Source organism: Equus asinus, chromosome 21 (assembly GCF_041296235.1).
Source record: "Equus asinus isolate D_3611 breed Donkey chromosome 21, EquAss-T2T_v2, whole genome shotgun sequence".
NCBI classification, from domain to species: domain Eukaryota; kingdom Metazoa; phylum Chordata; class Mammalia; order Perissodactyla; family Equidae; genus Equus; species Equus asinus.
The window spans coordinates 91,107,495-91,251,673 of NC_091810.1; the positions used below are offsets into that span (position 1 = coordinate 91,107,495).

Sequence of the window (144,179 nt, forward strand, 5' to 3'; positions counted from 1 at the left end):
GAATATAATTTTTAATTATAATTTTTATGACTTTGTGTTTAAAATATTTTTGATCCTTTAATATTTTTCCAGATTAGATTAAAGAACTCTTTTTCTTTTAAGCTAACAACAATTTGGTAAGATATACCTTTGCGAACAAAGATGAAACATTTATTTTTTCTCCCTACCTAATCCTTCCAGAATTCAGAGACTCTCAGTGAGTATTCCTATTTCCATGACAGTATGTTTGTTTGCATAAGTTCAATAAGAATCTCTTCTCTTTGTAAAAGGACACAATTGGAAACCTTGGTTATATTACCAAAGCTTTGATTGAAATGTCATGTTTGAGAGAGACATGCATAAACTCAGATATGACCAAGTAGCCTTAAGGAACTAAGATTGACTCTGTGAAGCCAACAAAACCCCTTGGAAAAATAGCCTGGAACCTTACTTACAGGGTTCCCAATGACCTACCAAGGTGAGCAAATAATGTCAATTCCTGGCAGGTGCAGGAACCTCAAAAAAAGAGGAATTCACCCAAACCTATAGATATTACAGGCAACCATTTGGCTTGGCTTCTTAGCCTCAAGAAGCTCTTAAAAATTCAGTGTGGAGATTCCCAATGAAAAGTTCCAGCAAAGCAAATTTAAAGAGATTATATGATCAATTGCTACCTTGCTATATTTATGTAAATAACTAAGTCAAGTTTGTTGAAACTAGACTTACTTTGCAAACAAATTAGTCTTAATTTGACTATCTTTGGTAAAAAAAAATGAGGGTAATTTAGAGAGAAAAATTATGTTTCAGTGGAAACTATAATAAACACTTGTAGATATTAGATTCTAGTGCCCTTAACTTTCCTTGACATTTTGTTATTTACCTATTAAATGGGACTAGATCCTAAATTCTTCTAGTTTCCCCCAATATTTGGCTACAACTCTCCAAACTAACATTTCCAATTTTTCTCCTACTTTTGACTTGGAATCATTGAGAACTAAGCTTCCCTTTTCCTTGAAGCCCTGCAAACTGAAACTGAACAACTTGATACGAACTTAAGAAAGATCACCGCAATAGCCAGTGTTTAGACAATCTTCATGCTTCTTGCAGTATAAGCCACTCAGAAAGTTTACCCGAACACTCAACGATATCACCAGAGACATTTAAAACTGCAAAAAATGCTGCAACCCTGACATCTAGAAATCTTCTTGACTGGCTGCCCCCTAAGCTCAGAATCTGGTTTATAATTTGCTCCATTAACCTTTGTTTTTCTTTGTTTTCACCAAAATTCCTCTTATTAAACAACTGATTGCTTGCACCATAAACCTAACTTTGTGGTCCACCTGCAAGACTCACCTTCTGAAATAAGGCACAACTGTTCAGTTGAACTGACCTATTTGCAAGACAAAAGGATTAATTCAATGAAATAATGGAACAATCTACCAGCTCAACTTTTAATATGTGAAACTTCCAGGGAAGTTTCAGAGGAGGGAACTGTTGGGGCACAGGGCAGCCCACCCGAAAATATTCCACAATGGTATTTTGATTATTTTGACCTGAAGTTACTTGTCTGGCTTAAGTAAAGTTTTGGCCCTTCTCTCTCTGTTCCACATGAAAGCGGGAAATAAATCTTCCATGTGAAAGGCACCCTTCCTGCACCAGGAGATAGAGACATCCCTACCAGAGCTAGAGAATTCAGGAACGAGAAGCCCATATAAACAAACCTTGTTACTTTTACTAATTTACCACCTCAAGCATAAACTTTGCTCAAATTCCTCACTAATTATGTACCCTAAACCTAAGGGGTTTTTTGTCTTGTTAAATCCTTACAAATTTATTGTTTCTTTGTGTAAAAGGAAATTTGTTTGCTGCTTGCTTTGTTCACTGTCTGAGCATCATTTTTATGGTCTCCCATATGTACATATTAAATTGATTTTGCTCCTGTTATCTGGTCTTATGTCAATTTTATTATTACTCTAGTCATAAGAACTCAAGGTATGGGGAGGGGGTGTAATTTCCCTTCCCTCAGAATTTTAAAATTCTGTATTTCCAAAGTACAGAATTTTCATCCAGTGTCCAGTAATCTACGATTGACGTAGCATCCTGCCTAGGGAAGGTTGAGAAATTAAATATTTCAGCTTTGCAGATTTCAAAGTGGAAGACCAGAAGTTTGAATGGTTCTTGGGCAGCCAAGGTTCACATCTGCCCATAACTGATATTCTGCATGACTTGATGTTGGACAAATAAGGCACCAAAACTTACTAGCTAAAAAATGAAATTCTTTGGCCCAAATAGGAGTATATCAGCCTTTGGTAATGCAGTCTTTCACAAAAGTTTAGGCCCCTGCTGAAACAAAACAGATAAACTATGTAAGCTGTTTAAAGAAAAATAAACTGGAGTGTTTGCAGAATGCTTTAAGACAGTGTCCATGAAATATTGTTCTTTAGCGAATACAGTTGATTTCTCAATAACACAAGCCAGATGTTGGTCAGATGCTAGATATATCCAGACTTGACTCCAAATGTGAATTTGCTGTTACGGTAGGTACGCTCAAATTACTGCTCTCTATGCTTTATTTAACCTGGGCTTGTAAATTTGCAAGTAATGGTAGTCTGTGCTCTCAAAATGCCTGGATGGAAAACCCCAGGACTACATGCGTGGCACAGACTACAAACATATGGGGCTTGTAAAATTGACAGATTTCTCCAGGGAGAAGTAGTGGTGAACTAGGGCCATGATTCGAACGAGAACTAGGAAGACGCATAGTGATTCTGTTCTATAAAGTTGATTCTTAATCAAAGTCTAGGACTTCTGTGAATGTAAATTCCTCTCCTTACTACCTTTTAAAGTATACATACAGATCAATGTTGACAACTGAATGACCCTTTTCTAGAATTATTTCTCTTTGTAGTGAATTTGAGATTCTAAACTGATTTATAAGTTGTCTATACTTTACCTTCAAGACGTCAAATTCTTCTTTGGATAAAGTTAGATTGTATTCATTTTCTTTTTTAATGAATATAGATTACCCTTGCCCTTTTTGTTTATATAAACTTATTTACACAAAAATCGAAAGTGCAAGAGAGAAATGATTTTGCATTATGTCCAATTTTAACCATTAAAGATGGAAAACAATAAGGAGTCCAACTAGGAAAATGAGATTACATACATAAAATTTATTATTGTGTTATGTACCTAAAAAATTATTTTTTAACTGAAAGAAGCAAGAGTTGTAAATACATTGGGATTTAGATAACACTTTTTTAAAGACCTGGGCTTTATCTCTAGTATAAGAAATAGTACAAGTACGCAGCCTGGATTTTCATGGTAGTACCAGATTCTAAGAGTATCTTTGAACAACTCTCACACTAACAGACCATGGTTTGAAAAATGAAGCCACAGAAAGGTTTACTTGAATGAAACTTCAGAAAAATATACAAATATACATTGTTTTGTTTTGCTTCTGTGTGTTTCTTTAAAGCCTCATGTTCTTCCAAAATATCTTTTCTTTCTATAGCCACACGTCTATCTGTGAACAAGGCTTTCAGCTTGAGAGGTGGTTAAAAGGAGGAGTAGGGGTTTTACCAAAGCCTACAACACTCTTATTCATGTTAAAGATCCCGTAAAGAAGAGTTTTCTAGAATGTCCTTATAATATATAGTTTTGCATTTATTTCTGTTTAAAAGACCGATAGCACAGAAAACAGCTGCCTGACAAGTCCATAAATCTATTCAATTAACCTATCAGAGGCTTCAAGGAGTCCTGTAGTAGGGAAACCTGTTTACCTTGGTTGAGTATAGGGTTCCCAACTTTATAGATGCTGTAACATTTATTCACGTGGCAGCGTCTATTTGAGGAATTGCCAAGAATGATAAAGTTGAAATGGGAAAAATTGTTCTCAAATTCCATATAAGTCTTCAAAGGTCAATATATCACAATCATAAGGTACTTTACAGTTTACAAAAACTTTCAAATGTGCCATTTCATTTCATTTCTATAAATATCTTAGGAGCTAGAAAGGGCGAGTATTAATCACATCCACTTTGAAGATAAAGTAAAGTTTATGAAACCTAAGTGAGGGCTCCAGTTCCAGCGAAGAGGAAGTAGCAACTCCATTGTGTCTCTCCAGCTGAAAGCGGCCCAAAGCCCTTCAGAGAGTACTTGGAGTAGCGTTATGAGAACTCTAAGTAAGTGGCAGCAGGTGGCTTAGGGAAGAAAAACAGAACTCAAAGTACAAGCAATCAGTGGGAAGTTTCCTTGTTTTCTTCTTTTTCCACCCATATCTCCTTGTCTTTGAGTCGGCACGAATCCCAGAATACTGTACTAGACATGGACAAAAAGAACTCCAAGAGAAATTCCTCTCTGTTTTGGTCTTAAGACTGGCATGTGGAGCCTCTAGAATACAGAGGGAGTGGGGAGAAATTCCCTGGCCTTTCTTCTTTCTCTCTTAGATTTACTTCCAGCAAGCCCCACTCCTGAAGCTACAACGTTGTGATGGTGGCAGTGGCAGCCAGGTGGGTACGTGAGGGGAGGAGAATCCTTTTCCAGAGGAGGAAAATCTCCATTTTCTTCTTCTATCCTCCTGCCACTTGCATCTGGAAGCAGAAGCAGGCTCAAGACATGCATGTAGGATAAGCAGGTTAGTGGAAGACCAGGAAGAAGGGACTCTGGGAGCCAGACAGTCTGGGGGAGGCTGTGTAGAAGAGGACACTCAAGAAAGGACCTCAAAACATTTTATATGAACCCTTTGGCCCACCACTAAGCTGGGCAGTGGATCTGACCCCAAACAGTATATCAATAGCTTTGAGAACCAAAGTAGGAAGTAGACTACCAGCCAGGCCACAGACTGCTCCCCAGACGGCACACCTGCAGGAGAGACCTGGATAACATCGTGAAGGCTTTGAAAAGTGTACTGACATCTGAATCACAGTCCACACAAGGCATGTCAGAAATTTTAGCCAGCACCTAACTGACTCAATTGCTTACTAAAACAAACCAAAACAACAATAATAAAACATTCTCCACAGGATTTAATCAAGGCCCAGACTTCATGACTTAATATTCAAAATGTCCAGCATCCAATCCCAAATTATTTAACATACAAAAGAATCAGAAAAGTCTGACAAATTACCAAGGGAAAAGAAATCAACAGACATTAACCTAATATGAACCACATGCTGAATTGTCAGGTAAGACTTTAAAGAGACTATTATAAAATCCTCAAAGAAGTAACAACAAACGTTCTTAAAATAAATGGAAAGATAGAACGCTTCATCAGAGAAATAGAAGGTATAAAGGAGAACCAAAGGAAAATTTTAGAAGTGAAAAATACAATCGCTGAAATAAAAAAACTACTGGATGAGCTTGGGTAAAGACACAAACTTACAAATTCAAGTTCAGAAAAGCCCAAACAGGACAAAATCAAAGAAATCCATGCCTATCCACATTGTAATCAAACTGATGAAAACCAAAGATAAAGAAAAAATCTCAAAAGCAGTCAGAGATAAATAATGCATTACATATAGGAGAACAACTATTCAAAATGATTGCAGACTTTTCCTCAGAAAGAAGGCAATAGACCAAAAATGATACTGTACTGAAAGAAAAGAACTGTCAACCTAGAAGTCTCTATCCAGTAAAATTAATGTTCATTCACAAATGAAGACGAAATAAAGACATTCTCAAATGAATGAAAACTAAGAGATTTCATCACCAGCAAATCTGCTATAAAAGAATTGCAAAAGGAAGTTCTTAGGTGAAAGGGAAAAGATACCAGAGGGAAACACGGAACTTTGGGAATAAAAGAAGAGTAAGACAAGTGGTAAATACCTGCATAAGTATAACAGACTATTTTTCTTTGAAGTTCTCTGAATGGTTGAAAGTAAAAATTATAGCATAGTCTGATGGGTTGTTCAATGAACATAGAGTTTACGAATACTACAACTAAAACATAAAGGAAATATGGTGCTAAGGTTTCTACATTTGACTTGAAATGGTAAAATGTTAAATCTAAGTAGATTGTGAAAATTGAAGTATGTATATTGTAATACTTAGAGCAACCCCTGGGAAAATATACAAAAGGATATATTCAAAAATCTAATTGATAAGTTAAAATAGAATACTTAAGATATGCAAATAACCCAAAAGAAGGCACAAAGAGTGGAAGGAAAAACAGAGAGACCAACAGAAAACAAAAAATAAAACGGTAGACTGAACTCTAAGCATATCAATAACTACTTTAAAGATAAATGGTTTAAACACACCAGTTAAAAGACAGAGTTGTCAGATTGGGAAGAGAGAGAAAAATATATGTAGTCTATAAGAAACATTTTAAATATAGTGATATGGGTAGACAAAAAAGGAAAAGGATGATAAAAGCTAAAATATACAAATACTAATCAGAGGAAAACTGGAATGGTTATATTATTATCAAGGTAAATTTCAAAGCCATGAAAATTACCAGAAATAATGAAGCACAATGCATAATGATAAAAGGGTTAATACATTAAGAAGACGTAACAACGCTAAGTGCATGCACCTAACAACAGAGCTTCAAAATACGTGAGGAAAAATGGATAGAACTGACAAGAGAAACATGTAATCCACAATTGTTCTTGGAGATTTCAACACTCCTTTCTCAATAATCAATAGAACTGGTAGACAAAAAGTCATAGGATATAGAAGACCTGAACAACAGCATCAATAATTGCGCTGATTGACATTCATGGAACGCTTCACCCAACGACAGCAGAATACTCATTCTTTTCATGTGCAAGTAGAACACGCACCTGGAGAGACCACATCACAGACCATAGTACAGACCTTAACAAATTTAAAAGAATGGTAATCATACAAATCATGTACTCTGACCCTAAACTTATCATACACTCACCATACGACGCAGCAATCCACTCACCTATTTACTCTAGAGAAATGTACATTTATGGTTATGCAAAACATGTACATGAATATTTACAGAAATTTTATTCAGTCACCTAAAACTAGGAACAACCTAAATGACTTTCAATAAGTAAATGGATTAAAAAACTGTAATTCATACATACACTGGATTACTACTCAGCAGTAAAAAGGAACTCTGTATGCACACAACGGTATCCATGAATCCCAAAAGCATTACTCTCAGTGAAAGAAGCTATTTCCAAAATTACGTGCTGTGTGATTCCATTTATATGACAATCTAGAAAAGGCAAAACTATATGAAAGGAGAAAAGATGAGTTTGCGTCAGCAGTAACGAGTTCGGGGAGATTTTAGCTACAAAAGGGGCAACAAAAAGCAATAGTTTGTTGCGATGCTATGTTCTATATTCTGATTATGGTGGTAGTTACGGGAATTTATACGTATGTTAAAAGTTATAGAACTGTACGTCAAAAACAGAAAAGTTAAAAAGAAAACAAAAAACCTTAAGTGAGTTGTCCAAGATTATGTGACTTTTATGTGATGAGTCAGAAGAAAAGGCAGGTGCTTTTGTGCTGGACCCTCAAATATTTGTTGAAAGAAATGAAATGATAAACGAAACAGGATCCTACCAGGGTATGTCACAACAGTAATTTGGCAATATTTCAATTAATTTTAAAAACTGTAATCACAAGTTTTCATGTATTTAAATAACACTTTATACCTTTCAACAATCCTTCCTTCGTCAACAGTCTCTGCCATGTGACTGCAGTCTCTCCTCCTAAAGGATCCAAGTATACTTCTCAACCACTACATTTGGGTTCAGCTGTATGACTTGCTTTGGCAACAGTATAAGCGGGAAGTGATGATGTGCCAGTTCCAAACCTAGACCCTAAGAGGCCGTCTGTATTTCCACTTGCCGTCTTATACTTCCATCATTGTCAGGACGAAAACATGCTGTGGTGAGCCTGCTAGGTCTGGGAGGGAAATGGGAGATTCGTAGCAGAAAAAATCCCATTAAACTGAGCCCAGGCATCTCACAGATGCACGAGATTGCATTATTGTAATTTTAAGCACTGTGTTTTGGGAGTGGCTTGTTATGTAGTCTTGTGCAGCAAAGGCTAAACTGTATCTTCGAAAGGCACAAGCTGATCTCTAGTCCCGGACAGGACCCCAGTTTTAGGGGAACAGCAATGAGAGTCAAGATATCTAGGAAGGTGTTCAGATGAAAGGAACAGACAAATCCAGTTCTAGTATAAGAAGCATACGATTTCTCTATAGGCTCAAAATAAAACTTGGTTAACAGATCTGAAAGGAAAATGTCAAAGCAAAATGTTACCTTAACATAAGCTTCATTGTTAACTTGTTACTTGATCTACATGGGGCTCTTAAGCAGAGACAGGATTAGAACTGAGTTGAAAGCAAGCAAGACTGAATCTCTAGGTGAAAGTTTAACATATACAGGAATAGGAAAAGATGATGGGTAGCGGAGGAGAGAGGAACGTCTTTGTGGCAATATAAAGAGGCCTCTGTATGGATGAGCTTTGTTTCTTCTTTTGACTTGGCCATCAAGAGAGCTTAATGATAAATTTTGCATGCAATTACAATAAACTTCCTCTCAATGTTTTCCGACCTTTCTTCATTTTTATGGTATTAACGTTATTCCTTTGGACTATCTCTAATTCATTTTAAGTGGGTGTAAGAGACACTACAAATATCCGTGTATGATGCCTTAGCCTATGAACTATAGTGGGTGTGATAGCTATTATGAATATCAGTGTATGATGCCTTAGGCTTCAAAACCATAAGTCATGATCATCAAGAACGTATTCAATATACCAAGATAACGAGGGGTACTCCGTGAGGGCTGCTTCTTGCCTTTTAAACAAAGAGCCAATAATATTGATTTTTATGAAATTCTAGTTGACTATACTGCAATCTTAACAACTTTGAAAAAAAAATGCCTTTGCCAAACGACTCAGAGACGCAAATTTAAATAATTGCAGTTGTTCTTCTTAACTCTTACTCAACACTGTGATTGATTCCAGATGTGCCAGACTGCAAGTTTTCTGCTGCCAAACTTTCTGAAACAACAGTCCTTTTAACAGCTGAAAGATATCAAAAGTCAAAGGTATAAAAAGTAATTTAATTTGGATATGTCTTAAAACCCAGTGTTTTAAATAAAAAGAGAGTCAACTAGCATAGAATGGATGCATGTTTTATTGCAAAGACTTTGAATTTGAAAAACCATTCTTGCATCCCATGCTTACCGGGCTAGGTCATTTGCTATTGATGATCATCCAAGTTTATTCAAAGTATGATCTTAGGATGCTTCGATATACACAACACATTAACCAGATGATATTATGCATAAACCCAACAATATAAGAAATATTAAACTGAAGTTAATCTTTATACTTCTTCAAAATCCTTTCCAAACTTTTCTAAACATTTATGGACATCAATAGTTAATTTAGTGTTCTAACTTTGTTGAAGACTGGCAACAAATGTTGCCATACTTCCAAACGTATAAAATTACATTTGGAACTTCTGGGAATCCTAGCGTCAGAGATAATTAAACTGGAAAGTGTGAAAGTCTGATATTTACATTCAAATTAAAAAATTGCATTTATATACAGGTTGAGAGAAACCTCCTTTAAGAGCAAAACTAATTTGGTTACACATTAGAATCACTGAAGGACTTCAAAAATACCTGTGCCTGGGCTTTGCCCCCCGAGATTCTGGTTTATTTGCTCAGGGCTAGAACATGGGCATCAGGATTTTTTAAAAGCTTCCCCAGGTGATTTTAATGTGCAGCCTGGTTTGAAAACCACTGATCTACCGTTTTCTTTCAAATCATTGTGGGATGACCCCTATAAAACATGATGAAATCTTAGGCTTTATTTCTAGAAGTGCAGTGACCAGACCAAAGGAGGTAATGAGAACCACTGCGGTAGTCATGTCCTGTTCCAGGTAACACGCTGTAAAGTGTGATGTTGACAAAGGAGAGAGAAGCAGGGTGTCACAGAGGACCGGATGATGAGATGCTTGTGAAAACCTGAAATGTTTATCTTGGAGAGCAGAGTTAGGAAAATTACAATCCATTTGCATTGCTAATACACAGAAAAGGCATTTAGCTTAGTCTGTGTTCCTCCAGAAAGCAGAACTAGAGCCAACAGGAAGAAGTTAGGAGGGCCACTGATAGCAGCTCGATATTAGGAAAAGCATTCTGATAGCTAGGGCTTCTCATCCACGGATGAGCAATCTGCAAAATGCCCAAGCAGAGCCCAAGGGGTCTGTCATGGACGTGGGAAGGAGGTTAGACTACAGGGTCTTTTCTTTCTTGTTGTACAAATAACTTGAGAGAACATCTTGAAACTTCAGGAAATCTCTCAAACCGTGTCCTGGTGTTTTTGGAACCAAAGCAGAAGAAACACTGACTGAGGGACCCAGACTATTGGCTGGAGTGAAAGCTGTGTACCATCACGGGCTGCTGCTTCCTTGTGCGGTCAGACGAGGTCTCCCATTAGTGCTGGTCACGTCTCTGGATGTAGTACACCCTCGGGAGAAACTGGGTATTTTTTTCTTTCAATATGGAAATTTCAAGATTTCACTTTGCCATTTAACAATTGATCATTTTTCACTTAACACCATTAATTAGCTGAAAATTAGCTGGAAATTCTCATGCAGTAAGCTAAGCATAGGTTAGAAATATTGTGGTGGTAGAAATAACCTATCTTTGTTAAAGAAAAAATAATTCAATGACAGTTGTTAAAGCATAGTGAGGCAAACTTTATTCAGAACCATTGCAATAGGTATAGGGATTTTGCAATGGGGGAGAGAGATTGGGCTCAACTTGGAATATAGCACGGGCAAGTGGGAATTGATGGCCAAGAAGCCGGGTCAGGGTTGGGATATGGAAAATTCCTAAGAGGAAACATCAGGGAAAGGGGGTTTCTAGCTAAACCCACCTAATAGCTTTCTTACTGAAGGCAGGCTAGAGTGATCAGACATCACCTAGGGGATGGTGGAGGATGAGGACCCCAACTAGATATCAAGGTGATCAGATAGCAAGGGTAGAGGGTTCCCGTCAAACCGCGTTTTACAAGGAAGGGCAGAGATGGGCCCAGGAGAAGGTTCAGGAGCCTAACTAAAGTTTGGCCAAGCAGAGAATTTTTGTCATCTTCAAGGGCTGAGCTAAATCAGATCTTCCCAACCTTTGCTGCATACTAGAAGCATTTAGAGAGCTTTTAAAAATAACTAATCTCCTGACTTCACCCCAGAGAATGCAATTTAATAGGCCTAATTGGGGGTCACAGCATTAAATGCTTCTAAAAACTCCCAGGTGATTCTAGGAGGAGGCCAAGGCTGCGACTGACTAAACTGCTTAATCTCCGAGGCACTTTAACCCTTCAGGATTCAAATATATATAGTGTTTGTTTAAAAAAAAAAAAAGTAAGAAAATTGTAGCCATAATCAGCACTCCAACAGAAAGTTTACAAAGTATGGCAGGCCATTCCAATTGGGGTTGGGCTTCCTGAAGAGTTTTGTAAATTTCCAAGATGCAGTCATTGAAGGCTTGCTCCTCATTTTGGGCGACATGAACCAGGAGGAGAACGACAAAATGACGTGGAGTGAGAGAATCAGCTTTCGCAAAGATTGCAACAAACTAAAACTCTAATTTAAAACTAATAAATAAAATTTAATTGAACAGCACTCTATTCCTGGCTCACTGAAAACAAGAACCTAAGTAGTGGAAAGTAAAGGCATGGCCCAATAGCTTCCAGTGTGAATGAAAACAAAATTTTACCTGACGGTAAAATGTCAGCAATACAATACAGCTGCCCACTCCCCACCAAGAGTAATCTGATGTTAAATTGTACTAACAAAAACCCAGAATAGGAGTAAGTCCTCACTTTGTTTCTATACCATTTACATTTACCCACCATACTGAATTCAGATCTGGACACCACCATGGATGTATGGACAAATCATTCCAAGTTGAAAGGAGAGTGTCTGAAGTGATATCAACACTGTGAAATCAGCAAGCCACAATCAGTAGAGGGGAGCATCCAAAGGCAGTCATACAGGGACTGGTGAAGAATCTGGCATTTGTAGTATGGAAAAGATAACAGGGTGAGACAAAGGGAGGTGGAGGGGAGAGAGGGAATTGTTGTGATTACTGCTGTTAAATATGTGAAAGACAAGCTCATATCAGAAGACATTGATTTTTTTCACATCATTCCCAAATATGCAAATATAAACTTTAAGTAGAAGTTACAAGACAGATTTTCACACAGTTAAGAAAAAGCTTTGCTGTTTCTGTATCAGGATTCAGTGACCTGTCTATCACTGGATTGTAATGCAAGGATGACGTCTAAGTCATGTCTACGATTTTAGGTACAATGATCAGCATGTAAGAGACACCTAATAAACAGTCATTGAATGAGGTTTTGAAGTACGGTCTGGATGATCACCAACCAGGAAAGTGTGAAAGGGATTTGTGTAGGCTGGGAATGGGGCAGAGATGGGACTACTCAGCTTTTAAGACCACATCCAATCCTGAGATTCTATTGTTAGGTGAGACAAATGAAATCACTAGACCCTAAAATAACTCTAGGTTTTATTATTTTAAAATCAATACATATCTAAATCTATCTTCTACAAATAAACTATGTATATTTTCCTCAAATATGTGATTGGGGTATTAGTCAAGTAAAAATAAGCTATCTTGTAAACATCAAAACCTCAGTGGCTTAAGATATAAAGCTTTCTTTCTTTCTCACACGCATCTGCTGTGGGACTGACATCTCTTCAGGAAACTCCCTTCCAAATAGTGACCCGGGATCCAGACATCTCAATATATATGCTTCAAGGGTCGCTCCAATGGGCTCTTAAATGCTTGGCCTTGGAAGTGATCCACATCACTTCTGCTCACAGGCCATTGGCCAAAAGCAGTCACGGGGCCCCACCTAACTGTGAGTGGGTGGGAAATCTGGGAAGCACATGGCTATTCACTGAAAAGTAAACGTAATGGTCACAAAAGTAAACCATCTTGGAAGATTTAGATTCTGGCCTACAAGTATCTGAGAGCCGATACCAATGAATCATGTCGCAAAGACAACTACATATGCTGCACTTCTTGTTCTGTCCTCATTTTAGACCTTAAAAAAATAGTGTAACACTGGACTAAATATTTGCAAGAAAGTTTGTTGAAGGATGAAACGGTTTGAAAAACAGTGCACACAACGTGCTTTCCAAAAATAATAGAATGATCTGAAATCTTAATGCCAAATGTTCCAAATTAGATGTAACTCCTCTAATCGATGACGAGTTAGATGTGGGTTTATGTCTATTTTTCACATTCTTACCTTGAAATCTAATTAGATTGATTACATGATTAGATTGATTATAACTCCTGAATCTCATTGCTCTCTCCCAAGTCTATATTACCTTACACACTTGAATTCACTGTTTTGTTACCTTTTAAATGTCTCAGATCTGCCAAATCCTTTTAAACAGTTAAAAATATCTCCTTTATATTTATATAAAAATACTACTTCCCAAGTCTGTTTTATTCAAACTATTACTTACATGCAGTCAAGAAGTTTCGAGGTTCTGTTTTTTTTCTGACATCACCCCAGTTACAGCTCTGCTAAACATTTGATTTTTTGAACAGATTCATACAGGTTCATCCTTCTGAATTTATAAAGTTTTAATTCCATTATTTATCACATTTCTACGACCATACTGAATAGATGTTAAAATGGTGTTTGGTTAAAATCAACAAGTCACACCCAATGAGCAGAGCAATCTGTCACCATGGTAACAACAGTCGTTCCAGTAAAAATACGCATCAAGGCCACTCTCCCCTTGGCATTTGAGAATCTGCTGTTGTCATGTTTCTATTTTAGAACTATTTTTCAGTTTAAAGTGGGATGATAAAATATGAGTTTTTAGTCAGTATATAGATATAATGCTTTTTAAAGCATTTTACTAAGAACTGTTTTATGATGTATAAAACCAAATTCATTCAATTCAGCATACTTCCTGGAAGTCTAATACACACATGGCCACTAAACAGGTTCCTCATAAACTGACCACTCCCTGTCTCCATCCTTCAGCCAGAATGCCGAGGATAACAGTGATGTCAGTTTATTTTTATAAGATCTTAGTACATCACTCTATCCATCTCGGGGCCTCCTACAAATCCCTTTATTCAGGGCCAATCTTTCTCAAGTCTTTACCGCACACGTCATAACCAAAGTACATATAGATTTATTTTTATTTTTGGTCTGTTAAATTCAAAACTCCCATCCAAAGGGATCACTTTGATTCAAATACAATAAAATCTCAGACATAAAACCAACTCCCAATTATTCATTCACACGAGTGCCTACTACATGCCGGCTGTTTGCTAGGCTCTGAAACTGAAAAGACTACATAAGGGCCAGGCCCTTCCCCCAGGGAGCTTATGGCCTCACTGAGGGGGAATGAAAGGTACATTTACGATCCAGTCTGCTACATGCTCAGAGAAGCAGGCCCGAACGGAGAGGCAGTGTAGGCAATCTTCCCCGTTTCAGTTACCAATGCTGTGTAACAAACAGCACAGGACTTAGTGACTTGGAACAATGTTATCTTTGCCTCTCGTGGCTCTGTGGGTTGACTGCACTCAGCGGGTGGTTCTCACTTGGGGACTCAGATGTGGTTGCAGACAGAAGTCTACCATGGGGACAATGGTCATCTGAAGGCTCGACTGGGCTCGATGTCCAAATAATTCACTCACGTGGTTCCAAATGACGTAGCTCACCTTCAGCTGCTGTCCGGTGTGCTCATACATGGCCTCTCCATGTGGCATGGGCTTTCCACACAATGGCACTGGATTCTAGAGGGAGTGCCCTAAGGGTGAACGTTCCAAGAGATCAAAGCCACAAGGTCCCCCACGACTCAACTTGTAACTTCTGCAGTCACTTCTGCTGCTCTCTGCTGGTTACAGAAGGCCCACCCAGATCCACGAGGGAGAGAGCTGCACAAAGGCATGGACCCTGGGGGCCTGGGTCACTGAGGACCATGTTTGGAGTCTCACTATCACAGATGCCAAATCATTTATGTTTCAATAATACATATTTTTTAATCTCCTCTCCTCTTAACTCACAGAAGATCAATAAGGAAGCTGTCTTGGGACAATACGAAAATTAATGAAGTCACTCCACACTTAGATGAGGAGCACCTGAGTCCAGTCCAGCAGCCAGGGTGCAAGGTGACCCAGAGGAGGGAAGGTGATCAAGAAGGATATGTGGTCAGCAATGGGATATGTGAGAGCTGGAGTAAAGGAGGACTACTCAGTACCCCTCCCTTCCACAACTTCAGCAGGAACAAATTTTGTTAATCCAAAAAGCCAAAACAGAGGTTATTTTCAGTTTGTCTGAATCACCCAATTTTTCCAACACAGAATCCTGTCCCCATTCCTGCACTTACTAGCCCTGTGCTGATTATGAAGAAAAAAAATTGTGATTTTCCCTTCCCTGCCACAAAGAAATTTTTTAAAATATGTTTGATTTTACAATCAAACCTCTGAGACTGTTCAAATATTATGTAAATTATTTTGTCTGCCAATTACTGTATCAGTTATATTTGAGTCTGACCAATTCTACACTGATTTTATTATTAGTCCAGGTTCATATTCCCTAGGGAACATAGATTAGCAGTTTACAAAGTAGATAAAGAATAGAAAACAAATTACTTCATCAGTATTAACTGGAAACATGCTAGCTACCCCTTATTTCAGAATAAAGTGTCCAATTCCTCCTTTTAAAATATCGTAGTTATCACACTACAAAAATAAAGCAATTCCTGAAAAAAAAACCTCATCTCTATCATTTTTATTTATATTAGCCCTTAAGAAAAATTTTGACTTTTTTAAAAAAAAATTAAGGCTCTTGCTTTTTGCTTAAAATTTACTCTATTGGTTATTTATATTGACCACAAGATGGGGCTGTGATGTCATAATTTGGCAAGATTTATAAAATATATAAACTATTTATGGAAACAGAGGACAATAACAATAAAACAAAGTTTAATAGGATAATCTAATTTTTCAAATATGTGCATTTTTTCTATTAATCAATTATCTAATTGTTAAATGCTCAGAAGGAAAATATGCTTTAATTTGTCCATTTCTCTCTTGGAAGTGATTGGGCTTTGTCATATATAAAATTCTCCTGAGTAGATGCAGAATTATCTATCGTGACGGGATTTCCTTAAGGATTCTTCCACCCTTTCACGTTACATTCCTAAAGGAAAACGTACTCAACTTAAAGCAGTGCTAACAAAAAACGTCTTTCAAAATTTTTTAAAATTATTTTATAATTAAACACACAGAAGTTCATTCAAATCTACGCGGAATTTTTTCTCCTTCTCCATCCCTTAATTCTGTTTTTAGAATCTCATATTTACTTTGGGGTGAGGATGATTTAAATGAAGAGTACTTTCTTTCAATTATTCAGGACATGCTGATCTTTTCCATTTTATCTGCTAAAACTATTCATTAAGTTGATTATTCGTGTCTTTTGTGTTGTAGTAGACAAGAATTCCTTTCTAATTTTCAAAAGAGTATAAATATTCACATTTTTAGTCAACCATTTTTCAGCAAAGACAGAATAGCATGCCAAAACAATGTTACTTGATTTATCAAAAAAATCACCACCTCAAAAGTCAGCAAAGAACCTACTTTTCTAAATGAATGTTTTCTAATCTATTTTAATGTATTGAGAATGAAATAAAAATATAAAGTCAATCGTAAAATTTTTTTTAAAACACCTGCCAGGAAGATTTAAGATCTATCAAGTCCTCACGTCCCCAGCATCTTTCCAATTTTTATAATTCCTTTCTTTAGGATAATTTACCTATATAGCACGAGGCATTTTTAAAGTGTGTCTACATGTACTGTTTTCTAGTCTTTTCCTTACTTATTTCTTAATGTATTTCTCTTCAAATTTAATCCAAAATTCACTGCTTTCATTAAAGATCTTTATACATTTCCCCCCTCTTTCTCCCCAATGGCTTTTTCTTAATAAAGAGTTATTCTAAAAGAAATCTGTAGCTTGCTATTCCAAAAAACCACAGACAAACAGTGCTATCTGACAAAGCCTGCTTTCACGAAGTCCTAAACACTTTAATTTTCCAAAACAGTCAACATCTAGTCAAAGAGAGGTATTTACTGAGACGGACTCTCAATGGTGGCTCAAAATTTTATTTGGCTTTCCTGCAACTTGAAGAGATCTGCTGAAGTGACCACTCCATATTCCAAATGAACGGCAGGCCCTCAAAAATGTCATACAAGATGGGCTTTAAGGCTTAGCATGCAGGGAAATTAAGCAGTGCACACAGGGGCTGGCCCCAGGGCCTAGTGGTTAAGTTAGGTGTGTTCTGCTTCAGTGGCCCATGTTCGATTCTCGGGCGCAGACCTACACCGCTCATCAGTGGCCATGCTGTGGTGCCAACCCAAATACAGAAGAGAGGAAGACTGGCACAGATGTTACCTCAGGGTAGATCCTCCTCAGCAAAAAAAAATGGTGAATATGACAGGAAAATAGGAGTGGAGGAATATATAAAGAGATTCTGTCATTAGGATGGACCACTCAATTCATATGCTGTTTTCCATATTTTTATTCTATAGAGGGGCATTTGATCTCTCAGGTAAGTTACCAATATGGGTAAATTACTTATGTTTTTCAAAAATGAAACAGAATGGAGAAAATTAATACACTAGACTATTAAAGTATCCATATTACAGGAAAATATTCACATTGATTCCTATGCACATTAAGAATTAGGAAAAAAATGCCACCATGATGATGAGCATCTAAAGCCCTTTGATAATATATGTATACACACACACAGGCACCTGCAAACACAAATAGGTGCTATTAACATCAATACTTCCATTTATTAAAATTAAATTAGTTAGGGGGCTAGCCCCATGGCCCACTGGTTAAAGTTCCACATGCTCCACTTTGGCTGCCTGGGTTCACATATTCAGAGCCCAGGTGTGGACCTACTCATCAGCCATGCTGTGGAGGCATCCCATACACAAAGTAGAAGAATACTGGTACAGATGTTAGCTCAGGCATAATCTTCCTCAACCGAAAAAAAAAGAGGATTGGCAACAGATGTTAGCTTAGGGCAAATGTTTCTCACACACACAAAAAAATTAAATTAGTTATGGGAATTCTCTCCTTTTCTTTCTACTGCTTTTTCTTTAAATAAACAATTGATATACAATTATATTTCTTTGGTAAACTATTTCACTTCTGCAAAAACTTAAAAATAGCAATGATATGATCTAGCACTTCCACTTCTGGGAATATATCCAAATGAAACAAAATCATTATCTCAAAAAGCTACCTGCACCCCTATGTTCACTGCAGCATCATTTACCATAGCCAAGACATGGAAACAACCTAAGTGTCCACTGATGGATGAATGGATGAAGAAAATGTGGTGTGTGTATATATATCATTTCATGCAATCTGGGATATATATATATATATGTATATATACACACACACACAGTGGAATATTATTCAACCACAAAAAAGGAAATACTGCCATTTGCAACAACACGGATGAGCCTTGAGGGCATTATGCTAGGTGAAAGAAGTTAGATAAAGAAAAATAATGCATAATCTCACTTATATGTGGAATCTAAAAAATGCGAACTCACAGAAACAGAGAACACATTGGTGGTTGGCAGAGCTGAGCATGTCTCAAGCTGCAGCTTTCTTCATCCACCAAATCCTGCCCATTTTCCATCTTTCAAACTTTCTGATATACTTATGGGACTTTTTCATCCTTTCCCTCACTAATTGTGATTTGTTCTTTTTTAAAGTACATTTTATATCATTTCATGTAATCTGGGATAAAAAGGAAGATAGAAAATGTGCTCAGCTGATTGCCTTGATCCAATTTCTGGAAACATGGCATGAGATTAAAATAGTTACTGTAGGTCACCACCCATGCATACCCCAACTGTAAAGAACCAGGATCTGGTAGACATCTTTCCTCTGAAGTGCACACAAGGGACACTAAGCTGGGTTGCACGGGGAGAACTCCACTTTTTATAAGCAAAATCTGTTCTGATTTGTTGGCATGCATGACATAACCAGGTACGTATTTGGAATACCATCCCTGAAATATAATAATATAATTCACAAATAATGACTAAAATGTCTCTTCAAGTTGATGGATAGCAGGAATTTACTTTGGGTATTAAGTGCCACCAAAGAAGAGAAAAGAGATAGAACCCAGCTTCTTATTCCCGAAGTCCATCCCCAAGTACTTATAAGACCTTCTGCATCAGCATATTCTCAGCATCTGGAATAGTGCCTGGCGCACGGTAGGGACTTCAAAAACACCACTGAATAAATATATACATATTGAATAAATGTTTTGTCTCTATTTCCTTACTTGTAAAATGTTAGATCAAACCCATAATCACTTTGAAATTAGAGATCTTACAATTCAATTTCTAATTCAATAAATAGAATCTTCATTTAAATTATGATATTAGTAAATGTACCAAGCAAAATGATAGCCTAGGGGCCGGCCCAGTGGCGCAGCAGTTAAGTGTGCACATTCTGATTTGTTGGCCCGGGGTTTGCCAGTTCGGATCCCGGGTGCGGACATGGCACCACTTGGCAAGCCATGCTGTGGTAGGCGTCCCACATATAAAGTAGAGGAAGATGGGCACGGATGTTAGCTTAGGGCCAGTCTTCCTCAGCAAAAAGAGGAGGATTGGTGGCAGATGTTAGCTCAGGGCTAATCTTCCTCAAAAAAAATAAAAAAATGATAGCCTATTATATCCAGATATTCCTTCAGGCTACTCCATAATAAATTCTCTTCTAAAGACAAATCACCAATAATAAAGAAGACAACAGAACCTTATTTTAAATTATTTTATTTTTCATAATTTTCTAACACATGGTGTTAGAAAAATGAATCTTGGCACCATGACTTAGACCTTTTTTTCAAGTTTAACCTTTAAGTTAAAAACAGTAGCTACAATAAGGATATTTAAACCTTACTCAGAGAAATGGTGAAAAATCAAGTCACAAATTTTTTTGTGTTGGGGAATATTTTAAAGTGGAATAAAGGGAAGGTACTGAAAAGAGTAAGAAGGATAGAATGGAGATTATGCTGGGAAGACAAAAAGGGAAGACTCTCCCTAAAGAGAATGTGGAGAGAGACAAAGGGCAAAAGGAAGAAGAAAGGCTCATCAACTTTATTTTCCTGATATAAAATTCAAGTACTTAGAAAATTTTTTTAAAAAATCATAAAATGCTGCTACTAATCTCAATGAAATTTTCTTTTTCCTCATTATTTTCTAGAATTAAAAAAAAAAAACAACCTGTTTTGACTGAAGGACACTTGATCTTAAGTCAATACTTGATGTACTTTAACAAACGGAACGGCTTGAAAGCTTCCCTAAATCTAATATCTCCCTAACATAATCCGCCTTGGAAAAGTCTTCTGAAGGAACAGAGGGCTTGATCTCGAACACAAATGCAAAAAATATCTGTTGCACAATCTAAACAAAAACGTTTCCAACTCGATCTGGGCCTCAGTCATGCTTTGTACTAAGTTTCTTGAGGAAAAACACTGTGTAATATTGATCTTTGTATTCCTTCAATAACTACTGTAAAAAGTACCTGCGTAGGAGGTCAAAAAAGTACTTACACCATTAGTTGCATACAAATTCAGTTAGAACCCCAGTTTTCCAATGTTTCAAAAATTGCCAATTTTCATTTATATTCATTTTGTCTACAAGTTGATAAATAAAATTCTTCCCAGGCTTTTAATAAGAAAATACTATTAGTCTCATTCATCACTTGTACATTTGTACCTGAATATTTTATCAACTGAAACACAAATTCAGAAAATTGTCATTATTTTCAGAGACATTAAGGCACAGAAATAAATATTTGCTTTTACTTTTTTTTCTTTCTCCTCTTCAATCTGTGTTTTAAGGCTCAGAGCAGACATTAAGAAATATCAAAGAATTTTTTGTAGGAAGTTTTTCAAATGTTTGGCCCAACGTGAAGCTGTTCTGTTGCAGTTATTTAAATACTCCTCTCAACTTCTCAAGCACATCTTTCAAAGACATGTTCATGCCAGTCATCCACTCCAAAAGAAAATTCAATCCAATGAGCAGTAAATAACTTAGGGATCTATAAATGACACTGCGATGTATCTTGTTCCATTTTTGACAGGAAGCCCTTCATGCAGATGCGTGAGTCTCCCTGGATGCATGAAACTCCAGCCTTTCCGCGGCGATTCGATAGAGCAATTGTACCTTAGAAATTTGCATCCACCTCCCTAAAAGAGACAGAGCAAATAAATGTATCAGTTCATTCTGTTTAATTCTTTATCAGTGGCAAAACTCAAATTACGCCATGTAAGTAGAATCTAAAAAAAATAAGGCAAAGGCTTTTTCATAATGACTTATTTCTTGTGAAAAATATAAAAGGTAAAAGCCATAATTACCTGAAAATCTTCTCCCACATTATTGAGCGCGATGTTGATGGTAAACGTAGACGCATCGTGATGAGGGCGGAGAGAGCGCTGTCTATCAGGGGAATATTTCACCACGAAATTCAATAACGCAAACCCCTAAAAAAGCAAAGCAAACCAATGGATTTGCTTATCAATAAAAACATAAAACTGCCCATTTGTGTAAACCTGGTAGGCGGTAGGCAGGGGCATGGAGGATAACTACCTTCGTATAATAGCCTGCAAAGACCTTCAGTGTAACGGGTGCAATAAACTCCCGGATAAAATGGAGCCATACATTCTCCAGATCAATTTGCTTCATGTGGATATCATCAGTTGGGACATTTTCATAACCGCCAGATATACGGCTATCCTAGAAACAACAGTAATGACATCATAAAAGTGTGGTCCACGTGCAATTCACATTTATATTATCTTGGAATTTTTTTCAACCACAAGATCATAATAGACAATAAAAATAACAGTTGTTCAATTATGGTGTACCATCTGCTTTAATTGCAAAACTATCAAAATCACTTAGACAACATGGCTTTGCAAATGTATCAATGATGAAGCAAAGCATTGCCAAGTCAGTAGACTCCTTTCCTACTTATTTAATGTAGATGGGAGCTCGGACTATAAAGTAAATAAAATGGATTTCCAAAGCCCTCTTGTGACCCCTGAAAAGTGAGTTTTTTACCGTGACCCTTCAAGCAGCCTTAGCTGTTTAATGGGCATAGATTCAGCGTATGTGCCCTTGGACGAACTACCACTGAACACAAGCTTTCCTTGCTCTGCTCCTCACTTCTACTTTCTGGCACCCAAAGTCCTTTCATGCCTGCGTGTCACTACCCTGCCTGCAACATGCTGATTTCACATTCTTCCTTGTACTTTGAACTTCTGTCTCCCTGATCAGCCAACTAGCTTGGCTATGTAATTGAACAGAGGCAGTAATATTCCACAGTATTCCATGTAAATTCTTTGGTATTGTTAAGGAGCTGGCATCTGTGAGTTCTCAGAGGAAAAGAAACAGTTTGAACCACAGACAGTAATACTTCCTGCCAAGTCTTTGGCACTAAATGTAAACACAAAATCGAATTACACGGAAGGCATTCAAACATTTCTCCTTCTTAGGTTTACACAAAAAACTGCTTCGGCGGTCAACCAGATAAGCTCTGTCTTAGTATTTTCACTATAGCTCACTGTGAAAATGCAGAGAATAAAACTGGCCTTGGAGAAGGACAATCTCACACAGTAAAGACAGGTATTACCTTACCATTTCCAGCCCAGGGACACTGACCCTTAGGGACCATCCAGTGAAATTACACACACAAATGAGAAACTGAGGCCCAGAGAGATTAAATGTTAAAAAATTAGTGGTAGAATTAGACTAAAAACAGAGTTCTCCTGGCAGCCTTGGCTAGCCCATTCATTTAGGTCTAGGACTCAGACATGAATGACAAAAAGGACAAATCACCTCTCATTTCTCTAAATATTTACCCCTCCTCCCACCCCACATACACATTTCAGTTGTGTGAAATTCAACTTACATGATGTTTCCCCCCAGACCACTGGCCATAATGTTCCATTTCTTCCACCAGTTCGTCACAGGCTTTTTCAGAAAATATGGGAAACCAAAAGACATCTGGACAAGGCTATAAAACATGGCATCACCATTAAGAGAGCAATATTTTGTGTCTTTTAACTAATAAATGATATTTCAAAAATAATAGGACACAATATTCAATATTCATCTCACTTCCGGATGTCTATTTAAGAAGTTTGCCCAAAATTATTGACATGATTGTCTATAGACAATACTAGTTTCGGGGGTTCTCTTTTTAATGCTTTCTAAGACTTTATTTTGCATTTTAACATCTGTGAGATCAAGATGTGTCTTAGAGTCCTAGTTGGCCAGGCAGCCGTTGTGATGTGGTCATAATCCACACTGTGTGCAAACTCAGACAAACTTTCCTTCTGTCCTCACTGTGTGTGTGTATGCACACATGCATGTAGTTGGTGGTGTACTTGTAGAGTGAACTTGCCCTTGGAAATGTCTTTTAAAATGACTTACATTATGATTTGTCATTGAAATGAAAAGTTATTATGTATACAGAGCCCCAGGACATATGATGCTTTAAGTCTAAAATAGCTCTTTTGGTACACATAAAATAAAAAATTCTAAATGACTACAAAACATTAAGTCATAGTCTAATTGGCAGTATCTTTTTTTTCTTTCTCACAGTATACAAAACAATGGAGCATCTCAGGATCAAAGATGCCTTATATTCTCTGAAATAAGGTATTAGCAATAGTTTGGAACACTAATCTAAAATAGAGTTCATTTTTTAAAACACCTGAGGAGAGACTCTTGGAGTCCAATTTCTTTCAAAGATAAACTTTCTTTGGAAGAGGCCTACACCAAAGATCTGCCAAAGGTCCCCTTTTTTTAGTGGTTTGAGAAAGCTATAACATTTGGGAAGCTGATTTAAAAAAGGCTGATATTAAAATTATTGTTAATCTCCATGTTCTACATTTTTACAACTATATGACCCTTAAGGCTGCAAAACTGGTAATTAAGTCACATGAATTTTACCTAAAGGACAGTTTCTTCACTTTCACAACATCCTCCGCTACAGCAATACTGCATTAACAATATTCCCTTCTGGAAATGTAGCAAAAATGCTCTACATATCATAGTAATTCTTAATACAAACCTGCTCAACTATATTTTCAGTGAAAATCTTTGAATAATCACGGTTTATATATTTTTCCTTCCAGTCCTACCAAAAAAAAAGCAATTGCACAGATTAAAGCAAATACCTTTTTATAAGTACTTTAGTAGAAAATATAAAATATATGCATTTTAGAAATTGCTCAAATTATAAACGACTGTGTAGTGGACAAAACAGGAATTTTCAGAAACCACAGTTTACATTTTTAATCTTTGCCTTGTTCTGTGTATGCTCACATATTTCTATGAAACACAAAATTTTTATTCATAAAGTTTTATACCTCAGGATTTTAAAACTTGAGTAATGGTATAGTGATTAGATTTGTATTCTATATTCTATGCATATACGCAGGGGTAGGCAAATACATGGGTGTTTAAAAGTAAAAGATGATAAAATTCTACCAAAAAGTATTACTGAATATCAGCAAATTAATCTCCTAGGGTCTTACTTATACTTTTATAATGAATTACATTAAAATAACAAATTTTGTTAACGTATTTAAAATCTGCCTTCACTTCAGTTTTTAACATGTATCAAAGAATGAATACGGGGTTAATAAAACTTTCACTTCTTTTAGTTACTGGAATTAAGGTATAGACCATATACTGAAAAACAGCTCTTCCTCATGCTAATTCATGAACCCGAATCTTCTCTTTGACCAATCTCTGACACACAAACCACACAATTAGGATATCTCACTTTTTGTCAACATCAGCAAAGGAATCCTTTGCCTGGGTCAAGTGTTTTACTTCAAAACCCAATATTTAGGGACTAAATTAAATCACTTCAAATTAAAATATAAGGTGATTCAGTATCCAAAAAGATCTCTTCTTAAATGCATTTAGACTGTTGAACAAAATTCTTAATTTTCTCTTTACAAAGTACAGATATAGGGAGCCAGCATGGAAGAATTGAGATATGGACTCAAGATAATTCCAATCAAAGTATGTTTCAAAAAACATCTGTCCGAAATGTACTTTTTGAGGACAAATTTCAGGGGAGCCCTGATAACACATATGCCATTCTCAGTTTTGCATATCCCTGCTTATACACAGCTCAGACATTTTCGATATGGAAGAACCAAAGCTATCTTCAAATTCTCTAATAAATTCCATTTACACATAGTATATAATTATAAGGATCAAATTAGTGTATTTTATCATTATTCCCTCTAATATTGATTAGCTTTCTGATTCCAAAATATGAGAAAAAATTAGAAGCAAATAATCATCCATAACATTTCAGCATCTTTCTCTAAGTCTTTTTTCCTATGCACCTTTATTGATTTTTTGAAGTTAAAGAAAAAGGCCCCTAAGAACTTAAATTTGGGTATTAATACTATCTTTTCATTTTAGACCACCTTTCCTGTATCATTGAGCACACTGTGACTTTACTAATTTCTGAGGAGTTCTGATAATGGGATAATCATTAAATATTCTCCTTTGGGTATCCTTCATGTGTCATATTGATCAGGCTAATTTACCAATGAACAAAGCAAAGCCACAGAAAGAAAAGTAGTTCCTACTTACTTCTGATATTTTCATTGCATCCTCTCCAAAGATTTGAATTCTTACACAAATGTCTACAGTTCAGGATATAATTTGGGACATTTTTTCAGGAAGCTAATATTACACAAGAAATCAAATAATTCTATCACTCAAAATACCAAGAGACTCAGTGCCAAAGTAAAATACGTAACGCCACCCTCATCATTAAAAAAACGCCTCTTTTCAGTTCCTATGAAAGATGAAGATATACAGCTAAAATGGAACAGAAGTACTTTTAAAATATAAAAATGTCAAAAAGTATTCTTTTTCTATTCAACAAGTATTCTGAGACCATTACATTTACTACTCTCAGATGTCAGCTACTCTTACAAAACAAAACGCAATTCTGGGCAGGTGGACTGAGATTCTGTAATTTAAAACATTTACTATTGACAAGGGGAAAACCATAAACAGTAATATCACAGAGATGATTATTCAAGAGAGCATTTCCCCTTGAATAAATGTGCTAACTTGACTAGAGAAAACAGGTCTCAGTAAGATAAAAAAGAGTTAAATCTTGTATGATTCAAATGTTTAAGAAAAGAAATAATTTTTTTAGATTTTAAAAGGAAATAGTTTCCTCAACCTAAAACTTTCTTTATATGCTAAATCTCTGCAATTTTCTCTGGCTATATTTAGTGTACATTCACAGAATTGTTATAAAAAATAAACGAAATGACAAAATAAAATGCATTTTCCCAAACTAACTTCTTGAATTTTCTTCCTGAAAATAAGAATGTAATATTGCTATAAGTTAAAATATTAAAAATGTAAACATTTTTTCTGAAATTGTGATTAAAAATTTGATGGTGCTTTTGATATATAAAATAGAAACACTGGGAGAGATCAAAGAAATTGATAATTCCCTTCCCCAAATCTAACATATGTCTTAATAAAAAAAAGTTCTTGGTGAAGTTTACATCTACTCTACAGGTCATGAAGTATAATTAGTTATATATCTTTTTTAAAAAGATATAATTAAAAAAATTTAAAGCCTCTTACCACATTTTCACATTATTAATCCAACTGATTTACATCCATTTAGAGTTATAGGAAAATAAGCAATAAATGAAGTTGAGTATGAAATACATACCACAGGATTTTCAAAAATCTGCCAGAGGTCATTGTTATAATGGGAAGTATTGTAATTAGCAGTTGATAATAGTCTTCCAAATTCGTGTCTATTAGAAATGTACATAAACACACCCTATATGCCAAAAAAATAATAGTATTAACAATCTTAGAAGAAAGTACAAGAAAATATATTTAACTATAGGAAAAATACATAGGAGATATTAATTTCAACTTTTATATTTCATTCATGAACATGCATTTTTATTTTTCATATAAAACATGCATGATGTACAATGAAAGAAATAAAATTGCAATTATGACTTCAGACACCACACAAAACTAATTGATAGCACTGACACTCAACTGAAGAAAAGAAGAGGAAGAATGGACTGTTTTTGTCCCTTTCTCATTGATCCTAGATGTAGACATCGGGGAAAAAACTCCTGTTTGAAAGCAGAAATATTTTTGAGACACCAAAGTGCAATGAATTGTACCTCTTTTGGCTTCTTTCCCTTTCAAAGAAGACATCACATTTTTAAGCAAGAATTCAAATGTCAGTATTATTTCATCAGTCTGTTTTATACTTTTATTGTCTTGATGTTTAAAAACTGAACACACAAATTATTCGTGCATTATAAGGCGGCTAATCAGTCTCACATCCTTGCCCCAAACCAAATAAATGTGGCAAACACCCCTAAAGTAAGCTTGTTTCTTTTTGTACCTGTTTTAATGGTAAAAGGGTTAGTTATTAATAAAAAAAAAATTAATGAAGAGTACCCAAATCTCATTTTAATCAAGATGTACGTTATGCTTACTTCTACCTCTTCTCTCCCTTAAAAAAATACAAACTAGAGAAAGGCCTTTGGGTTTAACTTTCTCATCTGTCAATCATAAAATGTCAATCAGCCCAAAGAACTAAGAGTTGACGATCACACAATGCCCACCCCCAACACACAAACAGACAAGCATATATACAGATTAAGAACCAACGACTACCAACATTTTACCCAGCTAAATGGAAAGAAGACTCTTAAAGAAACTTTACTGTTAGGCAATATACCATATCTAGTATTAATTAAATAAATAAAAATAAATAAAAATAACACCTTTGGGGGGCTGAGCATTTGGAATGTTTCCGGAGTAGGGGAGTCTTTTTCCCTTTGTAAAGTCTAAAATGAAGAGAAGCATTGGGTAAGTTGACCTGCACACCCACTCTCTCAGGTATTCTTAGGTAAATCAAAACAGCAGCCCTTGATCAAAAGCTGACATTGTGAAATGTCCTTCATAGACAACATGCAGGACAAGCAAAGCTTAGAGCGCACAGAAAGAAACATCTCCAGCCCTTTCTTTGTTTTGGGTCAAACATAAATCCAAGCTCATTCCTTAGTAGAACTTTCATTAGACACAAAATTAAGACAAAGGAAAAAAAATGTGTAAGAGAGGCCATTCCAGGATGCGCTGTTGAGTCAAATTAGCCAAACATGAGCACAAAAAACAGTCACAGGTACTGAGGATATTCAATGTAACAGTGCACACAGGTTTGTAGGAAAAACAAATATATTCAAACAACACATGCCTTATTAAACTAAGAAAAAATACTTGCCAACTTTTCTGATTTTTCCCCAAATCACATTTGCTTATTTAAATTTGAATAAAATAGCCCAATCATTTCTAAAACACAAAACCATATAAATACATTTTAAAACATATTTATACATTTTGAAAAACATTTTCTACAGTCACTTTAGTTTTATAATGAAAATATATTTGTAGAATAGCAATGTATCATTAATTTTTCATATAGATTAAATATACTAATATATCAACCCTTCTTCAGTTTAGTGGTAAAGAACCAGCTTTTTAAGAGTGTGGAGTTAATAATGATAGAGAAAATATGGATCTTGATTTCAGAACAAAAGTATGTTCTTCTTAAATGTGTAAATGATCACTTCACCTGGGGTTTATCTAACTAATTTTAATCAGGTCAAGTTTTCAGTATAGAATTTCAAATGGGAGTAAAGATGAATTCTTAAAAATACAAAACTGATTTCTAACAAATCTATGTTTATTATTGAAATCTTACTATTGCTTATGAGTTAGCCTAAGCACCAAACCTAACATTTTTCAAATTGTTTCCACAGATAAATGTTCACAAATTATTCTCCATAAGTGTTCCCAATTTATCAATGCAGAATCAAAAAAATTGGCTAGTACTTAAAAATTAGAAAGAAAAAGGGCATCAAAACACAATAACATATCAACTGGGAAAGCAAGCCATCTTATAAGAACATTCAAGCAAGCCGTCATCCTATACCCTACCATTTCTCTAGCATTTCGGCAAAGCGCCATGTCAGGATCCAATTTGTCACGAACAAAATAGTTCCTTTCATTCATCTCTGATCGGAGTGTCTTTCCTTTAATTAAGTACACGTTAGCCATGTATGGGACATTCCATATCCCTCTGAAAGTAAAGAGAAGATATTCCAAAATACCACAAATACAAAATATTTTAAGGTTATTTTTATCTTTTTAAAATAAATGTTTTATGTTTTAAAATTTTGCATATATAACTTATTGAATCAAATTACACACAAATGCAACCACATTTACTCATATTTGACGTAAATATACATATACATATGAGATTACTTGGTACATACTACGTTTTTCTGAGATTAAATCACAATCTCCCTAGATAAACTTCATTTCAGGGTTGATATCTGTTTGGCATTTTGGCTGTCATCCTCACTTAGTTGTTACAGAGTATAATATTTTGTTGTACAGAAGGTGGTTCCATTTAAGATGAAGCAGTCTGATACCAAAACAATCACATACAATCGGTAGTGTGCTAGAGCCAGCTCACACTGGCTCCCCAGAGCTGACGTTGGTTTCACTTCCCCAGTCTACACCCAGAGTCTTCACATCAGAAGCCTGAAATCAGCCACGATAAAAGTATTTACACTGCGGAAACGGGCAAACACTGTAGCTGTTATATGTGAAGTGTATTCTTGTATAAACTAGGTCAAAAACCTCCACCTGATCCTTTTCCTTACACTTCAGACAACAATGACAGCGCCTAAAGCAACTGAAATGAAACATGAATTCTCTATTCTACTCTGTGAACCCTTATTTCTGCTCTACCCACAGAGACTATCAGGCATATGGCCCACACAAATCATCCCAGAAACAATTAAAGGACTTTAAAACAACAGAATACGATCTTCATAACATTTTCTCAGCTATCATGCTTCTTAATTGCACCTAAGAGAAAGCCTTTATCATATTTACATCATTCAAATTTACTAATACTATTTTCACAAGCAAATCATCATTTTCCTTCTGAACTGTTCAACAAGAAGTGTGTGGGGTTTTTTCTAAGTTTAAGGGCACATATTTTTAGTCATGAAAGAATGTTTTCCTTTTTCACTTGGGCTGATATATCTGAGAAATTAGGTAAATGACTTAACATCTGATTCACTCAGCTCCATCATCTGATGAAAAAAAGAATGACATTCTTCCCTAACACTACTTTAGCAAAAAAAACCTATTTTTTAAACTAAAAAGTAATCACAATTGAAATATCAACTGTTGTCTCTGAAAAAAACTATCAGTCATATACACACTTTGTAGCAAGTAAATTATTTTCAAGCTCTGGAAATGGAAATCAGATACTGGTGAAGAAATTGATCTTTAAAGCAGAATATTAGCTATTTCAAAAAAGAAACCTCTTACAACAGGAAATGTTGGAAGGTTTGAGTTGTTAGTGTTGTTTTTATTTGCTCATTTATGAATTTTAAAAGTGATCAAAACAGCCTTCATCCTGGCCAATAAAGAAATTAACTAAACTAAATTCCCTTTCCAAACTTTTGACTAAAGAATATTACTCTTCTAACCATAAGATGGCTACTTATAGTAACCATATATTGTCTCTTAGTATTTCCCACCACAGTGAGTTCGTTCCTTTGAAGATTTAGAACTTTAAAAATAATTTTTTAATATTAATTTTACACTAGTATTTCAGGATCCCAAGTGGTTGTTAGGTTTTCAAATTTCCACTAAACAGAAAGAAAAGAGATAATAGGAAAACAACTTAAGTGATACTAACAAGACCATGTCTTTAGATTATGGTATTTTCCATTAAAAGATTAAATCAAGCAACTTACACTCTGTTTCCTTGAACAATATCCACGTAATCTTCAGATCGAGCGTAGTACCCATCAGGACTCAATGCTCCCCAGAAGTTGGACCACAGCTTTCCATGACGAGTTACAAGAGGAGCAATAATCTTCCTAAAGAGAGAGAGAAAACCAAATCCTGGTAATTATTTATTTTTAAATTACCACAGAATTATGTGTTTTGATCTTAGCATGACATATAAAACATATTTAACACACATGTAGTTAGTCTGAAAACCTAAGAGTAAAATAAAATAAAAAGAGGAATTTCTTCCTAACGTTTTCTCTTAAGTAAGTACACTGATTTTCAATGATGTTCCTTAAAAAAAGTAACAAAAAGAAAACGTAACTGAAAATGCTACTGAAAGTATAAAAATAACTTGTAAAAGTACCTTACTTATAGCCAAGAGTGAAACTACCTTAATTCTTTAATTATTTTAAGTCTTTCAGAAATTACACTAAAGGAAATCAAATATTTTCATTGTCATTGGGAAGACATAATAATCCCGGGTACAGTAAAGCATCCCATAAATATTTGCTGAATAAAAAAATGAATCAAGATGGGCTGACATATTTGTAAATAGGCCAGTTTTCTTATGGTTAAGTCTTGAATTACTTTAAAGTATGTTTCCTTTTTTTTTTTTTTAACAACTTTTAAAACTGGTGTGCTAGCCCTGGCAACACTGAGTATTTTTCTGGTCCTTTAACTATTGTAGAAAAACAAAATCTGAGGTTCCTCTAGAACTACTTTTAAAATGAAGTGAACTGCAGTGGTGTCACACAATTTTTAAGAAAAGCTCACACAACTCCACAACTCCTCCAAGAGGAAGTCTATGGATGAACTATTCTCCACAAAAAGACTATTTCGTGGGCCAGCCCCAGTGGCCTAGTGGTTAAGTTTGGTGTCCTCCACTTCGACAGTGGCCTGGTGGTTAAGTTTGGTGTCCTCCACTTCGACAGTGGCCTAGTGGTTAAGTTTGGTGTCCTCCACTTCGACAGTGGCCTGGTGGTTAAGTTTGGTGTCCTCCACTTCGACAGTGGCCTAGTGGTTAAGTTTGGTGTCCTCCACTTCGACAGTGGCCTAGTGGTTAAGTTTGGTGTCCTCCACTTCGACAGTGGCCTAGTGGTTAAGTTTGGTGTCCTCCACTTCGACAGTGGCCTAGTGGTTAAGTTTGGTGTCCTCCACTTTGACAGTGGCCTAGTGGTTAAGTTTGGTGTCCTCCACTTCGACAGTGGCCTAGTGGTTAAGTTTGGTGTCCTCCACTTCGACAGTGGCCTAGTGGTTAAGTTTGGTGTCCTCCACTTCGACAGTGGCCTAGTGGTTAAGTTTGGTGTCCTCCACTTCGACAGTGGCCTAGTGGTTAAGTTTGGTGTCCTCCACTTCGACAGTGGCCTAGTGGTTAAGTTTGGTGTCCTCCACTTCGACAGTGGCCTGGTGGTTAAGTTTGGTGTCCTCCACTTCGACAGTGGCCTGGTGGTTAAGTTTGGTGTCCTCCACTTTGACAGTGGCCTAGTGGTTAAGTTTGGTGTCCTCCACTTCGACAGTGGCCTAGTGGTTAAGTTTGGTGTCCTCCACTTCGACAGTGGCCTGGTGGTTAAGTTTGGTGTCCTCCACTTCGACAGTGGCCTAGTGGTTAAGTTTGGTGTCCTCCACTTCGACAGTGGCCTAGTGGTTAAGTTTGGTGTCCTCCACTTCGACAGTGGCCTAGTGGTTAAGTTTGGTGTCCTCCACTTCGACAGTGGCCTGGTGGTTAAGTTTGGTGTCCTCCACTTCGACAGTGGCCTGGTGGTTAAGTTTGGTGTCCTCCACTTTGACAGTGGCCTAGTGGTTAAGTTTGGTGTCCTCCACTTCGACAGTGGCCTAGTGGTTAAGTTTGGTGTCCTCCACTTCGACAGTGGCCTGGTGGTTAAGTTTGGTGTCCTCCACTTCGACAGTGGCCTAGTGGTTAAGTTTGGTGTCCTCCACTTCGACAGTGGCCTAGTGGTTAAGTTTGGTGTCCTCCACTTCGACAGTGGCCTAGTGGTTAAGTTTGGTGTCCTCCACTTCGACAGTGGCCTGGTGGTTAAGTTTGGTGTCCTCCACTTCGACAGTGGCCTGGGTTCATTTCCTGGGTGTGCACCTACATCACTCGTCTGTGAGCGGCCATTCTGTGGCGGTAGCTCACATAAAACAAGAAAAAAAAGAGGAAGATTGGCAACGGATGTTAGCTCAGGGCCAGTCTTCCTCATCAAAAAAAGGAGGACTGGAGGCGGATGTTAGCTCAGGGCTAATCTTCCTCAAAAACAACAAAAAAACACAATCATATTATATATAGGGTGGGTTAATAGGGCATAATAGAGTTCTCATAGATTTTACTCAGCAAAATAAAAACTGTAATTCTAACAGTTCGCTGTTAACCATTCTATCTGTTACGCAAAATAATTGTGTTAATATATGTAAACATACTTAGAAGAATACCTGGCACTTAAAAAGCACTTGTTACAGGTGGGCTCTAAGTAGCATTAATAATGTTATTATCAGCAGTAGCAGTATCAACAAGTGAAGATTAGTATCGTTATAAGCTGGTATAGGCACTGTCTTTTTCCCATTCCAGCTCAGTTAACTGAAAACAGATACTGCCCAGAGATAATCAGTTCAGTATTAAATAAAACCACAGATCTGGCTGTGGAATAATTTGTACCTCTGATACTTCTTTCAAATTCTAAGAACTACAACTCTGTTTGCAATAACCTTTTAGGTCAGAAGTTTTATGAAACTTTACTTTAAAATTATCTACAGAGAAAAATGCAGTTCCAAATTTTATTAGTATCAGATATATCATGATTTCATGTAACGTTAAACAGAAAAGTAGGCCCAACAAACATTGCATTTGTGATTGTAACTAATATTAAATAATTCTAATTTTCATGAGGTTCTTTCTATTTGACTCCTTTAAAAGAAAAGTAATTAACTAGAACTGAAAGTTAATAAGGTGTAGAAAATAACTCGGTGTGGGTCTCCTCAATTTGTTAAACATAGATAAGTAATTATAGTGTGTCCATGTAGATGCAGAAAATGATTATCATTTTAAAAATAAATCAACACTGAATTTTATACAGTACCTGTTTTGTTCAATCAAAATTTTTAAAGTCCTTGGATTTGTCAAAACAACATCTGCGTCCACACTGAAGTAATAGTCACAGTTTTTATCCTGACGGCAAAAATCCCTGACATGGAAAAAGAAATAAGAATTAGATAAAATGAATATTTTCTGGTTGAAAAATGATAACATAAAGCTTATATGTAAAACAAGGTTTCTCTAACATACTTTTCTAATCAAAATAGTAAGATAAACAAAAAGATAAATATTGTCTTAAATTTCAAAACGGTCAATTTATCAACACAGATGTTCACAGACACACCAACGCTGGAATCACACACACGCACACAGGGCAAAATCTCGTAGATATTCAACAACTCAGTTGTAAGGGAATCTTGGAGATACAAGTGTGTAATTCTTCAGGTATTAAGACTTTTTACACTTGATTTGCACAGGACTCGTTCTGAGATAGTTGCTCCCCTGCCTCCTAGGGGACACGGGCTGTGCTGCAGGCTGTTCGTGGTAGAGCCTGTCACGTCAGCGTCAGGAACATCAAGCAATGAACCACTCGTGACCCATGAAACGCCCCCAGGAACCATGGCCTCCATGTTGGGGCTTCTCTCTCTCTGAGCTCCCCTCCCTCACTGCTGGTCCCAGTTATCACTTTCTGCTTTTGCCAGCGTGTATCTGCATACCACACTTGTTTCTCAGCAACTGTCAAACAGGAGACTAGGCAGGACAGCTTGTTAAAATTGTGCAAAAAATTAGAGAAAAATGAGTTCTGAACGTGGACCCAAGGGATTCTCCAGTGAATAAGTTATGGTACCATTAGTAGTAACATCTGTTTGGTTTTTCCAAGGCCTGTCTTCCTGCCCATCCCTTCACCTCCCACACCAGGCAGTATCCGTCACTCTGGGCCCTGCGCTTCCACAGTGTGAGATAAGCACATCTCCTGACGAGAAGTCCCCATGACTTATCAACCTTTTATCAGCAGCTCTTAACCCACTGCCTGCCATATACAATTAACATTCACCAAATAAATGCTGGTTTTTACTATTACCAGAGTTGTACAGTAATCTGTCTGAAGTATTAAAAGGGCTAAACAAAGGACCTAAAACATTTCTTCTGAGTGTTACATTATTATCTAGATCAGTAGGTAACTAGAAAGCAGGAATACCTTTTGTTCCCCACAGCCTGAAACACACATTTTTACTACACACAACCTTCAGATAGTAAACATTTAAATCACTGCTACATCATCATACTATTCATTTGTCAGAGTACTTTTTCTTTAATCTTGATCTGAAGTTCACTAATAGTTTGATTAAATCTGTTGACTCTTAGTCATTAAAAGAAAAACGTAAATAGATTCCATGGCCCTTTACATGAAAATATACACAAACATAGACATAGTCTAACAGTAGAGGCGCTCTTGCACATGCACACAGAAACACACACACACACTTTTGAGACATCTAAGTTTAGGGTACTAATTTTAAAGAAAAGTTTTTTTTTTTAAAGTTTGTTTAGTAGAAATTGTTCAATTTAAATTTATTAAAACATACATTCCCATGTTTCTGGCTTCAGCTTGACTCAGATTTTCTTCTGGCCCTACTATTTTTATAGTACTGATTTCATGTTTAGCTTTATCAAAAAATATCTTGATGTCCTTTTCATGATAAACTTCCTGTAACATATTTAAACAATAGAAAATTAGTGAGAAAATAAGAGAGTAAGATGACCGAAGTATTCATAAGTAGGGATGGGTTCATATTCAAAGCTGTAAATTCCACAATTCTAATACTCACTCAGTTACAGACAAAATGATAACCATATTAAACATGTTACATTTGAATATCACCTAAATGTCACATAAGAATCTAAAATAGATACATATCAATATTTTTTTAAAGAGAAGATACTTCAAAACTCTTTTAACATCTACTCCTAGACAGGTCCTTGCATAAATATTTAAATTCTGGGTGCTATAAAATGTTTCTAACTCAAGAGAAAAAATAACTGATGGCCTGAGAATGGACATGTGTTGTAAAATATTCATAAAAAATGTCTATTAAATCTAATATATTAATATAAGTTGTAAATATAAATAATCATATTTTATAAAATAAATATCACAAGATTCTTTAAAGCCAGAGATTAAAAAAGAAACTTATAAATAAAATTGTGCTTTTACAAAAAGAGGGGAAAGTTTAACAACATTTTTTTGACAGGGAAATATAATGGGAAAATTGTCAACATAAAAGCCATCAAATTAGTGTGATTCAACTGTGCTAAAATTTAGATAAGATTATCTGTATCCATCATTAGAGCATTTCTGAGCTTTTTATGTACCTAGTCTCACTAAGTAGTTTTGAAAACTTTTCACAGCTTGTTAAAACTACTTATCACATAAAAGCTGCATAGGTTAACTTTAAATAGAAGAAAAGACAAAAACTCCTATGATCAAGGAGTTGTAGGTGTTACGAAAGCAGGAAAAATACAAATAACAGACACAATACATAAAAACAAAACAATTTAACGTTAAGTACATATATTACAACACATTTTCCAAAGCAAATGCTCAATGATTCAACCTTTTAAACTTATTTTAGCTAGTGTTTTGCACATTTAAAATATTCTCTGAGAAAGGCAAATGATTAGCTGACATGTACATTAGGAAGAAAAAACAATGTTAAACAAATAGTATTAGGACAGAAGAGAAAACAGCATTCTTCACAGCTTTTAAGTTTTAACTTAAAGACTTTAACTTCACAGTTAGTAAGTTTTTCTAGCTGATGTTAAATACCAACTGTTTTAACAGGAAAGAGGCAAGCAAAATACTGAGGGAAAATGTCTTTGAGTTTAGATTATATGTGGGAGGTATTTGGGAGGTTCTGAATATTTTTGAAGGAAATGACAATATCACAGTCTTTTGGGGAAGAACATGCCGATGTGTGATTAATCAAAACAATACTCTATCTGGAAGCAATTTCAAGTTGTGATGTTATGGTACTATTATATGCTGCAAACAATTTAATTCTAGAAAAGAAAGTACCAGAACTAACCAAAAGCAACCCAAATACAGCGCTTTGACATCTCTTCATTATATATTAAGTTGAGCCACAGGAAAATAATGGCTGATAATCAACCATTTTTGATTTACAAAAAATTGAGTTTCATGTGGTTCATCCCAATATTATGATACTAGTTTCTGGACTCGATAAAATCCTCAGGTTCTAAACAGGCAGGGCAGTAGTAAGTACTCCAAAATTCCCCCACTGAATTTAGCCCAGTGGACTTTTTTAGACATACATAAATAATAACAAATAGTTCCAAAGAAGATCAAAAATAGTTTTCACATAAAATATTCATTTTTCAAATACTTACTTTGTTATGAATAAAGAGTTTAAGTGCTTCTTTTGGGTAATCCAGTGTCAACAATAGGTTCAGAAATCGAGGTAGGAAAGGAGTTGGTTGCTCAATAAAAACACCTATTGTTACATTTGGATGGACCTTTGTTTTATAGCAAACACACAAAAAAGTTATCGTTAGTGTGGTTTTACTTTAAATGCTAATCAAGTCTTAGTCAACACAACATAAACTATACTAGAATGTCAGTTCAATTAATCTGCTGAATCTGCATGGCCCCATGGCAATTCTCTAACCCTTGAAATACATTTTTGTTGACCCCTAACATCAAAGTGATTTTATTCAATCTTGTCTCGGTATTATGACTTAGATTTGAAGAGGAAACTCTCTGTCATATTTATGATATGGATGTAATTAAGGATATTGCCTACTCTACCATTCAACACTTCCTTTATGATAGTCCTTAAAGAAACTGCCTGCAGATCTGAATCTATTTTGACAGCCTCATCTAAGAAGCCAGAATGCTAACTGTGTTTCTCTTTTTGTTTCCATGGTTTGGAAGTTCAGCTGTTAATTTGCAGCTCAAATAAAGCAATCATGAAGGACTCGAACATTTGTTTCCATCATCGAATATCTCCTTAAATCTCATTTAACTTCATTATTATATTATATATAAAGAAAGCTATTTTCTTTCACTAATATATTGTATCTTCTTGTTCCTATTTTCATATACTTTCTTAAATCCTGTTTGAGTAGGTTTTGGGGAACACTTTATCTTTCATCCATTGCATGAAAACTTCTGAAATACCCATTTTACTTGTCAGTCCTTGTGACAAATACAGAAAAAGGAGTGAAAGTTGCTGGCTTGAAAAACTTACAAACGGTTGGGGAGGACAGAAAGGTAAGTGAATGACCATGTAATAGCGCTATTACAGAACTCCATGAAATATTTCTTTATAAGGCCTTTTTAAAACCATTTCTCAAAGCCTGAATTTAAGGATTAAAGATTTTTAAAAGTACCACATACGTTAAATGCTGAATTAGGTACCCCTCCCCCATCTTTTCACACATGGAACTTCACACATTCCTCTGTTTTCTGGATCATAACTTCACATTTGTTTGCATTGAAGTACACCTGGTAGACTGTTGCGCTTCTTTATCCATCCACGCACTCACCCAAATATTTATTACTAAATGAACAAACAAAGACAAAATATCTACCCTCTAGGAATTCTCAATTCAACAGCGGAAATAAGTAAAAAGTGGATCAAAACTCCCCCTTACCAAATGAGATAATGCATTTCATGTAAACTTCATAATAATCTTAGAAGTTATTTATTATCCAAATTTACACGTGAGGAAAATGGGATTTGGAGAAGTTAAGCAACCCAGAACACATAATTTAGCAGGTAAAGAACTGGGCTTCAATATGCTACATCTCCATTATCAATCTAAATTCATTCCTACATGCCAACAATAACAACCATACAACTGTTAACATTTATTGAAGGCTTAGCACTTCACGCATATATAAAGTTTATACATATAAACTAACATATAGAGAAATATATAATTTGATTTAACCCACCTCCCAACCCTCTAAGACAGCCACTCTTGTTTTTACATATAAAGAACCTTGTCTACGGCCCACATCTAACAATATGGTAGACCTGAGATCTTAACTACCTACATAATTTTAATTTTTATATCTCTATTGCATAATAACTACACATATGAAACACAAGAAATTTATTTTTCATAATAGAATGGCTTTCCTGTATAGCATGTAAATAGCAAAAAATAAGATAAAATAAAAACATTTTAATATAAATATTTTTCTATCTTTGCACCAGAAAGTTTATGAAAATGAGAACCAAACAGAAAGTATTAACTCTCCCTCCAGAGGACAATATTACTTTCTGCAAAAAAGATCAAGATGACTTTTAAACATCTTCATGATGCAGCTTCATTCAGAAATATTCTGGCATTCTTTCCAGAGAGGAAACATTCAGTTTGTTATTTGAGAGACTGGCCAAAGAGTCTTATTTTCAAGTAAAATAGGGCTCTATTCAGAAGCTCCTATATGTGCACAAGTTACTCTTTATCCTCCTTTCAGACAGTAATAAGAACAGAAACTATTTAATTCAGGAGCTTTAGTGTTTTACAGTGAGAGTATTTTGTACGTGTGAGGGTCCAGGAGTTCCCAGAGCTGTATTACTGGGAATTTTATTTTTGCCCACATGGGTTCTACTTATCTGGCATGCTGCAGATTGTCAATAAACCTACGGTGACTGAAGGAAAGAATCAGCCTTAATGACAAAATCATACCTGGATTCCAATTGTTCATACACATAAAAGTCTTCTAAGATATAAGAGCAATTTTTTGGAAGAAAAATGTTACTATAGGATATCCTAAAACTGCTCTGCTCTGGCTGATGACAGAAGAAGAGTGTATAAAAATGTATTACAGACAAATAATAATAATTTCCAATTGCTCATTTAACCTCAAAGCATAAATGATAAGCCATAGCTGTAATTGTCTATGAAAAATATATATAAGTAGCACCGTGCCTGGTATATAATATGTACGTGACATCCAGGCAAAACTGCACAGTGGTCAAGAAGACAGGGTGTGGAGCCAGTCTGCCTAAATCTAAACCCCACCTCCAACACTTAAAAACATTGTGCGCCCTCAACAAGTTACTTAACCTGTATAAACCTGTTTCCTCACCTGTAAAACTCAGTCAACAGTACTACCTACTTTTTAAGGGATTGTGTGAAGTTTAAATGGGTTACATATGTAAAATACTTAAAACAGTCCTTAGTTATATAATCATTTATTACTCTTTAAATCATCGAGTTTGAAAATCAAACACAGACAAAATTAGTCAATACAAACGCTGGAGCACTGTAACCATTGTTTTTCCTTAATGCTTTGACCTAGTTAGCAGAGTAAAACAAAACAAGAATACCCAATCACAGCAGGCTGTTAAATATTAAAAACCACGCCCCTTTCACGGGGGTAGATTATGAGATGGTTTTGCTTTCAGAAACATTTCAGAAATACACCAATCTAACAATTTTCTGAGTCATCCTATTTTAGCTTTATAAATCCATTCTCTACCCTCTTATCAAAACTATAAAATAATGTGCCCTTTTTTTTTCCACAAGTCACTGTATTTCATGACAATATACTTTTTATTACTGCATTTCACACACAGTCAATTCCACTTACATTTACTGCAGACAGGTCAATTGTATCCAATTCACAAAGAGTGCAGCCCTTATCCTGTGTCCACGCGTTAGGTACATAGTTTCCAAAATAATTCAGGAGAATCTAGTAAATGAAGGAAAACTGTATTAACAAAAATCAGCCTCTCCCCTCAATGTGCTTTTGAACTCAGGTACCTGAGGGTTACTGTAAATACTCAATAAGAGCTTGATTACCCTTGGACCTTGTTCCTAACACAGTCACAAATAAAAAGAAGTTAATCTTGTTAATTTGCTGTTTTCTTGTTTAATCTGAAGGGTGACTCAAGGGTCACAAGGATTTATCAGCTTGATTTGCAGAAGAAAAAGAATGCCTTTAAGGAAGTTCCAACCATCAGATAACCAGCCCCCAGCTGCTGCTGGTGCCAAGAAGTCTGATTGCCCAGGGGCTTATCTGGAGTGAAAGAAACATGGACTTCCCCTTTCTTTCTCCAAAACTCCACCTCCCAAGCCCCTTACATTCTATGAAAACCCCTTGCTTTCATCTTTTGTTTAGGTGAATTTGAGAGAACCTATCCTCCCATCTTCTCGTTTTGGCCAATTTGAATAAAACTTTCTCCATCTCCAAGCATGTGTCTCAATTATTGACTTATTTTGCATCAGCACATGAACTTGAGATTAAGATGTTTGGTATCACTTTCATTCTATAAACATGTAAACTGGGTATATTCCTTTAATAATTCTATTAATATTTATCACCTAGATGCACATATTGAACAAAGTTCTCTCCAGACTATGAATCATAAAGCAGGACAAACTTTGTCTAGAAATGCCAAAAAATGCATAAAGTAATAAAGGTCATTTATTTCATTATATAAGGAATAACACCAGAAAAGACAATTAAGAAAATATGTCAAACAATGAAACACACAGATTTAAGTGGGCTAATGAGACTTACTGGCAAAACAACACAAAAAACCATCTTGTGAACAGTAATTTAATAACAAGATAAATATGTTTAAAGGCTCAGCACAGACACAGTGAATGGGGCAGTGACAGTGTGACCTCTTACCAACAGTACCATACAAAACAAATACTGCACAAACTTTATCACCAAAAGGCAGAAAACTATGCTACCTATAATAAACTATGCTTTCTGGCAGTGAATAAGGGGTACTGACTTCAGGAAAAGAAAGTTTGCAGACTAAAACAGATCTAGAACAAGCTCCTAATTATAGCCACCCCATACATCCTATCAACAGTAAAGTACAACACTGCTTCCCCACCTACCCCTTTCGGATCCTCAGAGGATTTCCTTTGTGACCTATCTCCCCTTGTCCTTAACCATCTATTGGCATTCATTTTACCTGTAAAATCTGTGTCCTTGCATATCTTTTGGGTGAAGGAGAGGATGAGGGAAGATGGATGGAGGAGAGGGAAGCACTATAAGATATCCTCTAAGCCCTCAAATGAATCTCGTATATCCATAGAGTTTGAACATTTTTAGGAAAATTCTGATTTACTTAAAAAAAAATTACTTTCTACTGCAATGTTAATATCTATAGCAGTATGAACATTCATTCATACTTTTTAATTTTTTTATTATTTCTTTTCACAAACATTTTTTCACCTCAACACAGTGAACATGTAGCAAACTAGCTTTGGCTGTGACTTTATATTACTTTTAAAAGGAAGCACCTCTAATCCTCATTATGCTTATATAATCATTAACTCTTCATTGGAAAGGTGAGATGAACTCAAAGGAAAAAATGTCTATCCATTACATATGATAGTCAAAATGCATAGAAGTGACAAGTGGATTCTTCTAGCTTCTTAAGACTCTAAAAGAGATCTTAAGGTATAGAACAGATGAGGTAAATTACTCCAGTACCATTTTACCAGATTCCACACATATATCTGGGATTCCATCCAGATATTTCTATTGTATTGAAACTGAAAAAATTCTGGTAAAATAAGTACAGCATTAATTACAATGGGAAAATCTTTGTGTAATACAGATATTGTAGACATAGTTACATTTAATCTGTATAACACAAGAAGAAGTAATGGACAAGTAACTCACATTTCTTTTGAATTACATTATAATTCAGGAAACAAATTACAAGGCAGGAAATATGTAGTTATGGCATTCATTAATAACATTTCAAGAGTCAATGTGGTCATTTTAATGTGCCTCTATAATAAAAACAAAAAATTTTACTGCTGTCAAATTACAAATGCAAACATTAATTTAATCATTCATGTTCTACAAAAGATTATGGTTTTGAAGGAAGAAAATAAAGAGATACATGTGAAAATGGATACTTCATTATGCATTATTTCCAAAAGAGATTTTTAAAAAGCCCAGAGGGAAATATACAGTTCTGTCTAAAATATCCTGGGAAATATTTTTTTTAAAGAAGAAAAAAATCCCCCAGATAGTTGGCCATATCTAAAATTCTCATGTATATATAAAGACTATACTTTCCTCATCTCAGAAATCTTATAAAAAATTAAATATTTATTTCATGAATTATTTACCAGTCTATTAGAATCCCTATGTGACTATGAAAATGATTGATATTTTTTAAAATGTTAGAGCATAAAAGGCATTACTTTTAGTTTTCAAAATTAAAACTTTACTTTGTAACTTTTCTGCTTTCTACTTTTTAGCCTCAATTCAATTTTTATACATAATTAAGATATTTTAAAAACATTACTTTTGACGGGAAACCTCCCTCTTTTGGATCTCTCACCACACAGGCAGAAGTTATCCACCACCCCCACCCTCCCTTACATCTGTTCTCTCCATTAAAAACTGCAGACAGTCCTGCTGGCAGCTTTGGAAAGTGCAGAAGGCTGTTTATGTCGTTAGGCTGTTCTCGGCTGTCCCAGCTACTAGGTGGTAGTACTTTCCTGATCCTTCTTTCACAATACCGCAATGTTTCCAAGGATGATGTCATTTCACTGGCAGAGAAATTTTCCAACCAAATTTTTTCTTCCTTTCTTTCTTTTTTATTTTCAAATCATTCAATTATTCAAGGTCATAGTGACCCTAACATTGTGGGTTTTATGCAAAAAATTAAGATCCCTATTTTTATTGCAAATCAAATTAGTTTCAGAAATGATTTGTTTTCATGTGCAAATGAGGTGATTTGATCTAACTTCTATTTGTATAGAAATACCACCAATATCATAATGACTACCTTAAGATGTATATTATCTGATATTTAAAAGAAAAGGTTAGGTATAAGAATAAGCATCTTATGATGGGGTACTAACACTAAATAAGCTTCTGGAATAAAAAGTAAAGCTTAAAAACAGAAATTATAGTTTCTATCTAAAAACTAATTTATATTAGATTGTTTCTAGACCAGTATGAGAATAATCATGTAGAATAAATGCAGAAACATATTTCAAACAAAATATTCATTAAAAAACAGAAAGTTGTTTATACATCATTATGAAAACAAATGAAAAATATGAATGTTCACAGATACATACTGAAAGGACATAAAAACTGAAAACAGCAGTGAATGAAAACAATATGGGAGGGTTGTGGGATTATATGTGATTTTTTAAATTACTTATAATTTAAAAATTGTTCTTCCTAATAGCACGAGATTTAGAGAAAGTAAGAAATAAACTCATCGCTACATACTTTGGTCTATTAACACACTATAAACAATCTATCATTTACAGATTATGTGCATATTTTTAAATGAAAAAGTGAATTACATATTATACCATTTAGTTCAATATTATGTCTCAAAACTATGGACGTTATAATCATCCCTTGCTAAATAAAATAATAAGTAAAATTAACTTACAGAAGCTCATATAAAATTTTTTTTCACCTTTATGAAGGTTAAAAGAAAAATTTGTATGTAAAGAGTAATATACTTTCTTTCCCCATTAACCTGGACACAGAAGAAAATGTGATATATTCATGTGCCTCTATTTAACGTAACATTATTAAATAAAGTATGAGCATTAGTTGAATACTTGTTTATATAATCTTTTCTCAAATTTTTGTATTATACCAAATATAATTTTTATCATAAAAAGCTTACTTCAGTTTTGGTTGCCAAATAGAATTGTAGGAAGATAGACTAAATAGGATTATGTCAGAGAAAATATAATAGGATCATGAGACTGCTTGAAAGCCCAGAAACAGAGATAGCCTAAACTGAGAATGTTTCCCGGAAGACTTCAAATTTCTTGGTCCCCACAGCCTTCCTAAACGCTTAAGGATTAGCGCCCCTTTTCTTATGAGAGATCTTCAGTCACTTAGGAAAGCTCCAGTCAGTGTTCTCCTGGGGATTTGGAAGGAATTGATCACTTTGAAATCAGAAAACCATTAGGCCTTACCCACAATAGCTAGATTCTCAGGACCAAGCTTCCTCTTTAAAGACATTTAAATCTGATTAAAATATTACATTACCAAAGAGAAATAGCACACTATTTAGTTACAAGCAATGTCTGGTTAGAACAGCACTTGCCTGACTGGTGCCAAGGGTATCAGACAGATGGCTAACACAGAAACCGCAAGCATGCTCATGCACGCATGCGTACACACGTATGCACACACACACTGTAAAGGGCTTCAGAGACAAAATTGGCCCATCTATCAAATTTGCTCAAGGATAGTTATGGCAACCTACAGCAATTTTAAGACTTTTTTGCCCTGCCAGAAAAATATCTGCTTTGCCACTCCCAAGAATAATTCTAGGTCTTTAGATTGTTTATAGACACTGACATTTAATTACGATTTATTGAAAGGCTAATATACGCTACAGATGTGCTGACCTTGGGAAAACAAAAGTCAACAGGATAGATGTCATTTCTGTAATTCTTAGGCTAAAGGCCCAGTAAATAAGGAAGACACAAAGACATGTAATTTCCTTCCCCATCCAGCATGTGGTATGTATTGTGATGGAAGAAGTTTTAGGTATTATAAAAGCATGCAGAGACCTGAGGGGGAAAGACTAAGCTACCACCTAAAGATGAACAGGACTTGGGGTACAGTGGGTTGTAACGAGGGCAGGGATTCCAGAGTGAGTGAAATGCACGTACAGAAGACTTGCAGACAGAGGCAACGTGAAATGTTTGTGAAGTTGAAAGTCACTCAGTATGGCAGGAGCTGAGGGAGAGAATGACAGTAGGAGAAACGTGTGCATGGATATTTGTGGTATCAAGAGTGGTGGGGTAGATAAGGTGGTAGATTGGTTATCACTAAAGCAGGAGCAAAATGTAAAAAATGCCTTAAAGACAAGTTGAGAATTTGGAACTGCATACCCAGGTCCGTGGAGGAAATCACACAGGTAAGTGATGTGATCTGGTTTCTGCTTCAGCAGAATATTCCAGTTCCAAGCTGCTGGTGGGTGGCTGCCCCTGGTGGGAGGTTGCAGTTGGCCTGAACTAAGGAAGCTGCTTTGGGCACAGAGAAAATTAGATAAACTACCACACACCAGAGTTAGAAGGGACAGCTGTTGGTTTGGAAGAGCAAGTTCTTGGCAAGCAACTACAGCCAAAACAAAACCCAGGTTCTGGTTAACCAACTGGATGGAAGAGAAAGCAGAACTGGAAATCTTGAACTATGGATCTTATACGACACAGAAATAAATCTACCAAAGGTGTATTTAGACCTGGAGCTCAGGAAAGATACAGGACACACAGCAAGGATCTGAAAATCATCAGCGTCAGGAGAGGATTTGCTGACATGGGAATGAAGCAAATTACTCCAGAAATGTGTGTAGAAGAGAAAAGGAGGAGGCCTCCGTGGAGAGCTGTGGAACACTTAATAAATCGGAACAGGGAGAGCTTACCCCCGGCCCCGACCTCCACACACAGCAAGTGCTAAACTTTAAAAATGTATATTAAAAAAAGAAAGAGAGGAAAAAAGAGATTTAAGAAGAAAGGCCAGAAAATCAGTAGACAAACCAGCAGAGCATCATGGAAACAAAAGGAAACAGTATTTCAAGTAGGACTGAAGGGGATTGACGAGGTCAAACATTACCTTTGGGTGAAGTTACAGACAACTGTCTACTACCCAACAGGAATGTCACAAGAGACCTTGACAGGAGCACTTCCTGGTGTGGCGGGAAGAGGAACAGTGGTGCCGGTGGGATGTCTCTACTTCAAAGCAGTTTGGCTGTGAAGAGGAGGAGAAAAGACATGCAGGCTGGAAGGCACTGTGGGTTGAGGAGGATGTTTCAGTTTGTGTTGGCTTAGGTTCTGTTCTGTTTATAGGATGGGAAAGACTTGAGGGTCTTTAAAATGCTGATGAGGAGAGAACAGAGCTGGGAAAATTGATTAGAGAAGGCAGAGCACAGGAGAAGATTAATTTGTAGGAGACAGGAATGGGATGAAAAGGAAGGTGGAAAGATTAGCCAGAGGAGAAGGGGAACCTTCCGTTTTGATGGTGGAGAAGCTGCCGATGTGGGCTTTCCCCTGAATTTCTTTCCATGTATTCCACTGGAGTTCAGACTACTCACTCCTCCAAACAGCAGACTACATCTCCCTATCCTCTCTTCCCGCAATGCAAATCTACCTGTTAACCTCTTTTCTAGGTACTTATGAGTAAACTAGGTATCTCAGTATCTCAGAACATTGTTTTAGGCACAGTACATATACAGTCATGCACCGTCTAACGACATTCAGTCAGTGAAGGGACCACATATCCAACGGTGATCCCATAAGATCAGTACCATATAGCCTAGGTATGCAGTAGGCCATACCATCTAGGGTGGTGTAGGTACACTCTATGATGTTCGCACAATGACGAAATCACCTAACAATGCATTTCTCAGAACATATCCCCATCATGAAGCAACACATGACCGTCTACAATTCACGTTCCATTTCAATTGGATACCAGCAATACAAACTTATCTATAAATTTTGCAGTCAATAACAATTCAGCAAGCTCAACTATACATATTTGAAACAGAAAAGCACCCAAAATTTCATTAGTCAAATTAAGTCTTTGTCGATCATGAACCATCGACCTTGGTATAAAATAAACGCAAGAGGAAGCTTTCTGGCTATTCAGTCGCATCTCACTTAGCAAAGCTGCTAACTTAGAAATGGTGACTGAGGAGAAACAAATGGCCCTTAACGACCTCAGCATTTCCTACTCAGACAGGATCTCTGTACGGGGGAAACGTGGCTAACCCTCAAGGTAGCTGTTATTATTAACCACTAAAGTGAAACGTGTTACAAATAGAATGAAAAGTTACTACTCTGCTGAGGAAAAATCATCAGTTTGATTAATCTGAATGAAATAAGATAACATATACTGCATAAAAGATAAAGCCTGTAAAAATTGTTGGCACCAAAATAAAGCCTTTTAAAAATATTTAAAAAGAAGAAGAAGAGGACCTTCTACATATTACTCCACAGTCTACCTCCCAGAAAGAGGCAAACAGGGAAAAGCCACTGTGACTCACCTTGGTGGGTCCATTTCCATTAATTGCCACTGGTAGTGTTTCATAAAATACGTTCTTAGCTCTGGCTTTACCATTTTCAAATTTCAAAACAACTTCATCTGGGTGAAAAAGAAAAAACAGGTTTTAGTCACTTACATTGCATGTGTATTTACACGTGCATATGTGTCTATCCATAGCTATAGCTATCTACATAGCCATATCTATCTATATACATATCTTGTTACAAAATTTCTCATGCATACTATGCCATGTGCTGCAACACTCTCAGGACCCCTCCAAGTCAGCAGATACCCAAAATGAAGGATGGGACTGGTACAGATAGACAGTCTGAGAGTCTCACTTACTCCAGCCTGGCACTGGCAAGTGAGTTACTACGCCACTGGGGTGTCTGGAGGAAGGAAAGCATCTTTGGAATCCTACCTCTGTCTCTTCAAAGTGATGTGATCCTAGACCAGTTAAACTATTGTCTCAACTTACTCATCTGTAAATGAGTTCCTTGCCTGACTTTCAAGGCTATTATGAAGATAATAACAATATATGTATGGCGAATAGAACGCTGCCAGGCACAAGCAAGGCTTCTACAATTGGCCACCATTGACAGTATTTCCTGTTCTTGAAAATCAGAACTAATGCAAACTCCAGGAATACACAAGTCAAATGGGAGCAGCAACAGTGTTTTGGGTTTTTTTTTTTTGCTTTCAGCTTTTTTCCCTCATATTTCCTGAGTACTCCAAACTAAATATTCTGAGAATCTTTTTACTGTATGAACTGACTTGAAGAAGTGTATTGAATTGCAACATATTTTTAATTTTTAAGGTATTAATGCATTAATTTATATTTTTATTTTAATGTATTAATATATTGTTATCAAGATATACGTCTCTTTAGGAAAACACACACAGGCATAGGTACATGCACGCACACATGCAACTGCACCCACCCCCGCCCCCCCAACACACACACAGATCCATAAGTGTGCATGCCCAGTTACCAGCTACCTTTCAGCTAGGGTAAAATACTCTAATGCTCTAATACTCTTGGGTAATTCACAATACAGAGAACTTATACTGGAAAACGTGTAAAAGGGGTAAAAATGAGGTGCAGGTAATTCGTAAATAAATCTGCAGTCCCCAGATGGCGAGACATTAAATTCTAGACTACCTTAGGCCAGAAGTTTATCTTTTTTGCACTAGTCTTAGGAAATGATTTTAACCGAATGAATTTAACTATATCAAGCTAAGCTCAAGTTCAATATTTTTTAACAGTTGCAATATCTACACGTCAAACCTAGTCACAGACCCAAAATGGATACAACAAAAGGGAGGACAGTTGAAAACACAGGTGTTCATTTGTACACACAAGTAATCTGGTATCTAGCAAGCATACCTACAGCTCCATTTAAGGTCTGGAAAATTTTGCATTTGTGATCCAATGTGATGTTAATAGCTTCCTAAAAATAAGAATAGAATGGAATTGAAAATGACAACAAAAACAGCAAACAACTCTATCATGTTAATATCGTTTGGGGGGGAAATTTAAAGGTCCTATATGTAAATTATTCCAGCAATATTTTTCAAAAAGACAGAAAGAATGTAATTTTATAGTTTATTAAATTGGAGGATAAAGGGTATGGTAAAGCATTCAAGTTTTTCTCTGAATATTTCTACTTCTCCACCTTTTGACTTGTTCTGACCAGAGAATTGTTAGCAGAAGTAAAATGAATAGCTTCCGCTTGGAGCATGTAATTGCCAGTTCGAGACCCTAAGTGTGCTCTTTCCCTGTGGACATGACCCATCAGCCTGGGTCCCTGAATGACCACAATAAGTAGAAACGCCCTGCTGACCTGGACATGTAGCAGGAGGAATAAACCTCTGTTGTGTTAAGCTGTTGAGGTTGGGGGTTATCATTGGAGCATAACCCATCTGACCGCTATAATAAGTTTGTAACTAATCAACATAATCATAATAATTAACCTGCTTTACAAACCTTATGCTTCTCAATGCACCAGTTTTTCTGCTACATTACAGTGTTTTAAGAATATTCCTAAAAATTGTCTTTGCCTGCTGTTATGGACTGTTTGTGTCCCTCGAAAACTCATATGTTGGAGCCTAATGTGATGGTATTTGGAGATGGGGCCCTTGGGAGGTAATTAGCGTTAAACTGAGCTCATGAGAATGGGACCCTCGTGATGGGATTAGTGCGCTTATAAGAGACATCAGAAGGTTTACTCTCTCTCCCTCAGCCATGTGAGGACACAGCAAAAAAGTGATTGCTGTCTACGAGCCAGGAAGAGGGCCCTCACCAGGACCTGACTGTGCTGGCACCCTGATCTCGGATTTCTACCCTCCAGAACTGTGAGAAAATAAACTTGTGTTGTTTAAGCCACCCCGTCTATGATATTTTGTGAATGGCAGACCAAGCAGACTAAGACACATGCTATAGACAAAATCTTATGCTTAGAGAGAAACAAACAGGATTTATGCAACTAAAACTATTATAAGCCCAGCAGTGAGATTTCAGAGGAAGCATCCTAAAGCAGAGACAACTCAACGAGTCTCAGGGTACTTTCACAGTTGAATTACACTAAAAGAAGACGGGCAGCAAGCAGCACGGGCCAGCACTCTTGCCAAGAGGAGGTTTCTTCTCCCAGAGGAGAGAATAAGTCCTAGGCTTGGTGTGTCAGGCACATAAGAGGGAAAGTAAAAAACAGAGATGAAGAAAAGTAAACATTTTAAGAATGAAGTTTACTAAATATTTAATGTCTAATGAAAATACTTAGATGACAAGTATTTATCTAAGAAACAGCTACAGTTACAAACTCACTATAAAATATACTTAAAATCTTACATTTCCTAATGACAATACCCACAGATACACAACTCAGTAAATTTTAGAACTGTGTCAGTTATATACAGTAAATTTGTGAAATATGAACTTATATTAGGTAAATATATTAAAAATATTCTTGAATTAGAGAACTTTGGTTTTACTTTTCTCCAAAGTTTCATTTAAATCAATCTCAGGAGTATTCTCTCCAGGGCCTATGACAGATGGCTATTGTCCTCAATGTTCCCCCGCTTGCTAACAGAACTCAGATTTTCAGTAGGACACATATGCTTGAAATAAAGAACAAAATTTCCTTTGCATAGTATCTATAGCCACATAAATATGTTCTAGTGAAAGAAAAGTATGAGAAAGTATTTTGCGAAACTTCTAGGAATGCTACCTAAAGAGAGGTGACACAACTGAAATGGTCCCCTATTTACTATTCTGCTGCTTAACTGCCCAGAATATGGATACAATGGCTGGAGCTCCAGTAGCCATCTTGAATAAGGAGGTAGACTGAAAGTGGGAGCTATTACACATACCCTCTTCAGTGGATTAACATAAATTTTAGTGTAAAATAGTTGATCATCATCATTATCCTGGAGATTCCACTCCTGCACTATACGGTTGATATATGGAGCATAACCAATAAATCCTGCAATACAACAGAGACAGAATAGAGGATTTAGTATTCAAAGATCAAAACTTGTGTCTGTGTCAATTCCACTGGCCAATTGTATAGAGTTGTAAAGCCTCTAGGCCAAATCCTTAGGTTAGAATTTCCTGGCTCACCGTGAGAGAAATAGGAGTTTGAGGGTCCTTTGTTTTATGTATAAACTACAATAGAGTGAATTTTACTATGAATTGCAAATCAAAGACTCTTTTTGAATAAACACATTCCCAAAATTAATTGACACAAAAAGGGGACCTAATATTTTCCAAAGTTCCTAAGGGAAAAAAAGTTACTAGGAAAAGAATAGAATAAGACAGAAGAATTTTCTTTCTGACCTTCTAAAATACTCTTCTTGGATCCTTCGTAGAGGATTTGCTGTTTCTGAAAAAGGAAAATCTCTACTACAGTGATTTTAAGGTCAGTGCCAGAGACGCTAACACAATCAAAGGAATGTTGGATTTGTCACTGACTGCAAACATCCCAAAGAAATTTTATATCTAGGACATTTTGGGAATTTTTCCTTTACTTGAGCTAGTCATTGTTGTGCCTGCTAAACCATTTTCTGGCTAGGTTTTGTGTGTCACAGTCTGGAGAAAGGAAGTCTAAAATTGGATTTTTCCCCTTGGCCCTAGAGCATAAGGATTACGTTTGCCAATAACAGTTGTCTATAAAAGACACAGACAACAGGATCATTTTTCCTCTGTTCGAGTCTTCCTCTGAATTTCAGAAACGCAGCCAAGCTGTGCTGTTTCACTGACATGCAATACTTTTAAAAAAGGACAAATTTTATTCCTGTGAAATGAAAGGAAACCTAATTTTTTACCCTCAAAATTAACATTTTCTCCTAGGAATAAGAATTAAAAGAAATAGGTCCAGGACTACTGCTGTTACCTAGAGAAAAGAAGACAAAATGGACACGCTGAAGCAATCACCGGTTGTTCATTTTTGCTATTTTTGCCAAATAGAAAAATCCTAAAACACTGAAAAATAATGCACTTTTTAATTTCTGTGACCAATCTTCTGTGATAAAAAATAGATCCACATAGCGACACATGACATTTTCCAATGGTTTATGTTGCTGTTTTCAAAAATTATGTTTCCTTATCCTATTTAAAAATCTCAAACATCCCAAAAAAAGAAATTATATCTATTTTCCTAGAATGTGACATACATTGTATATGATTTTTATTTTTCTACTAAACTGTCATATTATTTCACAACAATTCTTAAACTTTCCCCATAAGGCAACACGCTTACTCTCCATGACAAAGATTTTTTTAAACTAAATGACATACCCACAAACAAAACTCATGTTCTTTAAACAACTCTCAATAGCTCACTCAGGAAATTACATAAACTTTTATCGACTGTATTTAAATTTCTACCATCTCTTTAACTATTTTGACTACAGAAGGCATAAGGATGATGTTTTGATGTCTTTGTATCATCTCCCACCTATAAACACCTTTTCCTTAATTAAAATTCCTCACAAAGGCGCTCATTGGTAGTTTTCTGCTGTTTGCACAGTACTGTGTATCCATCTGAAATTTAGATCCCTGAGCAGATATATCACTATCTAGATGAATTTACCTATGATATTTCACTATGCAGGTCATGTTTGGAAAAATTAACAAACATAAAATAAAACTTACCCTAGAGTTCGATAGCTGCACAGTTTTTAAACTATCTAGGACTTAGGATAAGCTACAAAAATGAGCCTTGCGTGACTGAAGGCCTGACGGTTTGGAGGTAGAAACAGCAGCATCCACAATTCATGTGCTCAGCCGAGAGTGGGCAGCCTCCCAGGCAGAGGCTTTGTCAGTACACGAACTGGAAATCTAAGGGTGAAAGACAGCTAAGGCAATGAGGTCAGAGTGACCAATATGAGAAAGCGTAGGCTCCGACTTGAATACGAAGTAAAATCCAAAGGTGGTGGAGAGATTATAGGAAAAAATAAAACAGTCAAGAGATCCAAAAAACCATTAACTGTAGATGTACTGAGATGGAGAGTAAACGTGAGCTAAAACTAGCAGTAGAAACTGGAATTTAAGGCGTCAGAAGTGCAATATTCATGTGGGCTGACAAAGTTCCAAGGCACAACTCTGGGATTGGGATGCTGAAATAAAGTGCAGGGAATAGAGCCAGGTTGAGGCATCTCACTGAGAAAGTAAAGTACTTGCTAAAGCTTTCGCTGTCTTAAGTGGCTGAGCGAAGCCTAGGATTCAGACATGCTATGCTGCCACCTCAAGGAACATTTATTTGAAATATCCTGAAGGGTATCAGTAATTTACACGGAAATCACCCAAAATATCTGTTTTTCCAATGTGGCTTGCAATCTCCACCCAACTTGTTTCTCTAACATGTCCCCCCATCCTATTTGGTTACGTCTTCTGACCATATATTTACATTAATCTCAGTCTAGGGAAAATATTTTGGAGTCATGATAAGTCCAAAGTCAAACTTTCTATCATTTTTTGGAGGGAGGGGGGAAATGTGATAATTTGTTCCTTTAATTTGCAGCGGCATAGCTAATCAGCACTTTAAGTATACCCAGATACTTAATGTTGAATCTTTTTGACTAGCGATTTCAAGACCAATCATTCATTACTCCAATACATTTAAAATCTAGATAAAATTAAGTAATGTCTATTTTTTAAAGCTGCATGATTGTAGATTGTAGATTGCACTTTTTCCTAAGGGAACTTATTAAATCTACTATCCTTAGATAGAAAATTCTCAATGAAACTATAATGAGAAGACCCAAATTCATGTCGTTTTCCCTTTAACAACCAAATGTCTTTAGAGAAGTCACTTAAATTTGGAGGACATGGGTTTTCTCCCTTATCATGTGGAAATAATAACAGTGCCTAGTGTTGTTAGGAGCATCATATGACATAATATATGGGAAAATGCTTTGTCAACTTATAAGATGCAATGTGGATTTTAAACTGATATAATTTTTCCATACTTGTAAGATGATAACAGTTATTTAAATCTTCATTCTACAGTTATATATACAAAAAAAAAGGTTGTTTTATCAATATTTATAATTTACTATGACTTGCATTAAACTTTTCCGCCAGTGTCTTACCTACCTCCTGAATTCAGGTATCGTTTCCCAATGTGCACTATGGGATACTTGTCTGCTAATCTTTTATCTGGCCACAGAATTCCATCTGCTGCAAAGACCACTTTGTGGTTTGACTTTTGAAACTTTTTTAGAACTTCTTCTGGACCACCAGCAAATATGACATCAAAGCTGTTTAATGAGGGAAAAAAGAAGTTTTAAAGTACACTTGTCTGAACTTAGGCACATAAACCAAAAAGTACTTTCCAATAAAAGTCAGAATTTAGACTCCAACACAAGATTAATAACAACTATTTACAGAGTACACCAAACAATTGTCCTTCAACTTAAATTGTATAGACTGTATTAAATTATTAGTGTTTGCATTACACTGGCAAATGAAGTTCAAATAAAAGACAGCTTTTTGAGTACTAGTCAATATTTTTTCAAAAATCACTTATTCCCCAAAATCAAAATTATGAAAGTGTTAAAATTTTAAAAAGTCAGTAATTTGCTATATACCTTAATAATACAGACACAATCACTGACAGAAGCTGCCATTGTAACTGCCTCATGTTTCAATTTAATTTGTACCCATCTATTATAATTTCTGAAGATTTCATTATCTTTGACAAAATGTGTTCAACTACTAATATTCATCAACATAAATTTATATTTGAATCACTATTTAGCCTGAAATCCTAAAACAAAAGTGTATAGACAAATGCATCCTTTTAAAGCTCAATAAATTTGAAAGAAATTATGTAAAATTGACACTATAGTTTAATGTCTATAGTTTCATTGACCTTTCTGGAGACTTCATTCCTCATAGTTAATTCACAGAATCACAACAACTTAATAAAATATAAAGCATAAAAGCCACTATCTGTTTCATACTTTCTCCATTCTTGCTACGACCACAGATTCTTTTGCACCTTTTTTTACATCAGAGAACCTCAAGGCCAAAGGTTTCCAAATATGATAATTTAATGACTTAAGATCCGGATGACAAACAATAAAAGTAAACAGATGCTCTTGAATTCAACACCAGGTCTTCCTAACAGCCAATAGTCCTGAGGCACAGCTGTGATATCTGAACGGAGGAGGGAGGAGGCTGCTCCACATGCCTTTCCCAGGCAGACCTGCTCTCAAGGAGCTTGTTAATATGCTAGGATAGTAGTAATGTATCAGGCAACATTTAATAACTTTCTATATATGAATGGTTTTATCAAAATAAAACACACTATTGGGGCCAGCCTGGTGGTGCAGCGGTTAAGTTCACACGTTCCGCTTCAGCGGCCTGGGGTTCACCAGTTCGGATCCCAGGTGTGGACCTACGCACCGCTTATCAAGCCATGCTGTGGCAGGCATCCCACATATAAAGCAGAGCAAGGACAGACACGGATGTTAGCTCAGGGTCAATCTTCCTCAGCAAAAAGAGGAAGATTGGTGGCAGATGTTAGCTCAGGGTTAATCTTCCTCATGAATTAATTAACTAATTAATTAATTAAAACACACTATTGCTCATCTCTATAAAACTAAAAACCCAATGAAATTGTATAAAATTACTTTAACAAGAACAGTGCAAGTTTATACTTGTGGTAGAGATGCTAACTGACCCCATGCACATTCCCATGCCTTTATTTTGATAACGGAATCCTGCCCTGTTAACTGGGAACATGGCTGTCCTGCTAAAGACTATTCTGGAGCTAGATGTGGCCGCATGACTAAGTCTGTCCAACGGAGTGTGAGTGGAACTAGTGTGCTCAGTCATACCAGGTCCTGGGCTTCAAAAAGGAAGTTGCCTGCCCTCTGCTTCTCTCTCTCTTCCTTTCCCCTTCCATGGTAAACAAGACTTTACAAGTGAAAAATACTTGACATACACACCCACACCACAGAGTCCATTTCTGGATCAAAAGTAAAACCAAAACAAAACATGAAAATTAAAATGTTGTTGACGTACAACTAAATTTAGTAATTATGCCTAGCCAATTTTTAAAAAAATAAGGGTGAGATAAAAAAGATAGACTATTTCATTTATATTGTCCTAGAGGATTTAAATTGTATCATTTGTTTTTATTTCAGTTACAAAAAATAACACTTCAAAATTAAAACATATCTCTATAGGTATACATTTTGGTACATAGTTTTTTCTCTTTTCTAAGATCAATAAGCAAGAAACTGCTAATACTGTTAATAACATAATCATAAAGTGACTCAGGGCATATAATTTGAAGTCTGCTAGTTGGATTTCTAATTCCAGCTCTGCCACTTGCTATGTGAGTTAACCTTAGACAAGTTAGTTACTTGAACTCTTTATGCTTCAGTTTATGTATAAAATGGGGGAGAAAGTAGTACCTATCTCATCAAGCTATTGTAAAAAAATTAAAAATTAAGAACAATATATGGCAAATTATAAGCATTCAATAAAGTTAACAAAAATTAACATTATTGCTGCTAGAAGATAAGGTCTAACGTAAGGGGAGAGGCAGGAGGAAAACTCTCCCTTAAGTTTATACAAATCTGTAGTTTAAAATAATTTTATTTTTAGCAAGATACACATATGTTGTATGACAAATTTTAAATCAGAATAAATTTGTTCTGACTAAAACCTCAAACCAACTTTTCCCTGCCTGTATATTTAAAAAACTGGATTAATCTGACTTCACAAGACAATATTTACAAAAATATATCAAGTTTCTCTTTTTCTTATAAATAAGTACAACTGATTTCCTCAGTATGACTTTAGATTTCTGCCTCCTAAAATAATCCTGTCTTTTCTAGCAGGGGATTTTCCTAATATTGAAGATTAGGAAGTAAGACTAGTTCCATGAGTATCTGAGCCATGAGGGGCGAGACACATAAGCCATCCAAGTTGTAGAGGAACCCCAATACATTGTCTGGAGACAGCAAAAAGAGCTTCCTACGTCAGAGACCCACATAACTGAGGACAGGCCAAAGTGATTGAGAGATTTTCCAGGTAGCATCACGTATTCAAAGTTGTAAATGCACATTTGGAAAGCGAATGTCTTCTGCCTTGTAACCCCGGGGAAGGATACAGTATTCAGAGTATCTCCCAAATGATTAACAGAAGTCAACAGCGTGAAAAGCAGGCGCTGTGGCAACTTCTAGCTTTATAATTTTGTATTTTATAAGCATGCATTACCTTGATAACAAAAAGCAATTATTTTAAAGCAAAATGTACAGGCAAAAGTTATCTTCACATAATTTAAATGAGAACTGACTTTGAATAAAAATGTAAGGTTGCTGAAAGTTTCCCATTTTATTCTCAGAAGCGGCATTGTTATTTCTGTGGTTAAGGACTTTAGAAAAGTTCTTTGAACCAATTTAAAATTTTTCAAAGGTCAAGAAAGTTTTTCTGCTCAAAGTTACTTTGGCTACGACAACGCAAATAGTCAAATTTTTTAACAAATCCACAACAGTCATAAAAATAATTCTCATAGGAATTTGATCTATTTAAATATGAAGAATAAAATAAAATTTTCCGCCGCTAACTGTGGTAAATATTCCTGGGTCCTGCAAAAGCCATAAGGTTCCACATTAAGTGGTCATACTGAGTCCTCCAGCAGACATGTCAGTATTCTATCTCTAACAGGTCATTTAAACTTTACAAGTGTTTGTCCTTCTGTGCTCTCTGTTTTTGTGACACCACCACAGTCACCCAAGCTGAAATCCTTCATTCAGCCTTGCTTCCTCCCTTTCCATGGCCCCTCTCATCAAATCTTTCAACAAATCCTATTGATTCCTTCTACGTAATCTATTTAGCATTCAAATCCTCTTCATTCCCACTAGAAGACACCGGACTGGATTAATTCAAAAACCCTACATGCCTCCACATTACCCACCCCCTCCCCACTTCTAATAAGGACTGTCTGACAAACTCTCCTGAAAACCATTCTGTGCCAGTTCCCAGACTGGATCACTGGTCCTCAACTAGGGTTTAAAGCAGGATTCAGCGAATATTTACTATCTAGTCTTTTACAGAAAAAACTTTAGGCTTTGCGAGCAATATGGTCTCTGTTGCAAGAACTCAATTCTGCTGTCGTGGTACCAAAGCGGCCAAAGGCTAAATGTAAACAAATGGGCATAGTTGTGTTCCAATAACTGTTTACAAAAACAAGCAGTGGGCCAGACCACAGCTTACCAACCACCAGCCTACAAAATGAAGTCTAAACGAATCACCCTCACATTAATAACTTTCCATTAAATAGCCTGTTCTAAAGCCAAACTGAATTATTTGACCTGTCATCCACATCTTTATTCAGGATGCTTCATCCGCTTAGCATGTCTCTTCCCAATCAGGTCCAAAGCATTCACCTTCAAGGCCCATTTCGAATGTCACCTCCTCTACAAACCTCACTTGATCAGCATAAATGGAAAAATCGTTTCCTTCCTCTTAATTCCCACAGCTCCTTTCCTCTCCCCTTTCATGGAACATTTTATTTTTCACTCTTCATGCTGGGAGTGCCTATCTTACAGTAGGCTGCGAGTTCTTCCTTCACAGGCCAGATCTGCTTCTTTATTCATCTGTGAATTCCCCTAGCCCTGTATTTTGAAGACAGTCAATAAATACTTGCTGAATTAATGAACGAATAAATGAATCCCAAGTCTCAATAAGAAGCAAAAGGTACTGAGTAGCCAGGAAAGAAAGCAACAGAAGAGTTCTCTAATTTTTTTTATTTGTTCCTACCTAATCCAACACTTTCTTCATCATCACTGATATAAACTTAAGCCAAAAGTTATAATCATTCAAACTATTAGCAGCCAGTGTTTAAAAGCTTAAAGGCTAATGAAACTGAAGCACACCAGTAGCAATACATCTGATAATTCTGTTTTTAATTGTGTCTTCATCTTAAATAGATATCTATATTTCCATAGATAATTAATATCACAAACTAATACTATGGAACCCCCTCCCCCCCAAAAAAAAACAGTTGAAATGTCCACCCAGTTGAATCTGCAGAGCAAACTACAATAAAATCACAGTGGTAAAGGATTAAATTTATTGTAGGAATTATGGAGGAAAGAACAGATATTAGCTCATATAAAGTGGGTACTATTTTAAAAACTAAATATGACTAGAGGAGGATTTTCCTCCAAACAGTAAACCATTTTGTTTCCTCAACATAGAATTCTTACTGAGTCTGGGCAGAGGTATGAGTCACCAGGACACTGCCGAGCTGGAGGGTCATTTTCTCCAGACAGTTTTCTGAGAGTGGCCTAGCGCTGGAGTAACAACTAGCCGAGAGGACGGCAAAGGACAGAATGATGGCAAGACACCAACCTGTGTAAGCTGCTAGTTATCTGTGGGGCCGTGAGTCAGCATACCTGTTGTTTCTGGGTCAGTCTCATTATTTATAAAATAAATGCAATAGATGGTTAATTTTAAATAAAAATCTCCCTCTTGTTTTAAAATGATAGTTAGGTTTAATCTTGGCAACATTAGTACTTTCAAATCTGACATATATTCAGTGCACAGTAAGTATTCATTGAGTCGATGAAGAAATAAAGAACCCATTTTTTTTAATCCCCGCATTTATTTTTATGTAGCTACAATATGCCAGATGTAATGTATACAAAGCTCTGGATAGAAAAATGTATCCAGAGAACAGGATTTCTGTGCATCAGCATCCCTCCTCCCAGCCACAGCAGCTAGCACCATATTTTGCACATAAGAGATGCTTAATACATGTTTACGCAAAAGAACAAAATCCAAGGAGTAGATGATCTGTTTGGGGAAATATATATACGCGCATATATGTATAAATATGTATATACATACACACACATAAAACAGACAAATTAATGCCATACAAGAGTACCATGTATCAGTCCAGATGTATATAAACACCCAATGCTTCTTTTGTATACAACCTGCTTATTCCTCCTTCCATCACACCTACTAACATCCTCAGTAAATACTAACAGGAACATCTGAGCAATCTGACAAACTAAAAGTCACTCATTTCCTACATAATTCCCAACCGTATTTCACACTATTCTGGATGAGCCAGAAGGCAGTGCAATATATTTAAGTGACAGCTAATGATTTCAATTTTTCCTCCAAAAAAAGAAAAAAGCAATATAGAAACTGAGAACTCTGATGTGTTTGGCTTTCCTTCATACTAATATAATGAAATGTTGTCCGTCGGTAATGACTAGGTTCTTGGTGTCTGCACACACAAACTGTCATCACTGCCAGGAAAGAGGAGTTGGTCAAATAAATATGCCCTAGTTAGTTAAAATTATAGCCATTGTCCTTGAAAAGCTTTGTTTTCAGAAAATTTTTACTCTGTCTTCTGAACAAACTATGTAAGACAATACAAAACGCAGGAATACGGAGTATGTAAACTGAATTATGAGAAGTATAAAATACTTATTTTGAAGAATACAAATAAGATAGGACCTGGTTACCTGTAGAATTAAAACATATAAATTATACTTCTTACTTCAATAACAAAATCATAAGAATATTTTCACAATTAGCAAAATGACCCAACAAAACATAACCTTTCACAATTTTTTTAAAGTAAATGATTCTAAGGAGATTATGCCAACATTCAAATTTTTTTGAAGACATATATTTTTCTTCCAAATTAGGTCTGCTCAGTTTTGTTTGCAGAATGAGTATAACATGAGACTTCCTTGAGGATGGGATATGTGTTTCTTTCTTTTCTGGAGTGTTAAGTCCTATGCCTGGGTCACAGTTTGTGCTCAAGACAGGTATACTGAATGCAAAGTGAAAAACTGGCTTCACTCATCTTTTTCAGCAAAACTGTATTTAATCAGAAGCCAAAAGAAACAAACATTGGTTGACATGAAAGATGAGAAGCAATAGCATCTTTTTTATGCTTTCTAATCAAAATACAATTGTTTCAACAATTTCAATCTTTGAAATTTAGAAAATTTCAATGCTTTCCGGCCTTTATAAGTCATTTTATCTCTCCAAATGAATGAAGCAAAAACAATCTTTAAAAATAGTTTCAAAGCGTCCAGCATATTTCTCCCTCTTTCAATATCTGTTTCTCCCTCTTCTAATGCAATTTATTGTCATCTAATAGTTATTGGTTCCCTGCTATTCACTCTGACCATATGTAAATCAGATACAGGCCCCAGCTTCACTGTCTGGAACATAAAAACAATGACAATTCAACCAGACGAGTGAATAGAAGCCAGCAATATACAATTAAAGTGATAAGGCACACATGCGAACAGCAGAGATTCGCGTGACTAAGATTATCCCTCAATTTTCAGCCAGTGTTTATTTATCCTGGATCCATCTCCCAGACCAGGGCCACCTAGAAAACCACTAATGTAATGGCTTCACTTGATATTCATTTTAATTCTATATCAGCTTTTGTATTGTAACATTGACTACCATTCTAATTTTTTAAGTTTAGTCTTCCTTACTGCTATCATTAGTTAGCAAGGGCCTCTAAATTGCAAAGTCAATTCCTTTATCTGACCTCAAAGTCATACAGTTAATCATCTTTAATCACATACTTTAATGACCCGGGGAGTTTATACCTACTCAAATCCTTGGGCAGATATTTTCATAGAGGAAATGTTCCTTTTGGTGAGCCCAGTAATCACCACTGAATACACCTTTCAAATATTTCATATATTGGGAGACTTTCAAAATAAGCACACCTGCATTCTGACTAATGGCATTATATTCAATGGCACCAAAAAATGTAAATTTATGCTCTGTCCAAATTCAAACTCAATTAATTGCACTGACTTTATTTATAACTAATTTTCTTCTAAAGAATTTTCTTAAGTTTAAAAGCAAAAGAATAAAACAAATAAAGTTTTTATTAGACAATTATCTGACCCCCAAAAGTATTCCACCCCATGCTTACTTAAGGGTCGGGACTCTGCTAGTTTATATTTCACCATATTCCGCACAGAACAAGTTTGTGAGGATATTTGGTATGCATCTAATTTACTCCTAATCACACAAACACATTTTGTTACATATTGCCCTACATATTATTCTAAAAAAACAAAACTGGTCACTGTATGGTAATAATTAGGTCTGACCAACTGTCTTCAATGTCACTAAAGTTAAAGAAATACATGCTTTACAAGCTAATTCTAAATGTAATGCAAAGTCCCTCATTATAAAATTCAAATGCTCAGCTACCTTGATGAAGGTGAATTATAAAGTCATTATGAAACAATTTTTCTCCATAAGAGAATCTGCAGCTACAAAGTTACAATAGTTGTTCCCAGAATCTTTATGAGCCTATTTCAAAAGATCTCATCACATATCATCCCTTAAAAGTCATCAAACTTATTATATTTACTGGTAGTTCCTCTAATCAAGAGGAGACTGTCAGCTTCACAAACTATTTTAATTGCAATAAAACACACACACACACACACACACCCTGCAGTGAAACTCAAAGAAAAGTTAGTGGTACTTTCTTATATGGAGAGCTTCAGTTTTCATTTTGTTTTGAGAAGAACCCAAACCCTTGCCAAATACCCTCTTTTATATAAATTAAATATGATAAATCTTACCCTACAGAGTCTATTTATAAACAACCAATCTCTAATTTTAAATGTTCACCCGAAAGTCAGTTTAGAATACATATTCCCATGGAAGCAATGTTATAAAATTGTTTCCAAACTAATTCACAAAGGCCTACCTAATGAGCACGAAGGACCATTCTAGGGTAGTGGAAATGTCTTAAAACTGAGTAGTGATAACTGCATAACTCTGTAAATTTACTAAATATTACTGAATTTTACACTTAAAATGAGTGTATCTCATGGTATGTAAATCATACCTCAATGAAGCTATTTTTAAAAAATCCTATCTAAACCATTAAGTATATAAATCTTTGTATTTTTTTCAGAGTAGTGACCTATGCGTCCATAAAACTAATTATTATCGTTGAATTGTCCTTTAAAAAATCACATAAGCGGGGCTGGCCCCGTGGCCAAGTGGTTAAGTTCGCGCGCTCCACTGCAGGCGGCCCAGTGTTTTGTTGGTTCGAATCCTGGGCGCGGACATGGCACCGCTCATCAAACCATGCTGAGGCAGTGTCCCACATGCCACAACTAGATGGACCCACAACGAAGAATATACAACTATGTAACGGAGGGCTTTGGGGGGAAAAAGAAAAAAAAAATCACACAAGAAATAATGGTTTGTTTGATTTATTAAAATTAATATATTCTGAATTCTAGCCTTGACCAGAGGTAAGATTAATTAGGAGATTAACAATTTTGATACTGAATTATTATCGCCAATAATTTATAAACAGTCTAATTAATTTCTTCCAGACCTTAGATTACCCACAATTTTCTACTGCATGGATCACTCTGTAGACAATACTTTTTCAAAAGGGTGTTGTTTAAAAACACATAAGAGGAGGAAAAAACCTCTAACCTGGCACCATTTACCCATCCCTCTTTACCTTGGTTACTTTCTCACCATCCCTAGGTTTTCCAGGAGGACAGACATGGTGGATGATGATGGAGAAAATGTGAATCCTTCCTGGACCATGGTTTGGCTGAGCTAGGCCTGCGTGTTTTCAGTCAGCTGGCTGTTCTCACAGAGGAAGTTGTCAGAAAGTTTGTTTGCTTCACAGACAGATCCCAAACACTAACGGTGCCTGGCACACACTAGGCCTTCCGTTAAAATTTTACTGCTGTCTTTTTTGTCAAGCTGGGTCTTCAAGTATCATCTAAATAAACAAATGCAACCTCAAGCAGTCTTCATATATCTCACGGTGTCCCTTTTCTCATCAAAACAAATTGGCCCCTTATTAAACCAGTTTCTCCCATAGCTAAATCTTAGATGGGGGCTGGAGGAGGGGGAATGGAAAGGATAGTAAAGCTAGGAGGAAAGAAGTTCTTATCAAAACAAAAAAGGAGGCTTGGGAATCTAAAACCACTACTCATATGTGGTAACTTTACAAGGACGATTTGCCTCAAAGTCAAAATCAAAATGTACATGTGGCAAGCTTGCCACAACGGTTGTTTGAAATTCACGGTAATTTTAAACCAAAAATTTGCTATGAGCTTTCCACTCTTTTTCCAAGGGTAAAAAAACTGTCTAATAAATTCTGTAGAAAAATTCCCGGCACACAAGCTAACACCAGCTATGCCACCTCTCATGCTGCAAGAAGAGGTAACTATAAGCAGAATTTTGTTTTTTTCCTAGGAGACACTCTGGAAATTTTAAAGATGCAAGAATATGGACCCTTTCAAAACTTTTAAGTGTTGATGGCACTGGGACTTCATTATGTCTATCTTCATTTCAAAATTTATCCCCTTCTTATTTACACACTTACACAAAAAGCATAGCTCTCACTTTCATCTGCAATAATTTGTGGTTTGGAATTTTCAATTCAGGGAAAAATGTAAAGAAACTTTCCTAAGTTAAAAGAGAAAATGCTGTGGGATTTAAAATGAGCAATCAATAACCAAAACATAAAAATTAAAAGGAAGGTAGAGAAACAGAATAAAGAAGGAGGCAACCGCTAATGATTCATGACAACTCAACATTATTAAAAACATGTAAGAAAAAAGTAAGAAAGACAGTGGACACTCCAGATTAAGTAGAAGAAAAGTGAAGTCGTAGACAAAAAGATAATTACACACTCAAAAGGTTTTTCTTTCTTAATAAACATAGATTTTCTAATTTCTCACTTATAACGTTACATCATCTAGTTCTTCCTGGGTGACCAGAATCCCCTGACACAAAGACAGGCTCAAAATGATCTTTGCTCCCTTTCAAGTCAGGATTAAAACACGAATTTCAGAAAAATGTTAGTTCATGCCATGTATTCTCACTGCTGTTTATAGTAACTCATCAAATTTGATCACATTACGTAACTATGTCAGACCATGGTTTTATAACTATGAGTAAAATCTACTTTTTAAAACAATCATTCCTTGTGAATAAAATAATTTAACATATAACCTACAAATATGACTATCAACTCTTTTTAAAAATAATTTAATATAGACTTAAAAATCCACAAGTTTTTCCTCTTACCATTCAGTAAACAAGACAACCAGATCCTCTTGATCGGCATAATGTTCCATGACTTCTTTCATTAGTCGCACTTTTTGGCCCCCTCCAATACTATTAATGCCATCACCACCTCTCCAATCTTCTCCTTGACCAAGGACCTATAAATGAAATCAACATTTCATCCCTGAGCAACCGTCAAATTATGAGAGGATCATAAAAACTGGAAGTCATCAGCAGCTCGTACAGTGTCACACAGTAACCACTCTTTTTTCACAAAATGACAGTGCTCGACAGGAAAACCTGATGCCTAGGTGAGGTCATAAGTCTTCAATGTTATCCACCCATAAAATGCCACTCCCAATTTTACCATTTCAGAAGTAGAGTTTAATCCAAGGAGGTCGGGGGTTGGGGGGGACCACAGAAAGTATTTCTCATATCTTATGCTCTATTTGTTCAGACTAAAATGAAAAAGAAAATGAAGAAATCTTCCATCACACTTTCCAATCTGGCAAGAAATCGGTATGATGAACACTGAAAGCCCTTGAAACTCAGCGACTCCTGGATGGGGCCCTTAAGCGATTTTCCTTCTGAACCAAATGGGTTGTTCAGGGAAACAGAGGGCATGAGGTCAAACATTACCTTATAAATCTTAAATTTACATCACTCTCAAAAGCTTAATAATAATTTATCAATGTAGAAGTGGCCTAAGAAAATTGTCCTCCGTTCTTGTCCCTGTTTGCCTTAGCCTCAGCAGCTACCTCCTGTGGACGCGCATGCTGACCCCCCTGGCTGTGAGGGAGCAGAAAGTGTGTCCCCCTCCACCACACACACACCTCGTATCTTATTTTCATCAAAACAAGGTCTGAAGTTCCCAAAATAATGATCTACTAGGAGATTTGTGAAATTAAGGAGGAAAATGACATTAAATATAAAAGAAGAGGATAAAACAAATTTAGAAAACAAGTATTATTAGTTCCAACTTTACTTAACATTGAGTCAAATGCAAACCTGGCTGGCAAAGCCTGTGGGGCTCCCAGCCTCCAATCTCTAGTTATCACTTCAAAACTACCTAATATTGAAGGTTGGGGGATAAAGGCTGGCCAAGAAAACTCCAACTGATATGGATCTGGATTCATATTGGAACTATCTAGTAGAATTATTAGGTTTTGCCCTAAAAAGTGGCCTCCTCTTTTTTTCGAGATTCGTTAACTTCTATTCCATACCCTTTGTGGAGCTCTCCAGCACTGTGGGAATGCCAGGACAACCACATCTGGGAGCCTGTTTTGCAGTGCACTGTTATGCTCTGCTCTCTATTTCCTTTCCCCTACATCAGTGTACCAAACTTCAGAATGCATCAGAGGCACAGGGAGGGCTGGTGGAAACGGACTGCTGGGTCCTGCTCCAGAGGTTGTGACTCAGTAGGCCTGAGGTGGGGCCTGAGAATCTTCATCTCTAACTATTTCCCAGATGATGGTGATGGTGGTCTGGGGTCGACACTCTGGGAATGACTGCATTTCATAATGGGAAGACGGCAGGAGGATCAAAAACTCCAGTCAGCCAAAGGGGCTGGGGTCCAAGAGTTGACACTTTTTAGCTACATACCCTGGGGTAAGTTTTCCTCACCCACAAACAAAGTAACATCTACCTCTCACGGTTTATATAATCAATCAACAGCACACCAAATATAAAGTTCCTAACACAGCGCCTGGCACATAAGAAACATTTCACGCTCTCCCCAGTCTGAACCCTACAGAGCTCCCTCATTGCATTTCAGCATTATTTTACCCTGATTTTTCTGTTGCCTCCATAGCGCCTCCTATCAGTGCGTACTGCTACGTTTTTCCTCTATCCTAACAAACTTCTAACAAATTTCTCATTTATCCTGCATTAAACATCTGGTTGTTAACACTAGATCTCTTTGCCAGCAAAGCTTAGCTTCTCTAACAGCTGTTCTATGTTAACATCTGTACCTAGTCTTCCAGTGGCTACACAGCAAATATCTTCTTTCTACAGCACATACTGGAACTGCTGAGTTTTTCCCAAGGCCAAGCAATCTCCACCTCTCCTTTTTTTGTTGTTTTTTGGTTTTTTTTTTTTTTTGTAAATGTGTTGATTGTTTGTCTGTTTTCCTACCCTATTCTCCTCTTATTTGTAGAAAAGACCTTGCTGAGAGATCCTTATTTCTATGAAAAATAAATAAGTAAATAAAAAAGGCAGGCCTTTCACAGCTCAGTTTACTACTTCTACCAAATACCCCAGGTTTCCTCTGACAGCTTATCAATGAGATATTCCCCTGGAGATGTGTCTTCTAAAACTCTTTTATACTTTTATAATCTTTGCCAATTCCTCTAAAACAAAGAAACAACAGGAAAAGCAACTCTCAATAATAGCAGAGAAAGGGTATCCCCTTCACAGTCATGTTCCTAATTCTCTGTAAACAAAGAAACACACTACGGCAGACAAACCCACCATAGAAAAATTTCTTCAAAATCAGTGAAAAAAATTACTGTCAAATACTAATTATGTTGTACTTGTACATGATCCCTCAAAATAAATATAAATATAATAAACATCTTTCTGTTATTTTATAGAATATGTTCATAGAAAGCATTAGCAAACATTACAAAATTATTGTCTGAGTGGCAGACTATTAATAAGGCCAAAATGTACCTTTAACACAACCTAGTACATATAAACTAATAGCAGTCAGGTAACCAAATTTCATCTTCCTTCTGTGGATTGCAAATTGTATTGTTATTGCTATGAAAAATGTACTTTAGGTACAGATTCTAACATCTCTGTGAATTAAAAGATATACCATACCTTCACAGTATAATTGAAGTATTTGGCTGACTGCATAAATCGATGGAATCCATCAGTCTCCTTTGTTGCTACAGTTATGACTAATAATTTATCTGCAAAGACAGAAGGGAATACCATAAGATGGTTTACCAAGAAGTAAAATGCTCCCACATTACAACTCACTATAGTGACTAGAGATTTCATTAAATCCATGGGAATGCTCTGGTTGGTTAATCTTCACAAGGCTAAACAAAGAGCTGTTGAAAAAATAGGCGATTCAACTGGGTTATACTATGCCAAATGATGAACCATCAAATGATAAATCATTTTAATGGTAAGAAAGTACATTAAAATTTAAGAAAAGCATGCCCTCAACAAATCACTTCAACACCAAGAGAAACACTTCCATAAAATGCAGTTTTCATCTGCAGAGACAGAGAGCCTCCTAGAAATCATCTCATCAACCAGCTTCATTGTCACCTATAAGTTATCACTGATTTTTTGCACACATCAGTGAGGTCCTGAAGCACATTCTATTCATCAAAACGCTAACATGTACAAAAAGAAAAGATCCAATCACGAGACTGATCCTAACCCTTTAAAACAGATTACGATGAATTGGGAGAAAACATTTAGAAACAGAATCCTAGTTTTTTTTCCTCCTAGTAATGAATTTTTGTATTGAAAAGCCTTAAAAGCCACATCATTGACACCAACTTCAGTGCTTTGCTTTTTCTTTAACAAATAAAAGGAACTAAAATCAGCATAGCCCTAGTAAATACACAGCTTTAAGTTACCATTTTATAATGGACTATTATTTTCAAGCCAACATAACACCACTTCTTAGTAGAAGAAGGTAGATTTAAGGAATCATTTCAAAATATCTATAGAAGCTATTAAGGGAAATACTTATCAGGAAAAGGCATGTTGGAAAACGCATAAAAGAAGCGAGTACCTCAGCAAATGCCAAAAGTACTCGGATATTTTTTTTTAACTTAAGGATATAGGAGGACCCATGGACTAAGAAAGCAAAACCGACATCTTCTCAACATTCTAGGCACGGAGATATATCATTTGATTCTCACTTGTCCATTATCAATAAGAAAAAATTCAGAAGGTGTTAAATGTCCACTGAGCAATACACAATCATTGGAAACAGCATTAATGCATAATAGGAATCAATTAGAAACAACTTCATACGAATCAAAGTAATTCTCCATCAAATTTCAAAAATAAAACCATAAAATATAAGCGCAATACACATAAAGAAATAATAAATTCAAACATTCGCTAGTCAACCAAAAAAAGAGAAAACATTTCTATGAAGATAAATATCAACACTGTTAGACTGTTCTCCTGGAAAGAGGTACTTCTCACATAATTTCCACCATTTTGAGAAATAAATATTCAAAGAAAAATAAGTCATTTTCATAAAGTCATCAGGCCACAAGTAGATATATTTTTAGAGGATTTTTCAATTAATTATTCTTTTTTAAAAAAACAAATATTCATTTGTAAAGTTTCAAACAGGGCTGAACCAATTAAGAAAATGTGACATGTTACCATTCCCAATAAATTTTGAAATAGGGAATACCAGATTTTATAAGAGTAAAGAGCATACTTTTTACAATCTCTTTTCTCTGTAATAAAATGACTACATTTAAAGATAGCCTTTAAAAAAGCCTTCTAACTTTTTCTACATAAGTCATAAGAATTAGCTACAAGTTTAGATTTTGACTGGATGGACTTTTACATTTACCATTTCCAGTATAAAATTAACAGCAAAGATTTCATCATCCTTAACAGGAAGAGTAATGTTGGCCAGACCCTCGGGGAGCCAGAAATGTTACCTAATCCAATGACTCAGAAGGCAAAACTAAAAATGTGTAGTCTGACTGTGTCTGGCAATTTTATGCCAAATAAGGACTCCTGTTGTTTCAGTACTGTTGCTAATTACAAAAAACCAACACCAAATAATAAAAAACTTTGTTAAAGGAAGGTATGTTTAACAACATTATGTATAAACGTCTGTTTCCTCTTACCTGCTATTCAGTATCATTACTGTGATGAAAAATAAACCTTACTCGATCGGGGGAAGTAAAAGCTGTACTGACATGTACCACGCATGAGCTCTCACCAGCTGATTCAAGGGTCAACGTGCTCACCATCTATGAACTATTCCTGTCAAAGAATTGAACCTACCTTTCACATATACTTTAGATTTCACTAAAATTTACACTACAAATTTACCAAAACTAAAAGGACAGAGGACAACTGATCTATAGAATCGATGGCAAAAGGGTTGAAAAAGAGAAGGGAAACTGCCACAGTAACTGCTATAGTATATTAAAAGAATTGAGACAATTCAACCAAATGCAAATCATGGACTTCAGTTGGATCCTGATTTGAAAAACTAACTGCAAAAAGTTATTTATGAGAAAATTAGGGAAATTTGAACACTAATTGAATATCTACTGATATTAAGAAAGTTAATTTTTTAGCATGTTAATGGCATTGATTTTTTTTCAAAAGAGTGCTTACAGGGGCCGGCCCCCTGGCCACATGGTTAAGTTCGCACACTCCACTTCGGCAGGCCCAAGGTTTCACTGGTTTGGGTCCTGAGCACAGACATGGCCCTGCTCATCAGGCCATACTGTGGCGGCTTCCCACATGCCACAACTAGAAGGACCTACAACCAGAACATACAACTATGCACTGGCAGGCTTTGGGGAGAAGAAGAAGAAAAAAAAAGAAGATTGGCAACAGATGTTAGCTCAGGTGCCAATCTTAAAAAGAAAAAAAGTCCTTACAGTTTAGAGACACACTGAGGTATTTACCCAATGAAAGGATATGGTGTTTGCAACTTGTTTTAAAGTTGTTTGGAGTAGAGGGGAGGCAATGGAGGAGGAGGATGGAGATTAAACAAGACTGGCCAGACGTGACGAGTGTTAAAACTGGATTCTTTTTGTACACGTTTGGAAATTTCTACAGCTAAAAAAATAGAGTTCAACTTCATACACAATCTCTAATCTTCCTATCAGAAAAATGACAGAAAAATATTCAATATAAAACTTTAAGCCTGAATAATCTAAGTAAAAGGAAAGATGAAACAGACAGAAATGTTCTAACCAAACAAAACTATAATTTAAACAACTATAATTCGTACCTTACCCAATCCACCCGCCAGAACTGAAACGCTAAAGTGAGATGACTGAGGAAATGAACTTGAGGAAATGGACTTAAGCAATATACACCCGTCACCACTACCAAACCAATCTATAATGGCGTCAAAGAAAAGGCAAACGGAAGCTCAGCTGTGACCAAATGTAACCTCTATAGCCACTGACTGACTCTATTAGAAAATAGATTCAGAGCGAGAGAGACTAGAACTGCTCATCGATGAAAATCATATCATAGCAAAAACACCCAAAAACTTGTGTAATCATCTTTACAGTGTCCCCAAATGCCTATCACTATAGTGCGATTTGATAAATACTGAAGTAGCTAAATATTTAGCTCTCTACAAAAATTGAGACGACTATCAGAATTTCTTCCAAATCAAGAAGTCAACTTATTTAGACAGGCCAAAACATGCTATGTTCTCTCTTATTCATGCACTTAGAGTTGGGGGTGGGGGTCGGGGGAGGCACTGTTAAAAAGTCATTTTCTTTCCTCCAAATAAGAGCAGAAATTACCAATATTTACTGCTGACCTAATTTTTCTTTCCAAAAACAAATCATGGATTTAAAATAGAAAGGTTTTTTTTTTTTTGCTTTTATAGCCTGTGTCCAAATGCTAAAGCAGAACATAAAATTCATCTGAAATTCATTGTCTTAATGACAAGCATTGCATTAAGTAACTCAGCACCAGTCCAGCTGCCTTTGATCCCAGTACTGAGGGATAAATCACTCTTCCCCAGAAACCTTCCCCACACACAAACCAATCCTTAATTCTAAATTTGCAAATATCAAGAAAACCGATTCTAACACAGGAGCTCTGAGTACACTGTTCTCACTCCGCAGCTAACTCATTTTATGAGCAGTCACACCCTTCATCTGTAAAGCCCAGCAGCTCTCAACTTTCTACTGAAGGAATATGTTTTCTTAGTAACGGTTGGCACAGTGCAGGCGCCAGCAAACTCTAACTGTAAAAGGCCAAATAGTAAATATTTTAGGCTGTGTGGGCCACATACCATCTCTGTCACGAATCTCCGCTTTTCTTTCTTTCTCTTTCTTTCTTCCTTCCTTCCTTACTTTCCTTCCTTCTTTCCTTCTTTCTTTCTTTCCTTCTTTCTTTCCTTCCTTTGGGGAGGAAGATTGGCCCTGAGCTAACATCTGTTGCCAATCTTCCACATTTTGCTTGAGGAAGATTGTCACTGAGCTAATATCTGTGCCAGTCTTCCTCTATTTTGTATATGGGATGCCACCACAGCATCACTTGATGAAAAGTGTGTGTAGGTCCATGCCTGGGATCCAAACCAGGGAACTCACAGCCTCCAGAACAGAGTGCATGAACTTAACAGCTATGCTACCAGGCCAGCCCTTCTTTTTTTAAACCCTTTAAAAAGGTAAAAAAGAAAAAAAATTATTAATTTTCTAGCTATCTGTACAAAGGCAGCCATGGGCCAGATTTAGCCTAAGACATAGGCCAAGACAGATTTTGACACCGTGGTTGGCTGTATAAATCTGAAGACAAACTATTTGAGTTGAAATCCCAGCTCTACCATTTACTATTTATTATACATTGGGTAGTTACTTAAATTCTTTGTTTCATCTGTTTCTCATCTATAAAAAGTGTGTAATAATAGCACCTACCTAATAGGTTTGCTCTGGAGGTTAAATTAGTTAATATATGCAAAGTGGCTGACACTCTAAGTTCTACATATGTATTATACAGTATCTTCTTATATCTTTCTTATTTCTACTCAACAGATGTATGGATAAGGTAGGTTGTAGTTGTGCACATCTCAATAGGTTATAACTCCATTTCCATCTCTTTCTCTATCAGAGTTATACACTCAAGAGTCTAATCTCTTCCAACTCTCAAGATTTTATGATCTTAGTAATGGTAAAAAACAAATCAAGACCAAACCTATCTAAAAACAGTTCAACTTGAAGCTGTTCATTCAAATAATTTAGCCAGTAACTGCAGATACAACTTCTCAAGTTTTTACATTTCTCTCCACCTCCAAGTAAACTATCCTACTAACTCAAATTGTGATCATCACTAGCCCAGGCTTCTGCAATAGCTTCCTAAACCCACTTTACCCACTCCAGTCATATCTCTACAAAGCAGCCGGAGTGATCTTTTTAAAATATTTAGCTGTCTGATTATGTACCCCACTGCTAAACACCCTTACGTGGCTTCGCGTAGCTCTCAGGATGGTGGCCCAGCTCATTATCTCAACGTGGTCCTTGACTACCTCCATCCTCTCCAATCTCATCTGATACCTCTCTCCCCTTTGCTCTCTCTGCTCCAGCTGCACTGGCCTTTTCTGTTTCTCCAACAATGCCTGCTCCCTCCCACGCAAAGAGAAGAGCCTAGGCAAGACCATTATCTACTGTCCCCTCAATCTCTTGATGTAGCCACTGCCTGTTCAAATTTGAGACTCTTACACATATGCCATTTCCTCAGGGAGACCTTCCCTGACCTAACAGAATAAGTTAGTACCCACTACACATTTTCACTGCACTCTCTAACTCTCTTTCAGACAACTTACCACAAATTGTAATTGTATATTAATTTGCACTGTTATTATTTGAAGTTAAAGTCTCTCTCCTCAACTAGACTATAAATTCCAGAAAGACAGGACATCTTTGACTCAGCACTACGCCTCCAGGGCCTATCACAGTGTTCAGCATACAGTAGGTTCTTAACAAACATTTGTTGAATGAGTGGATTCAGGGACAAGTGATGTTATGTTTCATTTGCATATATGCATAAAATAATTTGTTCTCAACAAAATGCCTTTTTAGCTTTATCATCTCCAATTCACAGACGAAGAAAGCAAGGTTTAAACAGGTTAAGCAAGTTAGCCAAAGTCATCAACAAGTTACCAGCAAATCCAGGAATAGAACTTCAGTTATTCCTCCATCTATTTTGTTCCCATGTCAGATGTGCTGTTTTTAGAGTCAAGAGGCTAGAAGAAAACTTTGAGCTTTATTCCTTGTGAAGAAAAGCGATAATGTAGCAAGCCTGAGACTTCTCTCCTTAGATCTGTTTGCAGGGTTGGTCCTTGGCTGGCACCTGGAAAGCTGAATTTTGGGAGGGTTCTCACAACTCCCAGATAAGAATGGTTCACTGTGCTAAATTGTACAAACAATGAATTTATGGTGAACGCTTGCTTTCCTTCTAAGAGTCTGGAATTTTGGTACAGAGGTTGTCCATGTGACCAGCCCCCAATAAAAACCATGGGCACTGGTCTCTAATGACCTTTCCTGAGAAACAACATTTCACATGTGTTGTCACAACTAGCTGCTGGGGGAATTAAGCACATCCTGTTGACTCCACTGGCAGTTAGAAGCTGTGTCTTGTTTCCCTGGACTTGGACCAAGCGCCTTTCCCCTTTGATGGCTGTGTCTGGTATCCTTTCACAGTCATCAATCATAGCCATGAGTACGACAATATGCTGAATCCTCTGAGTCTTCCTAGTGAATGGCTGAACCTGGGGATGGTCCTGGGGATGCTTGACCCATTATGCAGCCAACAAGTCTTCATCTGAAAGAGGAATCATGGCCCTAATTGGTTATATGTCTGATGGAGGGCTGGGTTCAGAGGAACAGGCCAGAGAGACATAGAAAAGACTTCAATATACTCCAGAAGAGAGATACCTGGTACATAAGGCATCATCCCCTACTCCTACACTAAGAGTCATTTCATTTAACATAAATTGTGACTTCATGGACAGTCTAGCAAAGCCTACTTCTTTTACAGAGGAGGAAACCAAGACCCAAAGAGAAAACAAGACTTGTCCAGAATCCTGCAGCTAGGTGGTAACCAATCTAGGACTGGAACTCAGGATGTTCAATTACTAAAAGTATGGTTTTCCTAGGTCTTACTGCACGGTTTTGTTCTTTGTTAAGCACTAGTCACCCAAACACTATGACAAACAAACTGAAGCCATGGAGTCTAGGTGGCAAAAAAACAAATTTTATTTTGTGGAATTGTTAAAAGAAATTCAAAACAAAAATTCCTCAAGAGCAACTCATGCCACAATTTCAACAAGGAAGAAAACCTAAAAAGGAAGTGTGAAAAGGACATCACAGGATTCCTTAGCATCTTTATAGGAAAGGGGGTAGAAAAGGGAATGCTTAAAGAAAAAATAATAGTAATTTCCAACCACTACTGCTACATAGGCGACATCTTCACACATGTTAGCATTCAGATGGAGGCCTGAGCTTCCACAGCCCACGCTGGACAATGCACAGACACAGTCAATGAGGAGACATGCTGTGAAGAAGCGGAGGGAGGGAGGTGAGGATGTAGGGTGACCAACCAGCTCAGTCTGCCCAGGACTAAGAAGGTTCACAGAACATGGGGCTTCCAGTCTTAAAATTCGGAAAGTCCTGAGTAAACAAGGATGAGCTGGTCACCCTAGCAGTATGTACAAGGGGACCAGAGACTATTGCCAATGATGTACAAATGAATGGATGGCAAATGGTCCAGCAGACAAATGGTAGGAGGCTTTTAAGTTAAGGATAAACTCTTTCAGAACCAGAAGGTCAACCAACACCAGAGAGCAAGTGAAGCAGGACCAGATTAGGACCTCCAGAGGCCTCGGACACCTAAAAGGTCAAAGTGACTAAGACCAACTCTACCCCTCGTAAGTGCTTCAAATCATAACATGCATTTTTAAACTTTTTCTCAAATAAAAAAAAAATTGTACACATGCTAAAATTGAGCCTTTTTTTAGGTTTCTGAATTTCTTTTTGGGTGGCCATGTTTTCTGATGATATATGCACATGTTCAGTTTGTCTACTGAGTAACCTAGAATCGAATGGAAGACAAATTTCTAGGCAGGATCAAAGGACTATTAACAGTATGCTCAAGAATTCCTAGCACCTAGCTGCTTTCGCAGAGCTTAAAGCTCAAGCACTTAAGAATAACAGATAATAGTGAAAGCTTAAAGGCATCTATGTATAACTGACAAACAGATGATCATATGACAAAAAAACACTGAAATTAGTTATTTGTAGTCAATACAACTTGAATAATTATTAGGCTAAGACTGGAATTTTAGAGTAAGAGACAATTTTTCATAGTATGAGATGTAATTTCTAATATAAGAAATTGTGGGCCCCTCTATAACCATATTAATTAATTATAGCAACCATTGACCATGAAAATTATGAGAAAACCTTGATATAAATACAGCGACATATTTAAATAGGTTTATATTCTTCTAATCTCAACAGTATCCACATACTTCAGAAAGTGATTAATATACATATGAACTATACACTCTATTCAATCTGTGTATTAAAAAACACTTCATTCAGAACCCTGTTTCACCAACTCTCTTCAGTAACACCCCAGTGGCCCTCATAATAACTATCCATGACCTATGTAAAGATACTCAACCTAATGTCAAGAGCTCAACCTGAACGTGATAAACAGTAAGAAGAAAATTAATGAGGACCCACTTGTCTACATCAACCCCAATTGCCTCCCGGAAACACGGAGATAAAATGCAAGGACTGGACTGCAGCCAAAAACTATACACAGAGTTCCAACAAATAGTTTCTGGAGGTGAGAAGGGGAAAGTAAAATTCAAACACTGAGAATGATCATGCTAAGGGGGGCTTCAATCACAGCAAGTAAAACATGACTTAAAAAACTGAAAGGAAAAAATGGTGTCCTGCGAATCCTACTCAAAAACAAGCTAAAAAATGAGCCAACACGTGCGACAGCTGGCCAAAACACACAAACCAACAAGCAGAAAAGTGATCTTAACAAGAGAAGATGATCCCACTGTAATCTGTGCAGCCCAGGTGCGGAAAATTATGAGTCTGGCACGCTACATTAGGGAGAATTTTGACAAACACAGAGATGGACCAGCATGGTTAGACATCTGGCAATTATTTCACATATTGAATAGTTGAGGGATTGAAAATTTTTCTACCTGAATAAAAGATTCACCACCTCCCCACCTCATCATATTTGACGAGAAAAAACAGATTTTCTCTCTTATTTTAAAGGAGATAATTGGCTGGGAGAAGAATCAATGGAGAGCAGGTAGATTTTGTATCAATACTGTCTTAATCCATTTGGACTGCTATAACAAAATACCACAGATAGGGTGGCTTAGAAACAACAGAAATTTGTTTTTCACAGTTCTGGAGGTTGAGAAGTCCAAGATCATGGCAGCCGCAAGGCTGTGTTCTGGTAAGGGCCCGCTTCCTGGTTCATCACCAGAGCCTTCTCGCTGTGTCCTTACATGGAGGATGTGGCTGGGGTCTCTTGGGAGCCTCTTTTATAAGACCACTAACCCCATTCGTGAGGACTCTACCCTCATGACTTAGGCACCTCCCAAAGGCCCCCCTTTTAATACCATCACCTTTGGGGGTTAATACTTCAACATATGAATTTTGGGGGAACACATTCAGACCACAGCAAATACAAAGTACAATAAAAAGCATCCAGAATGAATGGACAGTCTTGGAAAAGCAGTGTTTCCTATCTTTACAAATATTGATATAAAGACTACAGGACCATTTTCCAGCATTTATGACTTGGAGAGCACATCTGATCCCTTCAATGGTTATGAAATTTATACCTTCAATGTAATTTTATTACCAAACGAAAAAGGGTCTGTCCCCTTCACAGAGATTTTAATCCATGGAATTCCAAGGGTTCAAAGGTTGCAACAACCTCCAAAACAGAAAGACGTAGCAGGAGTAAGAACCTCCTTTGACTGGGATAGGGTACCCCATCTGCTGGCCAAATGCTTTAGCAGAGACTATGAATTGCCTGCCAGAAATCTGTTTCCAAGACTGTGTAGTTTGTTCAAACAAATCTGATCTATTGCTGTTTATTCCATAATTTACAAAGGCACTAAAAATATTTCCCAGATTCATAAGCAAAAGGCATAAATAGCAAAGTTAGCAACCAGGACAAAAGAGCAGGGGCTGAGATAATAGATTCCTGCTGACTAACCTACGAATGAAAAGAGCTTCCCTGGGGCAGAGGGCCACCTGGAGACTGACTGGTGGTTAAGCCAGCCACGCTCTCAGAGAAAGTTGTAAGGGTGAGGTGCCTGAACCAAGATAACCTTTACTTCTCCATTATGGGAAGAAGAATCTTTCTGAAGAAGTCTTCCTAACCTAAAAGAATGAAAATAAATGAATCTGGGATGCAAAATTAAAAGCAGACCTGCTAAAGTGGGGAGTGGCTGAAATGGAAACAAGGGAAAAGTCATAACTTTCATTCATCACCTTCAAGTACAGTCAAACTTTTGTCTCTTCCACACCACATTGTGATGAACATATTATATTTTTTAAAAGAGGACATTTTCTAGTGCATTGACCTTGCATAAAATAAGTATATTTAATCTGAGCAGCAGCCCATCCTCACACTGTCTTAAGAATGTAAAAGCACCTATTTTGACAGCTCAGAATCATCCCCCATAACTTGCTAGTTCTCCACATTGTTCAGATGGAGTATCTTTCCATTTATTTGTCTTCTTCAATCACCATATAGCAGATTACTAGAAAACTGAGTCAGTATATCAGATATTTTGGGGACATAAAGTTAAATGTAGATGATCTGATATCTACAACTACAGATATCTTCTTCTATGGAATTAATACAAGATTCCAAAAAAGGAGTTTTATTATTCACTTTGTGCTGCAAACTGTCATAAATTTTCATCTTTATATAAGAAAAATGTCTTTTTTTTTTGGAGTATATCCCAGAAAATATAAGAAACATTCCAGCATTCACTGTGCCAAGTTAGGGATTAGAGAAATACATTTATATACACACATGACTGATTTTTCCTTCTCCAGCCACTCTTTGTAATTTAACTTTTTGGACTAGCTGATAAAGTAGGAAGAAATATTCTTTCCCAGTGCTTTCTCCCAGACATCTATCTGACTTTCCCTCAGAGGATACCAATGCTGTTGTTCTCATGGATGCTTCAAGAGATGTCAATGTATATACTAGCAAATTCTTTAGACCTCACTTTGGATCTTTTCTCTTTTTAATTCAATTTATTTAAACTAAAACAAAAACAATTTACCCATTTCTCCCATGTCCCCATCCCCACCTCTGGCAACCAACAATCTGTTCTGTGTTATCTATGAGCTTGGTTTTATACACATATATTTAGATTCCACATATAAGAGAGATCATACGATATTTGCCTTTCTGTCTGACTTATTTCACTTAGCATAATGCCCTCAAGATCCACTCACGTTGTCACAAATGGCAAGATTTCTTTCTTTTTAATGGCTGAATAATATTCCATTATATATGTATACCAACTTCTTTATCCATTCATCCATCAATGAACACTTAGGTTGTTTCCATATATTGGCTATTGTAAATAATGCTGCAGTGAACATGGGAATACACGTATCTTTTCAAATTAGAGTTTTAGTTTTCTTCATATAAATACCCAGAAGTGAAATTGCTGAATCAAATGGTAGTTCTATTTTTAACTTTTTGAGGAATTTACATACTATTTTCCATACTGGCTACACCAATTTAAATTCCCATCAACAGTGCACAAGGATTCCCTTTTCTCCACACCCTTGCCAACATTTGTTATTTCTTGTCTTTTCAATAATAGCCATTCCAACAGGATGAGGTGATATCTCGTTGTGGTTTGATTTGCATTTCCCTGATGATTAATGATGTAGAGCATCTTTTCATGTACCTGTTGGCCATCTGTATGTCTTCTTTGGAATAATGTCTATTCAGATCTTCTGCCCACTTTTTCTTTGGGTTTTTTCTGCTATTGACTTGTATGAGTTGCTTTGGCTATCTGGGGTCTTTTATAGTTCCATACAAATTTTAGAACCGTATTCTATTCTGTAAAATACACCATTGGAATTTTGATAGGGATTACATTGAATCTGTATATTGCTTTGGGTCGTGTGGACATTTTAACAATATTACTTCTTCCAATCCATGAGCATGGAATATCTTTCTATTTATTTGTCTTCTGCAGTTGCTTTTATTAGTGTCTTTTAGTTTTCAACATACAGGTCTTTCAGCTTCTTGGTTAAATTTATTCTTAGGGATTTTACTCTTTTTGATGCAATTGTAAATAGGATTATTTTCTTAATTTCTCTGATATTCATTATTAGTGTATCCAAACGCAATAGATTTTTGTGTATTGATTTTGTATCCCACAACTTTACTAAATTCTTTTATTAGTTCTAACAGTTTTTGATGGAGTCTTTAGGATTTTCTATATATAATATCACATCATCTGCAAATACTGACAGTTTTACTTCTTCATTTCCAGTTTGGATGCCTTTTGTTTCTTTTTCTTGCCTAACTGCTCTGTCTAGGAATTCCAATATTACGTTGAACAGAAGTGGTGAGAGTGGGCATCCTTGTCTTCCACCGTCGAGTATGATGTTAGTGTACGCTTGTCATATATAGCCTTGGTTATGTTGAGGAATGTTCCCTCTATACTTACTTTGTTCAGAGTTTTTATCACAAATGAATGCCGAACTTTGTCAAATGCTTTTTCTGCATCTGAGATCATCATACGATTTTTATCTTTCATTTTGTTAATGTGGTGTATCACACTGACTGATTTGCAACTGTTGAACCCTCCTTTCAACCCTGGAATAAATCCCACTTGATCATGGTGTACCATCCCTTTACTTATCGTTGAATTAGGTTTGCTGATAACTTGTTTAGGATTTTTGAATCTAGGATATTGGACTGTAATTTTATTGTGGCATCCTTGTCTGGTTTGGTATCAGGGTAATGCTGGCTTTGTAAAATTAATTTGGAGAGATCCCTCCTCTTCTACTTTTAGGAGAGTTTAAGATGGACTAGTATTAATTCTTTGAATGTTTGGTAGAATTCACCAGTGAAGCTATCTGGCCCTGGCCTTTTGTGACTTTTGTTTGTTGGGAGGTTTTTGGCTACTGATTCAGTTTCCTTACCAGTAATCAGTCTGTTCAACTTTTCTATTTTATCATGATTCAGCCATGGCACGTTGTATGTTTCTAGGACTATAGCCATATTTCTTCTAGGTTGTCCAATTTGTTGGTGTAGAATTGTTCCTAGTAGTCTCTTATGATCTTTTGTATTTCTGTGGTATCAGTTACAAGCTCTCCTCTTTCATTTCTGATTTTCTTTGACTCCTCTCTCTTTTTTTCTTGGTGAGTCTAGCTAAAGGTTTGTCAATTTCATCTTTTCAAAGAACCAGATCTTAGTTTCATTGACCTTTTCATTATCTTACTTGTCTCCCATTTCATTTATTTCCCCTCTAATCTTTGTTATTTCCTTCCTTCTACTAACTTTGGGCTTTATTTGTTCTTCTTTTTCTAGTTCCTTGAGGTGTAAAGTTAGGTTGTTTATTTGAGACTTTTCTTGTTCCTTGAGGTAAGGATTTCTCACTAATAACTTCCCTGTCAGAACTGCTTTTGCTGCATCCCACAAATTTTGGTATGTTACATTTCCATTTTCATTTATCTCACAGTATTTTTTTATTTCTGTTTGATTTCTTCTTTGACCCACTGGTTGTTTAGTAGCATGTTGTTTAATCTCCACATACTTGTAAACTTTCCAATTTTCTTTATGTAATTAATTTCTAGTTTGATACCATTATGTTCAGAAAAAATGCCTGACATGATTTCAATCCTCTTAAGTTTATTAAAACTTGTTTTATGGCCTAACATATGATCTTGGAAAATGTCCCATGTGCACTTTAGAAGAATGTGTATTCTGTTGCTTTTAGAATGTTCTGTATATATCTGTTAAGTCCATCTGGTCTAACACGTCATTTAAAGTTAATTCCATGGAGTGAGGTTGGCACAATGTGGGTAAGCATCTGCCTCAACATGGGGCTTAGAAGGCTTGAAGGACAGCAGCAGAGAAGTCTACCCAGTTGACCTTTTACCTTTTTAAATGCAAAACAATATAAAACCATGAACATGCTGACTTTTCTAAGTTTTCTGCCCATTATAATGTGTATGATATAATGCATACAATGGGTCAGTTTTAGCAGAGAGCCAAAGGTCTTTCTGACCATATGTTTATATACTCCCAGTGCTTGAAGTACAGTTTTATTCAAGTTCTAAATTGGGGGGGGGGGGGGGGAATAATCAAAGGGATTGGTCTCATATAATAAACATATAAATATGATTAAAATAAGTCTTCATAAACAGCAAGTTATTAAGTGTTTGATTTCAATCTATTCTCATCCAGGCAATAATGAGACAAAAAGATGTATAATGTGTGTATGACTTGTCTTCAAGTAAAATATTTAATTTGATATGTAGTGCACAGTAGACACCGTCAGTTGACCTTAATGATCTCTGTGACAACTGGCCCCTCTAGGCCTCCAAACATCATCCTTGAGGCCATTAACCTTGTTCCATGAGCTCACACCAACCTATTCCCAGTCCTCCTCGGGTTCTTCCAATTCCAAGCTCTTCTGCAGAGATATATTCCTTTCCTTAATAATTAGGTTTTCTGTCCTTTACTTTTTCCACCAGTGGTAGATTCCTATCATGACATATTATTTCAATAGATGACTCGAAACTGGTCTTGTACCCTCTTCCTCAATTTTAGTTCCTGTCAAAATATTCCAGTCTCAGAGATGGTATCCCCAACATTCACTACCCAGAAAAGGCCATACGCACTGCCTTAGTCTTCACATGACTTACCATTCTCAAGATTTGCCTAATGCTAACGCTTCAACTTCCAAGATCTCTGCTAATCATCTATTGTCCAAAATTTACTCAACAAGAAAACGTCTGAATCATGAACTTAAGCATTAAAGAACAGATTTCCCTTGCCCTGACTGTCCTTTACCCTGTAGATATATTTCCAAGTTTCTGATACATTTCAGAGAAATGTTTTCGTTTACTCATTCTTGGACCATTCTACCTCTGGCCCTCTTACACCCACTTCAGTTTCCTTCCATCCCTTGGGATTACTGAACCCTGAAGATCCACTGGACCCTTAATCCAGTATCTTCTATTTTGGTCCATTATGCCAATGTCCTTGTCCAGCGGTTTTCAAACATTAGTGCACATCAGAAATACCCAAAGTCTTATTAAAATATAAATTTCTGGACCACATTCCCCAGAATTTTTGATTTGATATGTCTTAGGAGAGGCTTAGGAATAATTTCTGAGCATCAGGGATCAGCACCAGGAGATGCTCATGATGCTGAACAGGGATGACACTACAAGAACTACATCCTAGTTATGCCAATGAATATACACACTTCAGCATCTCAAATTCTAGATAACAATGAGGAAGTTAAACAGGGAAGGAAGAAATCAAGAGTAGCTGGTAAAGTGCCACAAAAGAAAAAATTGTAGATGGGCCTCAAAGATGGGATAAGAATTGGCTAGTTAGAAAAGGGGAGGAAATAACAGTGTTTTCAGTATCCAGAATGACAGAAAATGGTTAATTACAAATCGTAATTTAGGAGTGAGAGAGAGCAGCTGGAAGACAAGATGGCACAGATCATGGATCCCACAGCTAAGGTCATTGGGCTCTGTAAGGGGAAGAGTGCCACAGGAGGCTTTGAGCAGAGAATTAACATTCTTAAGGTGCTGTTATTTCATTCACTCCTTCAAAAAATATTGTGTGCCTGCTATGTGCTAGACACTGTTCTAGAGACTGAAGATTCAAGAATGAACAAAAGAGACAAAAATCTCTGCCACCACGGAGTTTACACTCTAATGCAGGGGGACAAAACCAAACAAAATGTATTTATTTAACTTACAGGGCTAAAGAGAAAGTGAGGAGGGACAGAGGGAGCCTTGAACGTGTTGCAGTTTTAGACAGCATAACCAAGTGTCACTGAGAGGGAGACGTGAAGTGGAGGAAGTGAGCTAGCTATGCAAGATCTGAGGGAAAGCTTTCCAGTAAGAGGAAACAACAAATACGAGAATCTGATTGAGCCGGGTTCAGGCCTCCTGTGTCCTCGGGGGAGAGGGGAGAGGAAACCACAGGCACCAGAATGGCCAGAAGAGACCAAACAAGAGAGAAAACGAGATGAGGTCAGAAGTCAAGAGTGAATAGACTGTGCAGGGGCTAGTAGGTCATCGTAAAGATTTTGGCTTTTTTCCCAAAGAAAATGGGAAGCTATTAGAGGATTTTGAGTGAAAGGATAATATAACAGTTGCTAAAATATTACTACTACTGTTACTAGTACTAATAATAGTGTCTACCATGTAGATACTATGAACTCATTTAATCCAGTGCTACAGCTATTCCAATGTTACATTTAAATATATTGCCCAAAATTAAACAGACTATTAATAGGAGGACCTGGATTTGAACCCAGACAGCCTGGCTCCAGAACCTGTGCTCCGAACTGCCATACCAGCCTGTGCCCCATGGCCTGACTAAAGTCTAACAGGATTACTCCGGTTGCTATGACTGAAAGAGGTCAAGGGTAAAATTAGGAGGCCTGATTGGGACAGTGTTTACAACAATAATCTAGGCTAGAGTCCATGGTGATATGGACCAAGGAGTGGCAGGAAAGAGGGTAAAAAGTGATCAGTTTGGATATGTTTTGAAGGTAGACTAAACGAGACTAACTGACAGATTAAATGTGGGGTTTGAGAGACAGGAGTGAAGAAGGACTCCAGATTATTTAAGAAGACTAACCTTAAAAGATTAGCCTGCTGCATAGGTAAAATGGTACAAAAAGGTTAAAATCAGAAGTATTTGGTGTGACCTTCAAGGTGATAAAAAATCCACATGCCATGTTCCCTATCCAGAAGGGGATACAGCCCCTACAACTTCTCTTTTGTTGATACTTGTTTGCTGCCAGAGGAGTTATGGACCCCGCCATGAGACAACCTAAATGTAGATTAAGTGATTTATTATAACACATAAAACAGGGTAATGACCCACAAATTCCACACTCTTCTTCCTTTAGGATAGTAATTTTGGACACTGCATATATAATACAGACAGCTAAAGTGCCTTTAAAAAATAATGACGCCCAAGACCCACCTCAGACCAATATCATTCAGAATCTCTGGGCTATTCTTATTTCCCTTTTCAGAATAGAGAGAAACTCCTGTGCACCAGCTCATCCTAAAATGTAAAGCTTCTCTGTACCTCATAACATTTTATTGAGATTTTCATTGGTTTTAGCCAGAAATCAATATGCAGAGGTTTTCTTTTTTTAAAATCTATCTATAGAATAAACAAGCTATTGTGACACATTCCTGTGTAAATGCCATCACTTTAAGTCATTAGTGAGAAAATATGTCACAAGGATCAGAACATGGACATTGAAAAGCAACTGGGGGGAAGAAATACCAGCTGTTGGCCCAGAGCACTGTTAGAGGAAGGGCACTGTGAAAAGCGATCCCTCCCTCCTTCCCTCTTTCCCCGTGTCTTGTACCATCATATTCAATTGGTACCCAGCTTAACACGTTAGAAATGAACGTTCACCAACTGGTTCTTCAAAAAGAAGAACAAAAACGTGGCAAGGCATTAAGTATTCATAAGCAAGACAGATATTTAAAGCAGATGTTTATAAAATAGCTCTCTTGTGAATACAATCTAATCTCAGCAGCATAAATCCACATGGGGCAGGATGCACCTATGTACCGGGACAGGCTGTATCTGAGTCAGCAGCTATTCAGGGAACCTGAGTAACAGGAACGGAGATTCCCCGTTGGAAACCTCGGCCAGTGTCACACAGGGCCAGCTGCTGTGAGGAATCCTCAGAAATCCAAGCTCTCCAGAAGCCTCCACACTCCAAAGATAAACAAACACATGAACAAAGAGAACAGATTAGTGGTTACCAGAGAGAAAGGGGGATGGGGGGAGGCCAAAAGGGGTAAAGGGGTGCATATATACGGCAACGGATAAAAATTAGACTATTGTGGTGAGCACGACGCAGTCTATACAGGAACTGATAAATTACAATGTACACCAAAATTACACAATGTTACAAGCCATTATGACCTCAATAAAGTAAAATAAAAGAAGCGTCCACACTCCAGAATCAAACAAGGAAGAGTTCCTACTGCTGACAGGTTCCTGGCGTCACTCGTCAGAGAACGGCCCGCGTGAAGTCCGTGTTCACCATGCCCTAGAAGCAGGGCTAAGCATTTGGTCTTCCCTAGCACAGATGACCTCTCCAACACTCCTCGCTCACTCATAATTCCAGGATTTTCTCAAAGTAGAAGAAAAATCACAGTAGTCATAAACTGGCATGTTGTTAAAAATGTATATACCTCAACGAATTTGGATTAAACTATACTATTTATGTGTAGTTTTTCAGAAATATACAATATGGCTTAAAATAAGAAGAGAAAAGATTTCTCAAATTCTCGAATCGCTCTCTTAGCATTTTTCACTGAGCATTCAAGGCAGTTAAACCTCGGACGCTTTCATCTTTCCCTAAATACTTTTTTAGTCAAAATCATTCTATAAAATACTATAATTAAGCAAAGAATACCAGACAAATCTAACCTCTTCCTGACGTTTCATGATCATGTCTAACTGTCCTTTCCAGTGATACAGTAATTCCCCAAAACACATCTAATTCTACATGGCTATTTACCCCCACAATAAATGGCTCCAGACAGAACGGTTTTCACATGCTGTTTCTGACCTTTAATTTCTTGGTCTCCAATTCCATGTCTGAGTGTCAGTATGTCCACTTCTATCATCAACACAGTATGTTTCTCCAGTTACTGCCCCTTACAATTTTTATAATCTATTAGGTACTGGGAGGTAGAAAACTCATTTGCTCATACTGTGTATTAAATCAAGTCAGTAAATGGTTTTCCTATATTTAATCATAAGTAATATAAAGAAACAGCTGGATGTTTAGATCAATTATGGCTAAAAAGAATAGTACAAAGTTAACTACAATAAAATTAAAATTGCTGTATTTCAAAAATGTTCACCAATAATAAAATGATTGCTACTACATGAAGCCTTTAGAGATTTATCTTGCAGCTTACTTAAACTGTACACATTCCCCAGATGCAGTTTATAAAATAATATCTAACATCAGGGAGGTTCTAGCTTTTACTGAAAGAAAAATCAAACTGACCTAAAACATTCTCACACTGAAGCAGCGAAAAATATCTCAGGCTTCCATGGTATTTGGTGAAAAATTGTGTTGCTTTGATAATTATTAGAATGGCAAGGAAAAAATTCAAAACTTCTCTGGGGAAAAAAATACACACACATACACGCATACACCCTACCTACAATTCTTCTGCCAAAATAAAACCAGTAGTATTGGACAAGAAGAGAACCCTTTAGACACAAATTCCATACTCTTCTTCCTTTAGTAATTTTGGACCCTGCATGTATAATATAGACAGCTAAAGTGCTTTTAAAAAATAATGATGCTCAAGACCCACCTCAGACCAATATCATTCAGAATCTCTGGGTTATTCTTATTTCCCTTTTCAGAATAGAGAGAAACTCGTGTGCACCAGGGGAGTAGCACAGAGGCTGGGGCATCTGGAAATTTCAGCCTGTGACAGAGGAAAGGAACCCCAGGTGCAGGAGTTTATATTGCTAAACTACGACTTAAACCCTGACTCCACTCTACCTTTGAGCCCTACAAATAATCTTCAATGGCTCTCATCTTCATTCCTTCAACAAACAGTTATTGACTATTCTCTGTGAACCAGGCACTGTGCTAAATATTAGAGATACAATGATAAAAAAGCAAATGCTAGAATTTAGGACAATGTAAACTCTAGGAGCTGATGGTGCCCCAACTCCTAGTTGACACATAGTAGGCACTCAATAAATATTTCTGGAAGGAAGGCATCAATAAATACTTTCGGAAGACTGAGTCACTGCCTTCATGGATCTTATAATAGAGTAGGGAGTAGGGGTGCGGATGGCAGACAGTAAGCAAATAATTGCATAAATAAGTCTAAGTAGAAATTGTGATAAATGCTAAGAAGGAGATGAGAGATTTTAATAGAGGAAATTATTTTAAATTGGAAGGTTAGGGAAGAACTCTGAGGAATTCATACTAAAACTGAGACCCGAAGGAAAGATGAGTTCAGGTGAAACAGTGTGTATAGGGGGTGAAATCAAATATAATCCAGCAATATTGATATCTCAGGGACCCCCTCTTTGTCAGCTATGCTGGATTTTTTTCATTTCTGTCTTTAGAGAGTTAGAGGATTAGTAACAATGTCTCTTACTATACTGTATCATTGACCAAATGTTCCCATCAGAAAAGAAATTACCAAGTTACAATTTAATACAACTTCTCCCTTACTTTTCAAAAAGATGAAGAAAATGTCCCTTTTCTAGAGTTACTAGGAAGTAACTCTAAATAAACCACAACTGAGGCTACTATCTACTGCTATTTAATGTACTTCATGAAACTAAACTAATTTTTTCTAAACAGATTTTTGTCATTTAAATCAATGTGTAAGTGTATTTTTTCAGTAAATAGAAAATTATATAATCCAACAAGTTTCCTTGTTTGATTCAATTAGCAAAAAAGTTTAGTGTCAAATTCACTATCCAGTTGTATCACACCCTTCTCTCCTGACGTTTCTTTCCACTATTTTTTTTCCCCTCTTTTTGCCTATTCATTTTCAGTCTCTTTTTCCAGTTTGTCTTCCTCCATCTCCTTCTGATAACTGAGTGGCACATATCAGAATCACCAGAGACCTTCTTCCAGCTACAAAGGACGGTCAGAGAAAATACTACAAAACCTACATCTCTCATATTACAAGATTAATTTTCCCATGGAACTAAATGGAAAGCAAGAGAAGAGGGGAGTATTTTCTGGGCACATAAATAGCCCAGTGCTTGCATATTTAAGCATAGTAACTATTTAAAACATATTGAAGCATAATAAATAACAAACAGCAAGAGTTAAATTCAAAGTCAAGGTTTTTAATTAACATACTGCATCAAACTAGAAGAGCAAGGCCTCATCAGCACATTCCGATCTCCCATCAAATCAAACACGGCCGACGCCCAGCGCCGGTGCAAAGCACAGCTGACTCTGACTCTGCGGCCCTGAACCCACGGTCCTGAAGCCAGATGTCCCCCTACTTGTTTCCACCCTCCTTGCTTTGGTTATACAGCAATTTCTGTAAACTGAAGTCTGTTTCAAGCTGCTCTGTAGTTTCTCAGCACTTTAACTATCGCTTTGCAGAGTGCTGTCTCCCAAACACAGCCCAGTGAATCACACCAGCTGTCTGGCCTTCTTCCCGGAGGGTAACACCCCGCCCGCCCTTGCAAAGTTCCTGCTGTGGGGGCCTGTTTTTCAGCACCAGCTCTCTACTGAATAAACACTTGGATAACAACATTATAGACACCGAAAAAGACTATTAATTTTAATAATGGTGAATACTAAAATAACTGTAAAACAGTCACCAAAGTCGCTCAAAAAGGTTCCAGTCCATGTAAACAAGCGTGAGAATAAAAGAACAGCAGGTAAGAGTGTATTCCTAATTGATGTCGACTTAGGCAAATTTAAACATTTAACATGCAAAACTTAAACTCCTCTGTTCCTCTCACATCTCCCATCCAATCTGCCTGCAAATTCCATCAGCGTTACAGAACCCAGCCTTCCCACACCACCTTCCTGTGACTCGCCCAGGGGGGACTACCATCCCTGCCCTGGAGTACTGAAGTCGCCTCCCGAAGGATTTCCCTGCATTTATCCCTGTCCACTTCACTCCGCTCCCTACACTGGCACCAAAATGACGTCTGCAACTCTGGCACTTGAGGGCTACAAGGTATAGCCGAGCAGGTGTACTCCACAAAGCCACCCAGCAAAGTGGCCAAAGGGGACAGTGGGCTTGAAATCCAGTCTTACTCCATTCAGAGGAGGTAACATTCTCATTCACACAGGTCTTGAGTCTTTTTGCTTCCAAATATTCTAATAGTCTCCTTTTTTGTTCTCAACAAAATCTACACTCCTTACCATAGTCTCCAAGTCCCTATGTAACCTGGTCCTGACTGTCACTCTGATCTCCTCTTCCACCATCAGCCCCTCCCTGCCTCTCAAGCAGGCGTGGGAAAACCTGCTGCTTCATGTCTCTGCTCAGTATGAAACGCCCTCCTTGAAAACAGTACCTAAAACAGCGCTGTCAGCCTCAGCTCTCTCGCCCCAATCCCATTTTACCTTTCTTCTTAGTGCTTATGTCCATCCCATACATCTGTTGTGGTCCTTCCTCACTCCACTAGAATGCATACTCCACTGACAGGAATATGCAACTCACAGAAGAAACGGTGACAAAATAAAAAAAGCTTTTATTTTGGCAAATAAAGAAATGAATCACTAGAAATGTAAGAAATAAAACAGGAGGATAAAGAGAATCAAACCCTAGTTTCCCCTAAAAACTGGAAGAGATTCTTTTAAGAGTAATGCTGCTGAGAATTCCATACACCAGACCATCTGATATGCTGCTGGTGAGATGACAATCCATACAACCTTCTGGAAAGCAACTCGACAATATGTAACAAACAATACAAGAGTTCTCATCCTTTGATTTCAACATTTTGTTTCTTGGACCTATCCTGTGAAAACAGAAACCAAAGTCATTTTCAAGAACATCCCTACAATATTATTTCTATTAGTACAAAATAGCAAACGAACTATAAATCCAATAATAAGGATAATAGTTATGCAAATTATGGTATAACCCCAAAACAGGATATCAAAATGTTACTTAAAAATCACGACTTGAAGGGGCCCACCTGATGGTGCAGTGGTTAAGTTCACATGCTCTGCTTCAGCAGCCCAGGGGTCCAGGTTTGGATCCCAGGTACAGACCTACGCATAGCTTATCAGGCCATGCTGTAGCAGGCGTCCCACATATAAAGTAGAGGAAGATAGGCAGGGCTGTTAGCTCAGGGCCAGTCTTCCCCACCAAAAAAGAGGAGGATTGGTGGATGTTAGCTCAGGGCTAATCTTCCTCAAAAAAAAAAAAAAATTATGACTTGAAGAGTATTTGAAGCCATGAGAAAATACTTACAACACAGAGTTTTGCAAATAAAATAGAATACAACATTGTCTCTTTATGCTTGTCAGTATGTGCATGTTTCCCAATTTTATAAGGAAAACATCTGAAAATAAGTGAACAGAAACAAAAGGAAAAAATACTATCACAATGTTTTATACTGTTTACTAATGATAGTGGGATCATGAACAAATTTAATTTCTTCTTCTATTGTCTTCATTTTCAATTATATGCATATATTTTCACTGCAACCAAAAATACAATTTTCAAGTGAAGTAATACCATCTTCATGAAGTCTGTCATACCCTGGTCCTTACTGAGTCCTACTGGTGCTTCAACATTTCTTACAAAAGCTCTGTCATTTCTTTCTAGAGCTTTTAGAATGATTTACAGATGAAAAATATTATTAGAAATGGCAAATCTGACTGCACACTGGCCACAAGTCATCAAAATAAATCCAGATTCACCAAAGATTTTTATCTTCACCAAAATGAAAGCAAACATTTTTGAGATGTATCACTTTAAACTCACACACAAAACCCAAAAAACTAAAATTCCCATGGCAGCGTATTAACCTACATAGGCATGTATGAACCTAACCCACCACTTCCAATCCAGTTTTGTTTGCTCATTTTAGCACCGAAGTGTGTGTCCTTACCACCTGGAAGTGTCACGAACAATAAGCAAAACAAATGCAGCTTAAAAATAAATAAATGCCGGGGCCAGCCCCGTGGTGTACTGGTTAAGTTCACATGTCCCACTTCAGGGCCCAGGGTTCATGGGTTTGGATCCCAAACATGGACCGAGCACCGCTCATCAGCCATGCTGTAGTGGCATCCCACATACAAAATAGAGGAAGGCTGGCACAGATGTTAGCTCAGGGCCAATCTTCCTCAAAGAAAAAAATAGTAAGTAAATAAATAAATAAATGCCATGGGGAAGAGCCTAGAGCCTAGAGAAGTAAAGTCAAGTAAAATGAAACAATATTTGCCTGTCCCAACTCCAAATAATTTTGAGGAAGACCAACCTTCTAATTCTAATACAAGATACTCCTCTGTAGATATGCTCAGCAGAAGTTTCAGCCAAAAGCTTATTGTAGTTTCTGCTATGAGCAAATAAACTACAAAAACAAAAAAAGGGTTACATGAAAACAAAACTTTCAAATAAAAATCACTAAAAATAAACCTATAATTACGAGTACAGTTATGGTGATCCACAAAGTTTTCTTTGGTACTTTTGCTTTCATGAATACTTAAGAAGTGGAGTCAAGTCAAATCTCTCCCTCCTAAATGAGCCAGAATTTTTCTGTTATCTCTTGACCTTCTCAAGTTTCAGAAGCCTTGAGTAAGCCCTAGTTGTTTCATCTCAGAAAAGTGACTTTAGCAAGCTAAGTATTTACTGAACATTAATAGAGTGTTGTATAAGATGAAAGCACTGGAAAATAAAAAAATACATCATCGAAAGTCAAACACTATAAAATTGCAATGAGATAGCTGCACTACACTGTCCGTCACAGAAGTTATGACCCATTGGCCTAAAAAAGAGGAGGATGAGAGGATAAATTCCTATTACTTAGTTGCCTCTATTTTATAGTTTTATTTCATTTTTCCCATGAATTTCTTTAGCAATTGTTCTTCTTGAAACTTGAGAAAGCATCCACAATCTTGGAACTTTATAACAGAGTTCCACGTCAGTAAGCAGAGCATGTGCTTCACGTAATGCTGAGCCCACGGGTGAGTCCCTACTGCCCCAAAGACTCGTCATAAAATTCTGAAATTATTGAATGACTTGTCAAGCTTTGAGAAGAACAATTACTGAAGAAAGTCAAGGAAAAAATAAATACAAACCCCTTGGAGCTAAACTTCTAGGTAAAAATTATGTCCCTTGTTCCAGATGCATTCCTATGAGATCTGGGAGACAGATGGTCTTCTCATTACTTTTGGCCATTTCTATTGGTAAGCATGATCCGGAAGACGTGGGTTACCCTACACCAGTGTTCCAGTCTTCCACTGTGTGTGGGGGGCAGGCAGGGGGAGGGGATAGGAGGGGAGGGGAGGGAAAGGGGACGGAGAGAAAGAAAGGGAAGGGAGGGAGAGAGGGAGACAGACACACAGACAGGCTGCAGAGGCAGCAGCTGAATTCTGCTTTCTGGAGTCTAGGCACCAGCTTCATGTCAGCAGTCAATGGAGACAGCTTCCTGATCCCTGAATTTTATTTACAGCAGCATTTTGGTAACTCCGTAGTTCTGTGGGAAGCCTCCTGATTCCCTGCTCTGGGACTAGGGTAGTGACCTCCTGGTTTGGTCAGCTCTCTCTGCTGTTCTAGGAGTCAGTGCTGGGGGCTCAGCCTAAGGCTGGCTCTCCCAGCCTTTCCAATAATTGTGTCAGCCCATAACAACCTTTGTTAAATCCTCTTCTGTGCCAGATATCTGAAATGGCTTCTCCCTCCTGAATGGAGCCCTAACAGACACAGGTGCCCAGTCCTCCCATCTGTCGTGAGTGCGGTGAGCCCTGGGTTACCTGACTACCCTTCTGCAAGGCCTACAGGCAAAGAAAGTCCCAGAGGCTTGGAGTGCCGAGCACAGCAACTCACAGATTTGGTACCCACAATAAGAGACGCTGTCTCTGTCCTCTTGTGGGTTAAAAGCCAGCTGAGAATAGGAAGTTAATTCACATGAAAAGACTGAGGATAACATACTAAATATCTAATTAAGTAGCAGATTAAACACTAGCGAATAATATCGCAGGAGGCCAGCAAGGAAGGGAGAACAGAGCGCGAGCAGACGCCTTGGATATGTCACTCAGCACCTCGAGATTCAGTTTCTCGGATGGGAGAAGCAGGGACTGTGGTGAGGGAAAGTGTTCAAACAGATCATCTTTAAGAAAGGTTCCAGTGCTAATAAAATGATTTGGGGACAATATTGTGACAAAGTATCATCAAAAACAGCTTCATGAATGGGCAAAATGGAGGCCTTAAAAATGATAAGCAGGATTTTGACAGTGGGAGGGAACTGGAAAAACAGATAGGACGAAAAAGGTAAAAGCCTGGTATCTTGGCTGAACAGTGAGGAGCCCAGTATGAACAGAGAGCGAAAGTTGGGAAATAATGGTAAATACGTTTGGAAACAGAGAAGGAACTGGAGGTTTCTGAACAGGGCAGTAAAATTAGAAATGCGCCATCAGACTAGAGCAGAGTTTCTCAAATGTAGCTCTGCTGACATCTGGGGCTAAATAATCCTTTCTTGTGTGTGTCAGTGGGGGGCGTGGTTGCTGGGCATTGTAGGATGTTTTAGCAGCATCCTTGGCCTCTAAAACAGGATGCCAGTAGCATCTACGACTCATGACAATCAAAAAAATGTCTCCAGGCATTACCAAATATCCCCTGGGGGACAAAATTACCCCTGGTTAAGAGCCACTGGACTCAAGAAAGATTAGTATGGAAAGATGAGGCCAGAGTAGTAATTTAAGAAGCGATATAACTATTTCATTCTGTGATGCGTGCCCAGACCAGGAGGTGCAAACACACATTAGTGAAGAGGTCCTGCGGGAGCTACAGCGCACAGGAGCGCACAAGCCCCACCTACAAGGAGAGCATCCTCGGTGCCAGCCAGCTGTGGCTGCCACGCGGCAAGGCAAATCCAGGGTTGCTAGGTTTTCCTTCTTCTCTCCTAAGAGAGAGAAATGCCAGACTTTTAGCGATCTGTAGCCTAGATTAAGGTGCTGATACCCTGGAGGGGTGTCTAAGAGGAGAAATTAATGGATCGTGATCAAACAAACCAGATATAAAAAAGACAGTTTTGAGAAAAGAGGGCAAGAGTGAACTTGAATAAGTCCTGGATGCCAGGAAGGAACTACTACTGAGTGTGATGACAGTATTAAGATTATGTTAGAAAAAGGTCTTATCCGTTTGATATATTTAATGATATATAGATATATATACATAATATATATACGCTTTCCATTATAGATGAAACAAAACACACAGAGAGAAAATAATGGCTGACTCAACATATCTGAATATCAAGAATAAATCAGAGGAATGAGGAAAAGTGACTTCAAAGTTTTGAATTTTAGTAAGTGATCAAAAAACATCACCACAGAGACTGCACTACTAAATTTACTATTTATTTCCTTTGAGTTCCCTTAGAAAAACCTGTCTTTGTATCTTCACTTGGTAAAACTTATTTTCAAGAATTCATTGACAGCCTACACTTTTCTCCCCACTATCAATCAGAACACAAGAATTAATTCCATACATTCAAGATTCCACTTTAGAATAATGCTAATTAGAATTAAACTGTTTAAAATAATAACATTCGTTAGTAACACTTATTGAGCAATTTCTATTTGCAGACTCTATGCTAAAAAGGCTTTTACTGGCATTATCAACTTTAATCCTCAAATCAGCCCTAGGAGGCAATTATCATTATAAAGAAACTATGATTCAGAGAGGTTAAGTAACTTATCCCAACAATAATCAGCAAATAAGTGGTAGAGAGAGGAACTAAATTCAGGCTGTGTGATTCGAAAACTCCATCCCCTTAAGCATTACCCTACACTGTCTCCCATAGGGCATCTTTCATAGTTAGCATGCAAGCAGTTTATGAGAATCTGGCCTAATCATGCATCCCAGTAAGCCGGGCAAGCTCACACACACCTTTAATTCTCAGTTAGAGGTGTCTAGCCCACTTCCTGTATGGTGAACCCTCTCTGACTATACCTAGGAAGCAGACATCCTCTTCTGTACTGCCTCGGCAGTTGCCCTAATGTTTGAGGAGTAATACAGCATCTTCCTCAGATTCTTAGTAATATATTCAGGATGAAAGTGGGACCAATACAGCTTTCCAGACAATTCGAAGCACAACAGACTTGTATCTCAATTTATCAGAACTACCAAGAGATGTGAAGTGCCCTCTTCCACCATGGAATGCATCCATGGTTGGCATCAAAGAGGCACAGTGTCTGTGTTTTTGAACCTCTGCTGATCACCAAGGCAACCAGCTAATTCCCTGCAACCAAATGAAGAGCAAATCCAGTACTGCACACTGGCTCGGTGTGCACGTCCCACCAGGGTCCAAGCGCACGAGACTGCAGGCTAGGAGTCATGGCACAGCAAGAATGGCTGGGACATGGAATTTATTACGGTTAATATAAAATGCTACACCACCGATTAGCAAATCCAGATAAATAAATCCCTAATATGAAAATATTCAAATCATATTTCTGCCTAGGACATGTCCAATTTTGCATAAGCAAAATTCCCCTTTGCTAACATTTGGGGCAGTGACTTCTTGCTCAGGTTTACCTGAATTAATTGTTTGAACCCATTCAAATCACATATTTTACAGTTTTCTAACATGTTTGCAAGCACTGTGACCTCCTCTTCTCCACTTAACCTCTACCTCCCATCACCTCTTCTGAATAGGACTCATTTTCAAAAGGATTTTCTAAAATTCAAATGTGCTATAAACTAATTAAAGTGTGGACTATGCTGACACTTATTAAGAAAAACTCATACCTTGCACCTACAAAGAATTTAAATCCAGTCATAGAAAAGGGGATATAGGGGCCAGCCCCATGGCCTAGTGATTAACGTTGGCACACTCCACTTCGGCGGCCCAGGTTCAGTTCCTGGGCATGGATCTACACAGCTCATCTGTGGCCATGCTGTGGCAGCAAACCACATTCAAAACAGAGGAAGACTGGCACAGATGACAGCTCAGGGCAAATCTTCCTCAAGCAAAAAAGAGGAATATTGGCAAAGGATGTTAGCTCAGGGCAAATCTTCCTCAGACAAAAAAAAAAAGAAAAGGAGATATAACTATCAGTTGCAGTCATTTCTTAAGTTTTAAAGTAAGCTTCTTAGTTTATCTTTTACTTCAACCCGAAAAATCTTCCCTATCCCCTCAGCCATAAACCATAACCAACCGACGTGCTGCTGGTCCCGGGGTAACTGAGCCGTTCAACGACTTGCTATGGAGAAGAGGGAATTCGGCTGTTTGGGATTATATACCCTATGAAAAAACTCTATGCTTACCATTGAGGGACATAAACGTATCAACTTCTTTATATGAAGTAGTTTCTCATTTTAATAAAAGATTTTTCTTCAACCTTACCTAACTGCAGGAGAAACATCTGCTAATGTTTACTTGCTTACTCAATAAATCACAGATAATATCCAAAAACAACATCCAGACTAAATGGTTCTGTGATATTTGGTAATCTTACACTTGAAAAAGTAACAACTGTATGTGTTCACAATTAAGGCACCCTCTTCCCCGTCCAACTGTTTTATTTGAACTGCTTCCTTTAATGAACACAAAATCCTGCTACAAACAGTGGGACAAATCACCAGAAGAAGAGAAAAAGCATTCGGTGCCACCATCTCCTCCAAGGATTGAGTCGACGACTATACCAATCACTAGATGTGTTCTGTTCTAGAGGTGCAAAGACATGGAGAATAAACACTGCTGCGACAGTGATCGAACAGTACATCAAAGCAAGTCCAGGTCAAAAGGCATCCTGACTTTCTACTCCATTCTTAAGGCTTAACAGTAACCTCTGTGGCTGGCAAACACATACGTGTACACACACACACACACGGACCCAAATACTTTCCTCCCATAAGCTTTCTTTTTACTTACCATGTTTCTAGTTTACTAAATGCAATCACACGTGAAAGATACTTAATGAATCTAAAAAGTAGATCTAGGTGCTTTGACAACTGTTTCAGGAACAATTGAGAGGAGAGCCTCCAATTTTTAAACAGCACATTTCATTTAAAAAATTCTTTAACTTCTAAAGAGCCACCAGCATCATTTTCATTAACCAATAAGACTTAAACAGTCAGGACTGAAACACAGGAATATAAAGGTATCTTTAAAAACAGCTTATAATATTTAAATTTACCAAAGAGTATGTGATTCTTCTCAGAAGATGGAAAATAGCTCCAGATAAACAGCAGACTGTTTTCTCCTCTCTTATAAAACACTTGCAATACTTTTAAATGTAAATTTAATTCCAGTTATTCTTGGCTTTACTTTCTTACCTCTACATCAAAATTTAATTAGGAAAAAAGCAATATCAAGGCCTAAGTCCAGCTCCTGATGGAATAACTAAAATATTAAAATACAAAACATTTATATCTCCGCTTCCTTTGGCCTAACAGATACATTTAATAGTAAGTTTCTTTGAAGCCCCTTTTCTGACTCCCACAGCACTTTTATCTCAACCACACATCCTAACACTTAGAATTCAGGAAACATCAAGTAACAGAGCTAGAAAGATCATAAATTACAAAGGCAGTCCGGGAGGCAAGGCTGGTGAGCGGAGCGTTGGAACTCAGATCGAGGTTTGCAGATGCCCGATGTCCACGCTCCTCCCCGGGGCCAGGCTGCCTCCCCATAAGTGCCTCTTTGATTTGTTCATGTTACATATGCATCATTTTTCCTGAAAGGATCTTAGAATTTCAATGTGGAACAGGAACTGAGCCTGGTGTATTTTTTGTTTGTTGTGTTTCATTTTTCTATTTTTCCTCCACAGTTTTTCCTCTGTTTTCCCCCTGAGTTACATAAGGCAACTCAGAACACAGACTAGCCTTCAACAAATAGCAGCCGAATTAAATTTTGAACTAGTAATTTGTCACACTGCAGAGTATTACTATACAATAGGAATTATTCTTAGCCTACATTTGTGTCTAAGAAGTTACAATACTGTTGGTAACATCTAGAAAAACTGTGCTCTGGGAGAATTTTGAAAGTTTAGTTAATTAAATAAATGTATATTTATTAAAGTTTGTAGAGTCAGACAAGCAAATGTAAATTACTACTCAAAGAATTAAAGCAGTACCAAAAGAGTTATAGGCAAAAATGCATGGAAACTTTCACCCACGGGAGAAAAGAGATTGTCTCATGGCTCGGCTTATCCTGCTATGTCCCTAAGAAACTATGAAAATATCTAGTCCACCTATGTCTAGGGAAAACACTATCGTATTTCTCCTCTGCTACTCACACACAATACTTCTGGCACCAGATGTGTGGGTTTTCCCCACACCGACCAATTCTCCCACACCTGCTGGGTGTCCTGCAATTCGATTCAACTCAACCAGAATCAGCACGGACCCCGCAGCTTAAGGCTGGGTCCTACATGACTGCCCTGCTGCAGACGTCAGGTTACCCACAACTTCTGTCTTACTGGCTACAAATCAGAGGTTCCCAAGACCCTTCCTGAGCTTTGATAATTCGCTTGAGCAGCTCACAGAATCCAGGGAAAAGTTCACTTACTATTGCTGATTTACTACAAAGGATATTTTAAAGGATACACATGAACTCCAGATGAAAAGATATACAGAGCGAAGTCTGGAAGGATCCTGAGCACAGGAGCTTCTGTCTCCATGGAATTGGGGGCACTAATCCCCTGGCATGGAGATGTGTTCACCAACACAGAAGCTCCCCAAACCCCAAACTTCAGGGATTTCTGCATCACGAAGGCAAGATCGATTATTAAAATATCTTCTAACCCTCTCCCTTTCCAGAAGATGGGGGCGGGGCTGAAAGCTCCAAGCTTCTAATCATGGCTTGGCTGTTGTAGTGACCGGCCCCATCCAGGAGCCCAGCAAGAGCCATCTCAGAACAAAAGACGCTCCTAGGAAATTCCAAGGGTTTTAGGAGCTCTGTGTCAGGAATGGGGCAAAGACCAAACATTAGCAGAAACCGGGAGCAGAGACCAAAATATGTATGTTTTTAATTTTTTCACAACCTGTTAACATGTATCTACCCATGGATTTCATAGACTACAACCCTGGAGAAGAAAGAGCCGTCTGTGTAAAAGAAAATGGTAAGAAGTGAGGAACGAGATCAAAGAGTGAGGAAGAAAAGCTGAGCAAGGACACAGAACCTATGAACCCCTGAGGATGTGCCAGGTGTGGGGGTCTCTAACTAGAGTCAGAGTAGAATAAGAACTCTGAGTCTCTACTTTGTAACTCTGTTCACTTCTTTGCTTTGGTGATTTTCCAGTTTGGGTTTGGTTTTGTTTTGCCCTTGGTTACCTAGTAAAGTCACTGTTTAAAAAATTCCAACCCTGTTTAAACTAAACTAAGAAGAAAAGGAGAATTGTCCTTCTCTAGACGTGGCCGACAGGAATTTCAGAGGCTCTGGACGAGCAAGCCTCTCTGGTCACAGTTGTGGTGCCAGCTGGAGGCCAGGAAAGACCCAGCAGGGCTGTAGCAGAAGAGGGGGCACCTTGCAGACAAGGGGCCTCAGAGCTGCCTCAGGCATGCCTGGAAAATCCCATCAAAGGCCAGTTTGCCCTCTGCATAACAGCGCTGTATGACTGCCCCAGGTGACTGAATTAGGGAGGTCATTTTAGTCTGCCTGCAAACCCTTAGCCAGTTTCTTTTTTTTTAAGAAATAATGTAAATTTTATATTTTTTGAATTATTTTTTGAGATGCTGAAATCACTACTGGTGTTTAGTATGCTGCTAGAACCAGGAAGAAAAGCTTTGAGAATGAATGCATTTTAAAAATCTAGAAGTAACTAGCTCCCTTCTTAGCCTTGTGTGTAGCACCTATAAGTAATTAGCGTCCTAAGGCCCCATAAAAGCTGCAGCTGCAAACCAGCTAAACAACAAACTACTCAATGACAGAGCCCTGCTAATAGGACATTGGCTGTGATGGGGCTCTGTAGTCACCGGAATTAAGATGTATAGCCTCTGAGGCTTTTCAGGAACAAAGCCCCCAAATCAGGAACCCAAGATGCCAGGATTCCACGTACTCTTCCACTTGCCGCTGCACTGCAGAGGGTGAGGCTGTGTGGCATGACGCATACTCAACATCTCCTTAGTGCCCTTGAGCATCCGGGGCTGACTTAGGGGAGAGGGGTGGCAGGTGAGAGTGATAAACACTGCGTGTGCTTGAAAGTTCCTGGGTGCCCTAGGAATCTTGACTGTATGGCGTCCACAGCACAGAGGAGCAGAACCACAGCATTTAAATCATAGGAAAACCATCTCCCTCTTTCTCTTTGGAAGAAAATTTAAAGCAGATTAAAAGGAATTAGAAACTAAATAGCATTCCTTTAAAAATTTGAGAATATAACTCTAAAGAAAATGAGCAGATGATCAGTTAATGTAATAAACACTAGGATGTCTTATGCGTCCCAAATAACGAAAGCAATATAACAATCAATATAACAAATGAGATTTCCTTTTAACCCTGGCTCATCTTAGAAACTCAACCACGTTTGTTAGAAACACTTTCCTGACCATTTAGCCCCTCATTTTAGCTGTATGTCCTCCAAAAGTGTTACGTGCATTAAAAGCTTTATAGTGTATATTTATTATGATAAGCATGTTCTTTGAATTGTATTGAAATTTAAATGTAGGTGATTTCTTTTTCATTTCTAGTGAAGATTTTGATTATAAATAACAGTAGTTCTAGGAAATACGAGCCCTCAGCCCAAAGGGAGAGGATGCTCAGACATAGTAGATCCCGTCACTGTGTCTTGATACTGACTGAGGAGTGTCCCCAACACTCAGAAACTTGCCTGGAAACGGAAACTTCCTGTGGGAAGAGTAAAAGTTAAAAAGAACCATAAGAGAAAAGATTTCAGTGTGGATTGTTCTTGAAACAAAAGCAAAGACTCCCTACTCGCTATTTGCTTAAAGTTTTCTCCATAATTGGAAAAAATTTAATTTCTAAGCTTATACGGACTAAATTTTAAGCCAAATTTCTCGTAGCAGAGTAAAAATAGTAAATAAAGCATATTTCCACACTAAGAAATTAAGCATTGTCTGACCTAATCACATCTCCTTTAAGAAATTAATTTAAGAAGGGGAGATATAGCCACATTTCAATAGGAATAAAAAATGATTTTCCAAAACTGCTACAGTATGCTAATACAATTAAGCTCTGAAAAATACTTATGAATCAATTTAGTAACTAAGTATGTAAATGCACTAAACTGAATCAGTTTGTTTTTTAACAAAGAGATTTATATTCAAAAACTAAATTAAAATTATTAACAGAAGTTGAGTTCCCTCTTTTAACACACAAAAGAAAATATGTAATGGAAATCCTTTCTCTGGGTATAAAAATAACATACCTCCACTCTTTGAATTTTGTTTTAAAGTAAAGTTATCCTGAGTGGGAAACATTAAAACCTATTGAAGTTACTGTATTTTAAAGTATAAGCAGTATCTTTTGAAGGGGCATTCTTGTGACACAGTTAACCGGGTGCTAACAGTTCTGTACTGCCACACCAACTTCAGAAGCAGCAGCACCAAACACAGCTTGCCACACTGAGGCCTTACCCTAGTAAGTAACATAAGGACAACAAATCATAACATACTGTTAATAATTCTACTACTCTGGATAACTATTTCTCGGCTAAGTAAAATCTCAATAGCTCTGAAAATTAGTTCTGTTGTTTACGTTTAGCTTAGCGAAGCAAGCACACCACAGTAAATGCAAACCAGTAAAACGTAAATGAAAAAGATCTGTCACTTTAAAAGCCACCAATTTCTCGGCTTAGCCTAATTTATAGCAATGGTTGAAAAATAAAATACTCATTGATAAATGTGCTAATTATTTCCTCCCAGGAATTAAGCCACAAATTCATAACCAAGTTTCCAGACCAAATTTCTAAAACACACACAAGCTCTGAAGAAGAAAAATGCATTTCCTTTCCAACCAGCCATCAGGGCGTCTTATTCATTTTTGATCAGGAGTACACTATTTACACCACAGCACATGCTAGTTAGCATCGAGCACACCGTTTAAAAAGATATAACGGGGAAGCTCTATGCTAGAATTGAGAACACCATAGGAATCACCGGCAAAGTCTAAAATGAAAAACAGACCTCTCAAATGCCCAGAGCCAGCAGCTACTGTCCAGAATCCAGCTCTTTCCAAGACAGCACAGATCTGCAGGAGACACAGCTCAAGTGGGAATGTCATCCCCTAAGGCGAGAGTCGGCAAAGTTCTTCTGCACAGGGCCAGAGAGTAAGTATTTCAGACTTTGCAGGCCATAGAGTCTCTGTGGCAACTACTCCACTCTGACTCGTGGCACCAAGGCAGCCACGGACAACATGTAAATGAACGGATGTGACTGTGAGCCCACAGACTTTACGGACCCTGAATACTGCATTTCATAGGACTTTCACTTGTCGTGATATATTATTTGTATTTTGATATTTTTCAATCACCTAAAAATGTAAAAACCATCATTAGCTCACTAGCCAAACAAAAATAGGTAGCTGTTTTTGGTCCATTGGATTTGGCATGTGGGTCATAGTCTGTCACCTCAGGCAAGGGCCCAGTTTTCCTTTAGCTTGTGGCTATCCCTTTGCCCTCTATTTACATAAACCTACAAACTAGGTGCCGTCTATTTTAGCAAAGCATTCCATTTGCTTCTTCAGGGCTCTGATGCCCAGTCTCTATTTCTTCTTCATAGGTCCCAAAAGTCCAACAAAACAACGAAGAGATCAAGAGACACGGAGGACAGCCTGAAGAAAGGGCACAAGCCCCTCTTTTGTTGCTTTCCAGCTATGTGATCTTCTGCAAGTTACAGAACCATTCCACATCTCCATTTCACCATCTATTAAAAGGAAAGGATTGTGGTACCCGACCACCTGAAAGTAATTGTGAAGGGGCAGCTTTATACTGGGTATGGCAGGTAGGGCAGAATATATTACCTGTGGAGCAGAGTCGCCACCACAACTCAGAAACAAGACCTTGCCTGATGCTTCATCACTAAGTTGCTAGATTGTGGCAGCACACAGGTCCCAGGTAGAGAAGGGAAGCTCAGTGAAATGCGTGAACATCCTGTGAAAAAGAGCAGCTAGTAATCTCACTGACTGCGTGCCGCTGTTCATAATTCTCCAAGTGAGCCAGAAACTCAACCGACATAAACTTCTTTGTGTTAAAAGAACAGGGAGGGTACTGTGAAGAACCCCAAAATGAATTAAGACTCAATCCTTGACTTCAAAGAATTCACAGTTTATTAAATATCAACATTTATCACACAAAGCAGGTTACGTCTCATATAAACCAGCTACATTAAGAAGTCAGACAGGGAGCCAAAGAAACATAGCAAAAGTAAGAGTTTCCCAGGAGCCAGATTTAAACAACGAACAGAATTTCAGGAGAACAGGCAGAAATAGAAATCTGAGCGTGTACAGTACATGTATACATCTAGGATTGTAGGACATGCGGATTCACAATTCCACTAGACATTACTAAACTGTTCTCCAACGATGTCACGCCTCCATCAACAGTTTGAGTGCTTCCCATCCTCATAACAGCTGGTATGATCACAGTTTATATTTAAAATGCTTTAGTCAGTGTGATGGATAGAAAAGGCTATCTCAATTTAATTTTCATTTCCTGCCCTCACATTCTGTAGAGTTGTTTGTATGGCTGTTTTTATATCCTGAAATAAAAGGCACAGTCTATTTAAGGATGACAAGTCGTTCTGAGCGGCTGGAGTCCAGGACACAAAGTACACAGAAGACAAGCCTCTCTCTCTTCCTTCCAGAGCTTTCTCTAGGACCTTGGTCTTTCCCTCTCCACCCCGCAAATTACCGGTTTACATCAGCAGATACGGACAAACCTTTCCTTTCCTCCTCGAATGTGCCAGCGTAAATTAAAGAGTTTATAAATGAACATGGTTGAAAAATACTGGTCTTGACAGAAACACCTGAAACCATTTCCTCCATTTTTGCCCCAAACTTGGTTTCTTTCCAATTTAGATCATAGAATAGTCAAGGTACCCTAGAAAACCAAAAAGATTTTGATGCAGGTCTGGAGGCCTGGTTGTAAATGTTTGGCAGGAATACATCCATTCTGCTCCTTCTCTCGTCTAGAAGGCAGAAAAGTGCAGGAAAGGTAGAGCAGAGTATGAAGTGGATTTACTGACACTTATCAGGAGAGTTTTGGGCTCAAAAGCTCCCATGGGGATAAAATTTTAAGATAAAATTCCCATAAATGATTCTAGGAGAAAATGATTGTTTTTAATCAAAATCTTGCTTAGATTCTTTCCATGCTAATAACAAAGGAACAACCAAAAAAAGAATGAACACAGCAGAACACTCAGTAAATATAAAAGCAAGGTTCTCAACTCTGGTCAACACACAGCATCAAAGCTAGGAAAAACTATACTCCAAAAATTGATTAGTGTGATTCAAATGGCACATTCTCTACTACAGCGGAAAAATGGAAAATCACTATAAATATTTGCTTTCAAAAAGAGTCCCTATTATCATTCCAGTAACAGTATAATGCCACATTGCCTCAACTACACACAGATTTGTCCAATCCAGTGGTTTTCAATCCTGGGCAACTGTGCCCCTCAGGAGACATTTGGCCATTTTTCAATATGAGACATTTTTCATTCCTGCACCTAGAGGAGGTTCTCCTAGCAGCTAGTGGGGAGAGGCCAAGGATGCTGGTAAACATCCTACAGTGCACAGGACAGCCCCACAACAAAAAATTATCTAGCTCAAAATGTCAATAGGGCCAAGAAACCCTGGTCTAATCTATTTCTTCATGGCAACCTGGGACATGGTGACAAATATCAGGGGTTAGAGATGATAAGCATTCTTCCTAAAGACTTCCTATTAAACCAGACAACTTAGAATTCTAAAGTTTGCTTGATATTTACATAGATAAATAAAAACTTTTCAATTTAGTAATTTTCAGTTGTAATATTTTAGGGACAAAATGGAACAGAGTCCATGATTCTAGCCATGTTATCAAGCAGTGCACCGTGTATATTTATTAGTTTACCACATCTACCTATGCAAAAGTTCATAACCAACTAGCTACTGCTAGCTCCACCTATTACTAACTAATATTTTCCTGCATTTAGGCGATAACTAAAATCCCCATACCCACCCCCCAAAAGCAACCAGTCCTCAGGTTTCAGCAATGGGTTTTAAGTGGTCATTTACTGATGAAAACGTTTGTATCTGAAGTTCCCTTTCTCTGACGTTACAATACATTAAAATTTTACTATCTTCATAAAATTTAAAAGCAAGAGTAGGAAAGGAAGATGATTTTGACTATAAACTTAAAGTCAGCTACAAAGAGACGCCTTCTATGAAAAGTAAAGGGTGTTGGTAACAAAGTGAAATAAAATATATAAAGGCTGAAGAGGTCCCTCTAAAGTAGCAAAGCCCTTGGAGGTTATTTAATTTCCCAGTAAGTCTTCTTGGATGCTTCAACAAAGAAAGTCATTTTTCTGGGGAAATTTTTTTTAAAAATCTCCATTTCCAAGTTTGCCAAAGGCAATTTACTTGTCTAATTTCTAGTGTTACACTAGTGTTTTTAGTGTTACGCTAAAAGAAAATTCTAAAGTTATGAAAATTTAAAGGAACCACACAGGGTTCAGAAACCCATTTTAAAGCCATCATATATCTGAGAGAAAGAAAAGCATCATGTAACTGACAGAAATCCACCTGAACGCTCAAGTTTCTCAAGCTAACAAAGCAAGTACTGTTTGGCAGGAATGTAGAAAGATGGGCATCTTAGTCCACTGCAGTTTTCTGAAACACTTAAAGATGAGGACAAAACTATTGCTACATGGATTAGCTAAGCTCTACACCAAATGTCAACTAGTGAATGGAAACATGAAATAGAAATTTCCATCCTTGTGCTTAAGGAAAGTTCAAGCAGAAAAAGAAAAAGTGCCTAAATGCTCCTAATTAGGAAAAAAAAAGTATAGCAAGAGGACATTTAAATCTAAGATCTAATTTCAGAGAGTTGAGCAGAGTTAGCGCACAAAAGCGGAAAACTCCAAGGATGTCTCATGTGCAGCAAACGGCAGCAAAGTATGTTTAAAGAAACATGTGGTGAGGCTCTCTTTAATCTGGCTGAATGTAAAAAGTTTTGTTTTACATGAACTTGACTAGACTATTTGCTGTAGTTCCTTCTGAAAACAAGACACGGCACCAGGCTTAGGAAGAGGCTGGCTCGGGGGAGAAGCTGCGCGTCCACGGCTTCCCCTCCAAAGCCCGAAGCAGCAAGGCTGCCGCCTGGAGGGACCCGGGAGCCTTACGGAAAACAACCAAGGTTCTGAGCGTTGTTTTTGGCAAGGCATAGGTGTTACCGGCTGCTTCCTGGGGCGCTGGAAGGAATGTGTCACCATCAATCAGAAAGTACACTGAGCCCCGTGTTTAGGTCACAAGGGAAGGACTGCCTCGTCCAACACGGATAAGTCATGCCAACTCCAGGAAAGAAGGAGAAAAAGTTGCGGGGAAAATGTGGGTGCCCGGGAACCTGCAAGGCCAAAAGGAAACCCCCACTTGTGCAGAAGCGAATCTGGTGCGCTCTCAGGTCCCCGAGAACTCCCGGAGCCGGCAGGGCGGCGCTCCCACGCTCCCCGGGGGACACAGCGCCCGAGCGCGGTTCCGGGGACGACCTGGGCGCTGCAGGGCGGAGGGACAGTCCGCCCACGCCCCTCGGGGGCCCCGGGGAGCGTCAAGCCCCCCGCCACCTCGGCGGCCGGAGGAGGACGGGCTCCCACCTCCTCACCTCTGCGGCCCGGGGGCGGGGGGGACCGGCCCGCCCCGACTCACCTGGCGAGTCCCGCGCGCCGGGCGGCGGATGAATGAACCGCCCACCCGGCCGAGCCTCGCGGGACGGCTCACCTGTGGGGATGCCGGGGGCCTTCTCCGAGTCTGCCCCCAGGCAGGGACGCCGGGGCAGGAGGACGAGCGCCAGCAGCAGCAGCCGCGGCCTCGCCGCGCACCACCCCATCTTCGGCCCCCGAGGGCCCGCGCGGACTCCGCTCCCCACCGCCCCGCACGGCCCACTTCTCGCGAGAGCGCGGGGGCCCGGGCCGCCCCGGCCGGCGACTGCGGGGGGCGGGCGACCAAGTGCGTGCTGCGGGCCCGCGGCGGAGTCGGCCGTCGCGGAGGCTCAGCGGGGCTGGCACCCCCGGCGCCGCGGGCGGTTTATAGGCTCCCCGAGGGGGAGGCGACGGGGCGGGCCGCACCCCGGCTATTGGCCGCCGGCTGACCCGCTGCGCGCGCCCCTGCGGTCGCCGGCGCTCGGGCCCACGTCTGGGGCTGTGCGCTCGGCTCGGACCTATTTAAAGCGTGTCTGGGCTACGTGTGGCGGCTCACGCAGGGCTGCGGCGGCCGCGGGCGGCGCGCGCCTCGCCGGGGAGTGGGCCTGGGAGCGGGGAGGGGCGCCCCCTCGGTCCCCCCCGCGCCCCCGCCCCGAGCTGCGCGGGCCCCGCAGGGGGCGCGGTCGCCCTTCTCGGGCTGGGGTCTGCGCCGCGGTCCGGGGGACTGCGCATCGGCGGCAGCCTTGGCTGAGTGGGACCTCGCCATCCTCCAAGCCGTGGAAAGGGACGCCACCTCCACCCGCCCCCCCCCCCGCCCCCCCACAGTGAACTCGGGGCTGGGTTTCTCCTGCAGACGGAAGGCCCTGTTTTTACTCTACTCCGTAAGCCGATAGTTTTGATCGGCCCGTGGACATGTCTTCCTCCTCCGCCTGCGCCGGGACAGGCGCAGACTCCGTCCAGCAGCGGCTTGTAAGTGCAGCGGCGGCCGCCTGCTGCGCGTGTAAGCTGGGGCCGTGCCTGACAAGGCCTGCCTGCCGCCACATGGAAAAGTACTCGCCCAGTGTCGTCGGAGCGCTCCGCGCCCGGGCGCGTCTTCTCCTGCTCCAGTTCTGAGTCATGTCTAAGCCAATTCCTTTTTGCTGTATGACTGCTTGAGGAGAAGATACTCTTTAGCTAGCCCAGTGTTTAATCTGGTGGGATGAGCGGGGGCCAAAGCACAAATTAAGACAAAAGCTGACAATTTTGTCCCATATGTTTTGTGACATGAGCTGTCTCGTGGGAGAAAGAGAATCAGACTGGCAGTATGGTCGGTAGTATTCTGGGATTTTCTACCTCTGTCTTCCTAAAATAGAAAAAACAAAAACCCAGATTTGAGCCAATACCCTTTCCAAGTCTGAGCCTTTGAAATTAAAATAAAATTGTTGAAAAATATATGTTCCATGATGATCTCCTTTTATCTAAAAGTACCACGATATCTAGAGAAGATGAGTACTAAATGGTCACATTAAACACAGGTAGGAAAACCTGCAAAGAAATGTTGCTTGGGGTGTGGCATTTTAGGGAAAGAACCATTTCCTGTGCCCAGAACTAAGCCAGTTATTACTGTGTTTTGAAGGTTTGGTCTCAGTTTTTTTAGAGGAAAGTTGGACAGAGTTCAGAGAAGAGTAACAAATAATTAAAGAAATGGAAAGTATGACCTGAGAGAAGAATGAAATAAGGCTTATTTAGCTTGAAGAAGAAAAAGCTAGGAGACGGATTCCTCAATAACATCTCTCAGTGTGTGGCCAGCGCCGCTCCATAAAACCAGGCAGAAAGCAAACAGCAACAGTCATCGGAGACGGAGGACTCTGCGAGGAATGGCTGGTCTTCGGGCCAAATCTCAGTCTCCAGAATGCCAAACCTGTCTACTTGCCTGAACTCTGCCCAACTCCTCGAACTTGACTTCTTGCATCCCTAGTTCTCTACTATCTTCAAGAACTTGCATGGTTAGAACCTGGCTTTCTGCCCGCCACACCCCGTCTGGCTCCATGCACGCTTACAGCCTCTCTACATCACAAGTGTGTGTGTGTTTCAATTGCAAAGTCCATCAACAATTGCAGGTTACCATGACATTCCTCCTTCTCTGTTAAGGCTCACAGGGTCAGGACTGTAAGGCTTGTATAAAGCAAGTGTTTCTTTGGGATTTTCAAAATAGCCAGACACATTTATCGCCGTCTGACAGAGCCCCAATTCTGAAAACAAATCCTTCCTGCTTTCTTATGTTTCCAGCTGTCTACTGAACATTTCTCCTTGGACATTCCACTGGCACAAATTCCAAAGATTTTAACTCATCAAATCCAGATCCCACTCCCAGCTTCCTCCCCTGTGCTAATGATGTCGCTGCTCACTAACTCGCATGGCCACAGACATTTTCTCCTTATCTCCTCCCACCCCCCGCAAAACACAGAGCTGCCTTCCAAATCTAGTCATTTTTTCCCTTCGCATTTTCTCTCCATCTCTTTCTTCCCATTCTCACTGCACCTCACTAATGCATTCCTGAATATACCCTAACTGTGCTGTTTCAACTGTTTCCTAACTGGTCGCCCTCCCTGTGGACCCTCCCTGGCCCCGGTACAATGCCGCTGTATACCACAGCTACATCATCGTACTCAGTTATCCTTTTGATTGCTTCATCCCCAAACTCAAAGATTTCATCCAAATCCCTTAACCTAGAATTCAAATTCCTTTGCTATCAAAACTGGTCACATCTTGCTGTACCCTTTACCCTATACCCAACCAATCTGGTTTTCTTTATTCTCTCCCAAAGCAGGCCAAAGACTTTGTCACTTTTAATCTCTAGAGTTTGGGTAAGAATCACTGTGTTCATTTGGGTTCCTCCAAGGCCCAACCCTGAGCCAAGATTCAAGGACCAGCGGTTTGTTGGGAGTTTTGAGGAAAACGGGTAGTTGAGGGTGAAGTGGCACAGGAAAGGGAAGTTAGCCAATAATGGTACATTATTAAATCTGCCACAGTAGGTGACTGGAGCTCAAGCCTTCAGAAATGATGTACAATATAGCCCTCAGAAATATCCTGGCCAAAGGGCAAGAGAATGGGGATATGTATGTCCCAACACTCAGCAGACACTGAGTAAGGGCTTCAGGGCACCCATTAATTCTCAGGCCTCCCAGCCTGCTAGGCTCGTAGGCATAGCAGCTGCCCAGTAATGATGCAGGTCTTGGCCATGAGAAGTCAAGTTGACATGCTCAGAAATGGCAAGGAGATCTGAGGAGAAACGGGAGAAGCACTGACAATATCTCCTCAGCCACCATGCGTTTGTTCATGTTATCCCTCTATCTAAAAAGCTCTCCAAACCTCTCCTCCTCTCTTCATTGAGCTGACTTCTGTCAGGCTGAAGTGCCACCTCCTGCAGGAAGCCCAACTTGAGTGCCTCATCCTACCTCGGGCTGGATTAGGTGTCCCCATGCCATGCTGTCTAACTCCTTAAACAAACCTTCTCATTTTTGGAAGCTTTTTATTTGACAGTTTGTTTATTGAGGGTAGGATCCAATTCTTCTTTATGATTGTGTACTATGTAAGTGGCAGATGTATTCATTCATTCAAAAACCGTTGACTGTGCACCTACCATATCTCAGGCACTGTTCTAGATGCTAGTAAAACAAATATCTCAGTGAAAAAACAAACAAACATCCCCATCCTTATGGAGCTTTTACTCTTATGTAAAGAAAGAGATAATAGACATATAATGGTGATAATTGGTAGAGAGAAAATAAGTCAGGGAAGGTAACTAGGAAGGACCAAGAAGGAGAGGGCATAGTGACTCTGAACAGGGGGTCCTGGAAGGGCCTCACTAAGAAGGTGGTGCTTGAGCAAAAGCCTGAAAATGGTGAAGGGAAGGTGATCATGCTGTATGGGGGAACTGTGTTCTGGGAAGAAAAAACAGGAAGTGCAAAGACCCTGAGGCCAGAACCTACCTGGAGAGTTGTAAGAAGGCAAGAGGGCCAAGAGCAGGAGTTAGTGACTGTGGGTCAGATTAGTAGGAGATGGTGCTGAGAGGTAACAAGGAGGGGAGGAGTGAGCTGATAAGCAGACAACAGGCTTAGTATAGAGCCTGGTAACAACTTTGTCCTTGAGGACATTATGCTAAGGGAAATAAGCTAGCCACAGAAAAACAAATACTGCTTGATTCCACGTGTATCTAAAAGGGTCAAACTCATAGAAGCAAAAATAGAATGGTGGTTGCCAGGGCCTGGAGGGAGCGGGGAAAGGTGCTAATCAATAGGTATAAAATTTCAGTTATGTGAGATGAATAAGTTGTAGAGATCTGCCGTCCAACGTTGTGTCTGTAGATAACAGTACTGTGTTGTACACTTAAAAATCTGTTAATAAGGTAGATCTCATGTTAAGTGTTCATAATCAATTGAAAAAAAAAGAAAGAAAGAGCCATTTGGATGGTTGTAAGCAGAGCAGTGAGCTGATCTGATGTGGGGTTTGAAAGGATCACTGAGTCCGGATGCTGGGGTGGACTACGACTAAGGAAGCTGAGTGGGAAAATGAAACGGCAAAGCCTGGAGACCAATTTGGGGGCTAATGCAGTGGTCCAGGAGATGATGGTAGCTTCACCCTGGTTGGTAGCAGTAAAAAGCAAGTTAGTTTCTTAATAGATTTTGATTGTAGAGCCAAGAAAATTTGATGGTTTCTGTGTGGGTGTAAGAGAAAAAAATGGAATCAAGGATATTTATTCAATGAATATTTGTTGAGTGAATGAGGAAGTCAAGCCTTGGGAACACAGATAATAGCCCTGGGGAGGGAGAAAGAAGGAAAGGTTACATGAACCAGATGAGAAAGAAAACCACCAGACGGCCAAGAGCTGAAACTTGAAGAAGACGGACCCTCAGTTGGGGAGAGGAAGGGGAGTCAGCAAAGAGATTGATACAGTCAGACAAATCGAAAAAATTCTACAGAAGGGAAGCTTGGGAAATAGGAGGAAGTGTGAGAAAAGGTGGTTGATTTTCACATTGGGAACATGAGTTTAAGATCAAAACCTTAGATGGGAGCAGAAACCACAGTGGCTGTAAGATATGAACTGGAGGTGAGGACGTGGAGGCCATGGTGAAGCAGAAGTATCACGCTGTGACTCTTCCATCTAAATCAGGCCCCTCCTGCCGACATCAGAGGACGGGCTTTCTAATTTTAGGGTGAGCGTGTTGCCACCAAGCTGAAGGCCCCTTCTACATATGAGGCTTGTAGCAGGCTCTGTGGGCCCGAGCAGTTTTCTTTTTAAATTCTTTAAGTTGCAACTTGAGGGGAATGATTTCCAAAGTGACTTTTTCAAGAGTTGGATATCCAAACAAAACCCATATGAGAAAATAAACTGACCCTCTTAACCTATGGTAAGAAAAATAGGTTTCTTCCCCCAACAAAAACAGTGATTTATCATAAGGAAATGTGCATGGATTGTCTCCTGAAATTTTCACTCCTCTGGTTTCTTATTGTCTTTAGGAAAAGATAAGAACCCTTTATAAATCTTGGTTCTCATTAAGAACTTCCAGCCAAATTCCCATTTTTTTAAACCTTTATTATATGTTTTAGTCATCTGAGCATGATTGTATAGTATCTTCCCTAGGTAGATGTGAATTCTGAAACCCTGGTACCTAGCAAAATGATGTCAGATGTAAAACTAAACTCAGCCAGATTCAAGTAGGAAGAGCAGGCCAGGATAGTAAAGAGAGCAGAGAGCACACACGTATTCCACAGATGATCCTAGCAGATGTTTTGTGTTTTGTGACTAGTTGCACTGATTAGGACAGAGCTGTCTAGGCCATGAGTCACCCTACAAGGTCAGCAGCAAAAGTTTGTGGCTTATGCATTCAATCTTCCCAACATATTTTGCCAAAGTTCCAAGCTATGACATATTTGTTGGCGTAGGTGACACCAGAATGACATTAACTATGATTAACCAATATAGTGTCAAAAATTTCTTGTTCAACAGTAGTTTTTAATGATTTTTGATGGCTCTCTGCCCTCATGGTCCCTCATTCTCCTGCCTCACAGGACCATTTAAGTCCTTTCTCTGCCCTGAAGCTAATAAGGTTTGTGTCACTTGCAAGGGCCTCTGCGAGTGTTGAGAGTGGCTGGGAATTGTATAATATCCTGGGTTGGGAAGGAAGCCAGGCTGTAATTAAGAACAATTACAAAGAAAGCTTTCCTCAGAAACTCACTCAGGAAATCATAAGAAAAGAAAAAAGAGACCTGAGCCCCAAGTGTTAGTTTTTCTTTTCTTATCCTAAATAAGTACTTACTTCTTTACCTTATTTTACGTTTGTAAGTCTATAGTCTTTTTTCTTAAAGATCCCTAAAGTGATGTAAACTTTAGGCTCTATTGCACCTTGATTCGCTCCTTGACCTACCCCCAGAATCTAGACTCAATCCTTTCCATAAGTATTGAGACCGCAACAAGTCTCTGATCAACAATTCCTGGGCTCAGCATGGAGGCGGACCTTCCTGAGTCAACTCTGACCTATTCTAAGCCCCGTTTCCAGTACTGGTATCCTTAACTGATTCCTCTGTAACTGATCTTAGCTCAAGTATCTTGGATCCCTGTCTGAATGCCTAGTTCATCTCAGACTGAGACCTTCCCTTACCCTTGCATAAATCTCCAGAGAATGGAGCTCTGTAGCTTCCCAACCTGTGAACCTCCTCAAGGTCTCCTGCTGGCTTTATCTTACCACGTGCTATTGGGTGCTTCCTTATGTGCCCTGCCCTGTGACTGGCTGGTCTACAGGTTCTGGTCATCCCTGTTCTGGCAAAGCTGATTATGCCAGAACTGAACTGAACATACATTGATTACAAGTGTTTGATTCAACCAGAATACCATGAGTTAAATAATTGTATTATAATGTCACTTGGTGAGATCTCCAAGGATGCTAATTGGAATTGAAGCATAGCCTAAGTAAGAAAATATACAGATCTGTTATGCAGTAAAACAGATGTGAATTACTCTAATAGGAGATGTTATAAAAAGAACAGAGAGGATAAAATAATAGAAAATTATAAAGCTTTGGCCTTAGAGAAATGGCTACTATTCAGAAATATGCCATAAATGTGCAAGTCTGATTTTTAATCAACATCAGTCCTAAAATCTGGAAAATGAATTCTGTGACATACACTGAAGGAAATATTTTTGCAGTAGAACTGAAAGGAAGGAGAATTTACTTTAAAGCGTGTGCCAGTTGAGAAAAGCATAGCGTTGGCCAACGTTCCACGCCGTGACCAGCCTGAATGTACCACCCAGAATGATGCGTTGTCTTCTTCAGAGCATTTTCCATTACAGGTTTCCAAAAGGGATGATTTGCATCAGATATAATTTTCTGTATTATAGACACAGATCACAATTCACAGAGCCCTTCATACTTTTTGAAGATAGCCATAATGATCATGAGCCCATTTGCTGACTGTGTGTGAGCCTCTTTGAATCGTATGTGAAATGTTCAGGGAACTCCCTGCAGGCATTGTATTTTGCAAAGTTCTCTGACATCATAACACCACTCTGGAATCAGAAGGTAGCTATTTGGTGACTGCCCTCTAATTCATCTCTTACTTCAATCACAATGTTTTTCTTTATTACTACTTCAGTGTTACTTTGTTAATGTGTGGCCCTCTTACTTTTTCCCAGCTGTAAAAGTGAATCTTAAAGATCACAATTTAGAGGGCCAGCCCCGGTGGCCTAGTGGTTAAGTTCAGAATGCTCCACTTGGGCAGCCCAGGTTCAGTTCCTGGCATGGATCTATGGTGCTCTCTTAGTGGCTATGCTGTGCTGGCGGCCCACATACTAAAAAGAACAAAGAGGAAGATTGGCATGGGTGTTAGCTCAGGGTGAATCTTCCTCAGCAAAAAGAAAAGAAAAATCACAATTTAGAGATAGTTAACACCAATTTTAGCCAACAACGAAAGCACTATTGAGGTGCAAAGGATTATCAGCATTTAAAAGAAAAATATTTTAGGTATAGACTACAAAAGGCAAATAATCATTTAAAGAACAAGTTTTTAAGCAAGAATTGTTTTTCCTTAAAAATTTAAAAATCTCTCAAATGAGAAATACTATCAAATCAATCATTCTAACGCCTCTCTTTAAATTCTTTAGTTTTTCAATAGTTGTAATTTATTGCCTAACTCAAAACAAATAAATTACAACAAGTATCCACACAGCAAAATTGCCCCAAATCCATCACAACAGTAGAGAATCCCTTTTTCTCTTTACTCCACCCATGGTTTTCTTAAGGCAGGTGCACAGTTGTGCATTCCTTCAGTCAACAAATGACTACTGTGTGGGCACCATCTTCCAGACACCACTTTGTCTTTAGGATTCCAAGATCAATCAGACACTTCTCTCACTTTGAACACCTCTGTGCATGTGTAAATCACTCTACTAAATAGTAAACTAAATAATAGTATGCAATTCTTTAGTCTACAATATGTCTAAGTAAAAATTATTAAAGAAAAAATAAATGTTTTAAATTTTGGAAACTGATTATTTTGGAAATATTTTAATGTCCCAGATAAAATAATAATTTGAATTATCCTCTCAAGATAATATTTTTTGTCATTTGTTGTTTATAAAGATAAAGTGTATGAATTTTGGCTTATAATTAAATAAGAGAAGTATAAAATATTGTATGCTTTCATGTCTTTCTTTTTTTTTTGTTCATGTCAATTCTAAGTATCAGTCAGGTTTGGAAGTATAGTACCAACTAAGGAAATAATTAATTCTGATATTTCAGTTACCTAAAAAAATAACAATTACCAAAAATGTCACTTTTTATTGCAAAAATAAAGCAATGAAAGGTAAGTTATTATGATTTAATGTGGTTTTTACTCTTGACCAATAGGACATGTCACCTAACTTTCAAATGCCCTAATTTCTCTCTCTGTCACAAAACTGATTCCCCATTTTTAAAGTATACTCTGAAGATAATTCAGCAATGGTAATATGGCATTATGTTTATGTCAGATCTTTGATTCAGGCCAACTTGGCTTCCAATCCTAATTCTACCACTTAACACCTGTGAAGCCTTGATGTAGTTTCTTAAGCTCTTGAACGGACTAAAATGACAGAAAATTTATTATTGCACATCCAAGGGTGTCCAGAAGTAGGGCGGTCTAGGCACAAGGTGTTAGGTATCTGGCTCCATTTCTTTCTGATGCTCTTGGCCTGTACTACTGTGGTTCTTGGACTGGTGGTAACATGTGTGCAGGAGTTCTGGGCATTACATTGACAGGAAGATGTCCAGAAACAGAAAAGAACCTGCCTTTTTTCATGTCTTTGCCCTGAGCTACCCAAAACACGTGTCAAAAGACTTACCCTGGTGTCATTGGCGAGAATTAGGGCATGTGGTCATTCCTCAACCAATAATGGTGGGGGAAAGGGATTGCCACTCACATTCAGCTGGTCAGGATCTTCCCCCAGAGCTGTGGATAGGGTGAGCTTTCTCTGGGTCACACGGGGGGAATTTGTTTTGGAAACTTAAACAAAATTGAGGTTCCATTAAGAAGAAGGAGTAAATGATTGACAGCCAACATAGTTCATTATCTATTTGTTGACTGGCTACCGAGGAGGATTCAGTACTCTTGTCATACACACACATACAGGTGCACGCTCACACACGAAACTACACACACTCCCTCTCCAAACCTCCCAAAGTAAGTCATGATTTTAGTTAGATTAGTGCCTAAAGTTAGCATGATTATGGCCATGTAAATAATATTCACTGTTAAGCTAGGTAATTTACTATGGTTTCATTTCCTTTCTTGTGTGCTTTCTGCTTTTCCTGGAATTAATAATTACATTTTACAGAATTTAACTGTCATATTTTCAGTGAGGTGTCATGTCATATTCATCTGATGTGAGTTCCTGAGTCCATGCCCCTCTGCTCCCTATTTTGCAGAGAATAAATCTCCATGCTACTGGGGGGAGAAAGGTGGAAGTCACAGGAGAAACAGTTTTCTGGCCAGGCCAAGTGGCACGGGGGAGGTCTACGTACTTCTGTACAGACCTTAAACCAATCCTTTTGCTTGTAACCCTACCACTTAAATTCACATCCCAAGGTATTTGATGGCTCCAAATTATGAGCCTTTCTCTAGCAAGGATTGTTTTGTTTTGCTTTCGAATTCCTGTCTGCAGGCACTCAGGTTTCCGCTTCCTCTGCCCTGATGAGAATTAACAAGGATATTTTACATCTTCCCATAATTTACTGATATCATCCTCTCCCATCCCATTCATATTACATTTTGAGTTTCCCCATTTGGGATTTTATTCATTCACTTACACTTTATTCGGATTCCTGGAGAAAGTAGACATAAATGCACGTGTTTAATCTGCTGTGTTTAACTAGGTGTCTGTTTCTTAATTGCCTTAAGCTTCAATTTCCACATCAATAAAATGAGAATGTTAATAGTACCTATCTGTAAGTATGGTTGATGGATTAATGGTGCAAAGCATTACAATTTTTAGTATACTGCTAACACATAGTAAGCAGCAAATGTATTATTATTAAGATCATACAATAAATATACATATGACATTTATATACAACAAATAGTGCATAGCAAAATATATTTAATTCTCTCTCTTTTATATTAAAAATTCCATAAAAGAATATTACCTATTCTGTTTATTATTAATATATGTTTCTCAAATTAAATTGAAGTGAATTTTTAATACTTGCATTACAAGATCCTACTAATTAAGTAAGGAAACATCTTTGCAACTACAATCATGTATTCTGCAGAGGAAGACAAGTAGGTCTGTTAGGCTCGAATCATGAAAACGAAAGCTGAAAGGCCCCCTTGTCACTGGTACATATTGATGACCTCCCTCTCCCCCGCCCAGGCAAATAATTCTCTCTTTGTTGTGGTTGTAAAGCATTAGGCTTTTGTAATAATTTCTTAAGGGGAAACTATTGGTTTTAATAAAATGATTTGGGGGAGGGGCAAATAATGAGACTTTCTGAAACTTTGCTCAAAAACTGAGGGACTTCCATAGGAACCATCATCATTAAAGGATATATAAAGTCCAAGTCATCAATATATTATTAAAGGTATATTCTTTAAAAACTGTATCATCAAGATGAACTTAGTCACTGAAGAAAGAATTTGGTGGCGTCAGGACAGTCTATGAAAAAGGGAAGCAGTTAATCAGTTTATCACTAAAGGGCTTTCCGGATCCCAGCAGCTGCGAGCGCTCCGTCCTGCTCCGCACTGCCTGGCGTTGTCTGCGTCCCGTCGTCACACTTGCTATCTCAGAGTGTGCTTACTTCCTCATACGTGTATGGGTTGTATTTTCCTGTGAGGCAGAGCGGTGCCTGATTCATGTTTGTATTCCCCAAAGCCCTGGCACGACGCCTTGAAAATTTCAGGCATGCGACAACTATTGATGAATGAGAACATTTCCCTGTTTCCCCTTTTCCGTCACAGATAAAGACCCAGTTCGTGGTTCCCTTTTCTAACCAAGGTTTCAGCAATTGATGGATACTTATTTTACTTACTGTACCGGGATTAAGGAAACAAGATATTGACTCTTCTCACGTAATTTTAAATCATCCCCTCACCCCTGATCTAAAAACTATTATAATTGTATTTTCCTGTTTTTAATTGCTCCTCTCTTTAGCATCGTTATATCTGAATCCCCACTTCTCCCCTTCTTTTTGGTTCAGGCACGAGGGAGCTGGTGTTAAACCCATGGTCGTGTGGTATCTTTGGGAAGAGCCATGATTGGCCATTGTATCTTTTCAGTACAGTGAGGGATGTTCAGTTGGTCATGATTTTTTTGTCATCAAATTCTAAACTTTGGTTATAAATAAAAAATAATGTTAGTTTGCAGTCTTATATTGTGACATTGTGAATCTTATCAGAATTTATAAGAAAACTGGCATTTAAAAATTACTTTAAAAGAAGTGTAATGTATTATCAGGTTTGAGATAATAATATGCCATAAGAACCAAAATGTTTTCTATAGGGGTTCCTCTCCCATTTGGTAATGCAAGTCAATAGGAAAACAAGAAGAAACTTACTCATGACTTTACAAAACTATAACTGATTGATAAAACCTTTTCTGATTTTAATAATGTGTATACCAGTACTCTGTGAAGTCAGTCAGTCTTGACTGGGCATCATTAATAACATGATGATTTCCTCAGAAGACATGTTCATATCAATTTTTTACTCTAAAATATTTGTTGTTTTTCCAGGGTATTGAATTATGGAATTTTTTAAAGACTATAAGTTGTATGTGTTTGGAGGGATGAAATAAAGTTTGATTTGGAGCCTTGGGAATTCATTTAAACATATGCTTGTTGTCCTGTTGTGTAGATAAGAAGTCTTCCTGAGCCTCTAGAAATCATAACGCATATGGAAATGTAATTAATTACAGTTATGGGCCTAGAAATGTCAAAAAATTATTACAGTCTCTTGGATGAAATATGAAAGAATAGAAAGTATTTAAAGAAAAGTTTAAATTAACGATCTTTCTTGTATTTTTAAAATAATTTTTCCCAAGTGCATGTCTCCAAAGCCTGCCGCCAGCATTTGCTGTGTCTTAGGCACAGAGCAGATCCATATCAGCACATGGTGGCAGCTAAAGCTGTGCTGAAGAAAGCATTTTAGGATTTGGTTATTCATGGAAATGGAATCATAGTCTGTGCTCTTTTGTGCCTGGCTTCTTTCACTCAACATAATATTTTTGAGATTCATCCATGTGGCTGCCTGTATCAGTTTCTCCTTCTTTTGTGTTGCTGTCACAGTGATTTGAGCATAGAACAGTGATTGTTGCTGGGGTAGGAGGCTGATTGACTGGAGAGCGACGTGAGAGAATGGCGACGGAAATGTTCTCTTTCTTAATGGGTGCACTGTTTACACAGGTGTGTATATTTCATAACGTAAGATTTGTGCATTTAACTGTATCCATGTAATTATCTTCAATAAAATTTAAACTTGATCTAAAGGAACAAGGTGATCCGGAGAGAAACGTTGTTAAGAGGGTTTGGTAGATAGCTTGTGCGGCTTTTATCTGTCAATAGAAACATATCTGTGGTTCCAACTAAACTGCCCTGCTTTATTCATGATGCCCCTCGGAGAAGTGATGTGTGCTAATGGTGTCTTAAATGAATAGATGTGGCTCAAAGCGCCTAAAGGCAAACATCTTTTAATTAATCTGTTTTGATGCTTTTCTAAATACCAAATGTATTAATTCATTTGTAAAGCGTTGGGCTTTACATCCTGAGTACCGAGGATAGAGCATGTGGACTAGACAGAGCTGTCCCAGTGCTCCCGGCTCCTCTAAGCTCTCAGAGAGGACAAAGGTGAAAACGGAATTACAAGTGTGATAAACGTCATGAAAGGAGGAAGCACGGAGTGCTTGGAGGGGGAAGGTGTGGAGGGCAAACCTAGCCAGGGAAGGCTTTGAAGAGAAAATGTTCAAAGTCCTGAGGGTGAGTGAGATTTCACTAGATGCAGGAGAAGTTGAGGAGAGGGTATTCTGGGGACTTGAAGTTCACAGGCAGGAAAGGAAATGCAAATTGCTGATCAGTAGTGAGCCAGGTGGTGAAAGGAGATGGGACTACAGGGGGAGAACTGGGTTGAATGTGGGGGCTGACGGAGGAGATTACACAGAACTTTGAAGGCTGAGGTGAAGATTTGGCCTCTGGCCTTTGGTCACCATCAAGACAAGACAAACTGATGCTGCGCTCTTCTTGCCAAATGTTGCTGAGGCTTTCATATGCCCATCTATGAAAGGAATCTATGTACTTGTCGCTGTATCATTTGAAGAAAGTTTGGCTTGGGTCTCATGACAGCGTGAAGAGTTTGTTTCTTGAACATGAGACGTAGGTTTTACATTTCCCTGAATCATCACAAGGCTCTGCTCATACAATCCGGCATCATTGATGGCGTCACTCATCTCTGTGCAGTTCAGCAATGAAACAGCCTCTCTCGGAGGGCTGGAGCTGACAGCACAAAGTAGGATGATTCCACAATGATGTGCAAGGTCACCTTTTGTGCCTTGAGATCTTCTGCTTATCCAGGAGTCTTTACCAGAAATTGCCTTCTCTCACTTCACAGGCCCCTGACACATGGCAGACCCAGAGTTACACCAAAGCCTTCCACTGCCTTACAGCTGAACTCTAACTCTCAACCAGCTTCCCCCATGAATAGCTTTTTAATAATTTTGAAATATGAGTTAAGTTGATATAGCATTTTTTAATACTTTCACAGAATTGCTTGAGACATATATATGCCATCTTGGGTTGTGACAGAAACAAGGTAGAGCCCACCACATATTTATAAAGTTACATCAACGCGATTCTGTTCTAAGAAACTTTGGTTCCTAGTTTCAGGAATAGATTTTTGATCAAGTGTCAATTTCCAACCTTATAAATTGTATACCTCTTGCTCTATCCTTTTAACCCACAAACTAAACGTGAAATAGTTGCATAGCTTTTAATCTATAGCGGAATATGGATAGTGACTTTTCTAAAAGAGAAAAAAAAAAGCTTTCAATTTAATTTGATGTTCAGTTTAATAAGATTTACCTAAGATGTCTAACTCCAAGATGCTATTATTATCATTTTTATGACAACCTTTTCCTCATTTTTTCTCTTCACATGAGCTAAGCACAATACGAATGAACAATATTCAATAACAAAAAACAATGTTCAGTTATTCCATGGTAAGTTTCAGAAATTCAAAAATTCAGCTTTGATCATTTGCCAGCGATAAACTATATGTTCCTGGGAAGCTTTCTCTCCTATGGGTAATGGTTCGTAGAGTTCTTTACTTCTTTCCTCAAAATCCAACCCAGTCTCAATCTCAAAAGAATCCTTTGTCTTCTGCTTAGCTGAAAAAGTGGAAGCCATCAGTATAAAGCTTTTCAACTATCTTCCCTCCTTATTCCCATTGCTCCAACTGTAGAGGTGTCTTCATTCATTACCATCACTGAGCCTTCCAGGCAGGTCCCTACACCTGTGTTCGGGGTCAAGTCACTTGAACTAACTCACATACTGCACTCTATAAATGGCCTTCTCTCCTATGCTGTCGACACCTCTCTCTCTGCACTTTCCTAAAAGCAGTTATATACACCACAGATTCTATTATAATAAAATCAAAAGACCTACTTCCTTGGCCCTACGTATCCATCCACCCAATTTCTGGGTCAGAGATTCTCAGAATTTTTTTTTTTTATTAATGTTATGATAGATTACAACCTTGTGAGATTTCAGTTGTACATTATTGTTAGTCATGTTGTGGGTACACCACTTCCCCCTTTGTGCCCTCCCCCCCACCCCCCTTTTCCCTGGTAACCACTGATCAGATCTCCTTGTCAATATATTAACTTCCACCTATGAGTGGAGTCATATAGAGTTCGTATTTCTCTGACTGGCTTATTTGGCTTAACATAATACCCTCGAGGTCCATCCATGTTGCTGGGAATGGGCCAATTTTGTCTTTTTTTATGGCTGAGTAGTATTCCATTGTGTACATATACCATATCTTCTTTATCCAATCATCAGTTTCTGGGCATGTAGGTTGGTTCCACGTCTTGGCTATTGTAAATAATGCCACGATGAACATAGGGGTGCAAGGGACTCTTGGGTTTTCTGATTTCAGGTTCTTAGGATAGATACCCAGTAATGGGATGGCTGGGTCATAGGTTATTTCTATTTTTAACTTTTTGAGAAATCTCCATACTGTTTTCCATAGTGGCTGTACCAGTTTGCATTCCCACCAACAGTGTATGAGGGTTCCTTTTTCTCCACAACCTCTCCAACCTTTGTCGCTCTTGGTTTTGGATGTTTTTGCCAGTCTAACGGGTGTAAGGTGATATCTTAGTGTAGTTTTGATTTGCATTTCCCTGATGATTAGCGATGATGAACATCTTTCCATGTGTCTATTGGCCATATTCATATCTTCTTTTGAGAAATGTCTGTTCATGTCCTCTGCCCATTTTTTGATCGGGTTGTTTGTTTTTTTGTTGTTAAGCCATGTGAGTTCTTTGTATATTATGGAGATTAACCCTTTGTCGGATAAGTGGCTTGTAAATATTTTTTCCCAATTAGTGAGCTGTTTTTTTGTTTCAATCCTGTTTTCCCTTGCCTTAAAGAAGCTCTTTAGTCTGATGAAGTCCCGTTTGTTTATTCTTTCTATTGTTTCCCTCAACTGAGGAGTTATAGTGTCCGAAAAGATTCTTTTGAAACTGATGTCAAAGAGTGTACTGCCTATATTCTCTTCCAGAAGACTTATTGTTTCAGGCCTAATCTTTAGGTCTTTGATCCATTTTGAGTTTATTTTGGTGTGTGGTGAAAAAGAATGGTCAATTTTCAATCTTTTGCATGTGGCTGTCCAGTTTTCCCAGCACCATTTGTTGAAGAGAGACTTTCTTTTCTCCATTGTAGGCCCTCTGCTCCTTTGTCGAAGATTAGCTGTCCATAGATGTGTGGTTTTATCTCTGGGCTTTCAATTCTGTTCCATTGATCTGTGGACCTGTTTTTGTACCAGTACCATGCTGTTTTGATCACTGTAGCTTTGTAGTATGTTTTGAAATTGGGGATTATGATTCCACCGGCTTTGTTTTTCTTGCTCAGGATTGCTTTAGCAATTCACGGTCTTTTGTTGCCCCATATGAATTTTAAGATTCTTTGTTCAACTTCTGTGAAGAATGTTCTTGGGATTCTGATTGGGATAGCATTGAATCTGTAGATTGCTTTAGGTAGTATGGACATTTTAACTATGTTTATTCTTCCAATCCATGTGCATGGAATGTCTTTCCATCTCTTTATGTTGTCATCCATTTCTTTCAAGAAAGTCTTGTAGTTTTCATTGTATAGATCCTTCACTTCCTTGGTTAAGTTTATCCCAAGGTATTTTATTCTTTTCATTGCGATTGTGAATGGGATTGAGTTCTTGAGTTCTTTTTCTGTTAGTTCATTGTTAGTGTATAGAAATGCTACTGATTTATGTATGTTGATTTTATACCCTGCTACTTTGCTGTAGTTGTTGATTATTTCTAATAGTTTTTCTATGGATTCTTTGGGGTTTTCTATATATAAGATCATGTCATCTGCAAACAGCGAGAGTTTTACTTCTTCATTACCTATTTGGATTCCTTTTATTTCTTTTTCCTGCCGAACTGCTCTGGCCAACACCTCCAGTACTATGTTGAATAGGAGTGGTGAAAGTGGGCACCCTTTTCTTGTTCCTGTCCTCAGAGGGATGGCTTTCAGTTTTTGTCCATTGAGTATGATGTTGGCTGTGGGTCTGTCATATATGGCCTTTATTATGTTGAGGTACTTTCCTTCTATACCCATTTTATTGAGGGTTTTTATCATAAATGGGTGTTGGATCTTGTTGAATGCTTTCTCTGCATCTATTGAGATGATCATGTGGTTTTTGTTTTTCATTTTGTTGATGTAGTGTATCACGTTGATTGACTTGTGGATGTTGAACCATCCCTGTGTCCCTGGTATAAATCCCACTTGATCATGGTGTATAATCTTTTTGATGTATTGCTGTATTCGGTTTGCCAGAATTTTGTTGAGGATTTTTGCATCTATGTTCATCAGCAATATCGGCCTGTAGTTTTCCTTCTTTGTGTTTTCCTTGACAGGTTTGGGGATCAGAGTGATGTTGGCTTCATAGAATGTGTTAGGGAGTACTCCATCTTTCTCAATTTTCTGGAATAGTTTGAGAAGAATAGGTATTAATTCTTCTTTGAATGTTTGGTAGAATTCTCCAGAGAAGCCATCTGGTCCTGGACTCTTATTTTTGGGGAGGTTTTTGAATAGCGTTTCTGTTTCCTTACTTGTGATTGGCCTATTCAGATTCTCCATTTCTTCCTGATTCAGTTTGGGGAGGTTGTAGGAGTCTAGAAAGTTGTCCATTTCTTCCAGGTTGTTCAATTTGTTGGCATATAGTTTTTCATAGTATTCTCTTGTGATCCCTTGTATTTCATTGGTATCTGTTGTGATTTCTCCTCTCTCATTCCTAATTTTATTTATTTGCGATTTCTGTCTTCTTTTCTTGGTGAGTCTGGCTAAAGGTTTGTCTATTTTGTTAATTTTTTCGAAGAACCAACTCTTTGTTTCATTGATCCTTTCTATTGTCTTTTTTGTTTCAATATCATTTATTTCTGCTCTTATTTTTATTATTTCCCTCCTTCTACTGACTCTGGGCTTTGTTTGTTCTTCTTTTTCTAGTTCTGTTAGGTGTCGTTTGAGGTTGCTTATGTGAGCTTTTTCTTGTTTAGTGAGGTGAGCCTGTATTGCAATGAATTTCCCTCTTAGGACTGCATTTGCTGCATCCCAGATGATTTGGTATGTCGTGTTCTCATTTTCATTTGTCTCCAGATAATATTTGATTTCTTTAATTTCTTCAATGATCCATTGTTTGTTCAGAAGCGTGTTGTTTAGTCTCCACATTTTTGCACCTTTCTCTGCTTTTTTCTTGTAGTTGATTTCTAGTTTCATAGCATTATGATCAGAAAAGATGCTTGATATTATTTCAGCTCTCTTGTATTTATTGATGTTTGCTTTGTTTCCCAAAATATGGTCAATCCTTGAGAATGTTCAATGTGCTCTTGAGAAGAATGTGTAACCTGCTGTTTTTGGATGAAGTGTTCTATATATATCTATTAAGTCCATCTGGTCTAATTTTTCATTTAATTCTATTATTTCCTTGTTGATTTTCTGTCTGGATGTTCTGTCCATTGGTGTTAATGGTGTGTTGAGGTCCCCTATTATTGTATTGTTGTTGATGTCTTCTTTTAGCTCTATTAAGAGTTGCTTTACAAATTTTGGTGCTCCTGTGTTGGGTGCGTATATATTTATAAGTGTTATGTCTTCTTGGTGGAGAGTCCCTTTTATCATTATATACTGTCCCTCTTTGTCTTTCTTTATCTGTTTTGCTTTGAAGTCTACCTTGTCTGATATTAGTATAGCGACACCTGCTTTCTTTTGTTCATTATTAGCTTAGAGTATTGTTCTCCATCCCTTCACTCTGAGTCTGTGTTTGTCTTTGGGGCTGAGGTGTGTTTCCTGGAGGCAGCATATTGTTGGGTCTTGTTCTTTGATCCATCCTGCCACTCTGTGTCTTTTGATTAGGGAGTTCAATCCATTTACATTTAGAGTGATTATTGAGATGTGGGGGCCTACCACTACCATTTTATGTCTTGTTTTCCGGTTTTCTTCAATTTCCTTTGCTTCTCATCCCATGGTTTAATCTGTTCTGATGAAGAGCTGCTACTCTCTGTTGTTGTCCTTCTACTTATCTCCTCTGCTCTTGGTTTTGTAGCCCTTTTCCTTTTTTTGATTTTTCAGGAATGAGAGTTTTCCTGAGGATTTCCTGAAGAGGAGGTTTTGTGGCAATGAACTCCCTTAATTTTTGTTTATCTGGGAAAGTTTTTATTTCTCCATTGTATTTGAAGGATATTTTTGCTGGGTAGAGAATTCTCAGCTGTAGGTTTTTGTCCTTCGGATTTTTGAATATATCATTCCACTCTCTTCTAGCCTGTAAAGTTTCTGTTGAGAAATCTGCTGATAGCCTGATGGGGGTTCCTTTGTAGGTTAGTTTCTTTTGCCTGGCTGTCCTTAGTATTTTCTCCTTGTCATTGACTTTTGCTAGCTTCACTACTATATGCCATGGTGTTGGTCTTCTTGCATTGATAAAGTTTGGAGATCTATTGGCTTCTGTCACCTGAAGATCCATCTCTCTCACCAGATTTGGGAAGTTCTCAGCCATTATTTCTTTGAATAGGCTTTCTGCCCCTTTCTCCTTCTCTTCTCCCTCTGGTATACCTATAATCCTTACGTTGCATCTCCTAATTGTGTCTGATAATTCTCGGAGAGTTTCTTCATTTCTTTTTAGTCTTACTTCTCTCTCCTCCTCTGCCTGCAGCATTTCTATATTCCCATCTTTCAAATTGCTAATTCTTTCCTCCATATTATTGGCCCTACTGTTCAGTGCATGTAGATTTTTCTTAATCTCCTCTATTGTGTTCTTCATTTCCAATATTTCTGTTTGGTTCTTCTTTATCGTATCAAACTCTTTTGTGACATAGCTCCTGAACTCGTTGAGTTGTCTATCTGAATTCTCTCTTAACTCATTGAGTATTTTAATGATGGCTGTTTTGAAGTCATCGTCATTTAGGTTATATATCTCATTTTCTTTGGGATTGTTTTCTGTGTATTTGTTATTTTCCTTCTGTTCTGGAGATTTAATGTATTTTTTCATATTGCTTGATGTTGTAGATTTGTGCCTCCGCATAGAGATAGAGTTTAGTTGCTCCTTCCACTTGTTTCTGCTGGTGTGGTGGGGGAGCAGCTGTTTATACTGCACCAACCAGGAACCCTATCCGCAGTTGCTAGCTGGGCCTGGGCCCCTCCTCGTAGTCACAGTGGTCCTTTGGATTCCCTCTTCTGCCGTGGGGGCCATCACGGAGGGGCTTCAGGCTGCTGGTGCCTACTGTTGCAGCCCACCTAGACGTGCTCCCTCCTTGGGGTCTGCAATGGTGTTATGGGCTTTTCCAGCGGCCGGGGGTAGGATCACTTATATTTGCCGCTCCGTCACTGTCGGCACCCACAAAATCTCACTTGTCCACTATGGGTCGCAGCAGAGCTATTGGCATCTTCTACAGTCTGTGGTTAGCTCACCTAGCTATGCTACTTTTGTCCCGGGGTCTTTCAGCCTTGTGGCTCCCGGATGGGTGCTCTCTACTAGTGCTGTGCAGAGGCTTTCGCTGAGGCTGCTGTGAGCCTGTAGGGTTTCCCCCTAGGCTACGGAGCTGGGTCGCTGGAACTCCACCCAGCCCCAGTCCTGTTCCCCAGGAACTCGGGGAGCCCTTTGCCCTGTCTGGGGGATAGCCGGAGATCCTGATTTCAGTGGTAGGTGGTCAGCTGCTGCCCTGCCTGATATTCTCCTCTCCGGAACCCTCCCGGTGTTGTGGATGCTGGGCGTAGACCCTCCGCTAATGGCAGACAGAGAGTTTTGTCTTCTGCCCAGGCAGAACTCTGGAGCTTCCCCTCTGGGGCGCGGAGCCAGCCTCTGGAGCTTCACCCAGCCCCAGTACTCTCCGAGATCTCTGGCAATCCCTAGCCCCACGGGGCGGGCAACGGCAGCTGGGGGTCACCTCACCCTCTGGGATTCTCTCCGGGTCTTTCCCAGAGTTGTGAATGCTGGGTGTGGCCCCTCCACTAAGGGCAGACAGAGAGTTTTGTCTGCTGCCCGGGCGGAACTCTGGAGCTTCCCCTCCGGGCCGCGGAGCCGGCCTCTGGAGCTTCACCCAGCCCCAGTCCTCTCTGAGATCTCCGGCAATCCTTTTCCCTACTGTGCAGGCAGTGGCAGCTGGGGGGCCGCTGTACCCTCTGTGATTCTCTCTGGGACCCTCTGGGCGCCGTGAACACTAGGCGGGATCTCCCAGTCAATGGCGGGGCGAGACTCTCCCCACGGGCTCAGGTGTGTAACTCTAGAGTTTCCCTCAGCATTTAGGAGTAATTGTGGGGGGTTTAGGTAGGGTTCTGGTCACCTGTTTCCACCGTCGCTCCTCTGTTGTGTGCTCACTCCTGCCCTAGATGTGTGTTGATCTTCTGGGGGCATCCGTTGGAAGAAAGCCGCTTGCAGGTACTAGGTTGTTCAGTTGGGGTCGGAGAGTTTTCACCTATTTCCACCTCCTCCCGGAGGGAAGTCCGTCCACCTTCTGATGTATAGTCGCGTGGGTCTCTCAGACGTCCTGAGATACTATCTGGATATCCTTTGTTAAGCGATGAGTGTCCAAATAATTGTAGACTTGAAGAGGGAGAGACAAAGAGGACTACTCACGGCGCCATCTTGGATCCTCCTCTCAATTCTCAGACTTTTTTAGTCTTAGGAACACTTGACATCCTTAAAAATTATTAAAGGTCCTGCTATGGACTGAATGTTTGCTCCCACCTCCCCACCCCCCCCTGCCCAAAACACACAAAAATTCATTTGTCCATATGCCAAAGCCTTAATCCAAAATGTGATGGACCTCTCTTACCCTCTGCTATGTGAAGATACAGCAAAAAATAAGCCTGCAAACCAGGCAGAGGACCCTTCACCAAACACTGAATCTATTGGCACCCTGATCTTGGACTCCCAGCCTTCAAAACTGAGACAAATAAATATTTGCTGTTTAAGCCATGTGGTCTAAGATATTTTGTTAGAGCAGCCTGACTGCCTGAGACAGGTCCCAAAGACCTTTTGTTTATGTGGGTTATATTCACTGATATTTACCATATTTAAAATTCAAACAGACTTCTTAATATTGTTTATTTATTCATCTTAAAGTATACCAGTGAAAACCCCACTCCATGTTAACATATACAACATATTTTATGAAAAATAACTATATTTCCTATAAAAAATATAAGAAGAATGCAAATTTCTTTTATATTTGACTTAATAAGAAATAACTGGATTCTCATATCTTCTGCATTCAATTTGTTGTAATGTCTTGCTTTTTGGTTGAAGTAGGTGAAGAATATCTAGTCTCATACAAACATGGAGGCAAGAAAGGCAGGATTATTGTAATAGCCTTTCAGATAATTGTGGATATTTTTCTTTGATGCCACACCAGAATTTGAAAAGGGGTAATTTCTGAAAGGTTAGTTGCAAAGTGAAATCTAAAACCATTTAGATGAATGTTTGGTACTTTGTTACATAAAATCCATTGGTCTATTATGCACTTTGAATGGCTCTTTTACCCATGTTCGTTGTTGTAACATTGTGAACTGGGAATTTGAAATATATTTGCTCATTGAGTTATGCAGATCTTCCAAATATACTGTGGAAAACTTCATCACACACTCATGAGATAATAAGAATGAAAAAAGGCAAATAAATTCTAATATTATTATGAAAATAGTTCTGACTATTTCAGGACGGTTGGGTCTAGTGTTAAGAGAGCAGGATCTGGTGTCAGACTCCTGGTTTATGACCATCAGCTCTGCAACCTTGGGAAAAATTTGTGCACCCATTCATTATGGGGACAATAAAAATACCTTCTTCGTTAGGACTGCCCTTACGTTGAAATGATATAATACATGTGACATGTTGGCACGCAGCAAATAACCAAGAATGAGAGTTCTTTTTACATTTCCTTTAGTTCCTAATTTTCTCCTGTGCTTTCAATTCATATCCTTGTTCTTTACTTACGCCTGGTCTTCTATTCTGATCTCTGACATTCAGGGTATACATGGCCTTAGGTCAAGCCTGAAGAAAATTTCAGGTTAGAATCTTCAGCAAAATCCAAATTGAAGGGCCAGGAGACAGGCTAATGAATGCTTTTTAAGAAGTGAGAAGGTTTACAGACTTTGGGAGTCTGGAAAGAATGAAGGATATGACTTATTAAGGATATTTCCTATTAAGGAAAGGATATGATATTAAGAGCAGTTTCTGTTCCTAGGGCTTCCTTGGGCATCTCTGTAATAGGAAGCAGAGTTTCTCCTTCAGGCTGCTTGGGTTGATGGAACACTTGGGAAAAGCATTATGTCAACCTGAGGAGAATGATTATGTTTGGCTCCAGGACTGTAGAAAAATAGCTAACTTCAACTCCTTGTCAGAAATCTGACCCAAGTTGGGTTAAAGTGTCTTATTTTGGTTGCTGTTGCTGTGTAACAAATTTGGCAGTTCAGTTTAAAATAACCGTTCTATTAAGCTCACAAATTCTGCCATCAGGAATTCAGACAGGGTGCAGTATGAACAGCTTCACTCTGCGTCTCCATGTCTGTTCAACTGGGAAGATTTGAAAGCTGGGGGAAACTGTACAGAGCTGGAATCATCTGGAGGCTCATTCACTCTCACTGTTGGGCCCAGCACCTACACTTGGTCTATCCAAGGGGCTGAGGCCAACTCAAAATGTGGTGGCCTCAAGGTAGTCGGAACTTACGTGGTGGCTTAGGGCTCCAAGTGTGAGTATTCCAGAAAACAAGTTAGAAACTACATTGCCTTTCATGGCTCAGTCACATAAGTCATATGATATCACTCCCTCCATACTGAATTGGTTGAAACAGTCTATCACAAGACTGCCTATATTCAAGGGGAGAGGACATAGACCCCACCATTCAATAGGAGTAGTGTCAAGGGATTTTTGGGCCATGTTTTAAAACTACCTGAGTTCCAGACAAACACACTATTCTCTGGAGCTTGAGATAAAGAAAAGTCTAACCCTCTGAGCTTGGACCAGGGATAAAGAATGAACAAGAGAAGTAACAAAAGGCTTCAGAGTCCAGTGAGTCAGAGGTAGCCTGGGACAGTTTGGGACTTGGCTGGATTGGGCTTGAGAGGGGTCAGGGTTCTTTGGTAGCAGAGCTGGGTATGAAGAGATTGGATGAGAAAGCTTAGCAAGAGAAATGGGAAAATAAAGCAGAAGTAAAACAATAAAATCACTCCTAACCCAAGCACTCAGAAGTAACCAGAGTTTACATTTTGCTGTTCCTCTTGCAGTGTTGTGTCTGCGTGTGTATCAGGGAGAGCGTTTATGATTTATCTGAGTTTGTATGTGTGTGTGCGCTTGTTTGTGTGGGAGCATGCATGTGAAGCAAAGTTATGATCATACTGTATCATCAGTCTTGTGTCCTGTCTTCCAACCCAAGAATTGGTTTCCTTCTCACTGGTATCCACTCTGAACAGATTTATATTTCAGCTTTATTCACTTCTGCTAAGTCAGCTAACTTAGTCTTGACAGAGTTCCGTTGTCCCTAAGTTTCTGTGCTCAGTGCCAATAGCCTGCCACTGAGTTTTTGTTGTTATTGTTGTTGCCAATTTGAAGAAGTCGTCCCAACCTAGAAATGAACAGAGTCACTGATTACTCCTGTCCATAACTGTAAGGGCCAAGGCTCAAACACAATAAAGCTTCTGCCCTATAAACCAGACCCTGCCATCTTTCATTAATGTTCCATTCCTGGTACAATAGCAAAGAAGACAAGAAAACGTTGCTACCAGCGACCATCACTCATCTCTTCCAGAAACTATTGACATGGCCCCAGGTTGACCATTGGACCACCTGAGGTCTCCTTCTTTTCTCCTTGTGACAGATATCCCAAATAATATAGTAAACTCCTATCTCCTCAACTGTAGCTTCATCTACCAGCAACCAGTTCTTCTGACATGGAAGAGTCCAACTAACATCTGTACCTACTTCTGAGACATCTGCTGGATTCCCAACCCCACTGCCAGATAGGGCCTATGCACAGAGGCTCTCTGCAGAACCCATTGATGAGGAGAAAATTATCCCCGGATTTGTATCCCAGGAAAAAGCTTTAGCCAGAAGTCAAACATCTCTTGCCAATAGGCATAGAAGAAAACAAGAGCAGGGAGTTGAGTTGAATATATACAATGTTTTGTAATTTTAAACAAAAGTTGCTTCTTTTTTGCTTATGGGCAATGGATATTTCCAAATAAGTAGTGTCTCCTTCAAAGTAGCTGTCATGGCTAGCAACACAATTATTCTAATGACGCTATTCTCATCCATACCTTTTTAAATTCCTCTTTTTAAATTACAGAGGCTTTTATAGAGGCCATCCTATTATTTGGCTTATATTCAAAGGCGTTTATTCAATAGTTATTTAGCCTCTGATGTTTGTTAGTTGCTGCTGTAGGCAGTGAGGATATAGTGGTAAACATGACACGCAACATCCCTGCCTTCTCAGAAATTACTGAAAACAACAAAAAAGAAAACAAATAATGTTTCTGATGGTGTTAATTGCTGACAAGAAGGAGAGAGTGATTTGGGGTCTGGAAATCTTTTAGTGGGGTCAGGGCATGCCTGTCTGAGGAGGTGACCTGTGAGAAAAGGGGGAAGTATCTTAAGATCTGGGAAGAAGGATCTGAGAGGAAACCAAGTTTGCTTTACCACATAGGGGTAAATGGAAAGCTACAGGAGGCTTTTCGGAAGGGTGTAACTTAATTTGGTAAATCTTTGAGAGCAGACATGAGATAAGTGGGTGAAGGTGGCGAGTGATTCAACTGGGTCACAGAGTTTACAGTACAAACTGAGTTTTGTAGTTTGGGGAATCATTTTTAAAAGATGATTTCCAAAACTGTATTAGCAACAGAAACCTTAGAAGGTCCCCCACACCAGCTTCACCTAACTCATTATGAAGAGTAAATATCTCGCTAACAATGGATATATGTATGAGGGCAGTTAAGTTTGCAAAGAATTTAGTGTGTCTAAGAATTCAACGTATGAATTAGATTTGGGTAGACAACATACTTACTTACATTGCTTTTCTTTTCTTTTTGTGAGAGTTAAATATGCTGTTTGATTTTTTTAAATTCTTCATGAAAACTGTAGTAACATACTTGAGTCTAGAGCTTGTCTCGATGATCCCTTCTTCCAATTTAGGGGAGCCCAATGTAATGCAGTCACTTTGAACTCTAAAAACAGAAATGGGTTCTGGTTCGTAAAGGAAACTTAAACTGGCTAATCTTTGTAGACATATGGAAACATGGCATTCATACGCATTTTTTCCACTTCACTTACTTTACCACTCAGACTTTGGGGATCTTCCCGTAAGTTTGTCTGTGACTCATGCTGGGGTCAGATGACTTAATGCTTCCATCTAACCGAGGGAAGGAATCTGATTATTTAACAAATCCACGATCCCCGGTTAGGATGCCAGGAGCCCTAAGGGGGCTAATCTTGTGGCTTGGCACTTTTCGTCTTTTCTTTTTCCTTGAAAAAAAATCAGTGCTTACGGTTGGCCTGCTAACTGGCATTTCTTTTATCCCTTGAGGGTATTTCTGGGTCAGTTTGCTTGGATAGCTCGTAAGAGGCGATACAAGAGCCTCTCTAACTTTCCTTGTGTAGAGCAAACCAAGCCCTGTTCCTCGTCTTTCTTCTTTTACCCAGTGAAAATGTTAATGTTTGGAAGAGTCCAATCTTATCCACATATATTATCTCCTTGGAATTCTCCCAATAACACTGGTATCAAAACAAGCCAGGCATTATGGTTTTAATTCTACAGATGTGGAAGTGGAGGGCACAAGAGCTTCATTTCTAGCCTGAGATCACTTAGCTAGCAATGGCGGCTGCTAGACTCAAAGCAAAGTCTGGGCCTCACAAAGTCTACTACCTTCTTTCTGACATACTGCGTTTCTGCAGTTTCTCCAGTCCTTACCAGATCCATGCCTCTCCACACCCAGCTCAATATTAGACACTGTTACAATTTAAGCAGGCCTTGTTCTCTTATCGTATATTTGTTACCTGTAGTGGTGACTTGTGTGGCTACTGGAGAATTCCAGACAGTGGAGTCTACAAGTGGGCGGAGATTACAGTCCTTCCTCTTCAACAGATCCTTTACACAAGCAGACTCCGTGGTGTATGTCTGCAACTGACATTGAAAGCTGCATTAGGAGATAAATGTACCGAAATTCCTAGTTTAACACTGACGAGCTATTTCCTGAAGCTTGTATTTCCACATGAATAAAAACAGGGTGATACCTGATGAAAGGTCCTAACAGTTCTGCACAAACACACAGGCACGCACACACATACAGACACACACACACCAGCCAACCCATCTGTGCATTTTCTTGGTTTAGAACTTTTTCTGTGTGGTTCGGAAAAAAAGGTTAGCAAAATCTGAAAGCAGGTTGGTTTGGTTGGTTGAAAGAAGGAGGGATTGAGGGTGTGGTGGGAGTGACAGGGGTGGAGTTTGGGAGTATCTTTTATTTGCTTATTTATTGAGTTGTGTGGGGAATCCAGTGAAGAAACTGAGCCAGTTGTTATAAAACTAGGGCTATTGGAGAGAGAGAAATGAGAAGACTTTTAGCACGTTTTACCGGAGATTAGCAAGGTGATCTCTCTTTGCTTCCTCAAGTATTTAATCTACTTAAAGCTCATCTACGTACGAAGAAGATCTACAGGACTCTTCAGTGGTTTTTGGAGCAACATTTGTGTTTTGTTTGTAGGACTGCCAGATTTCACCAACAAAAATACAGGAAGCCAGTTAAATGTGATTTTCTCATAAGCAATGAATAATTTTTTATGTGTGCAAGTCTCAAATATTGCCTAGGACAATCTTTCACTAAAAATTGCTATCTGTGATTAAATTTAACTAGGCACCCTGTTATGTCAACGAGCGATCCTAGTCATTTGGCCAAGATGTGGATTAGAGCGGGAAAGTTTACGTTACCGGCTTACACGCAAACCGGAGTAGAGTTTCCCAGAGGCGTTCAGATGGTGACAGCTGTTTGCAAACTTGGCCTCACGTCACAACCACCTGAGGAACTCCAGATTCTGGTGCTGCTGCTCTGGGATTCAGCCAGGGCGTGGGATTGTTCAAAGCATTCCAGGTGACACTAATGTGCTACAACGAGGAGTTGGTGACTGCTATCCCATGATTTTTATCCTGCACTACACAAACAAAGACCAAAAAGACTTTTTAAGAGTGCCCATGCCCACGTCCCACTCCAGAGCAATTAAATCAGTGTCGGGGGTGTGGGGGCAGGCCTGCTATGTTGCAATTAAAGCAAAGCTCCCAATAAATTTTCATTTCTTTAGGGTTAGGAAGCCCTAAGTTATAGCCTAAAACGTGGCACCCTAGGGAGGGCCAGCTATAGGAAACTTTAAAAGGTTTAGCTTTAATTCTTTAAATTATGAAATTAATATTTATTCCAATAAATTCAAGCAATAAAGAAGCATCAAAAATAAAGATGAACTTCCCCAATTCTACTTTCCAGAAGTATCCACTGGTAAAACCTTGATCTGTTTTTCCCATGCCAAGCATATAGTAAGGAGGAAAGAATCAACGAGAGGCAAACAATATGCGTCAGTTAACTTTTAAAGTTGCCACAGTTTGCTTTGATGGACCAGAGCTTGTCCGCATCACTGCATTAAGGAGATGTGTTTATTTCAGGCTTCACTCTGAATCAGTGAAGTTAGAAGCTGTAACATAAGGGAAGAAGGGGAGAAGAGACTTGAAGGGACAAAACAACCTCTATCACAGTCGTTCTCCACTCCTGACATTCCCGTGTAATGGCAGTGGCATTAGAGCACATTCCTGGCCATTGTCCGTCCCCTCGGTTACTTGCCTCCAGGAGCGGGGTGACTTACCCCATTAGTGAGTTTGAAGGAAGGAGCTGGACATAAGTGCTTCAGTCCCTGCTTTTTGTCTCTCTCTGGGGAGGCAGCCTGTCTGCCGGGAGCACACACTCCCAGCTCCTGCACAGGGTAAGTTTTACAGGGGTGCGCCTCCACCAGGGACCCCTCTGGCTTCCAGCTCTGCCTGAGTTAGGGAGGGTAACTCTGATCCTACACCGCTCTGTAAACCCCTTGCTTCCAGAGAACACTGCTCGTCCTTAAAGCAGCCTTAATAGGACAAAAATAATTTTTGTTGCCCTCCCGTGTCTACCTCTCAATTGATTTCATTCACAAAGTACTCTCTCAAAACACGAGCAATATAAACACATTTTCCGTTTGAAAATCAGTGAGGAAAAGAGCATAAACTCTCCCTGATTTCCATGTCCAGGAGGTCCTGGGGCCCTATCTTAAACAAGAGGCGTGAACATGTCCTAAACAGAAATACCAAAGCCGTGTAGAATGGGGAGAGACGTACCAATACAGGAAACTCAGCGAAAGATAGAAATGTCCTAACCAGTAGAAGAAACAATAATAGCAAAGCAACTCAACGGGATAAAATAGACACTGAGCATTGCCAGGAATAATCCTCATAGCCGACTGTCATCCCATCTGCCAGATTCCTGAACAAAATATCCCCACTTCCTCAGTCATATCATCTGTTCCATGTCATCTGTTGGGCCAACAGGCAGAGGAAGTCACCTCCAGGCAAGAGTTGGGTTCAATGGCCCATGAGCTGTATTTCCCCACTCGGAGTAATGGCGTGATTGTGGCTTTGCTTGTGGTGACTACAGAAGATATCACTCTATCAATGGATGAATAAATAAAATAAATTGTAGGTTATCCATGACATAAACATTTTAAATGTTTTTGTTGTTGTTTTTGTGACAGTAATGCAGCTTCTCCTTGACACTTAGAAAACCTCTGTCAAATCAGTCTGGTTTCTTGAGGTAGACTCCGTAACGACATGCTCAAAAATGATTGAGGACATTGGAAACATTTGAAACTGGGTTTTTACTGCTTAAAATTTCAATGTTATGAAAGATGTTGCGTTAAAATGTTTTAAATCACTGCTAAATTTTTGATGTGGTGGAAGGAAATTGGAACAATACCTATTTTTACTTCTGCTTCCACTGCCAATTTCCAGTGCAATTTTGGACACGTGGGCCTCTCTCAATTTCTTCATTCGTATAATAGATTGTAGAGCAGATAGTCCTTAATGCCTCTTTTAACTCTAAAATCCTTTGATTTTCTTCGTTAAAACTTATAGATTAGTACCAATGTATTCTGGACTGGAAAAAAACAAGTATAGTTTATCCACGAGTTGGTGCTGCCCCCTGTAGAGGACTGACATGGGACGGGGCGGGGAGGGGGAGGGGGGACTGTGAAACCAGATAAATATTTTGTCATTCTAATTGCTTCTCTCTGTCACCCTCTATGTGCCTATTCCTGCATAATCAAGAGTTTTTAAAAACTGTCTAACATCTATCTTTTTTGATCTGTTATAACGAAAAAAATTAAAACAAATAAATTATGCTTAATGACTGTTGGCCAAGACAATTTGAACAAACTTATTTTTAAAACTGTTCAAGGAAAGGATTGTTTCTGTAATTTCCCAAAATAAATGTATCTGAGCCTGGATTGCAGAAGAGGTGGTGCCATTTTATATGAATCTCTTTTTGCTTAATAACAATATTAGAAATATTAAACATTTTGAGAGAATCTAGAATTCAATAATGTAATGATAGAGAGATCTGTCATCTCAAATAGAAAATAAAGATTTAGTTGTAAATTAGGTCTAACAAATAGTAATAATTTACAAGTTCAAAATAGTTTTAAGTTTTATATTTATGTTAAAGCATTATCCTCTGAATATTTCATAATACAATTGTGTGCTATTTCAAAAAATAGGTCACTTCCATTGCTGGCAATGTTGTGAACTAGATCATCTTAAAACCCTCTTACTATATAGAACACCTAGAAAGTCTCGCTCAAGTATAACCAAAAACTATTTAAATGCAAAAGTGTAGCTCTTACAAGAGTAAGAGAATTTAGTAGAGGTTAAAATCAGGAGAAAATTCACCTACTGGCAAACAGAGATCAAGAGAAAGCTTGACTGTTGGGCTTGGGCTACAGATAGAGAAAAAAGTGTTCACTGAGAATTTATAACCAAGATTTGTCCTCATCGCTTTGGGGTTCGTGTTTAAAATACATACATGACTTGGGAGCACCAAACTGACAGACTAACAGGAAGTGGTCTTCAGTTGGTAACATCACTGGGACACCAGCAGAAGCAAGAGCGCACCTCTGGGAGACAACACACCCTCAGATGAGAACTTCTCCAGCCTCCTGGGCTGCCCAGCCATAATGCTAAACTTGACACACGCGAGGTAGCACCACCATCCTCTATTTCTCTTTCCCTATATTTTTATGTTAGCATGCAAAGAAGCCACATATCACACAGAGATGAAAGAAGCACAGGGCACAGTGGTTTAGGGTGTAGCCTTTGGAGCTACCTGCAAATATGCTTTTGTGGACCTAAGCTAGCTGGGTTACCTTGTACAAGATACCACATCTCCATTTTCTCATCTGTAAAATGGGAATTATTACACTAACCTATCTCTTAGAGTTATGAGAATTGAATGAGTTAATATATGGAAAGTCTTTAGAACCAGAGTGGCGTCTGGCTTATAAGTACTAAAAAGAGTTAGCTGGCTGGTGCCATCATCATCATCATCATCATCATTGTTATAGGCAGTTCGTCACAATATACCATTTATCTCATGATTTGGTTGGTTTTTCTCCATCTGTGCCCAGATGTGTATTCATCTAGCCTGGAATTAAATCTTGAGGTAAACCTGGCAACTACACATCTAAAATTATATTATTTCACATGACTTGCTCCTTTGTTGAGAAGCAGCAGAACTCAGAAGTGCAGGAAAATTTAATGGCAAGCATTAAGCTAGATAATTACAGAATGTTTTTAGAATTTGCTTAGATATTATGCACAGAGGGTACCAGCATCACCCCAACCTTAGCACCTACCCCACCTCCACAACACACCCCACTGAGCACTCACCACGAGCCCATTCTGGACAACTGGGGAAGTGGGGTTAGGACAGCAGGCTGCCTGACCAGATTTCTGGTTGGAGCCTTGAGCCTGGGCAACTTTCCCAGCTCTTTCATTAGCTAAATTCCCCCTGCTCTGCTTTCCCTCTTCCAGGAGCGTTTATGTTTCTCAACTTTTATCCACTCCTTCAGTTTTCCCTCGTTACAATTACAGCGGGAGGAAGAAATTCCTTAGCACCCATCTCCTCCTTACTATTACCTAGTGATGAAGTTTGTTTCTTCCTCTGAAAAGTGCTGTGGACGTTTATCTCATGATGCAGTTATGAGCATCAAGTAATATACATTTTCAAACAAAATAATTTTTTATGCAATAATTCTTTAGCTTTGTGTGGCAATTACATACTTACTTGCTTCATCCTTCCTGAGGGATAGAGGACTTCCCCTTGAATACCTAGCACAATCATGCACATATTAGGGCTTTTTTCATTCATTCAGCAAATATTCGCTGAGCATCTTAAATGTACCACTCTCCTGGGCTCTGTGTTTACTGTAATAATCAATCCCTGATTTGCTTAATTCACTAAACTGACCTTTTCAATTGTATTTAACATGGATTCAGCTTGTAGACAAGACTGTAAAATGCATCTTACTCAACCCCAGCAGTGCCAAGAAGTTTGGGTGTACGACACATCCTGAGCATATAACACAACCAGCCAGCCTAAACTGATTAAATGGAACAGGAATATATTATACAGCACCTGAGATGGTGCTAGTAGCATGGCCTCTGTCAAATGTGCCAACATCCCGTCGAACACAGGACCATCGTGGTCCTCATACATGTGTATACTGTTTGTTTGAAAGTCTGTCTCATCCATTAGCCTGTGAACCCCTGAGAGTAGTAATTAGATCTGTTTCACCTTTGCATTTCCCCTCTGTCTTCAGAAACAGCTGAGTGCCTGAATTTAGTAGATGCTCAATAAAGTAACTGTTGATAGAATGAAAAGGGGGGGGGGGGGACAGTAAAACTTCTCCTGGCTACTATAATAAGTATTAAAAACTATATCCACTGACTGTATTGTTATTCATTAGGCAGATACTGAGTGAAAGCTTACATGTGCTATTATTAACCATGCTAAGCATTACCATATAGCATCCTGTGCTGCCTCACTTTGACTACACTTGGAATGTATCATTCTGTTTTTCTCTTTTCTGGGATTTACAATTTAAGAGGTCTAGAGGCCAATGGAAGAATGTATTCTGTGAAGGTCAACCAATGGGAAAAGACCCATTTTATATATTAGCTATCACTAGCCAAAAAGGTTTTGTTTGTAATACCAGAAAGGCATTTGGTATTAGTTTATTAAACCCAGACCTATGGGTTTCCCAAGCTTGCATCTTTAATATAAATTAAATTAAACTTTGAACATTGGGATAAAAAAGACTGAAAAGAGGCCAACTGTCCTGAGAGAGGCAGGATGCTATTCCCTGAAATCATTGCTTATTCTATACTTGAACTTAATTTAACATCTAGTTGGTTGGAAAATCCAGCTAGCAAACTAGTCTGGTAACCAGCTTTTTGTAAAATTTCTGGGAAATCTGGCCAATAAGGAAAAATTGTTTTAAAATGCATCCCTCACTGACAGTTACATATTCTAACAGCTTTCCTGCATGATATACTGCCATTAAAATCACACATAAAATTTAAATTGCCTTAAATAACTGAACTAGAAATAAGCATTTATAAATAACTGGTTACATCAGGGAGCTAGCTGTTACTACAGAATATTACAGAAACGACTTTATTAGTATTAAACTTATAAAAGAAAGCAAAGACCATGAATGAACCTGATCATTAATAAGAAATTGATTCAAAAATCCCTTTGGAAAAAACATATTCAAAGACTTAGTCCATTTGGGCTGCTAAAACAAAAATACCATAGATTGGATGGTTTATAAACAAAGAAGTTTACTTCTCACTGTTCTGGAAGTCCATGATCAAGGCACAGGCAGCTTCCATGTCTGGTGAGAGCCTGCTTCCTGGTTCAGATGGCTCTCTTCTCACTGGGTCCTCACATGGCAGAAGGGACAAGGGAACTCCCTGTGATCTCTTTCATAAGGGCACTAACCCCATTCATAAGAGCTCTACCCTCATCATTTAATCACCTTCCAAAGGCCCCACCTCCAAATAGCATCATATTAGGGATTAAATTTCAACATGAATTTTGAGGGGGACGCAAACATTGAGTCTATAGCATTCTGCTGCTGGCCTTCCAAAATTCATAACCTTTTCACATGCGAGAAAAATTCCATCCCAACAGCCAAAAAGTCTTAATTTGATCCAGCATCAACTCAAAAGTCCAAAGTCTCATCTAAATAGCATCTAAATCAGGTATGGGTGAGACTCAAGGTAAGATTCATCGTGAGGCAAATTCCTCTGCAGCTGTGAACCTGTCAAACCGAACAAGTTATGTGCTTCCAAACTACTACGGTGGGAGAGGCAGAGGATAGATATTTCCATTCCAGAAGGGAGAACTAGGAAGGAAGAAAGAAGTGACAGGTCCCAGGTAAGTCCAAGACTGAACAGGGCAAACAACAGTAAACCTTAAGGCTCAAGAATCATCTTCTTTGACTCAATGCTCTGCCTTCTAGGCCCACTGGGGTGGCAATGTCACCCCCAGGGCTCAGTAGGAAGGCCCCACAGAGACTGTCTGCGTTCCATGGCTCTCTGGGCCTGGGGTCCTTAGCCTGTGCTTCTCCCTGGTGGCCCCATCTTTTGAAATCTAGCTGGAGGCAGCCACGCCTCTTTGGCCTCTGCACTCTCCCTGTCGGCAGAGACCAGACCACACAGACATCAGCAAAGTTTGCTGCCTGTGCCCTTTGGAGGGGCAGCCACTGAAGCCCGTGACACACTGAGGCCTGCCAGAGCCCCATCTGGGGTGGTGGAGAAGCATGGCACAAATATAGAGAGCAGAGCCCAACATGTGAGGTGGTGCCAGGCAGCTTGCACAAACGTCCCACAAGTGCTGGTGGCCCCTCCTTTCAACTGCTCCACCCCCCAGGCCCTTGCAGTGGGGCTTGTAATGGGAGTAGCAGCTCTGTTGATCTCTGAATCCTGTTTGGGGTCATTCTTCCATTGTCTTGGAAAATAATTCTTGGCTGATCCATGCCATCTCTTTATCAGTCCCTTGTCCACGCCCTTAGTGGTCTCATTTATTGTAATATGGATAGGCTGAGAATTTTCCTAATCTTTAAATCCTGCTTCCTTTTTGTTTAACAATTCCATCTTTAAGTCATTTCTTTCTGCTTGAAGTTTCCCATAAGCAGTCAGAAGACACAAGCTGAACCTTCAACACTTTGCTTTGAAATCACTTCAGCTAAATATCCAATTTCATCACTCACAAATCCCAGCTTCCACAAAACACTAGAACACTGATGGAGTAAACGAAAAGCAATAAGGAAAGTTAATATATTGAGGTATATGAGGAAGGCATTTTGGTTTAAAACAGATTCGGCCAGACCTTATTTTCCAGAGTGGCCTGACATGGCCTGTCGAGCATGCATTGCACATCTGCTTTAAACATTTACACTGTCCTGAAGCAAAGATGCAGCCTTTAAAGATAGCGATGGAGGCCTCCCCCAACATCAGCATTTCTTTAAAGATAAGTATTTCTTCCCAGAAGCCAGGGTCAGATTGATCTGCGCTATGTAGCAAAACATCTTGTGACTGTAGTAAAAAGAAAAAAAAAATGTATTCCTGGTACTTTTCAAATATTCCTGTCATATTTGATGTATGTTCCTTGTTCCAAA

General features: G+C 38.4%; 1 protein-coding gene across 4 annotated transcripts; it reads right to left on the reverse strand.

Moving 5' to 3' along the window:
- Window positions 1-19,834: 19,834 nt before the first annotated feature.
- PLOD2 (procollagen-lysine,2-oxoglutarate 5-dioxygenase 2) lies at window positions 19,835-108,528 on the reverse strand. Of its 4 annotated transcripts, none has more exons than XM_014829909.3 (20): window positions 108,246-108,527; window positions 68,487-68,578; window positions 65,685-65,821; window positions 54,678-54,841; window positions 51,452-51,564; window positions 49,470-49,533; window positions 48,084-48,181; window positions 40,658-40,759; window positions 37,441-37,566; window positions 35,619-35,740; window positions 34,076-34,180; window positions 30,962-31,087; window positions 29,118-29,259; window positions 27,905-27,967; window positions 26,818-26,931; window positions 24,160-24,225; window positions 22,993-23,097; window positions 21,669-21,815; window positions 21,437-21,562; window positions 19,835-21,268 (listed from the first exon to the last, which is right to left on the reverse strand). In XM_014829909.3, exons 1-20 carry the CDS (start codon window positions 108,352-108,354, stop codon window positions 21,113-21,115), a joined length of 2,277 nt encoding a protein of 758 aa, XP_014685395.1. In that variant the 5' UTR covers window positions 108,355-108,527; the 3' UTR covers window positions 19,835-21,112. The 4 variants fall into 4 exon arrangements, with proteins under 4 accessions (XP_014685395.1, XP_044610266.1, XP_014685396.1 ...); XM_044754331.2 differs by having other exon boundaries at window positions 108,174-108,498; XM_014829910.3 differs by lacking the exon at window positions 27,905-27,967 and having other exon boundaries at window positions 108,246-108,528.
- Between the last annotated feature and the right edge of the window lie 35,651 nt (window positions 108,529-144,179).

Bases quoted from the DNA above. Each gene is read 5' to 3' on its own strand.
- PLOD2 (XM_044754331.2), bottom strand. From the start codon at position 108,354: ATGGGGTGGTGCGCGGCGAGGCCGCGGCTGCTGCTGCTGGCGCTCGTC. The intron at 48,182-49,469 runs GTATGCTTGCTA...TTTTTCACCCAG, and splicing joins GACCTTAAATGGAGCTGTAG to ATGAAGTTGTTTTGAAATTT. The intron at 23,098-24,159 runs GTTTGTATTAAG...CATGTTTTATAG, and splicing joins CTGAAAATATAGTTGAGCAG to CCTTGTCCAGATGTCTTTTG.